The sequence below is a fragment of the Pristiophorus japonicus genome, chromosome 3, assembly GCF_044704955.1.
Source record: "Pristiophorus japonicus isolate sPriJap1 chromosome 3, sPriJap1.hap1, whole genome shotgun sequence".
In the NCBI taxonomy this organism is placed as follows: Eukaryota; Metazoa; Chordata; class Chondrichthyes; family Pristiophoridae; genus Pristiophorus; species Pristiophorus japonicus.
The window spans coordinates 319,370,214-319,514,392 of NC_091979.1; the positions used below are offsets into that span (position 1 = coordinate 319,370,214).

The 144,179-nt window shown below is 47.3% G+C and overlaps 3 protein-coding genes and 1 long non-coding RNA gene across 4 annotated transcripts; 3 read left to right on the top strand and 1 right to left on the bottom strand.

Annotated features, from left to right (window-relative positions):
* Positions 1 to 10,834: 10,834 nt before the first annotated feature.
* On the bottom strand, positions 10,835 to 69,991 carry LOC139259613 (uncharacterized). Its single transcript, XR_011592616.1, has 3 exons — positions 69,828 to 69,991; positions 14,120 to 14,276; positions 10,835 to 11,028 (listed from the first exon to the last, which is right to left on the bottom strand). It is a non-coding gene; the product is annotated as an uncharacterized lncRNA (long non-coding RNA).
* Positions 56,848 to 60,732, top strand: LOC139260436 (interferon-induced protein with tetratricopeptide repeats 5-like). The gene is made up of 2 exons (XM_070876999.1): positions 56,848 to 56,852; positions 59,217 to 60,732. The coding sequence occupies exons 1-2, from the start codon at positions 56,848 to 56,850 to the stop codon at positions 60,730 to 60,732; spliced, it is 1,521 nt and encodes a 506-aa protein (XP_070733100.1).
* An 11,394-nt stretch (positions 69,992 to 81,385) lies between the features above and the next one.
* On the top strand, positions 81,386 to 90,774 carry LOC139256296 (interferon-induced protein with tetratricopeptide repeats 5-like). Its single transcript, XM_070874179.1, has 3 exons — positions 81,386 to 81,390; positions 83,683 to 85,121; positions 89,957 to 90,774. The coding sequence occupies exons 1-3, from the start codon at positions 81,386 to 81,388 to the stop codon at positions 90,772 to 90,774; spliced, it is 2,262 nt and encodes a 753-aa protein (XP_070730280.1).
* Positions 90,775 to 103,014: 12,240 nt separating this feature from the next.
* On the top strand, positions 103,015 to 111,970 carry LOC139259614 (interferon-induced protein with tetratricopeptide repeats 5-like). The gene is made up of 2 exons (XM_070875099.1): positions 103,015 to 103,153; positions 109,313 to 111,970. The coding sequence occupies exons 1-2, from the start codon at positions 103,149 to 103,151 to the stop codon at positions 110,763 to 110,765; spliced, it is 1,458 nt and encodes a 485-aa protein (XP_070731200.1). The 5' UTR covers positions 103,015 to 103,148; the 3' UTR covers positions 110,766 to 111,970.
* The last annotated feature ends 32,209 nt before the right edge of the window (positions 111,971 to 144,179 follow it).

Below are 144,179 nucleotides of genomic sequence, written 5' to 3' on the forward strand. Positions count from 1 at the left end.
TTTTTCATAAAGCAGTCACCAGCGATACGTTGATGCAGAGAGAAAAGTGTACAACTTTTGTACAATGTCAAAAATCTGATGATCACTGGGCTGCGTTCGGCATTGTTTTTCCCCACAAGGTTGAGTGAGTGTGCTGTGCATGGTATAAACGTCGCATATGGGCATTGCTCTTTGATGATAATTTGGACACCAATGTATTTACCACTCGCATTTGAAGCATTATCATAAGATTGTCTGTGGCAATTTTGTACATCAATCCCATTCTCATCCAGAAAGGCCAGTGTTATTTCTATTATTTCTATTATTTCTTGTCCAGTATGACCGATTATCAGCAACAACATGAGGAATCTTTCCTCAGGATCAGTCGGTAGAACATAGCGGACGACAAATGTCAGCTGATCTGAGTGTGTGGCATCTGGTGTTGAATCAACAGATACTGAATAGAACTTCACTGATTTCAATTCCTGGATAATTGTCTCAAGTACTTTGCCACCCATCAGACTAATCAGTTCTTCACAAGTGGTGGAAGACAAGTATGAAGTATGCCCCTTGCCTTTGTTGGCAAACTGCTTGATGTGTTCAGCAAGAAATGCATCGTAGTTTGCGAGATCCTCCAACACACCCAGATAATTACCATTTCTTGGAGACCCAACGATTTTGTCTCCACCTCGCAATGAAAGACCTCGTTCACAGAAAAATGTTATGACACAGACAGCCCGCTCTAGCACCTTGCGACAGCACTGCAATTCATTTTCAAACTGGAAGACAATATGACCATCCACAAAACCAGTGCCTGCTTGTCTAGTGCACATTACTACCATGGCTTCTCTGTGCTGGTGGCTGTTTTCGTGAGATGAAATCGTCTCATCTCCATGCTTCCAGTCATTAAACCCATGAGTAAAGTAGCTTCTTATTTGTGCTGTGACCTTGCAAACAAAGCAGTATACACTACCGTTTGATGGTGACTAACAGAGCCACATTCACTCCACACGTTCCGCTGTCAGTTGGTGCACACGTGTGAAGAAGGACTTCGAGCAGTATCAGCGACATCCTTCCTTGGCATGAATCACACCGGAGTTTTGGAAGTCTTTATCACAGTTTCGGTAGTCCTCACTACCTTTTGCAATCCAATGGCTTTACATGTCTTCTGAGATATTGTCTCCCCACAGCCCAATGTCGCTCATAAATTGCATCTCTTTCAGCTCAGTATGTGCCAGTTGGTTGTCATCTTCTTCAACTTTTTAGACTTGGAGCTCCAACTCGCCCAACTCTGAGTCTGGTGCCACGAGTGGTTTCATTGTTGAACTTAACTGCACAACGTCATCTTGGTCTTCATCTTCATGATCTTGCGTTATTAGCTGGAAAAAATGTTCTAGTTTAAGCAGTTTAGCTACTTCTCGTCTCTTTTGCTCCTTGCGTAGCTCGTGTTCGTTCCTTTTTTTAACCCGGATTTGTGTGTAGAATGCATCTCTAGAAAAAGGGCATCTCGAGTCTGTTTACATCAAGTCGACAATAACATGCGCCTGAGCCCTCGTGGCTTCGCTCCACTCCTGCTACGTCACTTACCTCAATACTGTTTACTCTTACACTTAATCCCACCCTGTATGGGCCCCACTCTCGGCTTGGGCCCCACTCTAGGCTTGGGCCCTACTCTAGGCTTGGGCCCCACTCTAGGCTTGGGCCCCACTCTAGGCTTGGGCCCCACTCTCGGCTTGGGCCCCACTCTCGGCTTGGGCCCCACTCTTGGCTTGGGCCCCACTCTAGGCTTTGGCCCCACTCTAGGCTTGGGCCCCACTCTCGGCTTGGGCCCCACTCTAGGCTTGGGCCCCACTCTAGGCTTGGGCCCCACTCTAGGCTTGGGCCCCACTCTAGGCTTGAGCCCCACTCTAGGCTTGGGCCCCACTCTAGGCTTGGGCCCCACTCTAGGCTTGGGCACCACTCTAGGCTTGGGCCCCACTCTAGGCTTGGTCCCCACTCTAGGCTTGGGCCCCACTCTAGGCTTGGGCCCCACTCTAGGCTTGGGCCCCACTCTAGGCTTGGGCCCCACTCTAGGCTTGGGCCCCACTCTAGGCTTGGGCACCATTCTAGGCTTGAGCCCTGGGCGACTGCCCCATTTGCCTCCCCTTCATTTGTCTCTGACCACAGCAGCACATTCTCAGCATTGCTGGCTGTGTAGCTGCCTCACAAGGAGAAGCACAACAAGGAGAGGGAGTTGGAGGTCTGGAGCAGGTGTGCTGATGGCAGATCCACCTCAGTCAGGTGGTCAGGGTGATTGAATGCTTCAACACATGCTACATACCACCATCTGTACCACAAGCTTCACACACTGCCCAAAGGACCAGACTCCTAGCACTTACCAACCAACAATCTCCACCTACTAACACTCACACCCACAGCTCACGCCTTGCAGACAATGACAGCTATTTAACTATGGCAGGCACAAGGGTCATTAGTTATTTGAATGAATGTGATATGTGTGATATGTTTACGCACAAATTTATTAATGGAGTTTGCAATATGTTGTGGTCTCTCTTATTTCACCCTTGTGCCCAGGAGGACGCTGTCATAGGGCAGGACACGGTGATGGTATGATGGACATGTGATGAGCAAAAGGTTTCTGGGGTTTAAGTCATCCTGGTGAGAGCCCTGATGCCCCTCCTCATCCCTGTGCGCACATGTTCCCACATTTCTGGCTGCCTACGCTCTCTCCGCCGTAGACCCTGGAGGGCGAGGTGACATGTGTAGCAGTGTGGCAAATGTGGCAGTGTAAATCTGTGAACAATAAATGTAGCCACTTTGCGAAACAATGCTGATAAAAATGAACCTTGAAATGACTCATACAAACTGATCCCCTGGTTGAAACTGACCAGAGACCTCAGAAACTAACCTGCTGATAGGTGCGAGTGATTAATGCGGATGCCAGCATCCTGAAGCTGTGTGCCTCCTCTCCCTGTCGCTGTCTGGTCCAGGTGCAAAGTTAAACGTCCATAATGAATTTGGCAGATTGGGCGCTCACTGATGTCACGATCTGCCTGGCGTTGAAGTCCCCGGCGGTACCTTGTATCGGCAGCGCAACGGAGGCTCCGGATTTGCTGTGCACCGCGAGATTCGCCTCACCCCAGCGCTCCTGCGTCAGTGCCCCATTACCACCCTCTGCAGGCGCTAACAGGAGGCACTAACCAACTGAATGCTCCCCCCTCTGTTCCTTCCTGACACGCTGCTTGATTTTACCCAAATCACTACTCTGCTCTACAGCCTTGACTTTTGTCTTTAGAATTATAAATTTGCCCTTACCTGAACCTTCTCCCCATGCTGTCTTATTACTTTAAAGCTCTATCTAGCACCCTAGTTATTCAATTCTCCAGGACACTGGTCCCAGCCTGGATAATGTGGAGTCCATCCCAATGGAATAGCTCCCTTTTAGCCCAGTACTGGTGCCAGTGCCCCATGAAACGAAACCCCTGACTCCTGCACCACTCTTTCAGCCACGCATTTCACCTTCTAATCTTTTTGTCCCTGTGACAATTTGTACGTGACTCAGGTAGTAATCCAGAGATTATTTCCTTTGAGGTTATGCTTTTTAATCTCTCAGCAGAACCTCATTCCTAGTTCATCCTATCTCCCCACATCAATGGCCTCCTGTAACACAGTGCCATGGTCAATTTGCCCATTCTCACTGCAGTTTTTGTTCTCATCCACACAGGTAGCACGTACCTCATACCTGTTGGACAAGGACAAAGGCTGAAGTTCCTGCACCACTGCATATGAGGTCCCTTTACCTGCCTGACTCGCAGGCACATCCTCCTGTACCTGACCAATAGCTAAATCTCAATCACTACCTGACATAATGGGTGTGACTGCCTCCTTGGTCAAAGTGTCCAGGTATCTCTCCCTCTCCTTGATACATCGCAATGTCTGCACCTCAGACTCCAGCTCAACAACTCTGAGCCAAAATTCCTCAACATTTACCGCAGATGTGGTTGCCTGGGATCATGCTGCTCGCCTCAAACTCCCACATGCTGCAGATATTGCACACCTCCTCCACTGCCATCTCTATCCAACCCTTTCTTACTTTATTTAATGAATAAGAGGTTTTATATAATAAATTCTCTTGCTTTTTTTTGTTATTTAGAAACATAGAAACATAGAAAATAGGTGCAGGAGCAGGCCATTCAGCCCTTCTAGCCTGCACCGCCATTCAGCGAGTTCATGGCTGAACATGAAACTTCAGTACCACCTTCCTGCTTTCACGCCATACCCCTTGATCCCCCGAGTAGTAAGGACTTCATCTAACTCCCTTTTGAATATATTTAGTGAATTGGCCTCAACTACTTTCTGTGGTAGAGAATTCCACAGGTTCACCACTCTCTGGGTGAAGATGTTTCTCCTCATCTCGGTCCTAAATGGCTTACCCCTTCTCCTTAGACTGTGACCCCTGGTTCTGGACTTCCCCAACATTGGGAACATTCTTCCTGCATCCAACCTGTCCAAACCCGTCAGAATTTTAAACGTTTCTATGAGGTCCCCTCTCACTCTTCTGAACTCCAGTGAATACAAGCCCAGTTGATCCAGTCTTTCTTGATAGGTCAGTCCCACCATCCCGGGAATCAGTCTGGTGAATCTTCACTGCACTCCCTCAATAGCAAGAATGTCCTTCCTCAAGTTAGGAGACCAAAACTGTACACAATACTCCAGGTGTGGCCTCACCAAGGCCCTGTACAACTGTAGCAACACCTCCCTGTACTCAAATCCCCTCGCTATGAAGGCCAACATGCCATTTGCTTTCTTAACCGCCTGCTGTACCTGCATGCCAACCTTCAATGACTGATGTACCATGACACCCAGGTCTCGTTGCACCTTCCCTTTTCCTAATCTGTCACCATTCAGATAATAGTCTGTCTCTCTGTTTTTACCACCAAAGTGGATAACCTCACATTTATCCACATTATACTTCATCTGCCACGCATTTGCCCACTCACCTAACCTATCCAAGTCACTCTGCAGCCTCATAGCATCCTCCTCGAAGCTCACACTGCCACCCAACTTAGTGTAATCCGCAAATTTGGAGATACTACATTTAATCCCCTCGTCTAAATCATTAATGTACAATGTAAACAGCTGGGGCCCCAGCACAGAACCCTGCGGTACCCCACTAGTCACTGCCTGCCATTCCGAAAAGTACCCATTTACTCCTACTCTTTGCTTCCTGTCTGACAACCAGTTCTCAATCCACGTCAGCACACTTCCCCCAATCCCATGTGCTTTAACTTTGCACATTAATCTCCTGTGTGGGACCTTGTCGAAAGCCTTCTGAAAGTCCAAATATACCACATCAACTGGTACTCCTTTGTCCACTTTACTGGAAACATCCTCAAAAAATTCCAGAAGATTTGTCAAGCATGATCTCCCTTTCACAAATCCATGCTGACTTGGACCTATCATGTCACCATTTTCCAAATGCACTGCTATGACATCCTTAATAATTGATTCCATCATTTTACCCACTACTGAGGTCAGGCTGACCGGTCTATAATTCCCTGCTTTCTCTCTCCCTCCTTTTTTAAAAAATGGGGTTACATTGGCTACCCTCCACTCGATAGGAACTGATCCAGAGTCAATGGAATGTTGGAAAATGACTGTCAATGCATCCGCTATTTCCAAGGCCACCTCCTTAAGTACTCTGGGATGCAGTCCATCAGGCCCTGGGGATTTATCGGCCTTCAATCCCATCAATTTCCCCAACACAATTTCCCGACTAATAAAGATTTCCCTCAGTTCCTCCTCCTTACTAGACCCTCTGACCCCTTTTATATCCGGAAGGTTGTTTGTGTCCTCCTTAGTGAATACTGAACCAAAGTACTTGTTCAATTGGTCTGCCATTTCTTTGTTCCCCGTTATGACTTCCCCTGATTCTCACTGCAGGGTACCTACGTTTGTCTTTACTAACCTTTTTCTCTTTACATACCTATAGAAACTTTTGCAATCCGCCTTCATGTTCCCTACAAGCTTCTTCTCGTACTCCATTTTCCCTGCCCTAATCAAACCCTTTGTCCTCCTCTGCTGAGTTCTAAATTTCTCCCAGTCCCCGGGTTCGCTGCTATTTCTGGCCAATTTGTATGCCATTTCCTTGGCTTTAATACTATCCCTGATTTCCCTAGATAGCCACGGTTGAGCCACCTTCCCTTTTTTATTTTTACGCCAGACAGGAATGTACAATTGTTGTAATTTATCCATGCGGTCTCTAAATGTCTGCCATTGCCCATCCACAGTCAACCCCTTAAGTATCATTAGCCAATCTATCTTAGCCAATTCCTGCCTCATACCTTCAAAGTTACCCTTCTTTAAGTTCTGGACCATGGTCTCTGAATTAATTGTTTCATTCTCCATCCTAATGCAGAATTCCACCATATTATGGTCACTCTTCCCCAAGGGGCCTCGCACAATGAGATTGCTAATTAATCCTCTCTCATTACACAACACCCAGTCTAAGATGGCCTCCCCCCTAGTTGGTTCCTCGACATATTGGTCTAGAAAACCATCCCTTATGCACTCCAGGAAATCCTCCTCCACCGTATTGCTTCCAGTTTGGCTAACCCAATCTATGTGCATATTAAAGAAGAATTAATTGATCTGGGGGCCAATTTTAATGACTGCCACTCACTGCCATCCACTGCCATCCACTGCCGCCCACTGCCGCCCACTGCCATTCACTGCCGCCCATTGCCATTCACTGCCGCCCACTGCCGCTCACTGCCATCCACTGCCACCCACTGCTGCCCACTGCCACCCACTGCCACCCACTCCCATCCACTGCCATCCACTGCCGCCCACTGCCATCCACTGCCACCCATTGCCATCCACTGCCACCCACTGCTGCCCACTGCGGCCCACTGCCATCTGCTGCCGTCCACTGCCATCCGCTGTCATCCACTGCCGCCCACTGCCACCCACTGCCATCCACTCCCATCCACTGCCACCCACTGCCATCCACTGCCGCCCACTGCCACTCACTGCCATCCACTCCCATCCATTGCCACCCACTGCCATCCACTGCAATCCACTGCTGCCCACTGCAACCCACTGCCATCCACTGCTGCCCACTGCCAGCCACTGCCATCCACTGCTGCCCACTGCCATCCACTGCCTCCCACTGCCACCCACTGCCATCCACTGCCTCCCACTGCCGCCCACTGCCACCCACTGCCATCCACTGCCTCCCACTGCCACCCACTGCCATCCACTGCTGCCCACTGCCACCCACTGCCATCCATTGCTGCCCACTGCCACCCACTGCCTCCCACTGCCACCCACTGCCATCCACTGCCGCCCACTGCCATCCACTGCCATCCACTGCCTCCCACTGCCGCCCACTGCTGCCAACATTCCTCTGCTCGAACCGCCCAGTGCCACTTTCGATGTGGCCTGGAGCGGGTGGGAAGGGAGAGCCGCCGGGAAGTGCCCGTCAATGTCAGCGGATGGCTGATGCACGTAAGTCGACTCCCGCCCGCCGAGATGCCCGATTGGTGTGGGCGGGAGTCGGCGGCAGGACGGCGGGGGACCGCTGGGTGGAGGCTGCTCTGTCCTCAACGGTAAGTGTCAAGATCCTGTAACAAAGGTAAGTGGAATGTTGATAAATTATTTATTTGCAGGGACTTACCTGGAGGTCCTCAGATGTGTTTTTTTTGTTGGTGACGATTTTTATTTTGACCTCTTCGACCCTCCGTGGGCCCAACTCCATCCTCGGCGGCACTTGGGAGGCAAGTGCCTCTGCCGCTGAGAATGAGACTCCCGCCCGCTGCCGCCCAGATTGGTGGCGTACGTCGTTGGTTTGTCACCCTCCGACATCGAGGGACCTCGGCGATGAAAACCCCGCCGAAAGTACCGTCCGATCCTCGGCGGCCATCGGCGGCACTTTGGGCGGCACTTGGGCGAGCGGAGACCTTGACCAAATTCAGCCCCATAGTTTCAATTATTAATTTAATCCTGTATTAGCAAGTTATCGGGCCTGAACTTGATCAATGAGCTGCCCAATACCACCCACAGCCGCCAAGGTAGTGCTGCCTTAAATATTTTGTTGTGATTCCTCATGTACAGCCCATCTGCCGCCCAGATCCCGCGGGGCGGGAGTTTCTTCAGGGAAGTACCACCGGTGCAACTTCCTACTGCCCACCCAGGCTGGAGGCTCCAAAAATGGGATTGTGGTGGTCTAGGATCCTCTAACATGCTGCTCCCGCCAACCAGACTGACCGCTGGGAAAAAGGTGCTCTGAGCGGGTTGTGATTCGGGCGGCAGGGACAATCACACCGAATAGTCCAGAGTGTACATCCCGGGGAACAGACACACACTGCACCATTATCACACACTCAGACTGGTCCAGAGCTGCACATCCCGGGTAACATACACACACTGCACCATTATCACACCCTCAGAGTGGTCCAGAGTACACATCCCGGGGAACAGACACACACTGCACCATTATCACACCCTCAGAGTGGTCCAGAGCTGCACATCCCGGGTAACAGACACACACTGCACCATTATCACACCCTCAGAGTGGTCCAGAGTGTACATCCCGGGTAACAGACACACACTGCACCATTATCACACCCTCAGAGTGGTCCAGAGTACACATCCCGGGGAACAGACACACACTGCACCATTATCACACCCTCAGAGTGGTCTAGAGCTGTACATCCTGGGGAACAGACACACACTGCACCATTATCACACCCTCAGAGTGGTCCAGAGTACACATCCCGGGGAACAGACACACACTGCACCATTATCACACCCTCAGAGTGGTCTAGAGCTGTACATCCTGGGGAACAGACACACACTGCACCATTATCACACCCTCAGAGTGGTCCAGAGTACACATCCCGGGGAACAGACACACACTGCACCATTATCACACCCTCAGAGTGGTCTAGAGCTGTACATCCTGGGGAACAGACACACACTGCACCATTATCACACCCTCAGAGTGGTCCAGAGCTGCACATCCCGGGTAACAGACACATACTGCACCATTATCACACCCTCAGAGTGGTCCAGAGAGCACATCCCGAGTAACATACACACACTGCACCATTATCACACCCTCAGAGTGGTCTAGAGCTATACATCCTGGGGAACAGATACACACTGCACCATTATCACACCCTCAGAGTGGTCCAGAGTGTACATCCCGGGTAACAGACACACACTGAACCATTATCACACCCTCAGAGTGGTCCAGAGAGCACATCCCGAGTAACATACACACACTGCACCATTATCACACCCTCAGAGTGATCCAGAGTGTACATCCCGGGTAACAGATACACTGCACCATTATCACACCCTCAGAGTTGATCCAGAGCTACACATCCCAGGTAACAGACACACACTGCACCATTATTACACTCTCAGAGTGGTCCAGAGTGTACATCCCGGGTAACATACACACACTGCACCATTATCACACCCTCAGAGTGGTCCAGAGTACACATCCCGGGGAACAGACACACACTGCACCATTATCACACCCTCAGAGTGGTCTAGAGCTACACATCCCGGGGAACAGACACACACTGCACCATTATCACACCCTCAGAGTGGCCTAGAGCTGCACATCCCGGGTAATAGACACACACTGCACCATTATCACACCCTCAGAGTGATCCAGAGCTACACATCCCGGGGAACAGACACACACTGCACCATTATCACACCCTCAGAGTGGTCCAGAATGTACATCCCGGGTAACAGACACACACTGCACCATTATCACACCCTCAGAGTGATCCAGAGCTACACATCCCGGGTAACAGACACACACTGCACCATTATCACACCCGCAGAGTGGTCCAGAATGTACATCCCGGGTAACAGACACACACTGCACCATTATCACACCCTCAGAATGAGTTCACAGATGCAAATTAACTGCACAAAGACTTCACAGATGCAAATAAAAAGTACTCTGTTGAAGGGCAGGTGTGGTATAGGAAGTGGAAATGTGCTACGGGATACAGTGAAGACTCGATGGAGGTGTACTATAAGGGTGTTTAGAACATTGCAGGCGGACCAGATTTATTGAGTCCATGTGAATGTTCAGATGGTATGAGCTTATGTCAAATTATTTAGGCAAAAATGAGATCATGTAAGGTTCTGTTAGGTAGGAGGATGTGAACCTGCGAACAACAGGAACTCAAGTATAGAATACAGGACAATAGATATAACGAGTAACATGTCATATCAGGGGTGGGGCTCGGCAATGTGGACTGAAGTGTAAGTCTTAATGTGTGCCCTCCAAGTTGTGCAAATATCTCTCATTCAATGACAGCCTTCCTGCATTGGTCACCCTTGTCGTTGCGAGATCGCCTGATGACAGGACCCAATAAAGAGTCGCATTATATGTGGACGCCAAGATATTGCTCAGAGACCAGTACACCTGAAGGAGGTCTGTCTGTTTCTCAGCACGTACCCCAGATGATATAAAAATGAAACACTGGCCAAGAGTTGGTGAACAATGTGTCTGTATTGAATAGTGCAGCATGGCAAATGACAGGACATGCAAACAAGTGAATCCAAAAATTGTACATTATTTCCAAAACCAGTCAAGTGAGAATCCAAACGAACCATGTGAAGCAACAGCAATAGCTTAATGAAGAGTTACCAACATCACCAGCACCAACACCCAACCCTCCATCCACTACCACCACCTCTCTTTCCCCCCCTCGATGTGAGGCCTATTGCCTTCTTCATGGTTCCGCTTTCACCATGGCAACACGCACCCCTGCCCCTCACCGCCTCTGCTCCATGACATTGTGGAGCCCTGCTGCCGTGTTCGTCTTGGAGAGAATGTAGGGGGCGAGATGGAATCCGCTGGCAACTCCTCGGGATCTGTCGGCCTCGTTGGTGAGGTTTCGGGGGTTTGCATGACATGGCCCGAAACCATCGATTGGCACATGACCTCTACAGAGTCGGTGTTTCGCTCCACCGCACTGATGAGCCGCGACATCCTTGTACATTGTATATCCCTGTCTGGAGTAAAAATCAAACAGCGAAGGTGGCTCAACCGTGGCTAACAAGGGAAATTAGGGATAGTGTTAAATCCAAGGAAGAGGCATACAAATTGGCCAGAAAAGGCAGCATACCTGAGGACTGGGAGAAATTTAGAATACAGCAGAGGAGGACAAATGGTTTAATTAGGAGGGGGAAAATAGAGTACGAGAGGGAGCTTGCCGGAAACATAAAAAAATGACTGCAAAAGCTTCTTTCGATATGTGAAGAGAAAAAGATTAGTGAAGACAAACGTAGGTCCCTTGCAGTCGGACTCAGGTGAATTTATAATGGGGAACAACGAAATAGCAGACCAATTGAACAAATACTTTGGTTCTGTCTTCACAAAGGAAGACACAAATAACCTTCTGAAAGTACGAGGGGACTGAGGGTCTAGTGAAAGGAGGAACTGAAGGATATCCTTATTAGGTGGTAAATTGTGTTAGGGAAATTGATGGGATTGAAGGCCAATAAATCCCCAGGGCCTGAAGGTTAGCATCCCAGAGTACTTAAGGAAGTGGCCCTAGAAATAGTGGATGCATTGGTGATCATTTTCCAACAGTCTATCGATTCTGGATCAGTTCCTATGGACTGGAGGGTAGCTAATGTAACACTACTTTTTAAAAAGGGAGGAAGAGAGAAAACGGGTAATTATAGACTGGGTAGCCTGACATCAGTATTGGGAAAAATGTTGGAATCAATTATTAAGGATGAAATAGCAGCGCATTTGGAAAGCAGTGACAGGATCGGTCCAAGTCAGCATGGATTTATGAAAGGGAAATCATGCTTGACGAATCTTCTGGAATTTTTTGAGGATGTAACTAGCAGAGTGGGCAAGGGAGAACCAGTGGATGTGGTGTATTTCGACTTTCAAAAGGCCTTTGACAAGAGATTGGTGTGAAAAATTAAAGCACATGGTATTGGGGATAATGTACTGGCGTGGATAGAGAATTGGTTGGCAGACAGGAAGCAGAGAGTCGGGATAAACGGTTCCTTTTCGGAATGGGAGGCAGTGACTAGTGGAATGCTGCAGGGCTCAGTCCTGGGACCCTAGCTCTTTACAATATATATTAATGATTGGGATGAAGGAATTGAGTGTAACATCTCCAGGTTTGCAGATGGCACTAAACTGGGTGGCGGTGTGAGCTGTGAGGAGGACACTAAGAGGCTGCAGGGTGATTTGGACAAGTTAGGTGAGTGGGCAAATGCATGGCAGATGCAGTATAATGTGGATAAATGTGAGGTTATCCACTTTGGGGGCAAAAACACGAAGGCAGAATATTATCTGAATGGCAGCAGATTAGGAAAAGGGGAGGTGCAATGAGACCTAGGTGTCATGGTTTATCAGTTATTGAAAGTTGGCATGCAAGTACAGTAGGCGGTGAAGAAGGCAAATGGCATGTTGGCCTTCAGAGCTAGGTGATTTGAGTATAGGAGCAGGGAGGTCTTACTGCAGTTGTACAGGGCCTTGGTGAGTTCAATTTTGGTCTCCTAATCTGAGGAAGGACGTTCTTGCCATTGAGGGAGTGCAGCGAAGGTTCACCAGACTGAGTCCAGGGATGGCTGGACTGACATTTGAGGAGAGACTGGATCGACTGGGCCTTTATACACTGGAGTTTAGAAGGATGAGAGGGGATCTCATAGAAATATATGAGATTCTGACGAGACTGGACAGGTTAGATGCAGGAAGAATGTTCCCGATGTTGGGGAAGTCCAGAACCATGGGACACAGTCTTAGGATAAGAGGTAGGCCATTTAGGACTGAGATGAGGAGGAACTTCTTCACTCAGAGAGTTATTAACCTATGAAATTCCCTGCTGCAGAGAGTTGTTGATGGCAGTTCATTGGATATATTCAAGAGGGAGTTAGATATAGCCCTTACGGCTAAAGGGATCAAGAGGTATGGAGAGAAAGCAGGAAAGGGGTACCGAGGGAATGATCAGCCATGATCTTATTGAATGGTGGTGCAGGCTCGAAGGGCTGAATGGCCTACTCCTGCACCTATTTTCTATGTTTCTATGTTTCTATGACATACTGCCCCTCACCGCCTCTGCTCCATGACTTTGTGCAGGAGGGCAGTGGAGCCCTGCTGCCATGTTCGTCTTGGAGAGAATGTAGGGGGTGAGATGAAATCCACTGGTAACTCCAGCTCCTTGGGATCTGTCGGCCTCGTTGGTGAGGCATCGGGGGGTTGCATGACATGGCCCGAAAGCATCGATTGGCAAATGGCCTCTACAGAGTCGGTGTTTCGCTCCACCGCACTGATGAGCCGCGACATACTGGCAGAATGCTCCTCTGCAAAGGTGGCAATGCTGGCACCTATCCCAGCCCTGGCCTGCAGCAGATCTCGACCTATCTCGACACTCGTCCTCGACAACTGCACCATTTCCTGGAATGCCTCCCCCCCGTCCTGCATCCTCATCGGCTTGTTGCATCATCCTGGATGATTGTGGCTTGGTGGCTTTTCCGGCACGGCTTCTGTACCTCCCAACACTTGTTCCCACGTCGTCCAATTCGAATCCCAAAAAATCCGACCCCGAAAGCGATGTTGGCCGAACAGGTGACACACATGTCAGGAGGCTGGAGTCCTCCTCTTGCAGCTCCTCGACCTCAAGTAGTTCGAACACTGGCACTTCTCCCTCCTCTCCCTCCTGGTCTTCGTGTCTCTGTCTCTGGGTGGCGGAGGTTGATGTGGGGGATGTGTGTGATCTGGTGGGTGGGGGAAGGAGCTGGTGTGTTGAGCTGCTGATGGTGTCGAGGTGGAAGGCGGGTTGTTTGACACTGCCTTTGTGTATCAGAGGTGGATGGGGTGCATTGATCGGTGCTGTCCCAATCAACATCTGGACGTAGAGGACAACATTTAGGTGTGTAGCAGGTGTGGGGGGGGGGGGGGTGGGGTTGGTCATGTGACATGTTTCCGTCACATTTCTCATTCTTACTTCAAGGACTTCCATCGCTACATGAGCACAGCATTAATGGGCGACACACAGTGCGATAAAAAACAGTTGACATAACATTACATGACCTTGCGTGACATGAGTGTGACACAGACCGGAGATTCAGTAATGCTTACCCTGCTCTAGCACGGGATCTGCACCACCCTGTGTGGTGGCACGGGGGTGGTCACCCACCACAGCCAAAGCACGCTCCTCTAAGCTAGTCACCTCGATGAAATCTGGTGAGCCCCCTCCCATGCCACTCTGCTTTGATGTGTTGGATGCTCTTTTCTTCTGCAGAAATAAAAGTTGCAGCCTTTACCTGTTTTGCTCATGTAACACCCGCACACACAACCACACAGACACAACGGACAGAGAACCTTTTGGAATAGTATGGGAGTGCAACAATACATGTTTATTTATTCTTGATGATGCAACCATATGGTTCCATCGTTTCCTACACTGGTCTCCATCCCACACAACATTGCTCACTGAGGACACAGCCTCCCCCATCTCCCGCCAAATGTGTCTGTATTCGGGTGGTGCAGGCTTGCCACGACCATCCCGGGTAAGGTCTTTATAATGGCACTCCAATTCACATACAAGTTCTTCCAGCACCTCCTCACTAAACCAGGGAGCTCTGGGCCTCCCTCCATTCGTGTTATATCTTGAACAAAGCAATGTGACTGAGTACTGTAGACGTGAGTAAGTGTGACCTTAGTCTCTTTATTCTAACTCCAGAGTGCTGGTACAGCATGGGAGGCCTGCTTATAAACATTACTGCCAAGGGATGCTGGGATCCCTTGGAACTCCAACAGATACACTCTCTGGTGGCAGTAGAATGCTGGTTATATCGGGTTGCATACATAACATCACTCCCTCCCAAAGTCAATAGTATACTTATTTACAGGGTGAGACGATCTGGGGCTTTCCGCTCCCTAGACGATCTTCTCGGTACAAATGCAGGTGCAGGGGAGGTGGTTGGTTCTTCGCTGGGCTGCAGCGCAGCTGGCCTTGCTGGGCTTCGTGGTCAACCGTGATGTTGGTTGGCACTTGTATGTGCCAGAGGATCAAAGTTGGTGGTGTCTTCTTCAGGTTGCTCGTGGCTGTCTGTGAATCGCAGTTTGGTTTGGTCTAAATGCGTTCTGCAAGTTAGTCCATTTGCGAGTTTGACCTGAAACACCCTACTCCCTTCTTTGGCTATGAAAGTGCCAGCAAGCCATTTGGGACCATGTCCATAGTTGAGTACAAATACAGGGTCATTGACTTCAATATCGCATCACAAATTTGCGCGATCATGGTACATGCTTTGTTGATGCTGCCTATCCTCGACGTGATCATGGAGATCAGGGTGGACAAGACAGAGTCTTGTTTTGAGCACACTTTTCATGAGCAGCTCGGCTGGGGGAACCCCGGTGAGCGAGTGGGGTCTAGTGCGGTAGCTGAGCATGACTCGGGGCAGGCGGGTCTGCAGGGAGCCTTCCGACATGCGTTTCAAGCTTTGCTTGATGAATGAACTGCCCGTTCTGCCTGGCCATTGGATGCGGGCTTGAATTGGACAGATGTGACATGCTTGATCCCATTGCTGGTCATGAATTCCTTGAATTCAACACTGGTGAAGCTTTTCATTCTCTTTTCTATTTCAGTAAGTAACCTTTAGCATTGTTGCTGCCAAATTAAGTTCATCTAGGGGTTAAGTCATGACAGGAGAGCTCGGACACGTGTTATGCTCTTTCTGTACCATGTGGGAAATCAGGGACGCCTCCGGTGTCCCTGACAACTCCGTGTGCGGGAAGTGTATCCGCCTCCAGCTCCTGACGAACCGTGTTGCGGAACTGGAGCTGCGGGTGGATTCACTTTGGAGCATGCACAATGCTAAGAAAGATGTGAATAGCACATTTCATGAGTTGGTCTTACCGCAGGTTAAGGGTTCACAGCCAGATAGGGAATGGAAGACCAACAGGAAGAGCAGTGCAAGGAAGATAGTGCAGGGGTCCCCTGCGGTCATCCACCTGCAAAACAGATACACCGCTTTGGGTTAGGTTGAGGGGGATGACTAATCAGGGGAGAGCAGCAGCAGCCAGGTTCATGGCAGCGTGGCTGGCTCTGCTGCACAGGAGGGCAGGAAAAAGAGTGGGAGAGCAATAGTGATAGGGGATTCGATTGTAAGGTGAATAAATAGGCATTTCTGCGGCCGCAACCAAGACTCCAGGATGGTATGTTGCCTCCCTGGTGCAAGGATCAAGGATGTCTCGGAGCGGGTGCAGGACATTCTGAAAAGGGAGGGTGAACAGTCAGTTGTTGTGGTGCATATAGGTACCAATGATACAGGTAAAAAATGGGATGAGGTCCTACGAGACAAATTTAGGGAGCTAGGAGTTAAATTAAAAAGTAGGACCTCAAAAGTAGTAATCTCAGGATTGCTACCAGTGCCACGTGCCAGTCAGAGTAGGTATCGCAGGATAGCTCAAATGAATACATGGCTTGAGCAGTGGTGCAGAAAGGAGGGATTCAAATTCCTGGGACATTGGAACTGGTTCTGGGGGCGGTGAGACCAGTACAAACCGGACGGTCTGCACCTGGACAGGACCGGAACCAATGTCCTAGGGGGAGTGTTTGCTAGTGCTGTTTGGGAGGAGTTAAAACTAATATGGCAGGGGGATGGGAACCTATGCAGGGAGACAGAGGGAAATAAAATGGAGACAGAAGCAAAAGATAGAAAGGAGAATAGTAAAAGTGGAGGGCAGAGAAACCCAAGGCAAAAAACGAAAAGGGCCACTTTATAGCAGAATTCGGAAGGGTCAAAGTATGTTCAAAAGACAAGCCTGAAAGCTCTGTGCCTCAATGCGAGGAGTATTCGGAATAAGGTGGACAAATTAACTGCGCAGATAGCAGTTAACTGGTATGATGTGATTGGCATCACGGAGACATGGGTGACCAAGGCTGAGAACTCAACATGCAGGGGTATTCAGCATTTAGGATATATAGACAGAAAGGAAAAGGAGGCGGGGTGGCATTGCTGGTTAAAGAGGAAATTAATGCAATTGTAAGGAAGGACATTAGCTTGGATCATGTGGAATTGGTATGGGTGAAGCTATGGAATAGCAAAGGGCAGAAAACGCGAGTGGGAGTTGTGTACAGGCCACCAAATAGTAGTACTGAAGTTGGGGACAGCATCAAACAAGAAACAAGGGATGTGTGCAATAAAGGTACAGCAGTAATCATGGGCGACTTTAATCTATATATTGATTGGGCTAACCTAACTGGTAGCAATGCGGTGGAGGAGGATTTCCTGGAGTGTATTAGGGATGGTTTTCTAGACCAATATGTTGAGGAACCAACCAGAGAGCTGGCCATCCAAGACTGGGTGATGTGTAATGAGAAGGGACTAATCAGCAATCTTGTTGTGCGAGGCCCCTTGGGGAAGAGTGACCATAATATGGTAGAATTCTTTATTAAGATGGTGAGTGACAAAGTTAATTCAGAAACTAGGGTCCTGAACTTAAGGAAAGGTAACTTTGATGGTATGAGGCGCGAATTGCCTAGATTAGTCTGGCAAATGATGCTTAAAGGGTTGACGGTGGATAGGCAATTGCAAACCTTTAAAGATCACATGGATGAACTTCAACATTTGTAAATCCCTCTCTGGAGTAAAAATAAAACGGTGAAGGTGGCTCAACCGTGGCTAACAAGGGAAATTAAGGATAGTGTTAAATCCAAGGAAGAGGCATACAAATTAGCCAGAAAAAGTAGCAAGCCGGAGGACTGGGAGAAATTTAAAATACAGCAGAGGTGGACAAAGGGTTTAATTAAGAGGGGGAAAATAGAGTACGAGAGTAAGCTTGCCGGATACATAAAAAATGACTGCAAAAGCTTCTATAGATATGTGAAGAGAAAAAGATTAGTGAAGACAAACGTTGGTCCCTTGCAATCGGATTCGGGTGAATTTATAATGGGGAACAGAGAAATGGCAGACCAATTGAACAAGTACTTTGGTTCTGTCTTCACAAAGGAAGACACAAATAACCTTCCCGATGTACTAGGGAACCGAAGGTCTTGTGAGAAGGAGGAACTGAAGGATATCCTTATTAGGCGGGAAATTGTGTTCGAGAAATTGACGGGATTGAAGGCCGATAAATCCCCAGGACCTGATAGTCTACATCCCAGAGTACTTAAGGAAGTGGCCCTTGAAATAGTGGATGCTTTGGTGATAATTTTCCAACAGTCTATGGACTCTGGATCGGTTCCTATGGACTGGAGGGTTGCTAATGTAACACCACTTTTTAAAAAAGGAGGGAGAGAGAAAACGGGTAATTATAGACGGGTTAGCCTGACATCAGTCGTGGGGAAAGTTTTGGAATCAATCATTAAGGATGAAATAGCAGCACATTTGGAAAGCAGTGATAGGATTGGTCCAAGTCAGCATGGATTTATGAAGGGGAAATCATGCTTGACGAATCTTCTGGAATTTTTTGAGGATGTAACCAGTAGAGTGGACAAGGGAGAACCAGTGGATGTGGTGTATTTGGACTTTCAAAAGGCTTTTGACAAGGTCCCACACAAGAGATTGGTGTGCAAAATTAAAGCACATGATATTGGGAGTAATGTACTGACGTGGATAGAGAACTGGTTGGCAGACAGGAAGCAGAGAGTCGGGATTAACGGGTCCTTTTCAGAATGGCAGGCAGTGACTAGTGGAGTGCCGCAGGGCTCAGTGCTGGGACCCCAACTCTTTACAATATACATTAATGATTTGGATGATGGAATTGAGTGTAATATCTCCAAGTTTGCAGATGACACGAAACTGGGTGGCGGTGTGAGCTGTGAGGAGGATGCTAAGAGGCTGCAGGGTGACTTGGACAGGTTAGGTGAGTGGGCAAATACATGGAAGATGCGGTATAATGTGGATAAATGTGAGGTTATCCACTTTGGGGGCAAAATCACGAAGGCAGAATATTATCTGAATGGCGGCAGATTAGGAAAAGGGGAGGTGCAGCGAGACCTGGGTGTCATGTACATCAATCATTGAAGATTGGCATGCAGGTACAGCAGGCGGTGAAGGCAGAAAATGGTATGTTGGCCTTCATAGCAAGGGGATTTGAATATAGGAGCAGGGAAGTCTTATTGCAGTTGTACAGGGCCTTGGTGAGGCCCCAACTGGAATATTGTGTTCAGTTTTGGTCTGCTAATCTGAGGAAGGACATTCTTGCTATTGAGGGAATGCAGCGGAGGTTCACCAGACTGATTCCCGGGATGGCAGGACTGTCATATGAGAAGAGAGTGGATCGACTGGGCCTGTATTCACTGGAGTTTAGAAGGATGAGAGGGGATCTCATAGAAACATATAAAATTCTGACGGGACTGGACAGGTTAGATGCAGGAAGAATGTTCCCAATGTTGGGGAAGTCCAGAACCAGGGGTCACAGTCTAAGGATAAGGGGTAAGCCATTTAGGACCGAGATGAGGAGAAACTTCTTCACCCAGAGAGTGGTGAACCTGTGTAATTCTCTACCACAGAAAGTAGTTGAGGCCAATTCACTAAATATATTCAAAAGGGAGTTAGATGAAGTCCTTACTACTCGGGGAATCAAGGGGTATGGCGAGAAAGCAGGAAGGGGGTACTGAAGTTTCATGTTCAGCCATGAACTCATTGAATGGCGGTGCAGACTAGAAGGGCTGAATGGCCTACTCCTGCACCTATTTTCTATGTTTCTATGAACACCTTGATCAAATCTCCCCTTAATCTTCACTGCTCTAAGGAGAACAACCTCAATTTCTCCATCTCTCAACACAACTGAAATCTTCCCACCCTGGACCCGTTCTAGTAAATCTCCTCTGCACCCACTCTCAGGCCTTGCCATCCTTCCTAAAGTGTGGTGCCCAGAGTTAGCCACAGGACTCTTGATGGGGCCTAACCATGTTTTATAAAGGCTTAGTATATTTTGTCTCACATATTTGAAGATAACTAATTTTCAGGGTTATGGGGAAAAAGCTGGGGTGTGGGACTAAATTAAACAACTCTTCCAAAGGGCCGGCCCAGGCACGACGGGCCGAAGGACCTCCTTCTGTGCTGTAAGATTCGATGGGCCAGATTTTCCACTGTTTTTGCATGCATAACGCCCACTTAATGCCCATTTCACTGCTGAAATGACGTATAACGCCCATATATCGCCCACTTAGCCACAAAGTGGAAACTGACGGGCATTTTCGGACACTTGTCGCCGAGCATTACTTTCCCCATGTGCGTAACACCGGGAAAAAATAATACCGCCCGCCCAACTTTTTTTGGGCGGAATCATCAGAATGGGCGAAATCAACGGCCACAATATCGGCCAGCGGTAGTTTCCGCATGTAATTAACGCCGAGATTCAATAATACCGCCCGCCCATCTTTTTTTGTCGTAAAGATCACATTTGCCAAAAATAACGGGCAGGAGATCACCCAGCGTGACTTTCACCACCTCGCACACATCTCGGCCACAATATCGTTCACCCAAAACACCGCTCAGAAAAAGTGCAACTCTTCTGACCGAATGACAGCGGTGTGGACGCCATTTTTTAAATCGCAGATCGTTTCATTCAAAAGGCTGCTTCAACTTCGGGGGAGTTTGCATTGACTCTGGAGTTCTTCTCAGGTGAAGTGACCATCTCAACAGATATATTTTCAGACTCTGGACTATTGCGGGTTTAGTGTAGGTGTATTTTAGTGAGGAAATTATTGTTTCTGATCAATCACTATTATACTTTCATTGCAATGGGGCCAGCCATTTTTCAGCCTGCATCGATTAATATGCAGCTGCTGCAGAGTGCAGATGGCTCAATGTGTGATGCACATCATTATGTCCCCAATTTAACACATGCAAGAATGAGGAGGAGGTCCATACCATACACACCCCACACTTACAGGTAAAAGAGGTTTTACCTCGACATGTCCGAGCACACCTGCCTTCGGAGAATGCACTTCCACAAGGTGGTGATCAATGAAATATGTGAGCTCATCAGGCCACATATGTAGCCTGCCATCAGGACATCAGTGTCGGTCGAGGTCAAGGTCACCGCGACACTATCTTTCTACGTGTCCGGTTCCTTTCGGGACTTCGCGGTCGAGATTTCCCTTCTATCTCACCATGCCAACAATCGCTGCATTAGATAGGTCACAGAGGCCCTGTACGCATGAAGGATGGACTTTATCAGCTTCTTCATGACCATGGAGGCTCGGACTGACAGGGCTGGAGCATTCTACCTCATTGCTAACTTCCCCAGGGTGCAGGGAGCAATACAGTGCACTCACATTTCCATGCGGCCACCTTCTCAGGACCCAGAGATTTTTCAGAACAGAAAAGGATTTCACTCCCTGAAGGTCCAACTAGTTGTCGACCACAACCAGATCATAATGGCAGTGAATGCCAAATGTCCGGGCAGCTTCGATCAGGCTCACACCCTGCGTGAGAGTGCTGTCTCTGACATCTTTAAGAGTCAGCCACAAGGATAATGTTGGATGCTTGGTGATAACTGATATGGCCTCATCACCTGGCTGATGATCCCCCTGGTGACACCCACACCGAGGCCGAGAAGTGATACAACCAGACCCACAGAGACACATGCAATGTGGTCCAGAAAACAATAACTGTGCTTAAACAGCGCTTCAGATGCCTGGACCACTCAGGAGGGGAGCTACAATCCAACACTGAGCAAGTAGGTAAATTCGTGGTCGTGTGCTCCATGCTGCACAACCTGGCTATCAGGAGGGGACAAGAATTGCCAGAAGGGACTGATGCTCCACCTCAGGAGAGAGAGGAAGAGGAGGACGAGGGGCTGGACACTGACCTAGGGCCAGACAATCAGGCTGACTATGCAACCATGCCCACGACCCCTTCCAGACCGCAGGAAAGTGCCCATGGTGGCTACATAGCTGCAAGACTCTTATGTGAAGAGCTGATATCTGAACGATTTGCCTGAGAGAACGTTGCTGTAAGTGACAACGCTGACACACTGCTGTGTGTGCAGCTCAGACATCAATGGTGGCCATTACCTTGGTGCCAGTTAAAGTTTACTTTGATTGAATTAAGTTTTATTTAACCCTTTCATGTTAAGGAATCACCAGTGTGTAACAGTCCAGCTATCTGAGACAATGCGCAACAAGGTTATGTTCAATAAAAAAATGTTTTTCCAACATTGGCCTGAAATCTTAAGTATCTTGGGCAAAAACACCCCATCCCCGCCCACACCCCACTTTTTTCACCATTGACATCAATCAAATATTAAACATGTCCAGCAACACAGAATACAAAGGCAAAGCAGGAGGGTGGTCCCCTCCCCCATACATTACAACAAATTGCATACACCCAGATGGAGATATAACACAGTCATCACCTGCGGACATGCACCTCACTTTCCTTCCCCCCTCCCCTTCTTCTCCCCACCTCTACCCCTTCCCCTCCTCGCTCCACGCCGCCTGGCCGAAGAGCTCCTCAGGTGGAGCCTCATTGCGGGGGGTATGAAGACAGAGACGGTGGTTGCATGGGTACGGGAGCGGGGGGTGCCGAGGGGGGAAGATTCTCTGATCCAGAAGCAGGATCTTGGTCCTGCCTCTCATCTGTCGTTCACAGTGGTGGTGCGGAACCGAGGGATGGAGTGCCACTCTCGGGGACCACTGGGAGGCCTGTGCCAGCAGTGTTCCTGGCTATCTCCTCCAGGGCCTCTGCCATCCATGGAACGTACTCAGTCATGGTGGCCAGCTGTCGGGATATGCCCCCCAATGCATCGAGGAGCTGGTCATCAATGTTTACAGTCCTCCTGGACAAGTCTACCATCTCTCCGCTCTCATGTCGCACTCGTGGACCAGACCTGCCGTGTCCACGAAACCTCCGCGGGGTGGGCGCCGTCCTGAGGACAAATGGGGTGCCCTGTGGCCAGGTGCTTGGAGCCGGTACCTCCAGAGTGGAGGCGGGAATGACCGGAGTAGCACGAGATGGCCTTGGGGTGGAATGGCTTGTGGAGCGTGGTGATGCAGGTTCCTCGAAGTCTGCGCTCTCATCTGTAGAGAAGAGACCCAGCGGATTGCCGGGCGAGAATCGGACCTCCTCAGCAGATGTAGGATCGTCTGGTGAGTCTGGCCCCGCGCCCCCACCTTTTGGCCTCTGTGGTCTTGCCTGGGGTTGTGCTGCTGGCTGATCTGCAAAACACAAATGAGGTTATTAGAGGAGAAGGGGGTGCTAGGGTGACAAGGTGAGTCCAGCGTTACACACAGCATATGCACGATAAAAGCATCACCGCTCTCAAAATCATCACAGACATCATATTTCATGACCATCAACACATTGTGCATTGCAATGATTTCATTAGGCCAGCATTATTTCTAGGAAAAATTTATATGATTGTTCAGATATGAGTGGGTGTGGCATGTATTGACTTTACATCACGCAATGGTGTATACTTTACTCACGTTGCATCACTTCAGGGTCTGCAGTTCCTTGCGTGGCCATCCAGTGGCTGCTTCCCCATGAGTACAAGCACCCGCTCCTCTGTCTCAGTGATGTCGCTGGGGACTGGTGGCCCCTCACCCGTTCACCTCTGCACGGACCTCATCGTCGATAGCTTCTTCTGTAAAAGGTGACAAGACGACATGGTATGAGATCATTGTGTGATATCTTTGCTTGGTACTGTCACAGAGACTGATACAACACATAACCGACAGATGTAATCATGATTATTATGATAATTATCATTCTTTACCTAAAGACGTACACCGTGACCGCAGGTCTTGACTTCAACGTTCCCGGTAAAAGTGAAAGACCTCCCATCTGCTGATAGTCACTCATGGTACTTACAAATCAAATTATATAACTACATAAGTACATGTATATCAATGTAATACTTACTCTTGTGGATCCCACAAGGTCGTTCCATCGTTTGCGGCACTGGTTGCCCTCACGCACCACGTTGGTCGCCGACGAGACCACCTCTGTTATCTCGGTCCATATCTTCTGGTAGGCCTTTGGGGTGGGCTTCCCACGCCCTCCTTGGGTCACATCACCCCAGCGTGACTCGACCTCCTGCAGGAGGGAGGCATTTGCCTCATCCGAGAACCTCCTGGCTCTTTTGCAGCCTCCAATGTGTTCGTCTCCCAGCTCACTGCTCTCTCCAGTGTTAGTCTCCACAGTATGTTGTGATGCCTCCTCCTCTCCCTCCATTTTAGGCCAAATTTGGGCAAATACCTGTTTGGTAACAGCTAAGTTTTGTTTCCCTATTTGCTCCAAAGCTCTAAACTCTCCCTCCTTCCTCCCAAAGCAGCCACACCACACCCACACACACCTTCATTCCCTCTCAGCTCCCTCCCTCTCTGTCTCCTCTTCTGCGCATGTCATGGTGACTCTTGACCTCCTGAATCACGGGAATCGAGCGTTGCCATGCCGTTGCTAAGGACAGCCACACTTTACGGCAGAAGGTCAGAGAGATTTAACGCTACCGCCCATTTCATATCGCTCGTGGTAACGCCCAATTTCAAAAATGGAGACTAGGGGCTTTGAGAATGGGCGACAAGCCGGCGATCTGAAAACCCATTTTGACCACCCACACTGGAAATAACGCACATTTTTGGGCGATCTGTACAAAAGTGCAAAATCTAGTCCGACGATTCCTGTCTTTTGTACTCTATGCCTCTATATAAAAAGCCAAGGATCCTGTATGCCTTTTTAACAGTCTTCTCAACTTGTCTTCCACCTTCAAAGACTTGCGTACTTACATGCGCTCTTTTTCTGCACCCTTCAAAATTGGGCCATTTACCTTATATTGCCTCTCCTCATTTTTCGTACCAAAATGAATCACTTCACATGTCTCTGCATTAGATTTCATCTGCCAGGTGTCTGTCCATTGCACCAGTTTTTTTACGTTCTCCTGAAACCTGTTACTATCCTCCTCACTGTTTAATATATTTCTGAGTTTCATCTCATCTGCAAACATTGAAACTATGCCCCATACACCTACGAGCAGCTCATTAATATGTATATAACAAGACCAGTGGTCCAAACACATTTCCCTACAGTCTGAAAAACAAGCGTTCACTACTACTGCCTGCTTTCTGTCCCTTAGCTAATTTTATATGGACACAGCCACTGGCCCTTTTATCCCATGGGCTTCAATTTTGCTAACAAGTCTAATATGTGGCACTTCATCAAACTCCTTTTAAACTCCATATGCACAATATCAACTGCATTACTCTCTTCAAGCCTCTCCGTTACTTTATCAAAGAACTCAATCAAGTTCGACAAACTTGATTTGCCTTTAACAAATCTGTGCTTGCTTTCATTTAGTAGCGTATACTTTGACAAATGCCAATTAATTTTGTCCCGGATTCTTGTTTCTGAAGTTTTCCATACCATCGATGTTAGGTGACTGGCCTGTATTTGTCGGGTTTATCCCTCTCCCCATGTTTGAACAGGGGTATAACATTTGCAATCCTCCAGTCCTCTGGCACCACTCACAGGTCTGAGAAGGATTGGAAGATTGTGGTCAGAGCTTCCGCAATTTCCTCTCTTACTTCCTTCAGCAACATTGGATTCATCCCGTCTGGACAGGGTGACTTTTCTAATTGGATCCATTTCAGTTTGTGTTGATTCCTTGAAATCCGATTGTTCTATCGGAATTGCATAACCCACAACTCTCTTATTCTCCTGTCAATGTATATGGCCCATGGGATCATGTGACCCATATCATTAATATTGCTCTAGTGATCTGATTGGTCTGTGGGAACATGTAACCCGCGGGAGGGGACTAATTGGTCTGTTTTCTTTCAATAATGAAAGACACTCTGATTCCTTGTTTAAACAGGCCCTGCTCCCACCTCGGCCTCACCAGTCAGGGCCAGAAGTGTCCCCCTCGAGGGCTTCAGGCTGTTAGTCTCATGTTCCCCGCTCTTCTTACTGTGTGAAGATGCCTTTGTACATTTAAAATGTATGAATACAGCTGCACTGAGCGGGCTGCAAAGGATCAGGAACTCAGCTCTGTGGCCTTAGGCTGGGGGAATTTCCTGGAAGTGACCATCCCCTTTACACTCATGGCCCTGACCCTGGGATTGGGGATGGTGTCAGTGCGAGGGCAGACTGCTGGGCAGGACGTGCTGCTCCAGCACAGTTCCAGTGGCTCAGCAGCCTGACTAGACTCTCCAGTTCTCGGCGTTACCGACACTGAGATCAATTTACCATGGAGATGTCACTGAAGCATGTTGTATAATTGCATTCCAGAGGAGGTTTTCAGTAATATGGTGAGAAGGCGGAGAGAAAACAGTGGGAGTAAGTTTTGTTTACCAGATTCAGTTTATAGTTTCACATTCAGGAAACGAATAATCTGGAAATGACAACACACCGAGTACTGTGATCACTCAACTCACCATCGGAGGTAAAGTTGACGAAGGAATTCCTTACTCAACTTTACCTCCGATGGTGAGTTGAGTGAGCACAGTACTCGGTGTGTTATCATTTCCATACAAACAGAATTATGAGATTTAGGGAGTGAAATTCCCCTTTTTTATAACTCCATTAGCGCCTCTGCGGGGTGCTAATGGGGCGCATCAAGATTATCGCCCGGGGGAAGGGGTCGATAGCGCCAGCGGGGAAATTGCCCCTGGAGATTTGGGGGCTGCGTGTCGTTGAGCCCCGGCTGGCGCACGCCCAGCAATAACCTCATCAGCATGTGAGGGGACCCCTCACCGCCCCACACCAACCCCTGAGCACCCCGTAGGGTAACTTAGCCCGCGGGCACCGAGGATGGCGAGGCCGATGTCACCGCCCCACACCAACCCCTGAGCACCCCATAGGGTAACTTAGCCCGCGGGCACCGAGGATGGTGAGGCCGGTGCCACCGCCAGCTTTGCGGGACGCGAACCTGGCAGACATCCGCCACTGGAGCACCCTTTAAAAGGGAGGCCATTTACGCCATGGGCCGCCATATTCTTCTGTCGGTCCAACAATGGTGGCCCGCGCATTGACCGGGCTGCCATCCTGCAGCCCACAGCTCTGTTATGGGTGCCCGGCTGTTGACCCGGTCGAGGGCATCCCTGGTGGACCAGTGGGGGCTGCCAAAGGGACGGCAGAGCGCGCAGCGGCCTTCCCCTTTAATTGAAGGGGCGGGGTTTCTGCCGCGTCAGCGCTAAGGGGAGATCTGCGAAGCACTGATGTTGCCAGCGAGGCACTGAGCTCCGGAGCATGGCCGTGGACTCGGCATCACACTACTGCCTGGGAGCACCCCTCCACGGACACAGAGCACCTCCGATACTGCTCCGCCCCTCGAAGTGACGAATAAATGTCCCGGCCCCGGAAGGTTACCGCCACCAAACGGGGCGCCGGGCAATTTTGCTCACTTAGATCATTGGAATTCCTTCTGGATTTAAATTTACATTTACATAGAAACATAGAAACATAGAAAATAGGTGCAGGAGTAGGCCATTCGGCCCTTCTAGTCTGCACCGCCATTCAATGAGTTCATGGCTGAACTTGCAACTTCAGTACCCCCTTCCTGCTTTCTCGCCATACCCCTTGATCCCCCTAGTAGTAAGGACTTCATCTAACTCCTTTTTGAATATATTTAGTGAATTGGCCTCAACAACTTTCTGTGGTAAAGAATTCCACAGGTTCACCACTCTCTGGGTGAAGATGTTTCTCCTCATCTCGGTCCTAAATGGTTTACCCCTTATCTTTAGACTGTGACCCCTGGTTCTGGACTTCCCCAACATTGGGAACATTCTTCCTGCAACGAACCTGTCTAAACCCGTCAGAATTTTAAACGTTTCTATGAGATCCCCTCTCATTCTTCTGAACTCCAGTGAATGCAAGCCCAGTTGATCCAGTCTTTCTTGATATGTCAGTCCCGCCATCCCGGGAATCAGTCTGGTGAACCTTCGCTGCACTCCCTCAATAGCAAGAATGTCCTTCCTCAAGTTAGGAGACCAAAACTGTACACATTACTCCAGGTGTGGCCTCAGCAAGGCCCTGTACAACTGTAGCAGCACCTCCCTGCCCCTGCACTCAAATCCCCTCGCTATGAAGGCCAACATGCCATTTGCTTTCTTAACCGCCTGCTGTACCTGCATGCCAACCTTCAATGACTGATGTACCATGACACCCAGGTCTCGTTGCACCTCCCCTTTTCCTAATCTGTCACCATTCAGATAATAATCTGTCTCTCTGCTTTTACCACCAAAGTGGATAACCTCACATTTATCCACATTATACTTCATCTGCCAAGCATTTGCCCACTCACCTAACCTATCCAAGTCACTCTGCAGCCTAATAGCATCCTCCTTGCAGCTCACACTGCCACCCAACTTAGTGTCATCCGCAAATTTGGAGATGCTACATTTAATCCCCTCGTCTAAATCATTAATGTACAATGTAAACAGCTGGGGCCCCAGCACAGACCCTTGCGGTACCCCACGAGCCACTGCCTGCCATTCTGAAAAGTACCCATTTACTCCTACTCTTTGCTTCCTGTCTGACAACCAGTTCTCAATCCATGTCAGCACACTACCCCTAATCCCATGTGCTTTAACTTTGCACATTAATCGCTTGTGTGGGACCTTGTCGAAAGCCTTCTGAAAGTCCAAATATACCACATCAACTGGTTCTCCCATGTCCACTCTACTGGAAACATCCTCAAAAAATTCCAGAAGATTTGTCAAGCATGATTTCCCTTTCACAAATCTATGCTGACTTGGACCTATCATGTCACCTCTTTCCAAATGCGCTGCTATGAAATCCTTAATAATTGATTCCATCATTTTACCCACTACTGAGGTCAGGCTGACCGGTCTATAATTCCATGTTCTCTCTCTCTCCCTCCTTTTTTAAAAAGTGGGGTTACATTGGCTACCCTCCACTCGATAGGAACTGATCCAGAGTCAATGGAATGTTGGAAAATGACTGTCAATGCATCCGCTATTTCCAAGGCCACCTCCTTAAGTACTCTGGGATGCAGTCCATCAGGCCCTGGGGATTTATCGGCCTTCAATCCCATCAATTTCCCCAACACAATTTCCCGTCTAATAAGGATTTCCCTCAGTTCCTCCTCCTTACTAGACCCCCCGACCCCTTTTATAACCGGAAGGTTGTTTGTGTCCTCTTTAGTGAATACCGAACCAAAGTACTTGTTCAATTGGTCTGCCATTTCTTTGTTCCCCGTTATGACTTCCCCTGATTCTGACTGCAGGGGACCTACATTTGTCTTTACTAATCTTTTTCTCTTTACATATCTATAGAAACTTTTGCAATCCGTCTTAATGTTCCCTGCAAGCTTCTTCTCGTACTCCATTTTCCCTGCCCTAATCAAACCCTTTGTCCTCCTCTGCTGAGTTCTAAATTTCTCCCAGTCCCCGGGTTCGCTGCTATTTCTGGCCAATTTGTATGCCACTTCCTTGGCTTTAATAATATCCCTGATTTCCCTTGATAGCCACGGTTGAGCCACCTTCCCTTTTTTATTTTTATGCCAGACAGGAATGTACAATTGTTGTAGTTCATCCATGCGGTCTCTAAATGTCTGCCATTGCCCAGCCACAGTCAACCCCTTAAGTATCATTCGTCAATCTATCCTAGCCAATTCACGCCTCATACCTTCAAAGTTACCCTTCTTTAAATTCTGGACCATGGTCTCTGAATTAACTGTTTCATTCTCCACCCTAATGCAGAATTCCACCATATTATGGTCACTCTTCCCCAAGGGGCCTCGCACAACGAGATTGCTAATTAATCCTCTCTCATTACACAACACCCAGTCTAAGATGGCCTCCCCCTAGTTGGTTCTTCAACATATTGGTCTCGAAAACCATCCCTTATGCACTCCAGGCAATCCTCCTCCACCGTATTGCTTCCAGTTTGATTAGCCCAATCTATGTGCATATTAAAGTCACCCATTATAATTGCTGCACCTTTATTGCATGCACCCCTAATTTCCTGTTTGATGCCCTCCCCAACATCACTACTACTGTTTGGAGGTCTGTGCACAACTCCCACTAACGTTTTTTGCCCTTTGGTGTTCTGCAGCTCTACCCATATAGATTCCACATCATCCAAGCTAATGTCCTTCCTAACTGTTGCATTAATCTCCTCCTTAACCAGCAATGCTACCCCACCTCCTTTTCCTTTTATTCTATCATTCCTGAATGTTGAGTACCCCTGGATGTTGAGTTCCCAGCCCTGATCATCCTGGAGCCACGTCTCTGTAATCCCAATCACATCATATTTGTTAACATCTATTTGCACAGTTAATTCATCCACCTTATTACGGATACTCCTTGCATTAAGACACAAAGCCTTCAGGCTTGTTTTTTTAACACCCTTTGCCCTTTTAGAATTTTGCTGTACAGTGGCCCTTTTTGTTCTTTGCCTTAGGTTTCTCTGCCCTCCACTTTTCCTCATCTCCTTTCTGTCTTTTGCTTTTGTCTCCTTCTTGTTTTCCTCTGTCTCCCTGCATTGGTTCCCATCCCTCTGCCATATTAGTTTAACTCCTCCCCAACAGCACTCGCAAACACTCCCCCGAGGACATTGGTTCTGGTCCTGCTCAGGTGCAGACCGTTCGGTTTGTACTGGTCCCACCTCCCCCAGAACCGGTTCCATGCCCCAGGAATTTGAATCCCTCCCTGCTGCACCATTGCTCAAGCCACGTATTCATCTGCGCTCTCCTGCGATTCCTACTCTGACTAGCACGTGGCACTGGTAGCAATCCTGAGATTACTACTTTTGAGGTCCTACTTTTTAATTTAGCTCCTAGCTCCTTACATTCGTTTCATAGGACCTCATCCCTTTTTTTACCTATGTCGTTGGTACCAATGTGCACCACGACAACTGGCTGTTCTCCCTCCCTTTTTAGAATGTCCTGCACCCGCTCAGAGATATCCTTGTCCCTTGCACCAGGAAGGCAACATACCATCCTGGAGTCTCGGTTGTGGCCGCAGAAACGCCTATCTATTCCCCTTACAATTGAATCCCCTATCACTATCGCTCTCCCACTCTTTTTCCTGCCCTCCACTTTTATTTAGAATATTGTACATGGAGTTTGTTTCCAGAAATAGAATAACATACACAGCAATTCAGTTGCCAGCTCTGTTAAACATTTCTACTGACTTTGTGATCCCGATTTTAACTCCAAGGGCTAGACTTTCCACCTTTGTGCAGATCGCCCAAAAGTGGGCGTTATTTCCGGCGTGGGCGGTAAATATGCGTTTTCAGATCGCCGGATTATCAGCCATTTTCAAACACCCGCGTTTCCATTTTATAAAATGGCCGTTACCTTGAGCGATCTGAAATGGGTGTTAGCGTTAAATCTTTGACCTTCTGCCATAAAGTGTCGCCGTCCTTAGCAACAGCATGACAACGCTCGTTTCCTGCGCTTCAGGAGGTCAGGGGTCATCATTACATGCGAATAAGAGGAGACAGAGAGAGAGGGAGCAGAGAGGGAGTGAGGGCATGTGTGGGTGTGGTGTGGGTGCTTGTTTGGCTACTTTGGGAGGTAGGGAGAGTTTTGACATTAATACACAATTGTGAGAAAAATGTTAGCTGTTACCAGCCAGATATTTTCTCTAATTTGATGCCTACAATGGAAGGAGTGGAGGAGATGACACAGCACACTGTGGAGACTAACGCTGGCGGGAGCAGTGAGCTGGGAGAGGAACAATTGGGAGGATGAAAGAGAGACAGGAGGTTCTCGGATGAGGCAAATGCCTCCTTCCTGCAGGAGGTCGAGTCACGCTGGGGTGATTTGACCCAGGGAGGGCGTGGGAAGCCCACCCCAAAGGCCTACCAGAAGATATGTGCTGAGATAGCCGAGGTGGTCTCGTCGGTGACCAACGAGGTACATGAGGGCAACCAGTGCTGAAAGCGATGGAATGAACTTGTCGGATCCGCCAGAGTAAGTATGACATTCGTTTACATGTACTTATATATTTATATAATTTGATTTGTAAGTGTAATGAGTGATCAAAATCAAATATGAGGTCTTTCACTTTTACCGGGAATGTTGTACTCCAAACCTGCGTTCAAGGTGTACGTCTTTAGGTAAAGAATGATAATTATCATAATAATCATGATTACATCTGTCGGTTATGTGTTGTATCAGTCTCTGTGACAGTACCTAGCAATGATATCACGCAATGATCTCATGCCATGTCGTCCTGTTATTACCTTTTACAGAAGAAAGTTTCAAAGAATAGGCCCGAGCAGAGGCGAACGGGTGGGGGGCCACCAGTCATCATCGACTTCACCGATATAGAGGAGCGGGTGTTCACACTCGTGGGGAGCCACCCCCAGTCAGCCATGCGAGCAGCTGCAGAACCTAAAGTGATGCCACGTGAGTAAAGTATACACCATTGCATGATGTAAAGTCAATAGATGCCACACCCACTCATATCCGACCAATAATATATGATCGATGATTGCTAAAAGTGTCCTCTAAATAATGCTGGCCTCATGAGAATCATTGCAATGCACAATGTGTTGGTGGTCATCAAATGTGGTGTCTGTGATGATTTTGCTAGCGGTGGTGCTTTTTCGTACATATGCTGTGTGTAGCGCTGCAATCACCTTGTGAGCGTAGCACCCCCTTCTCCTCATTTGTGAGTTGCAGCTCAGCCAGCAGCGCGGCCCCAGGTGAGACCACCGAGCCCAGAAGGTGGGGGCGAGGGGCTGGACTCGGGGGACGATCCTACATCTGGTGCTGAGGAGCACCGATTCTCGCCCGTCAACCTGCTGGGTCCGTTCTCTACGGGTGATGGCGCGGACTTTGAGGAGCCTGCATCGCCAGGCTCCAGAATGCATTCAACCCCAACGCCATCTCGTGCTCCTGCGGCTATTCACACCACCACTCTGGTGGTACCGGGCCCAAGCTCCTCGCCACAGGGCACCTCAGTTGCCCCAGGACAGCGCCGACCCTGCAGAGCTTTCTTAGACGCGGCAGGTCTGCTCCACGAGCGGCAGGTCAGGGCGGCGACATGGTAGTCTTGTCCAGGAGGACTGTTGACATAGGTCAGCAGGTCCTCCAGACATTGTGGGGCATACCCCGACAGCTGGCCAGCATGTCCGGCACCATGGTGGAGTACGTTCTGTGGATGGCAGAGGCCCTGGAGGCGATAGCCAGGAACACTGGTGGCAGAGGCCTCCCAGTGGTCCCGGAGTGCAGCACTGCACCCCTAGGTGCAGGACCCCCAATGCCGACGACACATGCAAGCCAGGAGGAACATCTTGCTTCTGGCTCAGAGAAGGTTCCCACCTCGGGACCCTCCTCTCGTATCCGTGCAACCACCGGCTCTGCCTTCATCCCCCACAATGACGCAGCTCCTGAGGAGAGGCGGCGTGGAGTCAGGAGGGGAAGGGGTAGAGGTGGGGAGAAGAAGGGGGGGTGGGAAGGAAAGTGAGGTGCATTTCCGCAGGTGATGTCTTGTAATATCTCCATCTTGGTGTATCAAATTTGTTGTAAAGTCTGGGGTATGGGGGGAGGGGGCCACCTTGTTGGTTTGCATTTGTGTTCTGTGTTGCTGGAAATGTTGACCATTTGATTGATATCAGTGTTATAAAATGTGTTGTGGGGTGGGGTGGGGGTGGGGTGTTTGTGGCAGTTGTACTTATGATTTCAGACAAATGGTCAGATTAAATATTTTTTATTTAACATAACCTTGTTGCGCATTATCTCAGATAGCTGCACCATTACACACTGGTGATTCCTTAACATGAATGGGTATAACTAAATTTAACTTGAATCAACTTAAACTTTAACTGGCACCAAGGTGATGCGCACCATTGATGTCTGAGCTACACACACAGCAGTGTGTCAGCTTTGTCAATAACAGCAACGTTCTTACAGGCAAAGCGCTCAATTATGAGATGCTGACGTAAGAGTCTAGCAGCTATGTAGCCACCACGGGCCCTTTCCTGCAGTCTAGAGGGGAGCGTGGACATGGTTGCATAGCCAGCCTGATTGTCTGGCCCGAGGTCAGCATCCACCTCCTCGTCCTCCTCTTCCTCTCTCTCCTGAGGTGGACCGTCAATCCCTTCTGGCAATTCTTGCCCCCTCCTGAAAGCCAAGTTGTGCAGCATGCAACACACGACCACGAATTGAGCCTGAAAGGAACCGGATGCGTAGAACGAAAGTGCCGCAGTGACGTTGCCCTCGATGAACAGTGCGGTCCTGAAGGTGCTGGCAGGCTGCAGATCTGCTCTGATGAGCTGGCATATCTCACTAATAACGTCCTTGTGGAAGCGCAGTCTCCGAAGGCAGGTGTTCTCGGACAAGTCGAGCTAAGACCGCTTCTACCTGTAAGTGCGGCGGGTGTCTGGTCTGGTCCTCCTCATCAGTCTGGCACGTCTTAGATTGGGCACATAATGCTGTCGATTACACCCTGTGCCATTTCTACTCTGCAGCATCTGCGTTGTCATTAAGGCAGGCTGAGAAATGGCTGGCCCCATTCCAATAACTATAAGTATAATGCCGATTGTTCACAAGCAATAAATGTCCCCACTAAGACACCTAAAGTAAAATCCAATCATCCACAGTATGATAAGATGTCTGTTCAGATGTTCACATCACCTTAAAAGAACTCCAGAGTACATCCGAACTCCCCTGAAGTTGAAGCAGAGCAGCCTTTTAAATGAAGTGACGTGCGATTTACGAAATGACGTCCACACCGCTGAGAGTACTTCAGGTCAGTTCAACTTTTTCACGGCGTTTTTTTCGGCGAGCGAGATTGTGGGCGATATGCGTACGAGGTGCTGAAAGTCACGCTGGGTGATATTATGGCCATTGGTTTCGCCCATTCTGATCTTTCCGCTCAAAAAAAGTGGATGGGCAGTATTAATTTTTATCAGCGTTACGTACATGCCGAAAGTAACGCTCGCCGATAAGTGACCTAGAAATGGGCGTTACTTTCCATTTTGTGGCTAACTGGACGATATATGGGCGTTACACCACATTTTAGCGTTAAAATGGACGTTAAGTGGGCGGTATGCCTGCAAATATAATGGAGAATCTAGCCCCGAGTCACTTACAACTTCACTTTCAAAACCTTAACTGTCTAGCCTTTAACCCTTCATTCACCACAGCATTTCTGCAGTTACTGACCTGCTCAATCACACCCTCACCTCCAGCTTTGATGCCCTTGTCCCCATTTAATCCATTACTCTCTTTCACCCTGGTTGTTCTCCCTGGTACAGACCTCATCGCTGCTCCCTCAACTCCAAGAGACACAGACATGATCGTTTATAGCGGATAAATGGTTTTGCTATTCATCGCCAGATCTTACTGGACCACATGAAGCGTTATCGGGCCCCGCTCTCCTCTGTCAAAACTGATCACTGTTCCACGATCATCCTGAAACACAATGAAAACCCCTGGCTTCTATTCTCCACGACAAACAGCAATCTTCAATCCCTCTCCACCTGCCTCTTCCACCCTCATCTCCAATAACAAGTGCGAGGAGGTCACGGACATCTTGGTCATGAACACTGAGACCATCCATTCAGCTGTGTCTACCACTTCCGTCCTTTGACCAAGCCCACCAGGACAAACTCCACCGATAGTTTCCCTCTGCCCTAGCTCTGAACTTGTATCTTTCTCTAGTTTCTCTCCAATCTCCCCTCATGGCCACTCCAAGCTCACCTTGTCCATCGGACCCACCTCCTTGTCACTCAAACCCTATTTTCACCAAATTGATGACCACCCTACTTCCCTTCCTGGCCCCTATATTAGCACATATTGTTAAATCTCCTCAGGCACTGTCCCCCTCCCCTTCAAATCTGCTGTCACCACCCTTCTCAACAATTCATCTCCAACTCCTCTGTCCTTGTGCATCACAGACCCATCTCCAAATTCCTTTCCTCTCCAAAGTCTTTGAATGTGTTATCGCCTCCCATGCCGATTTTTCCCAAAACTCCATGTTTGAATCCCTGCAATCAGTTTTCCACCCCTGCCACTGAACTGAAACGGCCCTCATCAAAGTCAGAAGGCGGTCAGCAGGGACTACAAAGGGCAGCGACAGCTTGGAGCAGCAACAGTCGGGAGGAGACCAGCATCGCGAGAGCGGAGCGGGCATGGTGGGACTACAAAGGGCAGCGACAGCTTGGAGCAGCGACAGTCGGGAGGAGACCAGCATCGCGAGAGCGGAGCGGGCATGGTGGGACTACAAAGGGCAGCGACAGCTTGGAGCACCAACAGTCGGGAGGAGACCAGCTGGGGACACTGCGGTGCATCCACGAGACTGAGAGCTACGTGGATAATTCCCTGGATTCTGGGGCGGTCCCAGCAGATTGGAACACTGCAAATGTAACGCCCCTATTTAAAAAAGGAGGCAGAAAAAAAGCAGGTAACTATAGACCAGTTAGCCTAACATCTGTGGTTGGGAAAATGTTGGAGTCCATTATTAAAGAAGCAGTAGCAGGAAATTTGGAAAAGCATAATTCGATCAGGCAGAGTCAGCATGGATTTATGAAGGGGAAGTCATGTTTGACAAATTTGCTGGAATTCTTTGAGGATTTAACGAGCAGGGTGGATAAAGGGGAACCAATGGATGTGGTGTATTTGGATTTCCAGAAGGCATTTGACAAGGTGCCCAATAAAAGGTTACTGCACAAGATAAAAGCTCACGGGGTTAGGGGTAATATATTAGCATGGATAGAGGATTGGCTAACTAACAGAAAGCAGAGAGTCGGGATAAATGCTTCATTCTTGGGTTGACAATCAGTAACTAGTGGGGTGCCACAGGAATCAGTGCTGGGATCCCAACTATTTACAATCAATATTAATGACTTGGAAGAAGGGACCGAGTGTAACGTAGCCAAGTTTGCTGATGATACAAAGATGGGAGGAAAAGCAATGTGTGAGGAAGACAGAAAAAATCTGCAAAAGGACATAGACAGGCTAAGTGAGTGGGCAAATATTTGGCAGATGGAGTATAATGTTGGAAAGTGTATGGTTATAAACTTTGGCAGAAAGAATCAAAGAGACAGTTATTATTTAAATGGAGAAAAATTGCAAAGTGCTGCAGTACAGTGCAACCTGGGGGTACTGGTACATGAAACACAAAAGGTTAGTGTGCAGGTACAGCAAGTGATCAGGAAGGCCAATGGAATCTTGGCCTTTATTGCAAAGGGGATGAAGAATAAAAGCAAGGAAGTCTTGCTACAGTTATACGGGGTATTGGTGAGGCCACACATGGAATACTGCGTCCAGTTTTTATTATATATGTAAATCTGTAAATACTTTGTTTAACCACCAGAGGGCTCATGCCCTGGAGTCCCAAGGGATCCCACAATCCCTTGGGAGCCCTTGTACATCAGGAGGCCTCACAGGCTGGAGAAGCACTCGGGAGACCTGTTACTTTCAGCTTACAGTATCTGGTTAAATTCTTGATTCAAGACATAACAACTGGCGGCGAGATACAGACAACGAACCCCACCGCAACAATGCAGAGAACCGTGGACATCCTGGAGATATTTTCGGAGGGAGATGATTGGGAAACCTTCGTGGAGCGACTCAACCAATACTTCGTGGCCAACCAGCTGGAAGGAGAAGCGAATGCTGCCAAACGAAGGGCGATCCTCCTCACCGTTTGCGGGGCACCACCGTATGGCCTCATGAAAAATCTGCTCGCTCCAGCAAAACCCACAGAGAAGTCGTACGATGATTTGTGCACACTGGTCCGGGAGCATCTAAACCCAAAGGAAAGCGTTCTGATGGCGAGGTACCGGTTCTACACGTATAAGAGGTTTGAAGGCCAGGAAGTGGCGAGCTACGTCGCCGAGCTAAGACACCTTGCAGGACATTGCAAATTTGAAGGACACTTGGAACACATGCTCAGGGACTTCTTTGTACTTGGCAAGGCCAAGTAATACTTCGCAAAATTTTGACTGTAGAGACCCAACCTTGAGTAAAGCCATAGCGATAGCCCAGGCGTTCATCGCCACCAGTGATAATACCAAACAAATCTCTCAGCACGTGAATGCTGCTGCAAATACTGTGAACAAAGTAACGTTGTTTTCGAATCATAATGTACAGGTCAGGCCTCACATGCCTGCAGCTGCATGTCCGCAGATATCTCAGAGTCCACCATCAAGGGTGGTGAATGCAAGGCCATTAACACCTTGTTGGCGCTGCGGAGGTGATCATTATTTCCGTTCATGTTGCTTCAAAGGATACGTTTGCAAGGGCTGTGGAACAGTGGGACACCTCCAATGTATGTGCAGGCGAGCTACAAACCCTGCTAATCCTGCAAAGCACCATGATGCAGAGGAGGACAGATCCACGGTGGATCATGACGAACCAGAGCCTCTGACTGAGGAGGCAGAGGTATATGGGGTGCACACATTTACCACAAAGTGTCCCCCAATAATGCTGAAGGTTGAATTAAACGGACTCCCGCTGTCAATGGAGCTGGACACGGGCGCGAGCCAGCCCATAATGAGCAAAAAGACTTTCGATAAATTGTGGTGCAGCAAGGCCTCAAGGCCAGTCCTGACTCCCATTTGTACTAAACTGAGAATGTACACAAAGGAACTGATTCCCGTAATCGGCAGTGATACCGTAAAGGTCTCCAATGATGGGGCGATGCACAATTTACCACTCTGGGTGGTACTGGGCGATGGCCCCACGCTGTTCGGCAGGAGCTGGCTGGGAAAGATATGCTGGAACTGGGACAGCGTCCGAGCGCTCTCGTCCGCTGACGACACTTCATGTGCCCAGGTCCTAAACAAGTTCCCCTCACTGTTCGAACCGGGCATCAGGAAGTTCCAAGGAGCAAAAGTGCAGATCCACCTGATTCCGGGGGTGCGACCCACCCACCACAAGGCGAGAGGGGCACCGTACACGGTGAGAGAGAGGGTGGAGATTGAGCTGGACAGGCTGCACCGAGAGGGCATCATTTCGCCGATCAAATTCAATGAGTGGGCCAGTCCGATTGTTCCAGTTCTCAAGGGAGACGGCAACGTCAGAATCTGTGGTGATTACAAAGTAACTATCAATCGTTTCTCCCTGCAGGATCAATACCCGCTACCAAAGGCAGACGACCTATTTGTGATGCTGGCGGGAGGAAAAACATTTGCGAAGCTGGACTTGACCTCGGCCTACATGACGCAGGAGCTGGAGGAACCATCGAAGGGCCTCACCTGCATCAACACGCACAAAGGTCTCTTCATTTATAACAGATGCCCATTTGGGATTGATCAGCTGCGGTGATATTCTAAAGGAACATGGAATGCTTGCTGAAGTCGGTCCCGCGCACCGTGGCCTTCCAGGACCACATCTTGGTTACAGGTCGGGACACTGTCGAACACCTGCAGAACCTGGAGGAGGTTCTTAGTCGGCTTAATTGTGTGGGGCTCAGGTTAAAATTCTCGGTGCCTTTTCCTGGCGCCTGAAGTGGAGTTCCTGGGGAGAAGAATCGCGACGGACGGCATCAGGCCCACCGATTCGAAGACGGAGGCAATCAAGAATGCACTGAGACCATAGAACGTGACGGAGCTGCGGTCGTTTCTAGGACTCCTGAACTACTTTGGTAACTTCTTACCAGGTCTTAGCACACTTTTAGAACCACTGCACTCTTTACTATGTAAAGGAGATGAATGGGTATGGGGTAAATACCAAGAAAATGCTTTTGAGAAAGATAGGAAACTGTTATGCTCAAACAAATTGCTTGTGTTGTATGATCCAATTAAGCGTTTGTTACTAGCATGTGGTGCGTCGTCATACGGTGTCGGGTGTATATTGCAACAAGCTGATGAATCTGGGAAATTGCAACCGGTTGTTTATGCATCCAGAAGTCTGTCTAAGGCTGAGAGGGCCTACAGCATGATTGTAAAAGAAGCGTTAGCGTGTGTTTATGGGGTAAAGAAAATGCATCAATACCTGTTTGGACTCAAATTTGAATTGGAAACCGACCGTAAGCCACTGATATCCCTCTATTCTGAAAGTAAGGGGTTAAATACGAATGCATCGGCCCGCATCCAGAGATGGGCGCTCACATTGTCCACATACAACTACGCCATCCGCCACAGGCCAGGCACAGAAAACTGTGCCGATGCTCTCAGTAGGCTGCCATTTCCCACCACGGGGGCAGAGATGACACAGCCCGCAGATTTAGTTATGGTAATGGAAGCATTCGAGAGTGAGCAATGCCTATTACCGCCCGACAGATTAGAACCTGGATGACCCAGCACCCCTTAGCGTCCTTAGTAAAAAACTGTGTGCTCCACGGGAGCTGGTCTCGTGTCCCGTTAGAGATGCAGGAAGAAATAAAGCCGTACCAGCGGCGCAGAGATGAAATGTCCTTACAGGCAGACTGCCTCCTATGGTGTAATCGGGTCGCGGTGACAAAACGGGCAGGGACACTTTAATTAGTGACCTCCACAGTACCCACCCAGGTATTGTAATGATGAAAGCGATAGCCAGATGCCACATGTGGTGGCCCGGTAGAGATGCAGACTTAGTGTCCTGCGTGCACAAATGTAACACATGTTCACAGTTAAGCAATGCACTCAGGGAGGTGCCACTAAGTTTATGGTCCTAGCCCTCCAAACCGTGGTCCAGGGTCCATGTCAACTCTGCAGGCCCATTCTTGGGAAAAATGTTCCTTGTGGTTGTAGATGCATACTCAAATGGATTGAATGTGAGATAATGTCGGCAAGCACATCCGCTGCCATCATTGAAAGCCTGTGGGCCATGTTTGCCACGCACGGCCTGCCTGATGTCCTTGTGAGTGACAATGGGTCGTGCTTCACCAGTGCCGAGTTCAAAGTGTTCATGACCCGCAATGGGATCAAACATGTCATATCTTATCCGTTTAAACCAGCGTCCAATGGTGAGGCAGAGCGAGCAGTGCAAACAATCAAGCAGAGCTTGAAGAGGGTAAGTGAAGGCTCACTGCAGACTCGCCTATCCCGAGTCCTGCTTAGTTACCGCACAAGACACCACTCGCTCACTGGGGATCCCCCCACTGAACTGCTCATGAAGAGGGCACTTAAGACAAGGCTCTCGCTAGTCCACCCTGATCCACACAAACAGGTAGAGAGCAGGCGGCTTCAACAGTATACATATCATGATCATGCAAATGTGTCACGCGAAATCAAGATTAATGATCCTGTACTTGTGTTGAACTATGGACAAGGTCCCAAGTGGCTTCCCGGCACTGTCGTGGCCAAAGAGGGGAGTAGGGTGTTTCTGGTCAAACTTTCAAATGGACTCACCTGCAGAAAGTACTTGGACCAAACCAAACTCAGATTTATGGACTATCCAGAACAACCCACAATAGACTCTACCTTTTTCGACCCTCCAACACACACACAAGTGGCAACCGACCCAGCGGTTGACCACGAAGCAGAACCCATCACCTGCAGCAGCCCAGCAGGACTCAGCACACCCAGCAGCCCAGCAAGGCCAGCTGCACAGCAGCCAAGCGATGGTCCAAGAAACGACTCACCAAAACCAGCATTTGCACCGAAACGATCAACCAAGGAAAGGAAGGCCCCAGATCGACTCACATTGTAAATAGTTACACTATTGACTTTGGCGGGGGAGTATTGTTATACATGTAAACCTGTAACTACCTTGTTTAACCACCAGAGGGCTCATCCCCTGGAGTCCCAGGGGATCCCACAATCGCTTGGGAGCACCTGTAATTAAGGAGGTCTCACAGGCCGGAGAGGCACTCTGGAGACCTGTAATAAAGGCCTACGGTCACACCTTACTTTGAGCTTACAGTATCTGGTCAGACTCTTTATTCAAGACATACTTTGGAAGCAGATCAGAGAAGGTTTACTCGGTTGATTCCGGAGATGAGGGGGTTGACTTATGAGGAAAGGTTGAGTAGATTGGGCCTTTACTTGTTGGAATTCAGAAGAATGAGAGATAATCTTATCGAAACGTATAAGATTATTAGGGGGCTTGCTAAGGTGGATGCAGAGAGGATGTTTCCACTGATAGGGGAGACTAGAACTAGGGGGTATAATCTTAGAATAAGGAGCCGCCTATTTAAAACTCAGATGAGGAGGAATTTCTTCTCTCAGAGTGTTGTAAATCTGTGGAATTCGCTGCCTCAGAGAACTGTGGAAGCTGGGTCATTGAATAAATTTAAGACAGAGATAGACTATTTCTTAACCGATGAAGGAATAAGGGGTTATGGGGAGCGGGCAGGGAAGTGGGCCTGAGTCCATGATCGGATCAGCCATGATCGGATTAAATGGCGGAGCAGGCTCGAGGGACCATATGGCCTACACCCACTCCTATTTCTTATGTTCTTATGTTCAAAGGAATTTGCTCTCCTGAGTAGCCTCGAAGCTCGAACTTGAATTTCTCAAATGGGAAATCACTCAATTTGTCGAGAAATAGCGATTCCGGTACTACGCTCACGGATGCGCCAATGTCGATTTCCATGGGTATTCTGGTTCCTGCAACATCGACTGGGATGGTGATACTTTTCGAATCGCTGTTAGATACCCTTGTGCTCCTGATCAATTGTATGTCTTCGTCCTGTTGCTTTTCTTCCTTGTTATGTAGTCTCTGAGGATTTCTACTTATAGCCTTGAAAGTTGGTTTACTCTTCAGTCGGCATGCTTTCACAAGATGCCCAGTTTTCCTGCAGAAAAAACACTCTGCCTTCACATATGGACAACTTTGAGCAATGTGTTGTCACAGGCACCGATAGCATGACTACAATGCTCTGTTACCATGGCCAGTTGCTGAGGCCTTGGGGTTCAACTGCCTTTTTCTTTTAACCTGTGGGTGATTCACCTCGGTTGTCTGATGACTGGAAATGGCTCGAAATTCTCGGGAGTATTTGTGGGCCATATCCATTGACATAGCTGTCTGACAAGCTGAATGAAAAGTCAAGATAGGAGTTGTCAATAACTTTTTTCTAATTGCTTCATTTTTTATTCCACAAATAAAGCGGTCACGCAATACTCGGTCCTGAAAGTTTCTGAAATGACAGTGAATAGGTAGCTTCTTTAAGGCTACAATGTATGCACTGATACGCTAGTCGGGTAATTGATTCCGTATTCCAAACGCTACCTTTCAGCAATTTCCAGGGGCTCAGGACTGTAGTGCTGTTCTTATTCTCATTAATGGCATGTCCTTTGGCTTGACAGGAACAAGCACATTTTTCAGGATTTCATACACCTCGGGGCCTGCTTCTGTCAGGAAATTAGCCCATTTTCTTTCTAAAACCACCTGATTACTACTTTCATCATCGTGGACTTCGATGATACTATTTGCGGAGAAAAACATTTCTAGCCACTCCACATGTGCTCTGAAAGTCTCTCGGTCATGTTGAAACTCACCATGCGCCCTATTATTGCCATAGGCCCAGCCATCTGAACTCTTCAGTTCAACCAAGTGTGCTTGAAATTTTCTTTGGATTTTTAACTGTTAATCAAAACACAGAAGCCCTCAAAGTATCTCTGTCGGTTGGCTGAATCATCCACCAACAAAAATTTCAGCTAGGGAATCCAATTATCCCATCCTTCATCGCCAAATTTGATATATTCTCGATGACATCACAAATGAACCCTTACAAGATGGCTCTTAACACAGGAACTTGTCAAGTGACCTGTCACGTGATGCCTTTATTGTATTTATAGCAGTGGCTGCATTACCACAGTAGTCCTTTAGGTGGAGCAGTAGTTCACAAGGTGGAACTATATATTACTTCTGTAAACCTGAGGAACAGTTTATAGAAACTGCCTCATCGCCTCCCTATCATTGTTATTCCAAAGCACTTAAGATGCAAGGATATCGGCGAAAGGTCGTCAACCTGTAACAATAACTCTGTTTCTCTCCACAGAATCTGCCTGATCTGCTGAGTAGTTCCAGCATTTTCTGATTTTAATTTCAGATTTCCAGCAGCATGTTTTGTTTTTGTAAGAGACGTTGAATTATTTTATGAAATCCAGCCATTGTTGCTATGCAGCAAAATATAACATCAACAGAGCAACCAATATACGCACAGCAAGTTCCAAACAATGCAAGAAAAAACAAATAATCCAGAGGCATTCTTTTGTTTTGGTGACATTGATTAACATATTTTCTGCAGATGCTAATGTACCTGTTGGTTTCAATTTCCTGTCTCAAGTATAATTCTGCAAAATCATCTGACTCAAAAGGGTGTGGATGGTATATACGTATCTTGGAAAAGCTGAACGCACTTAGTTCTGATTTTGCAGCTGATCAGACAACAGAAATAAATGCAAACAAGAAACCGGCCTATTCATTCTGATCGTCATAGAATCATAGAATCATAGAAATTTACAGCACGGAAGGAGGCCATTTCAGCCCATCGTGTCCGCGCTGGCCTAATCCCACTTTCCAGTTCTAGGTCCGTAACCCTGCAGGTTACAGCACTTGAAGTGCACATCCAAGTACTGTTTAAATGTGGTGAGGGTTTCTGCCTCTACCACCCTTTCAGGCAGTGAGTTCCAGACCCCCACAATCCTCTGCATGAAGAAATTTCCCCTCAAATCCCCTCTAAACCTTCTACCATTTACTTTAAATTTATGCCCCCCTGGTTGTTGAACCCTCATAATTTTATACACCTCAATGAGGTCTCCTCTCAGCCTCTTCTGTTCCAAGGAAAACAAACCCAGCCTATCCAATCTGTCCTCATAGCTAAGATTCTCCACTCCCAGCAACATCCTCGTAAATCTCCTCTGTACCCTCTCCAGTGCAATCACGTCCTTCCTGTAATGCAGTGAACGGAACTGCACGCAGTACTCCAGCTGTGGCCTAACCAGTGTTTTATACAGTTCAAACTAACCTCTCTGCTCTTGCATTCTATGCCTCGGCTAATAAAGGCAAGCATTCCGTATGCCTTCGAAACCACGTGATCTATCTGGCCTGCTACCTTCATCTTCATCATAGGCAGTTCTTCGAAATCGAGGAAGACTTGCTTTCACTCTAAAAGTGAGTTCTTAGGTGACTAAACAGTTCAATACAGGAATTACAGTCTGTGTCACAGGTGGGACAGACAGATGTTGGAGGAAAGGGTGGGTGGGGAGTCTGTTTTGCCACATGCTCCTTCCTCTGCCTGCGCTTGATTTCTGCATGCTCTCAGAGACGGGACTCAAGGTGCTCTGCGCCCTCCTGGATGCTCTTCCTCCACTTAGGGCGGTCTTTGGCCAGGGACTCCCAGGGTGTCAGTGGGGATGTTGCATTTTATCAAGAAGGCTTTGATTCTTTAGGGATCTGTGGACATGCACTCCCAGGTCCCTTTGTTCCTCTACACTTCTCATTTAATGTGTATTCCCTTTCCTTGTTAGCCCTTCCCAAATGCATTACCTCACACTTCTCCTGATTAAATTCCATTTGCCACTGTTCTGTCATGAGGTAAGAGAGATTTTCATCTGCAATTAACATATATAGTAAAGATGTTGTAAGAACATAAGAACATAAGAAATAGGAGCAGGAGAAGGCCATACGGCCCCTCGAGCCTGCTCCACCATTTAATACGATCATGACTGATCTGATCATGGACTCAGCTCCACTTCCCTGCCCGCTCTCCATAACCGCTTATTTCCTTATCGTTGAAGAAACTGTCTATTTCTGTCTTAAATTTATTCAATGTCCCAGCTTCCACAGGTCTCTGAGGCAGCAAATTCTACTGATCCACAACCCTCTGAGAGAAGAAATTTCTCCTCATCTCAGTTTTAATTGGGCAGCCCCTTATTCTAAGATCATGCCTTCTAGTTCTAATCTCCCCTATCAATGGAAACATCCTCTCTGTATCCACTTTGTCAAGCCCCCTCATAATCTTATACGTTTCGATAAGATCACCTCTCATTCTTCTGAATTCCAATGAGTAGAGGCCCAAACGACTCAACCTTCCTCATAAGTCAAACCCCTCATCACTGGAATCAACCTTGTGAACCTTCTATGAACTGCCTCCAAAGCAAGTATATCCTTTCGTAAATATGGAAACCAAAACTGCACGCAGTATTCCAGGTGTGGCCTCACCAATAGCCTGCACAACTGTAGCACGACTTCCCTGCTTTTATACTCCATCCCCTTTGCAATAAAGGCCAAGATTCCATTGGCCTTCCTGATCACTTGCTGTACGTGCATACTAACCTTTTATGTTTCATGCACAAATACACCCAGGTCCCGCTGTACTTCAAACCTTCTCCATTTAAATAATAACTTGCTCTTTGATTTTTTTCTGCCAAAGTGCATGACCTCACATTTTCCAACATTATACTCCATCTGCCAAATCTTTTCCCACTCACTTAGCCTGTCTATGTCCTTTTGCATATTTTTTCTGTCTTCCTCACACATTGCTTTTCCTCCCATCTTTTTGTCGTTGGCAAACTTGGATACATTACACTCAGTCCCTTCCTCCAAGTCGTTAATATAGATTGTAAATAGTTGGGGTCCCAGCACTGATCCCTGCAGCACCCCACTGGTTACTGATTGCCAAACCAAGAATGAACCATTTATACCTACTCTTTGTTTTCTGTTCGTTAGCAAATCCTCTATCCATGCTAATATATTACCCCCAAGCTCATGAACTTTTATCTTGTGCAGTAACGTTTATGTGGCACCTTGTCAAATGCCTTCTGGAAATCCAAATACACCGCATCCAATGGTTCCCCCTTATCCACCCTGTTCGTTACATCCTCAAAGAATTTCAGCAAATTTGTCAAACATGACTTCCCCTTCATAAATCCATGCTGTCTCTGCCTGACCGAATTTTGCTTTTCCAAATGTCCAGCTACTGCTTCTTTAATAATGGAATCCAACATCTTCCCAACCATAGATTTTAGGCTAACTGGTTTATAGTTTCCTGCTTTTTGTCTGCCTCCTTTTTTAAATAGGGGTGTTACATTTGCAGTTTTCCAATCTGCTGGGACCGCCCCAGAATCCAGGGAATTTTGGTAAATTACAACCATTGCATCCACTATCCCTGCCGCTTCTTCTCTTCAGACCCTCGGATGCAAGCCATCACATCCAGGGGATTTATCCGCCTTTAGTCCCATTATCTTACTGAGCACCACCGCCTTAGTGATTGTGATTGTGTTAAGTTCCTCCCCCCCGAGAGCCCCTTGACTATCCACTGTTGGAATTTTATTAATGTCCTCTACCGTAAAGACATATAAAATATTTGTTCAGAGTTTCTGCCATCTCCATGTTCCCCATTACTAATTACCCTGTCTCATCCTCCAAAGGAACAACATTTACTTTAGCCACCTTTTCCTTTTTATATACCTATAGAAACTCTTGCTGGCTGTTTTTATATTTCGTGCTAGTTTACTTTCATAGTTTACCTTCCCTTTCTTAATTGTTTTTTTAGTCATTCTTTGCTGGCTTTTAAAAGGTTCCCAAAATGCTTGAAACTATCATTAAGGAAGAAATAGCGGGACATCTGGATAGGACTAGTGCAATCAAGCAGACGCAGCATGGATTCATGAAAGGGAAATCATGTTTAACTAATTTACTGGAATTCTTTGAGGATATAACGAGCATGGTGGATAGAGGTGTACCGATGGATGTGGTGTATTTAGATTTCCAAAAGGCATTCGATAAGGTGCCACACAAAAGGTTACTGCAGAAGATAAAGGTACGCGGAGTCAGAGGAAATGTATTAGCATGGATAGAGAATTGGCTGGCGAACAGAAAGCAGAGAGTCGGATAAACGGGTCCTTTTCCGGTTGGCAATCAGTGGTTAGTGGTGTGCCACAGGGATCAGTACTGGGACCACAACTGTTTACAATATACATAGATGACCTAGAAGAGGGGACAGAGTATAATGCAACAAAATTTGCAGATGACACTAAGATTAGTGGGAAAGCGGGTTGTGTAGAGGACTCAGAGAGACTGCAAGGAGATTTGGATAGGTTAAGCGAATGGGCTAAGGTTTGGCAGATGGAATGAAGTGTGAGGTCATCCACCTTGGGAAAAAAAACAGTAAAAGGGAATATTATTTGAATGGGGAGAAATTACAACATGCTGTGGTGCAGAGGGACCTGGGGGTCCTTGTGCATGAATCCCAAAAGGTTAGTTTGCAGGTGCAGCAGGTAATCAGGAAGGCAAATGGAATGTTGGCGTTCATTGCGAAAGGGATGGAGTACAAAAGCAGGGAGGTGTTGCTGCAACTGTATAAGGTATTGGTAAGGCCGCACCTGGAGTACTGCGTGCAGTTTTGGTCACCTTACATAAGGAAGGATATACTAGCTTTGGAAGGGGTACAGAGACGATTCACTAGGCTGATTCGAGAAATGAGGGGGTTACATTATGATGATAGATTGAGTAGTATGGGTCTTTACTCCTTGGAGTTCAGAAGGATGAGGGGTGATCTTATAGAAACATTTAAAATCATGAAAGGGATAGACAAGATAGAGGCAGAGAGGTTGTTTCCATTGGTGGGGGAGACTAGAACTAGGGGGCACAGCCTCAAGATATGGAGGAGCCAATTTAAAACCGAGTTGAGAAGGAATTTCTTCTCCCAGAGGGTTGTGAATCTGTGGAATTCTCTGCCCAAGGAAGCAGTTGAGACTGGCTCATTGAATGTTTTCAAATCACAGATAGATAGATTTTTAACCAATAAAGGAATTAAGGGTTACGGGGAGAGGGCGGGTAAGTGGAGCCGAGTCCACGACCACATCAGCCATGATCTTATTGAATGGCGGAGCAGGCTCGAGGGGCTAGATGGCCTACTCCTGTTCCTAATTCTTATGTTTTTATGTTCTGTCCTCCCACTTGTTTTGGCCACATTGTATAGCCTTGTTTTTAATTGGATGGCGTCCTTTATTTCTTTAGTTAACCACGGATGGTTATCTTTTCTCTTACGGCCTTTCCTCCTCACTGGAATATATTTTTCTTGAGTGTTGTGAAATATCTCCCTTAATGTACACCACTGTTCATCAACCTTCCGACACTTCAATCTGTTTTCCCAGTCCACTTTAGCCAGCTCTGCCCTTATACCTTCATAGTCTCCTTTATTTAAGCTTATTACATAGAAACATAGAAAATAGGTGCAGGAGTCGGCCATTCGGCCCTTCGAGCCTGCACCGCCATTCAATGAGTTCATGGCTGAACATGCAACTTCAGTACCCCATTCCTGCTTTCTCGCCATACCCCTTGATCCCCCTAGTAGTAAGGACTACATCTAACTCCTTTTTGAATATATTTAGTGAATTGGCCGCAACAACTTTCTGTGGGAGAGAATTCCACAGGTTCACCACTCTCTGGGTGAAGAAGTTTCTCCTCATCTCGGTCCTAAATGGCTTACCCCTTATCCTTAGACTGTGACCCCTGGTTCTGGACTTCCCCAACATTGGGAACATTCTTCTTGCATCTAACCTGTCTGAACCCGTCAGAATTTTAAATGTTTCTATGAGGTCCCCTCTCATTCTTCTCAACTCCAGTGAATACAAGCCCAGTCTTTCTTGATATGTCAGTCCCGCCATCCCGGGAATCAGTCTGGTGAACCTTCGCTGCATTCCCTCAATAGCAAGAATGTCCTTCCTCAAGTTAGGAGACCAAAACTGTACACAATACTCCAGGTGTGGCCTCACCAAGGCCCTGTACAACTGTAGTAACATCTCCCTGCCCCTGTACTCAAATCCCCTCGCAATGAAGGCCAACATGCCATTTGTTTTCTTAACCGCCTGCTGTACCTGCATGCCAACCTTCAATGACTGATGTACCATGACACCCAGGTCTCGTTGCACCTCCCCTTTTCCTAATCTGTCACCATTCAGATAATAGTCTGTCTCTCTGTTTTTACCACCAAAGTGGATAACCTCACATTTATCCACATTATACTTCATCTGCCATGCATTTGCCCACTCACCTAACCTGTCCAAGTCGCTCTGCAGCCTCATAGCATCCTCCTCGCAGCTCACACTGCCACCCAACTTAGTGTCATTCGCAAATTTGGAGATACTACATTTAATCCCCTCATCTAAATCATTAACGTACAATGTAAACTGCTGGGGCCCCAGCACAGAACCTTGCGGAACCCCACTAGTCACTGCCTGCCATTCTGAAAAGTACCCACTTACTCCTACTCTTTGCTTCCTGTCTGCCAACCAGTTCTCAATCCATGTCAGCACAATACCCCCAATCCCATGTGCTTTAACTTTGCACATTAAGCTCTTGTGTGGCACCTTGTCAAAAGCCCTCTGAAAGTCCAAATACACCACATCAACTGGTTCTCTGGTTAGAGATCCAACTTTCTCACCCTCCATCGGAATTTGAAATTCAACCATGCTATGATCACTCATTCCAAGGGGATCCTTTACCAGGAGATTGTTTACTAATCCTGTCTCATTACACAGGACCAGATCTAAGATAGCCTGCCCCCTGGTTGGTTCTGTTACATACGGCTCAAGGAACCCGTCCCTTATGCACTCTATGAACTCTTCCTCATGGCTACCCTGACCAATTTGATTTGTCCAATCAATATGGAGGTTAAAATCACCCATGATTATTGCTGTTCCCTTTTTACAAGCCCCCACTATTTCCTGGTTTATACTCCGACCAACAGAGTTGCTACTGTTAGGGGGCCTATAGACTACACCCAGCAGTAACTTTTTCTCCTTATTATTCCTTATCTCCACCCAAACTGTTTCAAAACCCTTATCATTTGAGCCAATCGCGTTTCTCACTATTGCAGTGATTCCATTCTTTATCAATAGAGCTACCCCACCCCCTTTTCCTTTTTGTCTGTCCTTCCAGATTGTCAAATACACCTGAAAGTTTAATTCCCAGTCCTGGTCACCTTGCAACTGTTACGTATGTAAACATTGTAACTGTGTAAGACTTGCCACCATAGGGCGCAACTGTTGGAGGCCCAAGGGTCACCTGCACACCTCGTGCAAGGGAGTATAAAAGGTTGTCTGCCATACTGCTTAGGCACTCTGGGGTTGTATTAAAGAGACTAAGGTCACATCAGTTTTAGCTCAAAGTACTCTATCTTGTGGAGTTCTTCCATACTTAATAGCAACCACGTCTCTGTAATGGCGATCAGATCATACCCATTTTTCTCAATTTTTGCCGTCAACCCATCTATTTTGTTACAAATGCTATGTGCATTTGGACATAGTGCATTTACGTTTGCTTTATTACCCTTTTTTCCTGCTTATTTCCTCTCTCCTTCAAACTCACTTTCTTTATTTTTGCTTTCTAATTCCAGCTTTTCTCCCCTCCCTACTGAATCTATTTTCAGATTCCCATCCCCCTGCCAAGCTAGTTTAAACCCTCCCCAACAGCACTAGCAACCCCTCCCACGAGGATATTGGTCCCGGCTCTGTTCATGTGCAACCCGTCCGGCTTGTACAGGTCCCACCTCCCCCAGAAGCTGTCACAATGCCTCAGGAAACTAAAGCCCTCCTGCCTGCACCATCTCTCCAGCCACGTATTCATCTGCTCTATCCTCCTATTTCTGTACTCACTAGCTCGTGGCACTGGGAGTAATCCGGAGATTACTGCCTTTGAGGTCCTGCTTTTTAATCTCTCTCCTGGCTCCTTAAACTCTGCCTGCTGGACCTCATCCCTCTTCCTACCTGTGTCAGCTGTGGTTCAGTGATAGCACTCTCACCTCTGAGTCAGTCCCATTCTAGAGATATGAGCACATAATACAGGCTGACACTTCAGTGCAGTGCTGAGGGAGTGCTACACTGTTAGAGGCGCTGACTTTCAAATGGGATGTGAAACAGAGACCACATCTGCCTCCTGAGTTGGACGTAAAAGATCCCATGGCACTATATTTAAGAAATGCAGGTAAGTTCTCCCTGGTGTATTGACCAATATTTATCTCTTAACCAACACCACTAAAACAGACGATCTGGTCATTAACACATTGCAGTTTGTCGGACCTTACTGTGTGCAAATTGGCTGCCACATTTCCTATATTACAATAGTGACTACACTTTAAAAGTATATTATTAGCAGAAAGGGCTTTGGGACGTACTGAGGGTCGTGAAAGGTGCTATAGAAATGCAACTCTTTCTTTCTATAAAAGATCCTATCCTTTATATTACACTAATTAAAGAATAGAAGTCAGTCTTGTGCATGCTGAAATACCAATCAACTCACACATCCACCACTGAGTGAGAAACAAGGATCTGGATTTACTTCTGCGAGACCACCTAAGAATGGAAGGAGGATGAAAATGGGGTGCGGAATCATACTGTCAGATTCTCACTCCTCAGAGAACCTCCAGAAAGTCCAGCCCCACATCTCCGACCCAGCAATTTGTCCGCCCTCCATCATGTAATGTGTTGGTGGGATGAGTGGGACAGGGAGTGGGAAACAGGCCGAGTTCCCAGCCTCCCATCTGATACATCACCAACCAACAGGGGAGGGATGGCAGTACAAGCTGGGGAAGTAGCAGAACGCCCTTTTGTACAGCGATGGCCCAGTACTGGGCACTCTCCCTCTCTTCTGTCCCCAGTCACTAAGTTTATACAAACGCCGGCTCATTCAGCAGCGGTAAGTAAAATTGTGCTGCTAATCTTTGGGGTGTTTATGCCCCGGTTAATGGCGGATCTTTCTCTCTCTGGTGTTGCTGTGCGATGCCACCATTCCCTGGCTGGCAGTGGTTTCTATTTTTATATCAGATTTCCAGCATCAGCAGTATTTTGCTTTTATATCCTTCCATCGGTGAGGAGACCAATACTGTGCACAGTACTCCAGGTGTGGTCTCACCAAAGCCCTACATAATTGCAGGAAGACTTACTTATGCTCCAATCACCTGCCATAAAGATGAACAGATCATTTGCTTTCCTAATTGCCTGCATAATAACATTCTCTGATTTGTGTACAAGGACTCCCAAGTCCCTCTGCACACCAACATTTACTGGTTTCTCAACTTTTAAAAACTATTCTACTTTTAGAAACATAGAAACATAGAAAATAGGTGCAGGAGTAGGCCATTCGGCCCTTCGAGCCTGCACCACCATTCAATAAGATCATGGCTGATCATTCATCTCAGTACCCCTTTCCTGCTTTCTCTCCATACCCCTTGATCCCTTTAGCCGTAAGGGCCATATCTAACTCCCTCTTGAATATACCCAATGAACTGGCATCAACAACGCTCTGCGGTAGGGAATTCCACAGGTTCACAACTCTCTGAGTGAAGAAGTTTCTCCTCATCTCAGTCCTAAATGGCTTACACCTTAACCTTAGACTGTGACCCCTGGTTCTGGACTTCCCCAACATCGGGAACATTCTTCTTCCATCTAACCTGTCCAGTCCCTGCAGAATTTTATATGTTTCTCTGAGATCCCCTCTCATTCTTCTAAACTCCAGGGAATACAGGCCCAGTCGATGCAGTGTCTCCTCATATGTCAGTCCTGCCATTCCGGGCACCAGTCTGGTGAACCTTGGACAGATCCTGTCACTGCTTTCCAAATGCACTGCTATTTCATCTTTGATTCCAACATTTTCCCCACTACTGATGTCAGGCTAACTGGTCTATAATTCTCCATTTTCTCTCTCCCTCCTTTTTTAAAAAGTGGTGTTACATTAGCTACCCTCCAGTCCATAGGAACTAATCCAGAGTCGATAGACTATTTGAAAATGATCACCAATGTATCCACTATTTCTAGGGCCACTTCCTTAAGTACTCTGGGTTGAAAACTATCAGGCCCTGGGGATTTATCGGCCTTCAATCTCATCAATTTCCCAAACACAATTTCCTGAATAATAAGGATTTCCTTCAGTTCCTCCTTCTCGCTAGACCCTCGGTCCCCTAGTATTTCCAGAATGTTTTTTGTGTCTTCCTTAGTGAAGACAGAACCAAAGTATTTGTTCAATTGGTCTGCCATTTCTTTGTTCCCCATTATAAATTCACCTGATTCTGACCGCAAGCGACCTACGTTTGTCTTCACTAATCTTTTTCCTCCTCACATATCTATAGAAGCTTTTGCAGTCATGTTTTATGTTTCCAGCAAGCCTCCTCTCATACTCTATTTTCCCCACCCTGATTAAACACTTTGTCCTCCTCTGCTGAATTCTAAATTTCTCCCAGTCCTCAGGTTTGCTGCTTTTTCTGGCCAATTGATATGCCAATTCCTTGGATTTAACACTATCCCTAATTTCCCTTGTTGAGCCACCTTCCCTGTTTTATTTTTACTCCTGTGATGTACAATTGTTGAAGTTCATCCATGTGATATTTAAATGTTTGCCATTGCCTATCCACCGTCAACCCTTTAAGTATCTTTCGCCAGTCTATTCTAGACAATTCACGTCTTATACCATCGAAGTTACCTTTCCTTAAGTTCAGGACCCTCGTCTCTGAATTAACTGTGTCACTCTGCATCTTAATAAAGAATTCTATCATATTATGGTCACTCTTCCCCAAGAGGCCTCGCACAACAAGATTGCTAATTAGTCCTTTCTTGGTACACATCAGCCAATCTTGGATGGCCAGCCCTCTAGTTGGTTCCTCGACATATTGGTCTAGAAATCCATCCCTAATACACTCCAGGAAATCCTCCTCCATCGTACTGCAACCAGTTTGGTTAAACCAATTTATATGTAGATTAAAGTCGCCCATGATAACTGCTGTACCTTTATTGCATGAATCCCTAATTTCTTGTTTGATGCTGTGTCCAACCTCACTACTACTGTTTGGTAGTCTGTACACAACTCCCACTCGTGTTTTCTGCCCTTTGGTATTCTGCAGCTCCACCCATACAGATTCCATATCCTCCAAACTAATGTCCTTCCTTACTATTTCTATTCTTCCTACCAGAGTGGACAATTTCACATTTCCCCACATTATACTCCATCTGCCACCTTCTTGCCCATTCACTAAACCTGTCTATAAACCTTCACAGTTTCTTTGAATTGATCTTACAGCTTACTTTCCCACCTAGCTTTGTATTGTCAGCAAACTTGGATATACCACACCTAGTCCCCTCATCTAAGTAATTGATATAGAATGTAAATAGCTGAAGTCCTTGCAGCAACCCTCTATTTACAAGTTGCCAAGCCGAAAATGACGCGTTTATTCCTACTTTCTGTTTTCTCTCCGTTAGTAGAATCCAAGCTAATATATTGTCCTATTCCCATGAGCCCTTATCTCATGTAACATCTTGTGTGGCACTTTATTGAATGCCTTTATAAAATACAAATATACTACATCCACTGGTTTCCCCTTATCTACTCTGCTAATTGCACCCTCAAAAAATTCTAATAGATTTGTCCAACACAATTTCTCTTTCATAAAACTGTGTTGATTCTGCCATATCACATTATGGGGTAAAATTCAGCACCTTAGCACCTCCCATTAGTTCAGTAATTGGCGTTAATGGGATGTGACAACATGAATGTGGGGCGAAGGGAACCCCGCTCCACACATCAAATCCCCCCCACCGCAGTGTCGGTGCTAACAGTTATTGCTGGGAGCCTCAACACCAGATGGATCGTGATGTCAGTGAGTGTGCAATGCTCACTGACCGCCCGATCTGCAAAACTGATTGTCGCCACTTACCTTAGTGCCAGAAGAAACAGCCAATGGTAGAGCTGGCATGGAGCACCAGGAAGTCTACTCCAGTGATGTTTATTTAAGGGATCATCAGCAGTGAGTTGCAGCCGTAGGTTCGTGGAGCTTCAGTGCTTTCTTCTCAGTTTCATATAATGCAACAGTCTCAATCCGTGATTTCAAGGTTATTGAGTATCAGGAGTGTTGTAGCAACTAAAAAGTGCTGCATTTATTCTTTAAAAAATCATACCACTACAATTGACAACATTAATTGGGGCTGTGCTGGTAGTCGACCTCCCCCTCCAGGATCTACGGCAGAGGGAGCGGAGGCAGGGAGAAAGATTGGAACATGTGGCCAGAGGAAGGAGGAGGGCCATAAGTGCTCTCAACAAGAGGGGGTTGGGCGCCTCTTGCAAAATTGTGCTGGAGTTAGCCGAGGCGCTGCCACGATAGCCCCGTGCCCCACCAATAGCACCCCGGGCCGGGGCACAACCGCCGATGACCCCTTAGTGCCACACAATGACCCCGCGGCCATTTACATTGGCCAGTGCCCCGTAAGTATGCCATGAGCGGTGTCAGTGCCAGCCTCGTGGATCGCGAACCAGGCCGAACTCCGCTCACAAGGTGAAAGTTACAGGGGAGGTCGGGAGCGCCCTGTGCAGCCATATTACCTGTTTCACCGACTCACCGATCGGCTCGTTCTTTACTTCCCTGGCATGGCCCGAGCTGCCATTGTGCAGCTTGGCATTCTGTCTTGTGTGCCAGGCTGCAGCCTTGGCACCAGGCCGCCCTGGTGACCCAGTGGAGGCCATCAGAGGCCCAGCAAAGTGCGCCAGTGCTGCCAATCGTGTCCTAAGATGGGCAACAAATACTGGCCTTGTCAGCAATGCCCACATCCCAGGAACAAATAGAAAAAAGGTATCGCCCTGGTACCTGCCCCATCAGGAAGTGGAACTCGGCGAGATTGCGCTCCACTTCCTGTGAGGGGCGGTAACCGCAATTCCGCGGCCGGGGCGGGACTTCTGTGCCGGGCGCAGGAAGTCCCGCCCCCAGCCGGTTAACACCCCCAATCAGGGCACTGCGAAATTTCTTCCCCGAGGACTCCAATCATTTCTTTGAGCAGTGAGCACGTATTTTGCATGCAGTGTAAAACATTGGTGCATATTGCTCAATCTCCAACCTTTCTAATGACACCGCCCATTCCTGGGCGATAATGAAATTCTCGCCCTTTGGTTCTTAGTTTCATTTTATAGGTTTAGCTTCGATTCACATTCAGGAAATGATTCATTGCGTACAATAACTGGACAGTATAAATAAGCTGGAAAACAACACACTAAACACTCTTCTCGATCAATTCACCATTGGAACGATTGTTGAAGCTGAAAAAGAAATTTTAACAACGCATTGTCCATCGATCAGCACGATGAGGTAACGGTCATTGGAATTCCTCCTTTATTTAAATTTACGTGTAGACTATCGAACAAGCAACTAGTTTTCAGAAATAAAGTAGCTTACATTACAAAGCAGTTGAAATGCAGAGAGCTGGGATTAGTGGCTCACAGTGAGACACACAGATAAGGGAACACTGCTGCACCAAGACTGGTGATAGTCAGTAAACATGAGGCAAAAGGCAGACCTGTTCATAGGATTATAACTCAAACAACAATTTAAATTATTTTGGACTTGGCTCTGTTGAAAGTACAAAGTTAAACTTGAATATTATACTGTCGTGGAAAGACGTATTCTGTAAGTGCCCTCAGGTCATATCCAGAGTTTGAAGAAAGAAAGTTTCACTTTGTGTTCCATGGGAATCTAGAAGGGATCTACTAATGTAAAATAGTGATTTCCAGCACTTTCATATATCCAAACTAAAGCAACCTGAACTATAAAGCAAAGGGAGAGTACAGCATGGACTGGGATGGGGGGATGGACACAGCATGAAATGCAGGAGGAGAGTGCCAGCTTAAAGTGTGTAGGAGAAGGAAAAGTGCTGACTTACATTGAGAATGGGGGCGGGGGAGAAGAGTGCTGACATGAACTGGGGGAAAGGACAGGTGCAGCAGTTTGAACGGAGCAGCAAAGGGAGGAAAGCCACCATGAACTGGGGCAGGGGTAAGAATGACAGCTTGGATTGTGGGGGGAGGGAGACGAGAGCCAACAGGAACAAGAGGCAGGCGGAGTAGAGTGCAAGGAGAAGCTGGGATGGCTGGGGGATGAAGTGTATCAACGTGAGTTTAACAGCAAGGAAGAAAGAATTTGTATTGATGTAACACCTTATCACACCTCTCAGAAATGTCCCAAAGTGCTTCACATTCAGTGAATTATGTTGCAGTGCAGTCACTGTTGTTTTGTCAGGAAATGTGACAACTCAGTTTGCACAACAACAACAACTGGCATTTATATAGCACCTTTAACCTAGGAAAACATCCCAAGGTGCTTCACAGCAACGTAATCAGACAACAATGGACACTGAGGCAAAGAAGGGGATGGTTAGAGGGATGACAAAAGCTTAGTCAAAGAGATAGGAGATTGTAAAGGAGGAGAGTGAGGTGGAGAGGTTCAGCGAGGGAATTCCAGAGTATCGGGCCTGTCTGGGCTGATGGCTCGGCCACCATCAGTGGGTGAAGTGGGAGAAGGACACGAGCCCGAGTTAGAGGAACACAGAATTCACGGATAATGCCATAGAATCTATGAGGTCCACTTGATCCACTGGAATAGGCAGAGGCTGCCTTGGTTTAACATCACACCTGGAGGATGGCATGGTGGAAGATTTTCAGCAGGGTAAGAGTCAGTTCATGAAACATGGTCTTTCAGAATGCTGATATCTTTGTGTTGGGCCTTCTTTTCTGCTTTAAGGATGGGATTAGAGAGGGTTACATAGGATACACAGCACAGAAACCGGCCATTCAGCCCAGCCAGTCCATGCTGGTTTATGCTCCACTCGAGCCTCCTCCTGTCTTTCCTCAGCTAATTCTATCTGCATAACCCTCTAATCCCTTCTCCCTCATATGCTTATCTAGTCTCCCCTGAAATGCATCTATACTATTTGCTTCAACCACTCCATATGGTAGTGAGTTCCACATTCTCACCGCTCTCTGGGTAAAGAAGCTTCTTTTGAATTCCCTATTTGATTTCTTGGTGTCTGTCTTACACTGATGGCCTCTAGTTTTGCTCCTCCTCAGAGTGGAAACACTCTCTCTGTATCGACTCTATCATAACCTTTCATAATTTTAAAGACTTCTAGGTTCTCCTTCCGCATGTTGGGGTGGAGAATGACCTGCTCACAGACAGCAGGGTCCCTGTGGAGGACCAGGTTGATGATCTGTTTAGTGGAGAGTTACCTGGACTGCCAATGTGAGAGGGAGAGTGTTTTAGAATTAGCTCTGACCTTTTTAGTGAGGAACTCCCATTTCAGAATGGAATGCATGAATGAGAAGGAGATGTAATGGGTGAACCAACAGGCAGACTGAGTACTTCAACCAATGTTCCTGTTCATATCATTGGGAGTGGAGGTGTTTGAGGTGATGCTGTACATTGCGTGAGAAGATTAAATGTCCATGAGCTGGTACATCAGCCAGCATGAAGGAGACCAGTGTAAGTACAGCTGAGATTTGCAGTCATCCCTTTTCCTTTTGCAGTGGTTTTTGCAGAGGTCACCTTTGTGTGACCAGAGATTTCATGGTCAGTGGGTCCAGGAGTCGGGAGAAGGCTTTAGTTAAAGAAACCGGAGAGAGGGGAGGGGGTGACACAGCCAGTCTGAGATGGGTTTTGATGAATTTTGTTCTCTTGCAGCAACACACAGAAGGATTTGTTGAAAGTGAAGCTCGATTGGCTTCAATGTCACTTCACATGGGGCCCACAGAAGGAAAACATTGACTTGGACAACATGAAGTCTAGATTGCAAGATTCAATACAGGCTGGTGTGAAATATCAGGCCAGGTCTTACAACCACCTCGCTTTTGTAAACTGTCTGCAAGGCAACTGTGAAGAGGCAATTAAAAACTTAAAGGAAGCTGAAAAGATTCTGAGGGAGAACCATGAACATGAATTTGAAAGAAGAAGCATCATCACCTATGGAAACTATGCCTGGGTATATTATCACATGGGCCAACTGACAGAGGCCCAGTCCTACCTCGACAAGCTGGAGATGATCTGTAAACAATTTACTGATGGCTCTCGGTATACAGCACTGATACCTGAAGTATACGGGGAGAAGGGTTGGTCACTGTTGACTTCTGCTGATCAATACTATGAAGAGGCAAAGGAATGTTTTGAGAAGGCTCTGGAGGAAGATCCTGATGACACTGAATGGAACGTTGGCTATGCGACTGCTCTGTTCCGTCTGGAAGGGTTTTCTCGTACCCCAGAGAGTGGTGACCGCAGCCAATCAGTGAAGCAGTTGCGACGTGTGCTGGAACTTGATCCAGATGACTCTGTAGCCATGGTGCTGTTGGCTCTAAAACTACAAGAGTTCAATCAAAAGGAGGAAGCACTGAAATTAGTTGAACAAGCATTGCAGAAGTCCCCTGATCTTCCATATGTAACTCGTTATGCAGCAAAATTTTACAGAGCAAAAGGAGATGTGGAAAAAGCTGTGGAGCTGTTGAAGAAAGCATTCGAAATTACCCCAAACTCTACCTTTTTACACCACCAAATAGGTCAGTGTTACAAAAAAAAACTATATCGACTGATCAAATATCCAGGCAGCAAAGACCCTTGCAATCCTGCTTTTCAACAGAAAGCTGACTTAATCAATAAATGCAAGTACCATTTTGAAAAGGCATTTGAGCCCCGCCCATTAACATCTATTAAGCCACAACTGGATTTTGCAAAAATCTGTTCATTAAATGAAGAATTTTTTGAAGCAGAGGCGATCTACAGCAATCTACTGAAATTAGAAAATATTCGCCAAGAAAATAAGCAGCAAATATGTTTAGCGGTCGGATTATTTGAACTGCACCAGAAAAGATCTGAATCAAATGCCGTCACCCATTTTCTGGAAGGAGTGAAAGTCAAATATGACTCAATAGAACGGAGAAGGTGTCACGAAAACTTGGAGAAGATAGCAGACAGGCGACTTTGCATAAATTCAAGAGACAGCAAAGCCCTTGGTGTTCTTGGGTTACTGCACCAGCTGGATGGGAAGAATTGTAAAGCTATTGAATGCTTTGAAAAGGCCCTGGAGTTTGATTGTCACAATGAAGAATATCTAAGTGCTCTCGCTGAATTACGCCTTTCTATCCAGACAACTCTCTCGTTCCCAGCTAAAACTAAACATATTTTTGAAAGATGCATTAATACTCCCTGATTTATGAGCAGGTTTGGTAGGGTACTTGCTTCACTTATTATATTCTGCTGGTACTTTCTTTTGAATTATTATTTTACTCGTGTGTCTAATTTTCAAACAATGATCTTTCTGCAGTTATTCAAAATTCCTGTGCTTCATTCAAGAATATTGACACCACTGGTGAACTAACCAATAGGATTTGTTCCTGTATCCTTCGACCTTTTGCTATGTGTGAAACGATAAAAAATAACGTGGGTTTTGGGGGAATTAGAGTTAAATGAGCCAATGGGTCAGAGCCACAATAGTTGTATTTTATGAATTATAGGAACAGTTTTTTAGACAATAATACACATTACATGGGCCCGATTTTAACTCCAGATGGGTTTTGGGTGGGTGAGCGGCGAGGGGAATGGGAAACTCACCTGTTGCTGCAGATATCGGGCCCGGGGTATTTTAAATCCCGAACTTCATTATCGTGCGGCCAGACCACTTCCCGGCCACAGGGCGTGCAGGCAGGTGCGGTGAAGGTGGTTCTGGGAGGGTCTCGGGGATGGAATGGGGGATGTGGGGAGTCCGGGGCAGGGGAGCCCCAAACTTTCATTTTGGGGCCTGGCGGGGCATTCCTGCACAAAGGAAAGTCAAACACTTACACCTTGACATCCTGATTCTCCTCAGAGCTGCTTCGGCCTGTTGGAAAAGCTGCACCGGCTTCCCCCGCCCAGACCAGAGTTAACGGCGTAGTCAGGGCCCGATGATGTCACCACACCCCGTGTGTGATGTCACCACACCCCGGTCCGTGTATGATGTCACCACATCCCGGTCCGTGTGTGATGTCACCAGACCCCGGTCCGTGTGTGATGTCACCAGACCCGGTCCGTGTGTGATGTCACCACACCCCGGTCCGTGTGTGATGTCACCACACCCCGGTCCGTGTGTGATGTCACCACACCCCGGTGCGTGTGTGATGTCACCACACCCCGGTCCGTGTGTGATGTCACCAGACCCCGGTCCGTGTGTGATGTCACCACACCCCGGTCCATGTGTGATGGCACCACACCCCGGTCCGTGTGTGATGTCACCAGACCCCGGTCCGTGTGTGATGTCACCACACCCCGGTCCATGTGTGATGTCACCACACCCCGGTCTGTGTGTGATGTCACCAGACCCAGGTCCATGTGCGATGTCACCACACCCCAGTCCATTATTGTCAATGATGATCCCACCACTTTTGACGAGTGGCTTAGTCCAATTTCTGCCAAGTGGGCAGGTTTAAAATCGCCCCCAATGAAGTTCTAAATAATCTAGAAAACTGGGTAGATAGAGGGACACTGATGTCCAAATAAACACGAAAAATTTGATTTATTATGATCATCATCTGTTTAGGTGTTTTAACAGCAATGCAGGTAAAGCATTATAGCTGGAGGTGCATAAGCTTCAGTGCACTCTGAGCATGTGACTTATACTCTTTTTATGGTAATGATGGTGTAAATAAATATCCAATCCAGCCCAGAGAGGGTGCAATAAAACCACTCTGTCGACATATCTTTCACTTGCTGCCTCTTCACAATAAAGTCCCCCATCTGGTGAAAGGCTTTCCATGTGTACCAGTTGAGAAAGGACCAACGACCACTGCAGGCCCTTCAAATAAATCATCAGCTTGATTCTGTTGCTCTGAAGCTTTGCTGACAGACGATTGGACTCCCATCCAGAGCGTTCATTCAGATCTCAGCCTCTGTCACTGGGAGTCTCCCTGCCCTGTAACTGGTCAGCTGCACCTGCTCTTCATCAAACCTTCTGTGTCCCTCGTTGGCCAACACAGAGCAGCTTGGACAATACCCGGGAAAGTCCCTTTTCCAGAGACTGTCACCATCTCTGTGAAGAAACTCAGTCGAGGGAGGAAAGCTAAAGGATCTAGAAATAGGTTAAAATGGGATAAAATATCAAAACACAATGGCTGCAGACACTGATTTTCCCGAGATTTCAATTGTAATTGTAATATCAGAGATTGAACATTAAAATAACCAATAAAATTAAGCTGTGGCAAAGACTTAGTTTGTATTGTTGTTATGTATGCAATAAAGGTTCAAACTGAGTACTGTTTAACTGAGCAAGGTACAACCTTGGCTATGTTTTATTTAGGCCCAAAATGCCTGACTCTCAAAATGGCTGGCCTTTTATACCTGAGCAGCACCATGTGCATGCTGCTCAGTGGCCTCCAACAATGTCGCCATCTGGTGGCTACAAACAGAATGTGAAATTAATACATGACAATTGTTGGTCTGTGTGAATGCGGACAGTTAGTGTGGTACAGGACATGATGGGAAAAACTTGCACGATATTTTCTGGCAGTCGGTAATGTTTATGGCCACTTGTCAGCATTTGATAAAAATATTCAATTCCCAAACGGGAAATAGGGCATAATTTGCAATAAAATTGAGCAAATTTTCCTTCCTGTGTCAGGCTTTTTTGAAACTTGTGGTCAGCTCTCCACAGCAATAATGGGCCCCTGGGTGAGGTGCTGGAGGGTGTCCAGTGCCCATGGGACTGTGTCCCACGAAGGAGTCAACACCTTAAGGAGCGGAGGGAAGGGCAACAAATAGCAGAGAAAACGGGTAAGAAACAAAAACCTTTCTGGTTACTGGGTGTTCCCAGGCCCCAGGATGTATTTTCTGGCACTGCACAGGCGTCCTCTCCACCTCTAACCCAGAGGTGACTGCTGGGATGTTCTGGGAAAACTTACACATTCACACAGAAGTGCAGAGCAACAGTTGCAGTGACAGCCACAGCGAGATCGTGAGGAGCGGCGAACTACTAAAGTGTCAGCCCAACCAGCACCAACTGACCTGGGAGGGCAAGAAGTCAAAAGGATCAAAGGTGTGACATCACAGGAAAGCAGGGAAGTGATTGGTTGGTCAGTTTTTCTCTCTTTTCTTGGGCATTGGTTTATATTAAGAGCCAGAATTAAAAACTAAAACGTTCAAAACTTGAAAACGTAATTAATTAAATACATTAGAGATGGCAGGGCAGGCAACATGTTACTGCTGCAACATGTGGGAGCAGGTGGAGACCATTGAGGCCCATGGTGACCACATTGACAGTAAGTGTTGGCAGCTCGAGGAACTTCGGCTCCGTGTTGATCAGTCCAAGCTTCAAACACTGCAACACATCAGGGACACATCACGCTTACCTGGACACTGTGTTTCAGGAGGCAGTCACACCCCTTAGATTAATTAATTCAAACTTGGTCCGTGGTCAGGGACAGGAGGGTGTGACTATCAGTGAGGCAGGTATGGGGACCTAGGATGTAGTGATGGAGGAGCCTCAGCCCTTGCTCTTGTCCAACAGGTTCGACGCTCTTACTCCCTGTGTGGACCAAAACAGGGACTGCAGGGAGGATGAGCAAACTGACCACAGCAATGTGATACAGGGGGCCATTTAAGTGGGGGGAGTAAAAAGAAATGCTGTAGTGGGAGGGGACAGTATCAGTCGGGGGATAGATACTGTTCTCTGCAGCCGAGAGCGTGAGTCCCGAAGGTGGTGCTGCCTGCCCGGTGCCAAGGTTAAGGACATCTCCCCTGGGCTGCAGAGGAACTTGGAGTGGGAGGGGGCAGATCCAATTGTTGTGGTCCACGTACCCCTGGATTGCGGTTACTGGGATCACACACAGATGAGTTCCTCACGGGCAGCCTGGGCAGAAAGGGACTGTCTAGGTTGTCTCCTCCCTTTCTCTTCCTCCTTTTCCTCTTCCTCCTCCTCCTCCTCCTGCTCATGCTCCTGACCCTCAGCTGCTTGCTGTATAGCAGGTGGCAAGCGCTGTGCCCTCATGATGGCGAGGTTGTGCAACATGCAGCAGACCACCACGAATCTTGACACCCGCTCTGGTGAGTACTACAGGGCCCCTCCAGAATGGTCCAGGCAGCGGAACTATTATTTCAGCATCCCAGTGGCCTGCTCCAGCACATTTTGTGTGGTAGCACGGCTTTCATTGGCTTGTGCACCAGAGTCATCAGCCATATGGTCAGCAGATGGACCTTGTCGCCCAGTAGCCACCCTTTGGCTTTCCATTTTGGCTCAAGTGCAGCTGGCACAGCAGACTGCTGTAGAATGAAGGTGTCATGACTGTTGCCAGGATACCGGGCATTGACCTGCATGTTGTGCTGCCTACAGTCATACACCAGCTGGACCTTGAGGGAGTGGAATCCCTTTTGGTTCTGGCATGGGGCCCACAAAGTAATGTACGTGCAGCCAATGGCACCCCACACCATGGGGAGGCCTGCAATCCTAGCGAAGCCTCGTGCTCGCTTCCCCTGCTTGTCTCTGGCGAGAGAGAATGAAATGTAGTCAGAGATCTTTGAATAGAGAGACTCCGTGACCTCCTTTAACCAACAATGGATGGACAACTGCGAGATGTTGCAAATATCTCCAGCTCCAGCCTGGAAGGAGCCAGACCCATAAATGTTCATCGCCATGGTCACCTTCCCAGCCACTGGTAATGTGGTCCGTGCCCTGCTCTGAGGTTACAGTTGTGGTTGCAGGAGGTGGCAGATTTCAGTGAGGTCGTCCTTACTGAAGCGAAGGCGTCTCACACATTGTTTCTCATTGAGGTTCATATGGAAGAATTGCTCCCTAAACACCCTGGATATGGCCTGCTGCTGAAAGCCCTTCTCCCCATCCTCCTCCCCCCTCTTCCAGTAGATTGTCCTGCTCTGTGTGCCCTCTGTTCATTCTCCAAGTCTTGCTGCATTCCAAGGGGAATGCCTACTAGTGCACGCATGTCTGGGAGCAACTGGTTTGTGTAGAAGCTTCGAAGGCAGTCCTTCAGCATCTGCCACACCGCTCTCTGTAGTCTTTTGCAACTTGAAACAACTGTAGAAAGTACCAAACACTTGTAGACTCGTAGCAACATCCAGAAGAAATCAAGTTTCTGACTCAGAGACGAGAGAGCTACCACTGAGCCAAAGCTGACACAGGCACTTGTTCAATTGACTGAGTTTGGTTTTCCCGATGGCTCATCTGGTTAAAGCTGTGAATAGCTCAGCCATATAAGCAGAAAGATCGCAGGATCCGAGTCTGGATTCCTGCTAGCTGCAAGTTCTCCAGTATCAGCGGCTTGAGCCTTTGACGATCTTTGCTGTGCCCTTCTTGTGCCTGCTCCTCTCCTGCGATATTGGACTCCTGCTGGCTGCTGACTTTGCTCGAGGGACAATTGCACCGGCCTCAGATGTTCCCCGGCCTCCAAACTGCACAGCAACCATCAGCTGCACAGAGGAAAACACTGAAACAAGGAATCCCCTCTGGGAACAGTCTCTCCGCACGGCACAAACAAACAGGTAACTCTATTCCACCTTGTTTACACATCATAGACAAAACCTTTAGGTTCCGTCAATCACCTATCTAACCTATCCTGTCCTCTGTGAAAAAAGTTTCTCCTGCTCCCTGTCCTAAATCTCTTACATTAAACATTGAGGTGGAGAAATTCGGGAGTGGTGTTAATGTTTTTCAACTTTTTAACAATGTGTGTTTTGTGTTCCAGGAAGGAAGTTGAGCACCAAATCCGAGAGAGCAACAGGAGGCAGGCTGGGCGGTACTTGTGCAGTGCTGTACAATGGGCCATGCAGCAGTGCTGCGTTGGAAGGCTCCTTCCCTCCCAGGCTCTGCAAGGGGAATACTTACCTGGTCCCCGACGGCAGACACGACACGGCCCGATCAGCCCAATGCACTGCAGCTGAGTGCCAGGACGATTGATCATGACGGAAGGGGATTGAAAATAATCAATTTGCAGCATTTCACAAATGTTTTAAATTATCTCGGCCACCTCGCCATTAAGCATCGCCTCCCGATGAACATGTCCTGCAACTGTCGGTGTCTTCGGCCGGCGAAGCTGCAGGGGACGGAATAGAAGTTCGGGTTCGGGGTGATGCACACGGCAATGATGTCATGGTCTCTGGGCGAATCGCGGTACAATGTGGGTGTCGATCATCTCGCCACGCCCGGTCAGTAAGTGGTTAATGCATCCTGATCAGCCCCTGGAGGCAATAACAGGAGGCGCTAAGGAGCCAATTTCTAGGCCGAGGTCTATGTTCCCTTGTTCTAGATACCACAACTGCTAGACACAGTCAGTTTCAATCTACACTGTCCCATCCTTTCATAATGTTAAATACCTCTATCAAATCAGCCCATAATTCTCCAATTAATGAAAACAGACCTGAATTTTTTGGCTCCATCTGTAGTGATGACTATAGTTGAATAGTCTGCTCATTACCCGATCCCCCATCCTCGACTCCCCCTCCCACCACTCCCTCCGCGACACCCTGGTCATTCCGCAATTACCCCCAGCAACCCCTCCCTTCCCACGGTACCTTCACATGCCAGCACAGGAGATGCAACACCTGTCCTTTTGCCTCCTCCCTTCCCACTATCCAGGGCCCCAAACACTCCTTCCCCGTGAAACAGCAATTTACTTGTAACTCTTTCAATTTAGTATTCACCGTATTCGCTGCTCACGATGTGGTCCCCTCGACAACGGGCAGAGCAAATGCAGATGGGGTGACCACTTTGCAGAATCTCTTTGTTCAGTCCGTAAGCGTGACCCTGAGCTTCCGGTTGCCTCACTTTATTTCTCCACTTCATTCCGACTCTGACCTCCCCGACCTCGGCCTCCGACACTGTTTGAATGAAGCTCGACGCAAACTCAAGGAGCAGAAGCTCATCTTTCGTTTCGGCACTTTACAGCCTTCTCAACTCAACATCCAGTTCCACAATTTCAGACCAGAACCTCTGCCCGTCTTTTGTTCACTTTCCTCCCTTTTTATTACAATGCCCACCCCCTTTTTATTTATTTTTCTCTCTTTCCCACGGCAATCGGTGATGATTCCACCATTCATACCCCATCTGACTCAACTTTTGTTTCCTAACTTGTACCATTACCATCTCATTTTTGTCTCTTAAATCCCTCCTGTCTTCCAGCCGATCACAGAACGTCCCTTTTGTTCTTCCTCCACTCCCCTGTTCAGTGTCCCTGCACTTCCTTAATAATCTGTTACAGTTCAAACTTTCCCAGTAAAAATACAAACAAAAAAATGCCTAAAAAGTTGCTGCCCCTTTAAGGCTCTGTCATGGAACCCTTAAAGGAACAGTGACTTTTAAAGGAAAGTTCCTTTCCTTAGGACCACTCCAAATAGGCTCACAAAGCAAATAACAGGATCATGGGGAGATCCAACTGAAAAGGCTGGGAAATTTCACCTTTGCCCTGTTTAAATATTTTAAAGTAACTTGTGGCTCACACACTTTGTTTAAGAGCAGCCTTAAGCAGGAAATTCTGAGAGCTGGTAAATCGCCTCATTGGCCTTGCTGTCTGGGACACTTCCCCTTAAACCCCTGTACCTTGCTCCTTCTCGCCCCACCAACAAAACCTGCTAAAAATCTACCTGTCTAACCTTTCACCTTTCCTTTACTATTGCTGGGTATCCATTCCCCCTCTATGGATCATCTTGGGACATTTACTGTAACATTAAAGGCACTAAATAAATGTAAGCTCTGATCCGTTATTGTGTGAAACTACCTCAATATGGTATCTGTGTGACTCGTTCAGTGAAAATATTGCTATAAATGTGCACAAATTAAGGGTTTTAATTTGCAGTTTAAGTAAAAAGTTGGGGAGCAGGATAGAATTGCAGATGCACCATCAGAAAATTGAAACAAAATTCCAATGGATTTACTCTCCCAGAGAAACCCTTCGTGGAGCAACAAATGGGCTGGATTTTCAAACAAATCTGGAAATAAATATAAAAGTTCATTTTAAAATGTAAAATCTCGAAGGGCTATAAGAATAAATGTGAAACACAGTATTCTGGCTGACTGGATATACCATGTGCTCTCATCGGTAAGTGGAAGATTAATATTATCAGATCACAGCTCAGTCTATAAAGCACAGGACACATTCAAACAAATCTGTGACCAGTACTGAACATAAATAATAGATTTATAGTAAATGTAGACTTTATTCTTCCTCTGGGAATCAATACAAGATGGAAGCTTCTCCTGCGACCTTGACATTAAATTAGCCCTTGACACACACTTGCTCTATTTCTCACATACCACAGGGTTCTCTCAATAGCCCTGTATTTCTACTGGTTTCAGACTGGGCAGACGGCCAAACACAAGCCTTCGCTCACAAACCCTGCAGATTGCGACACGGGGCTTATACTTGGCCACCTGCACTCAGTTCAACAGTCAGCCTGAAGTCAGCAGAGATACAGAGCTGTCCATCAATGGTCTACAAAGATCCATGGCCGTGACCCTCTCACACACCTGGCTCAAGTCTTCCACACAAACCTGGCTGTCAATCGAGCCTATTACTTCAGAAATATCCTCCAGAATATCGATTACTCAGGATGTCTGAATTGAATGGAACGACTCACCTCATCGATCTGAGCCAAACAAGGGGAATAATGAATCCCTTTGTATTTTTAGCTCAAATAACATGCTTGATCTGTGTAATCTACTGGTTCAGATAGAATCAACAGCACGGTGCAAGCTTTTCTACTTCATTCCAACTTTTATCTATCATTGTATTAAAATCGTCGACTTTTGGGCCCTTTTCTGTGCTCATTGCAAGAGATCTGATTGGTCCATCAGAATCACATGAGCCACAACTCTGTTACCCTTACACGCATGGTGACATTCCCCCTTGAAGTAGTAATTGCTGAGTGTTAGGTGATTGAAGTGCTTTGAGAAAACATATAAAGGTGAGACTACCTACGATGAGTGGAATATAGCTCCACCTAGTGGACTACTGCTCCACCTAGTGGACCACTGTGGTAATTTTGTGGTGGATTTCAAAATTGAATGCATTTTCTCATGATTGTGATTCAGAATTACGTTCTCTTGGAAACTTCCTTAAATGGCCTCATTTTAAGATCACTCGGTTGGTTTTATATTCGTCAGCTAACATTTATTTGTGGGGCCACTAAGATCTGGGTTCCTAGGTTCCTCAGCCGAGAATGGCTGTTTCTCCATGTTCCCAGCATATCACTCACTCCAGTATTGGCCCTGAAATTCGGCCGGAGGTTTCTTCCGGACAAACGCCTTTGACCGGAGAATTTTAACGTAATTACCTGGTGGTTCCGGAGGAGCGTGGGATTCCGGTGGGGAGGCCTTCTCTTCCCGTGCTGCGAAGTGTGCTCCACTCCTCCGGGTTCCCACGGAGACGGTGCAATCACGTGTGACTGCTCAGCCAATCAGGTCCAGTATTAGCAATGGGAGCTCCGTATCGACCAGTTCTATCGCTATTAATGAGGGAAACAAAACACACTAAACACCACAATAAAAAATAAAAAACACACCGAACATAATTAAAATTAATTGAAATTAAAGTTAATAAATGCCTTAGAAAAAATATATATTGTTCCCATTTTTTTTAAAGTTTTGTAATGAAGGTTAAAAATAAACTTACCTTTGTGGGCAGGGTTTTTAACAATAAAATGTGCTTTTTTAATTTAATGTTATTATATTTTTGAGTATTTTAAAACTCTTACACCTGTAAAAGTCGGCTATGTGCCTGCTTTTATCAGGCGCAAGAGTTTTGAGGACATTTGCTGGGCAAGATTTGGGTAAATCCTGCAATCTTGCCCGTACAAATGTCCTCGCTCCTGAGATGTGTGCGATCTGTCGAGCTCCAGCTGGACAGATCGGAAAAGCTGCTTTTCAGCGCGTGCGCATTGTGCGCTGAAAACCGGCTTTTGCGATGCCTTCCCCGGTCCGTACACACTCCGTACAGACCCGGGGAGGTCGGGATTTCCAGGCCAACATCATCAAACCGGGGACCAACCCTGGTTCAATGAGAAGTGTGGAAGAGCTTGACACGAGCAGGTCTAACAACACTCAATAAGCACGATGCCACCTTGACAGCCCGCTTGATTGGTATCCCATCCACCACCTTGAACATTGACTCTCTCCACCACCAGCGCATCGTGGCTGCCGTGTGTATCATCGATAAGATGGACTGCAGCAACTCGCCAAGGCTTCTTCGACAGCACCTCCCAAACCCGCGACCTCTACCACCTAGAAGGACATGGGCAGCAGGCGGATGGGAACGCCACCACCAACAAGTTCCCCTGCAAGTCACACACTAGCCTGACTTGGAAGCATATCGTCTTTCCTTCATCATTGCTGGGTCAAGCTCCTGTAAAATAAAAATTATAAAAAGGAGAGAGGGACAGGAGGGTGAAGAGGGTGAGGTAGCATCCTTCCTCCTGTGGGCACAGGACATCCATCTGTCTCTAGATCATCTCCACCAGGACCTCCATTGCTGCATCCAAGAACATGTGCATCCTCTCACTCAGTCCCTGAGTCATCCTGCAACGTGCCACTGCGTGCCAGCCAGAGCACTGCTCCAGTGGAAGTGAGCGCGAGGAGCCCACACATACTGCTGCAAGAAAAGCTAGCCTGCTCTACTTAAAGGTTGTCTGCACCTCTTAAAGGGAAGGTGCATTCTGCCTGCAGCAGATCATTCAACTGGCTGAGGAAGACAGTCCAAAAAAATCATATAATAATGGCACAACAGGTGAGAGAGCATGCACAAAGGTTCTCTGATGCAGCACTGGAGGCCTTTGTGCAGGAGGTCAACTCGAGGAGAGAGGTGCTGCTCCCACAGGGGGCCCAGGAGGTCCTCCAGGCAGCAGACCAAAGTGCAGTGGGAACAGCTAGACAATGTGATGAATACCAGCAGTGTAGCACCTAGGACATGGACACAGTGCAGGAAGAAGTTTAATGACCTCATATGAGTATTCAAGGTCAGTAAAATTATCTTCAAATTCTATATCCCACCAACTGGTCCAGTAGCCTTCAACATTATTAATTCACCAAAACCCCATCAATCACCTACAAAGCATTTCTATCAATCACAACTCAGATCTCACATTCATAACTTTACATTACCCTCACACATTACCACTGCTGCATGTCTCAAACCCAAATCTCACAACTTACACACACTGACAGCTATTCAACTATGACAGACATATCACCCAAACACATTGCACCTGACACCTTTCCTGTCATGTATCTCACACTACTGTACATAACTGTATCTTACCATGCTATACATGACTGTAACTAGATATGACCTGTAACCACAAGCATACCTTACCACCAGGGGTGCACTTGCAGGAGACACTGCATACCTGTTCCACACAGGTATATAAAGGCAGGTCTCAGGCAAGTGTGGCACTCGAGAGCTGTGAAATAAAGGTGCAGGTCCAGAGTGACCTTGACTTCAGCATTGCCTTGTGTAAGTCTGTACTGCAGGGTCAGGACTTTACAGTGGCGACGAGTTACGGGATCACAGAATCCACAGAATGGCTACCAACGGCTCAGATGAGAAATACAATGCCGGAGACAATTGGGAGGACTTTATAGAAAGACTCCAGCAAAGCTTTGTAACCAAAGACGATGAGGCAGACAAGAGAAGAGCCCATCTCTTGACCAGCTGTGGCTCGAAAACATACGCCTTAATGAAGGACCTGCTGGCACCCGAGAAACCAGCAAGCAAGTCGTTTGAGGAGTTGAGCACACTGGTGAGAGACCACCTGAAGCCAGTGAGCAGCCTACACATGGCCAGACACAGGTTCTACAACTACAGACGCTGTGTACAGAGCATACCCGACTTTGTGGCGGAACTTCGGAGGCTGGCTAGTTTATGTGAGTTCTCCGATGAACTAAGGAGAGAAGTACCGAGAGACTTTTTTATTGAAGGAATAGGCCATGCAGGCATATTCCGAAAGCTTATAGAGACCAAGAACTTGACTTTAGAGGCAGCAGCACTGGTCGCACAGACATTCTTGGCAGGAGAAGAAGAAACGAGGTTGATCTATACTGCGGGTACGACAACTAACGAAACATCAGAACAAGGGGTTCAAAGTGTGAATCAAGCCACTACCCCCACACACAGACAAAGACAGGAGAGCAGGTCTTCAACAGCAGGCAGTGGCGCCAGAAGCCATCAAGGTCCACATGAACGGCCGTTCACACCTCATCAACCCACAATGCGAGCAATCAACTACAGACTGAGAGAAGCTCAAGAGAGACCAGCCAGACGCAGCTTATCCTTCGGAAACAATGGAAGCGGTCTGTGCTGGAGATGTGGGGGAAGGCACTCAACAGGGGGTGTCGATTTCAGCATGCTGTTTGCAGAAACTGCAACTATACAGGGCATCTGGCTCGCATGTGCAGAAAAACAACAGCTCGGCTGATATACGAATCGGATGGGTCGGAAAGCGGACCAGAAGACGGTGGGGACAGTGCCCGGGATGCTGGGGTACAGCGGGTCAACACGATCAATGTCCACTGTTCTTACAACAAGGCGCCTCCAATAATGATGAGGGTCCTTCTCAACGGGATACCCATCAACATGGAACTGGACACGGGAGCTAGTCAATCTCTCATGAGCGTCCAACAATTTGAACAGCTGTGGCCGCAAAAGCAACAGACCAAAACTCACAAGGATCGACACCAAACTAAGGACCTATACCAAAGAAATCGTCCCAATCCTTGGCAGCACCATGCTCTCAGTCACACACAAAGGGACGGTGAACCAACTTCCCCTGTGGATTGTGCCCGGAGATCTCCCAGCACTGTTGGGGAGAAGCTGGCTGGCAAAACTAAATTGAAAATGGGATGATGTTTACGCCATGTCGTCAGAGGAACGGACCTCCTGCTCAACAGTTTTAAGTCGTTTTGAACATCTCTTTCAGCCAGTTGTGGGCACCTTCAAAGGGGCTAAAGTTAAAATCTACAACACACAGGATGCCAGACCGGTCCATCACAAGGCTAGAGCTGTGCCTTCTGTGATGAGGGAAAAGATTGAACACGAACTGGACCGGCTTCTGCGGGAAGGCATTATCTAACCCGTGGAATTTAGCGACTGGGCAAGTCACATCATTCCCGTCATGAAGCCTGATGGATCCATACGAATCTGTGGGGATTACAAGTCTACCATAAACAGAGTCTCCCTACAGGACCAATACCCGCTGCCCAGAGTGGAGGACCTATTTGCCACATTGGCTGGAGGAAAACTTCTCTCGAAACTAGATCTCACATCTGCGTATATGACACAAGAACTGACCGAAGAGTCTAAGCTACTCACCACCATCAACACACATCGAGGCCTTTTTGTGTACAATCAATGCCCATTCGGCATCAGGTTGGCAGCTGCTATATTCCAGCGCAACATGGAGAGTCTGCCCAAGTCCATCCCGGGGACGGTTGTGTTTCAAGATGACATACTCATCACGGGCAGGGACACCGACTCCCATCTCTGCAATTTGGAGCAAGTACCAAGTCGATTGGACCGGGTAGGCCTAAGAGTTAAGAAATCCAAGTGTCTGTTTCTCGCGCCCGAGGTTGAATTTTTGGGCAGAAGGACTCCGCCCAACAGAATCCAAAACCGAAGCAATTCGTCTGGCACCCAGGCCCCGGAACTGCACGCCTTTCTCGGGCGACTCAATTACTTTGGGAGCTTTATGCAGAACTTGAGCTGGCTGCTGGAGCCTCTCCACGTGCTACTCAGAAAGGGGTGCGATTGGTTTTGGGGAAATGCCCAAGAATGTGCCTTCAATAAGGCATGCGTCAGCATATGGGGTCAGGTGCGTTTTACAGCATGTCAATGATGCAGGTAAATTACAACCCATTGCTTATGCCTCCAGGTCACTTTCGCGGGCGGAGCGCGGGTATAGTATGGTTGAGAAGGAGGCGCTCGCGTGCGTGTATGGTGTCAAAAAGATGCACCAATATCTTTTCGGGGCCAAGTTCGCATTAGAAACTGACCACAAACCCCTCACATCCCTGCTATCCGAGTGCAAAGCAATAAATGCCAATGCCTCGGCGTGTATTCAGCGGTGGGCACTCATGCTGGCGTCCTACGACTATACCATAAGGCACAGACCAGGCACAGACACGCGCTTAGCAGGCTACTCCTGGTGACCACGGAAGGGTCTGACGAACAGGACTGTGAGATGGTCATGGCAATCAATGCCTTTGAATCCACAGGTTCGCCCATGACGGCTCGTCAAATCAGAGCCTGGATGACCAGCAACCCCACGTTATCCTTAGTCAAAAGATGTGTTTTAACTGGTGACTGGGCAGAGGCTCGTGATGCCTGCCCCGAGGAGATCAAACCTTTCCATAGGCGCATGCATGAACTATCACTCCAGGCAGACTGCCTGATGTGGGGCAGCCGAGTAGTTATGCCCTTGCGAGGCAGAGAGGTGTTTGTCCGGGAGCTCCACCGCGAGCACCCGGGGATCGTCCTTATGAAGGCCATAGCCAGATCCCACGTCTGGTGGCCTGGCATTGACGCGGACTTGGAGCTCTGCGTCCGGCGGTGCACCATTTGTGCCCAACTCAGTAATGCACCCAGGGAGGCCCCCCTAAGCCCCTGGCCCTGGCCCACCAAACCGTGGTCGCGGGTGCATGTAGACTATGCGGGCCCATTCATGGGCAAAATGTTCCTCGTAGTCATCGATGCATTTTCAAAGTGGATCGAGTGCACCGTTTTAAACTCGAGCACCATCTCTACCACTGTGGAGAGCCTTAGAACCATGTTTGCAATGCCCGTAATTCCTGACATATTGGTCAGTGATAATGGTCCGTGCTTCACCAGCGCAGAATTTCAAGATTTTATAGGTGACCACGGCATAAATCATGTTAAGATGGCATTGTTCAAGCTGGCCTCCAATGGCCAGGTGGAACAAGCAGTACAAATCGTTAAACAAGGCATGCTAAAAATCCAAGGTCCCATGCTGCAGAGCTGCCTGTCACGACTGCTACTGGCATACAGATCTCGTCCGCATTCGTTGACTGGGGTTCCCCCCGCGCAACTGTTGATGAACTGGACCTTAAAGACTAGGCTCTCGTTAATCCTCCCAGACATACATGAAATTGTTGAGGCAAAGTGCCGGAAGCTAACTGAGTACCATGAACGAAATTTGAGGGGGAGGTGGAATGAGATAGGGGACAAAGTGTTTGTGCTAATCTATGGCAGGGGTCCCAAATTGCTTGCAGGGACAGAAACAGGCAAGGAAGGAAACAGGCTACTAGTTGTACAAATGGACAATGGCCAAACCTGCTGGGGGCATGTCGACCAAGTAAAAAGTAGATTCACCAACAACACTGCAGAACCAGAGGCAGACTACAATGTGGAACTCACACCACACCTGGTGGACAGACAGAGGGAACAACCTGAGAAAAGGGCAGTCTCAACAGACAGCCCAGGCGAGATACCAGCAGTCACACCGAAAGAAAAACAGGCACCAAGGCAAACAACTGACCCACAACTAAGACGCTCCATGCGAGAGCGCAGACCACCTGAGAGACTAAATCTATAAAGCCAATAAGACCTTGGGGGAGGGTGTGGCAAGTGTGGCACTCGAGAGCTGTGAAATAAAGGTGCAGGTCCAGAGTGACCTTGACTTCAGCATGTGCCTTGTTTAAGTCTGTACTGCAGGGTCAGGACGTTACACTTCCTTGTAGGAAAAGGTGGCGCATAACCAGCGCCAACAGAACCTAACCAGTGGGATACAGGCTTGCCTGCAGCACCTCACCCACTTGGAGGAGATGGTACAGGCTATTTTTTGGAGGGGCATGGCTGAGCCCGTGGATAGCGGAGGGGTGGAAAGAGCACATCACACTTGCCCCCTCATCCCACATCCCGAACTAACACTCCGCGGAGTTTAGAGGGTAGATTAGAGGCGGGATCTTCACATGGTGAGTCACCGGGCGTGAGTGGTCTGCAGCGAGGCAGAGGACAAGGTAGTGCAGGTGCCAGCTCCTTGGAGGGTGAGGGCACATATGAGTTCTGCTGCAGTGGACTCAGATGAGGCCTTCGATGGGCAGCCGACAGAGAAACATTGATGGGTGTCTGCATAACAAAAGGCTTGGTACATTGGCAGGCCTGCCAGAAAGTCTGAGTGCAATGTCGAGGAGCATGGAGGAGCACCAAACTTGCACAGGGCTTTGGGCAGAGCTTGGAGCCCATCCTTTCCAGCATGGAAGGTGTGACAGATCCATTATTCATTTGGGAGGCCCTGGGTTCCGAGAGTTCGGGAGGCCTGAGAGTTCGGGAGGTCTGAGAGTTCAGGAGGCCTGAGAATTCGGGAGGTCTGAGTGTTCAGGAGGTCTGAGAGTTCGGGAGGTCTGAGAGTTCAGGAGGCCTGAGTGTTCAGGAGGTCTGAGTGTTCGGGAGGTCTGAGTGTTCGGGAGGCCTGAGTGTTCAGGAGGTCTGAGAGTTCAGGAGGCCTGAGTGTTCAGGAGGTCTGAGAGTTCGGGAGGTCTGAGTGTTCAGGAGGTCTGAGAGTTCAGGAGGTCTGAGTGTTCGGGAGGCCTGAGTGTTCAGGAGGTCTGAGAGTTCAGGAGGTCTGAGTGTTCGGGAGGTCTGAGTGTTCAGGAGGTCTGAGTGTTCAGGAGGTCTGAGAGTTCAGGAGGCCTGAGTGTTCAGGAGGTCTGAGAGTTCGGGAGGTCTGAGTGTTCGGGAGGCCTGAGAATTCGGGAGGTCTGAGAGTTATGGAGGCCTGAGTGTTCAGGAGGTCTGAGAGTTCGGGAGGTCTGAGAGTTCGGGAGGTCTGAGAGTTCGGGAGGTCTGAGAGTTCGGGAGGTCTGAGAGTTCAGGAGGCCTGAGTGTTCGGGAGGTCTGAGAGATCCAGAGGTCCGAGAGTTCGGGAGGTCTGAGAGTTCTGGGGATCCAAGAGTTTGGGAGGTCCCGAGGTCCGAGAGTTTGGGAGGTCAGGAGTCCGAGGAGCAGAAAGCCCGGAGGTCGGCGAGGAGTTAACTTCTGGCGATGACCTCACAGTCCTCGTCCGGGCAGGTAAATGATTGGCTGTTTGATTGATAAGTATCTTTCTTTTTCTCTTTCTCTTTCTCTTTTATAATCAGATAAGTCTAATTAGAGGGATGACAGGGCAGCTCAGTCCCATGGACTTTACATCCTGCAGCATGTGGGAAGTCCTGGATGCTTTGTACGGCCTAGACGACCACGTGCGCAGGAGGTGTCTCCAGCTTCAACTACTCCAGCTCCGCGTTTCGAGCTTGAGTGGCGGCTGGAGTCAATACGGTGCATCCGCGAGGCTGAGAGCTACGTGGATAGCACGTTTCAGGAGGTGGTCACCCTGCAGCTTAAAAGTCTGCAGGTAACGGTGAAGTGGGTGAACACCAGACGGAGGAAGAATGCTAAACAGGTTGTACAGGATTCCCCCCGAGTCCACCTCGCTTTCCAACCGATATTCTCTTCTGAGCATCGGTGAGAGCGATGGTGCCTCTGGGGAGTGCAGCCAGAGCCAAGTCCAAGGCACCATGGGTGGTTCAGCTGCACAGCGGGGAGGGACAAAGAATAAAAGAGCTGTCGTGATAGGGGATTCAATAGTTAGGGGAATAGAGGCCTTTCTGTGGCCGTAGGCTTGACTCCAGGATAGTATGGTGCCTCCCTGGTGCCATGATCAAGGATGTCACAGAGCAGACGCAGGGCATTCTGGGGGGAGAGAGTCAATAGCTAGAGGTTGTGGTCCATATCGGGACCAATGACATAGGTAGAACGAGGGATGAGGTCCTGCAGGCAGAATTTAGGGCGCTAGGAGAAAAATTAAAGGGTAGGACCTCAAAGGGAGTCATCAACATCAGCGGCAGTCCCTCGGAATCGAGGAGGACTTGCTTCCACTCTTAAAATGAGTTTGTGGGTGGTTGAACAGTCCAATATGAGAACCGCAGACTCTGTCATAGGTGGGGCAGATCGTCGTTGAGAGAAGGGGTGGGAAGGACTGGTTTGCCGCACACTCTTTCTGCTGCCTGCGCTTGTTTTCTGCATGCTCTCGGCGATGAGACTTGAGGCACTCAGTGCCCTCCCAGATGCACTTCCTCCACTTAGGGCAGTCTTTGGTCAGGGACTCCCAGGTGTCAGTGGGAATATTGCACTTTATCAGCGAGGCTTTGAGGGTGTCCTTCTAACGTTTCCTCTGCCCAGCTTTGGCTTGTTTGCTGAGTAGAGTGCTTGCTTTGGGAGTCTTGTGTCAGGCATGCGAACAATGTGGCCTGCCCAGCAGAGCTGATCAAGTGTGGTCAGTGCTTCAATGCTGGGGAGGTTGGCCTGGTCAAGGATGCTAATGTTGGTGCGTCTGTCCTCCCAGAGGATTTGTAGGATCTTGCAGAGACTTCGTTGGTGGTATCTCTCCAGCGACTTGAGGTGTCTGCTGCACATGGTCCATGTCTCTGAGCCATACAGGAGGACAAGTATTACTACAGCCCTGCAGACCATGAGCTTGGTGGCAGTTTTGAGGGTCTGGTCTTCAAACACTCCTTTCCTCAGACGGCCGAAGGCTGCACTGGTGCACTGGAGGCGGTGTTGCACTTGTTCTCTGCATGCTCTCGACGATGAGACATGAGGTGCTCAGCGCCCTCCCGGATATACTGGGGTAGCACTTTGTAGGAGCACATGGAAGACAGGCACTAAGGTAATGCACAAGGGTGATTAGTTGACTTTGTTTGGTTATATCGGATGGATTGATGGATAAAGTTGGATTGGAATGTCTCCTTTGTGATGGCTTTTAGTTCCACATTGTGGCCAAGCGAATGCTGCAATGGTCAGTAACAGAGGAAAGGTAAGGTGTGGGATTATTGTTGAATCGGGAATCGGGGTTGTGTTCTCTCGTACCCTAGTCGGATTATTCGCTCACGGAAAGCCCGGGAAGGAAGGGCTGTCTGGATTGCCTCCTCCCTTCCACTTCCTCCTTTTCCACTTCCCCATCTTCCACTTCCTTCTCCTCTTCCTCCTCCTCCTCCTCTGATTCCTCCCCCTCCCTCTCCTCAGCTGGTCACTGTATTGCTGGTGGCAACGGCTGTGCTCTCATGGTGGCAAGGTTCGGGAACCTGTAGCAGAGCACGACGGATCTTGAGACGTGATCTAGTGAGTACTGCAGGGCAGCAGAAGCCTTGTTTAAGGACACAAATGGTCTGCTTTATCAGATTCTGTATGGCAGCACGTCTCTAATTGTACACATGCTACCCATGTGTTGTTGGGTTGCGGAGCAGAGTCATGAGCCAGATGTTCAGCGGATAGCCCTTGTCACCCAGCAGCCACCTCTGCTTTGTGTTGGTGGCTCAAAGACTGAGTGAACAGCGGACTGGCACAGACGAAAGCATCATAACTGCTGCAAGGAAACCGGGCATTCAGCATCATGATGTGCTGAGCATGGTCGCACACCAACTGCACATTCAGCGAGTGGTAACCTTTGCGGTTGTGGTACATCTCAGCACTTGGTGTGGCACCCACAAAGCTACATGCGTGCAGTCAATGGCACCCTGCACCATGGGGAATCCCGTTACCCTGGTAAAGCAGGTGCGCACTCTGCCTGGATCTCTCTGGTCAGAGAGAAAACAATGAAGTCACCTCTCCTGGCATAAAGAGCATCTGTCACATCTCTTATATAGTAATGGGCAGCGAATTGGGAGATATTACAGATGTTGCCTGCTCCAGCTGGAAAGGATCCAGATGCAAAAAAATTGGGACCACGGTGACCTTATCAGCCATTGCCCTAGAGTGAGGCTGCAGGTCATGTTGTGGGAGGTAGCAGAGTTTGTGAGCATCACCAAGTAAAGTGCACGCACCTCACTCACTGCTCCTGGCTCAGGCTGAGGTAAGAGAATTGCTCTCGGAAGACCCTAAGTGGTTAATGCCTCCTGCTGAGAGACCTTATTCCCCTCCTCCTCCTCCCTCTGTGAGCAGCTTGTTCTCTTCTTCGCTGCCTCTGCTCCATCTCCCTGTCATGCTGCAGGCCAAGGGGAAATACAACTAGAACACCCATGTCTGGGAGCAAGTGGGCTGACCAGAAAACTTGAAATCAGAAACAAGGCCCTCTCCATTTGCCGCACCACTCCGTCACCCACCAAATTTAAACAACTCGAAAAAGCTCCAAACGGTTCCACAAACTTACACGGAGCCAGTGGAAATTAATCAGCAACTGACCTGAGAGTGGTTGATGATCCCTTTAAATATCACTGGTCGGGCGTCCTTTCAGCTGCTGAACCCTGTTCAGCTGTGCGAGGGTAACACAGGGAGTTTCCTGCACCATTGAGGATGAAAATAGCAGTTCTGGTGTCAAACTATCATTGCACGCTGACTGAGGTCACGATGTTCCCAATCTATATAATCTGGCACACGCTCCAAGCGCCGACACTAACGTCCTCAGAAAGATGGTGTCCAGCACGGCCTGCACCAGAATTGTGCGAGCACGGCGCGGATGCTGTTTTGACCCAAAAAGGCGCCTGTAGCGCCCAAACAACAGGTATTACGCAATCAAATTTTTAGTCCCAGGTGTCTGTTTAGTACCTCCAGGCGTTCAAATTGTGGTAATCACCAATTAGGACTAAAATTGTATGCTAAATCCAGACTTTCAAACAGGCGGGTCTTATTAGCACTGCTCCATTTCGCACCTGTTTTCAACCATTTGGTTCTTTGTTACATTTTATAGGTTTAGTTTCTATTCACATTCAGACAATGATTTAAGCAATAACTGACTGAACAGGATAAACGAGCTGGAAAACAATACATCAACACACTTCTCGATCAACTCTCCATTGGAAGTACAGTTGGAGCTGAAAAGGGAATTCAACGCATTGTCCATCGATCAGCACTATGAGGTAACGGTCATTGGAATTCCTCCTTTATTTAAATTTACGTGGAGACTATCGAAGGAGCTAGTTTTCAGAAATAAAGTAGCTTACATTACAAAGCAGTTGAAATGCAGAGAGCTGGGATTAGTGGCTCACAGTGAGACACACAGATAAGGGAACACTGCTGCACCAAGACTGGTGATAGTCAGTAAACATGAGGCAAAAGGCAGACCTGTTCTTAGGATTATAACTCAAACAACAATTTACATTATTTTTGACTCGGCTTTGTTGAAAGTACAAAGTTAAACTTGAATATTATACTGTGGTGGAAAGGCGTATTCTGTAAGTGCCCTCAGGTCATATCCAGAGTTTGAAGAAAGAAAGTTTCACTTTGTGTTCCATGGGAATCTAGAAGGGATCTACTAATGTAAAATAGTGATTTCCAGCACTTTCATATATCCATACTAAAGCAACCTGAACTATAAAGCAAAGGGAGAGTACAGCATGGACTGTGATGGGGGGATGGACACAGCACGAAATGCAGGAGGAGAGTGCCAGCTTAAAGTGTGTAGGAGAAGGAAAAGTGCTGACTTACATTGAGAATGTGGGCGGGGGAGAAGAGTGCTGACATGAACTGGGGGAAAGGACAGGTGCAGCAGTTTGAACGGAGCAGCAAAGGGAGGAAAGCCACCATGAACTGGGGCAGGGGTAAGAATGACAGCTTGGATTGTGGGGGGAGGGAGACGAGTGCCAACAGGAACAAGAGGCCGACGGAGTAGAGTGCAAGGAGAAGCTGGGATGACTGGGGGATGAAGTGCATCGACGTGAATTTAACAGCAAGGAAGAAAGAATTTGTATTGATGTAACACATTATCACACCTCTTAGAAATGCCCCAAAGTGCTTCACATTCAGTGAATTATTTTGCAGTGCAGTCACTGTTGTTTTGTCGGGAAATGCGACAATTCAGTTTGCAGAACAACAATAACTGGCAATTATATAGCACTTTTCACCGAGTAAAACATCCCACAGTGCTTCACAGCAACGTAATCAGACAACAATGGACACCGAGGCAAAGAAGGGGACGGTTAGAGGGATGACAAAAGCTTAGTCAAAGAGATAGGAGATTGTAAAGGAGGAGAGTGAGGTGGAGAGGTTCAGCGAGGGAATTCCAGAGTATCGGGCCTGTCTGGTCTGATGGCTCGGCCACCATCAGTGGGTGAAGTGGGAGAAGGACACGAGCCCGAGTTAGAGTAACACAGAATTCACGGATAATGCCATAGAATCTATGAGGTCCACTTGATCCACTGGAATAGGCAGAGGCTGCCTTGGTTTAACATCACACCTGGAGGATGGCATGGTGGAAGATTTTCAGCAGGGTAAGAGTCAGTTCATGAAACATGGTCTTTCAGAATGCTGATATCTTTGTGTTGGGCCTTTTCTGCTTTAAGGATGAGATTGGAGAGTGTTACATAGGATAGACAGCACAGAAACCGGCCATTCAGCCCAACCAGTCCATGTTGGTTTATGCTCCACTCGAGCCTCCTCCTGTCTTTCCTCAGCTAATTCTATCTGCATAACCCTCTAATCCCTTCTCCCTCATTTGCTTATCTAGTCTCCCCTTAAATGCATCGATACTATTTACTTCAACCACTCCCTATGGTCGCGAGTTCCACATTCTCACCGCTCTCTGGGTAAAGAAGTTTCTTTTGTATTCCCTATTTGATTTCTTGGTGTCTATCTTACACCTGATGGCCTCTAGTTTTGCTCCTCCTCACAGTGGAAACACTCTCTCTGTGTCGACTCTATCATAAACTTTCATAATGTGAAAGACCTCTCGGTTCTCCTTCCGCATGTTGGGGTGGGGAATGACCTGCTCACAGACAGCAGGGTCCCTGTGGAGGACCAGGTTGATGATCTGTTTAGTGGAGAGTTACCTGGACTGCCAATGTGAGAGGGAGAGTGTTTTAGAATTAGCTCTGACCTTTTTAGTGAGGAACTCCCATTTCAGAATGGAATGCATGAATGAAAAGGAGTGGAGGTGTTTGAGGCGATGCTGCACATTGAGCGAGAAGACTAAATGTCCAGGAGCTGGTACATCAGCGAGCATGAAGGAGACCAGTGTGAGTACAGCTGAGATTTGCAGTCATACCTTTTCCTTTTGCAGTCGTTTTTGCAGAGGTCACCTTTGTGTGACCAGAGATTTCATGGTTAGTGGATCCAGGAGTCGGGAGAAGGCTTTAGTTAAAGAAACCGGAGAGAGGGGAGGGGGTGACACAGCCAGTCTGAGACGGGTTTTGATGAATTTTGTTCTCTTGCAGCAACACACAGAAGGATTTGTTGAAAGTGAAGCTCGATCAGCTTCAATGTCACTTCACGTGGGGCCCACAGAAAGAAAACATTGACTTGGACAACATGAAGTATAGATTGCAAGATTCAATACAGGCTGGTGTGAAATATCAGGCCAGGTCTTACAACCACCTCACTTTTGTAAACTGTCTGCAAGGCAACTGTGAAGAGGCAATTAAAAACTTAAAGGAAGCTGAAAAGATTCTGAGGGAGAACCATGAACATGAATTTGAAAGAAGAAGCATCATCACCTATGGAAACTATGCCTGGGTATATTATCACATGGGCCAACTGACAGAGGCCCAGTCCTACCTCGACAAGCTGGAGATGATCTGTAAACAATTTACTGATGGCTCTCGGTATACAGCACTGATACCTGAAGTATACGGGGAGAAGGGTTGGTCACTGTTGAATTCTCCTAGTCAATACTATGAAGAGGCAAAGGAATGTTTTGAGAAGGCTCTGGAGGAAGATCCTGATGACACTGAATGGAACGTTGGCTATGCGACTGCTCTGTTCCGTCTGGAAGGGATTTCTGGTACCCCAGAGAGTGGTGACCGCAGCCAATCAGTGAAGCAGTTGCGACGTGTGCTGGAACTTGATCCAGATGACTCTGTAACCATGGTGCTGTTGGCTCTAAAACTACAAGAGTTCAATCAAAAGGAGGAAGCACTGAAATTAGTTGAACAAGCATTGCAGAAGTCCCCTGATCTTCCATATGTAACTCGTTATGCAGCAAAGTTTTACAGAAGAGAAGGAGATGTGGAAAAAGCTGTGGAGCTATTGAAGAAAGCATTAGAAATTAGCACAAACTCTACCTTCATACACCACCAAATAGGTCTGTGTTACAGAAAAAAACTATTTCAACTGATCAAATATCCAGGCAGCAAAGACCTTCGCAATGCTGCTTTTCAACAGAAAACTGAGTTGATCAAACTATGCAAGTACCATTTTGAAAAGGCATTTGAGCCCCGCCCATTAACATTTATTTTTGCACAACTGGATTTTGCAGGAATCTGTTCATTAAATGGAGAATATCTCAAAGCAGAGGAGATTTACAGTAATCTACTGAAATTAGAGGATTTTCATCCTGATAATAAGCAGGCAGTATATGCGCAGTTTGGGTTATATGAACTGCATCACAAAAGATCTGAATCAAATGCCATCAGCTATTTTCTGGAAGGACTTAAAATCCAACGTGACACAGTGGAATGGCAATTGTGTCGCGAAAACTTGAGAAAGATTGCAACAAAACAAATTGACAGGAATCCCAGAGACAGCAAGGCCTTTGGTGTTCTTGGGTTACTGCACCAGCTGGATGGGGAGAAGTGTGAAGCTATTGAGTGCTTTGAAAAGGCTTTGGAGTTTGATTGTGACAATGAAGAATATCTAAGTGCTCTTTGTGAATTACGCCTTTCTATCTAAATCAACGACGACTCTCCCAGCTAAAACTAAACACAGCGGGTAGAGTTTCTGCTTTGGGTGCAAATTGCACTTGAAGTTACGCTGGTTAGATTACAGTTTAAGTTTCCACTAAATGCATTTGCTTAATTACAAACGTAAAATCTTCCAAGAACCAGTGCAGTCAGTCAGTGTAACAGAATGTAATCAGTTATTTTTTGCATTAAAAATATTCATTGATATATTTAAGAGTGGCAATTGGTGCAGCTTTATTGATACAGCTGAAAATGGATGTAACCTGCAAAATTAAATATTTTTAGTCAGTCTTTCAGCTGTGCTTTACCTGATTTAAGATGATGAAAATGGCTTTAAAATCTATACTGAACCAGTTATAAGTTTTATTGTTGTACACTAGTCAGACTTTTAATAATTTAAATATTTTTAAGATGTAAAACCTATTAAATTGTGCCTACTAGTGCCTGGGCACCTCAGAAAACCAGCTCAATTTGAAAACGCTCCTCGAAAGGTTGCAAATGGACGCAATGGGCGGAAACTCACCATCCTTGTTATTTCTATCTGGGGGTGTGGCCAGTTTTGTGGGCGGCGCCAGCTTCGGGCAGAAAGCTTTTTAAACCAGGGCTAAAGATCCCGGAAATCTCGGTTGATGCTTGACAGAACTTATGCTCGAGTTTCTGCGATCTTTTGCACTGGTTCGGCCGATTTCACCCGGATTATGCAATTTCCCTGCTACACGGGATGGCCGGTATCATGCCTGAAGAAAGATTAATTTCTCTCTCTCTCTGTGTAACGAGCCGCCCGCAGCTCCCTGATTTGCAGCCTCTTCAATGGATGGGGAACAACAGCCTGTCGGGTGAAGCAACAACCGCGGGCCCTTTGCTCAATAAAACCTGGCGGGATAGCATCAGAGTCCTGAATAAGAGATGAATTATTGTTTGGTGGGGGACAGGATGAGTGCCAGTGCTCCTTCAGAATAATGTGGGCTTAATTTTATTCATCCCACTGCTGACAAGGAGCCTCAGTCACTGACATTGTTAAAACGGGATGGTCGGTATCACGCCTGAAGAAAGATTATGTTCTCTCTCTCCCTGTAACGAGCCGCCCGCAGCTCCCTGATTTCCTGCCTCTTCAATGGAAGCGGTTAATTTCCACCACGGCTAAGGGATATAAAAATAAGTTAAAATGATGAAAAATAATAAAGCTTTATAGTTGCAGATACAGATTTCCCAATGAGAAATGTTAATTTGCTGTAATATCAGAGATTGAGTGTTAAAATAACCAATAAAAAGATACTACAACTACAATTTTATTTGTGTCATTGATCTGCGCTAATGCTGACAGTAAGTGTCACTCATAATCCACACTTTGTGATGGTGAACTGTACCAGCTCTGTAAGGAACATTCAGACCAGCCTTTAACACAGGCAGTAAACTAAACAGCTGTTGATTGTGGAGTGAAACATGGCCCTTACACTGCTAGCTGTAGCCATAATGCTATTAGAGAAAGGTGAGGGAGGAATGGTTGGGAAGATCCAGAGGAATGGGACAATGGAAGAATCTAACATTGGGAGAGGCTGCAGACGCCTCACATCATATTTAGACCTATTGGAAAAGCAGCCCCTGGAAGGGTTCAGCTTTTCTGTGGAGGTATTGTCCCAGGTCTGTGCAATGCTGGAAACTAGTTTTAAGGTATTGGAGGGGCTGCACAGACACCTGTGTGTGGGAGGGCGGAGGGGGGGGGCTAAATTGGACAGCCCCGAAGACATAAGAACATTCAAAATCAGAGCAGGAGGAGGCCATTTGGCCCTTCGAGCCTGCTCCGCCATTCAATGAGATCATGACTGATGTACCTCAATTCCACCTTCCCGCACTATCCCCATATCCTTTAATTCCCTTTGTTCCCAAAATTTTATCGGCCTCTGTCTTGAATATACTCAACGACTGAGCATCCACAGCTCTCTGGGGTAGAGAATTGCCAAGGTTCACACCCCTTTGAGTGAAGACATTTCTCCTCATCTCAGTCCTAAATTGCCTATCCCTTATTCTGTGACTGTGACTCTGTGTTCTAAATTCCCCAGACAGGGAAAACATTTACCCAGCATTAACCCCCCAGCATTAACCCTGTCAAGCGCCGTAAGAATTTTATATCTTTCAATTTTTCAATTGTGTTAAAACAAATTATCTTTTTTTCACGGGGCACTCTTTTTGGAGCAAGGGAAGAACATTTCCGGTTAAAAGGACTGCTTCTCCCGCTACAATCCCCGGCCGAAAGGACTGTTCCCCACTGGCTGGACCCAGTACAATCTCCCGAAAGGACTGTTCCTCACCGGCTGGACCCACTACAATCCCCCCGAAAGGACTGTTCCCCACCGGCTGGACCCACTACAGTCCCCTGAAAGGACTGTTCCCCACCGGCTGGACCCAGTACAATCTCCCGAAAGGACTGTTCCTCACCGGCTGGACCCACTACAATCCCCGGAAAGGACTGTTCCTCACCGGCTGGACCCACTACAATCCCCGAAAAGACTGCTCCTCACCGGCTGGACCCACTACAATCCACCCGAAAGGACTGTTCCCCACCGGCTGGACCCAATACAATCCACCCCGAAAGGACTGTTCCTCACTGGCTGGACCCACTACAATCCCCCCGAAAGGACTGTTCCACACCGGCTGGACCCAGTACAATCCCCCCGAAAGGACTGTTCCCCATCGGCTGGACCCACTACAATCTCCCGAAAGGACTGTTCCTCACCGGCTGGACACACTACAATCCCCCGAAAGAACTGTTCCCCACCGGCTGGACCCAGTACAATCCCCCCGAAAGGACTGTTCCCCACCGGCTGGACCCACTACAATCCCCGGAAAGGATTGTTCCCCACCGGCTGGACCCAGTACAATCTCCCGAAAGGACAGTTCCTCACCGGCTGGACCCAGTACAATCCCCCCGAAAGGACTGTTCCCCACCGGCTGGACCCACTACAATCCCCGGAAAGGACTGTTCCCCACCGGCTGGACCCAGTACAATCCCCCCGAAAGGACTGTTCCCCACCGGCTGGACCCACTACAATCTCCCGAAAGGACAGTCCCTCACCGGCTGGACCCACTACAATCCCCTGAAAGGACTGTTCCCCACTGGCTGGACCCACTACAATCCCCCCGAAAGGACTGTTCCCCACCGGCTGGACCCACTACAATCCCCGGAAAGGACTGTTCCCCACTGGCTGGACCCACTACAATCTCCCGAAAGGACAGTCCCTCACCGGCTGGACCCACTACAATCCCCTGAAAGGACTGTTCCCCACTGGCTGGACCCACTACAATCTCCCGAAAGGACAGTCCCTCACCGGCTGGACCCACTACAATCCCCTGAAAGGACTGTTCCCCACTGGCTGGACCCACTACAATCCCCCCGAAAGGACTGTTCCCCACTGGCTGGACCCACTACAATCCCCCCGAAAGGACTGTTCCTCACCGGCTGGACCCACTACAATCCCCCCGAAAGGACTGTTCCCCACCGGCTGTGCCCACTACAATCCCCCCGAAAGGACTGTTCCCCACCGGCTGGACCCACTACAATCCCGGACTGAATGGCCCCCCCCGGTCACCCTGCGAGTTGAAGTTCAGGAGCGGGAGGGCCATTCGGCTGGGGATTGAAGCTGGTGGGGAGCAGTCCTTTCAGGGGAGCGGGTTTTAGCTTGCATCAGCGTCTCTGGTTGTCCTGGCAACTTCAGCTTTTCGCGCATGCCCAGAGAGTTTTTAACGTAGACTTGTAGCTCCGCCCCAAACTAACTTCGGAGGGCGTTGTGCCAAATTCAAATATTTCTTTGACGAAAGTCCCAATTTTATTTCTCTGCCGCAAACGTACAGAAAAAAATCATACATTAACATGTATTGGCGCCAAAAATCCAGCAAGTAGAAAATAGGGGCATTTATCTCTCTGCAGCCTCTTTGTGTGCTCCTCTCAGCTTACTTTCCCACCTAACTTTGTATCATCAGCAAAGTTGGATACGTTTTACACCGTCCCTTCATCGAAGTCATTAATATAGATTGTAAATAGCTGAGGCCCAAGCACTGAACCTTGAGGTACCCCTCGAGTCACAGCCTGCCAAACTTAAACATTCTTGTTTATTCCTACTCTCTGTTTTCTGTCCATTAACCAGTTTCAATCCATGCTAATATATTACCCCCAATACCATGAGACGTAATTTTGTGTAATAACCTCTTGTGTGACACCTTATTGAATGTTTTTTGAAAATCCAAATACACTACACCCACTGGTTTTCCCCTTATCCATCCTGCAAGTTACATCTTCAAAAAACTCAAAACAGATTTGTCAAACACGATTTCCCATTCATAAAAGATGGGTGCAGGGATCATGAAGTGCGATTAACCTGTGGCTGTTAATTGCAATGCAGGCAGCAAGTCAACTTTGTGCTGCCTGCTCATTTGAATGATCTGTGTATCCAACTAGTGCTAACCACACAACAGGGGAGCTAGCGGGCACCAAGTTTGTCGGATGGAGAACTGGAGGTCTTGCTGGAGGAGGTGGAAAGGAGGCGAGATGTTCTGTATCCACAGTGGGGCCGGAGGCCCTCCAGACACACGGTCAAAAGGAAGTGGAAGCAGATAGTCGTGGTGGTCAGTGCCCGGAGTCAAGCCCCGAGGACCTGGATACAGTGCCGCAAGAAGTTCAATGACCTCACATGAGTGGCCAAGGTCAGTGAATGCATCTTCAAATGCCATGTCTTCCCAACTGCAACACGAGCCACACCCACTGACCGCAGCCAATCAGTGAAGCGGTTACAACGTGTGCTGGAACTTGATCCAGATGACTCTGTAGCCATGGTGATGTTGACTCTAAAACTACAAGAGTTCAATCAAAAGGAGGAAGCACTGAAATTAGTTGAACAAGCATTGCAGAAGTCCCCTGATCTTCCATATGTAACTCGTTACGCAGCAAAATTTTACAGAAGAGAAGGAGATGTGGAAAAAGCTGTGGAGCTATTGAAGAAAGCATTAGAAATTAGCCCAAACTCAACCTTCATACACCACCAAATAGGTCTGTGTTACAGAAAAAAACTATTTCAACTGATCAAATATCCAGGCAGCAAAGACCCTCGCAATGCTGCTTTTCAACAGAAAGCTGAGTTGATCAAACTATGCAAGTACCATTTTGAAAAGGCATTTGAGCCCCGCCCATTAACATTTATTTGTGCACAACTGGATTTTGCAGAAATCTGTTCATTAAATGGAGAATATCTCAAAGCAGAGGAGATTTACAGTAATCTACTGAAATTAGATGATTTTCATCCTGATAATAAGCAGGCAGTATATGCGCAGTTTGGGTTATATGAACTGCATCACAAAAGATCTGAATCAAATGCCATCAGCTATTTTCTGGAAGGACTTAAAATCCAACGTGACACAGTGGAATGGCAATTGTGTCGCGAAAACTTGAGAAAGATTGCAACAAAACAAATTGACAGGAATCCCAGAGACAGCAAGGCCTTTGGTGTTCTTGGGTTACTGCACCAGCTGGATGGGGAGAAGTGTGAAGCTATTGAGTGCTTTGAAAAGGCCTTGGAGTTTGATTGTGACAATGAAGAATATCTAAGTGCTCTTTGTGAATTACGCCTTTTTATCTAAATCAACGACTCTCCCAGCTAAAACTAAACACAGCGGGTAGAGTTTCTGCTTTGGGTGCAAATTGCACTTGAAGTTACGCTGGTTAGCTTACAGTTTAAGTTTCCACTAAATGCATTTGCTTAATTACAAACGTAAAATCTTCCAAGAACCAGTGCAGTCAGTCAGTGTAACAGAATATAATCAGTTATTTTTTGCATTAAAAATATTCATTGATATATTTAAGAGTGGCAATTGGTGCAGCTTTATTGATACAGCTGAAAATGGATGTAACCTGCAAAATTAAATATTTTTAGTCAGTCTTTCAGCTGTGCTTTACCTGATTTCAGGTGATGTAAATGGCTTTAAAATCTATACTGAACCAGTTATAAGTTTTATTGTTGTACACTAGTCAGACTTTTAATAATTTAAATATTTTTAAGATGTAAAACCTATTAAATTGTGCCTACTAGTGCCTGGGCACCTCAGAAAACCAGCTCAATTTGAAAACACCCACTGCTCAATTCACCACATCCCCATCACTCACCTACCAACAATCTCTCCAACAACCAACAGGCCTCATACCTCACATCCGTAGCTTCACTTCGCCCTCACACACTGAACTCCGACATCTCACAGCTTGCACACTCAGCCAGCTATTGAATCATGACAGCCACATCAGCCAAACAGTTTGCACGAAAGTCACTGACACGCTTCCCTCTCTCTCACTGGACAAGGTGGCATACAATCAAATGCAGCAGGTGCTAACTGGAGGGGACAGGCGCGTTTGCATGTCCTAACACCCGTGGAGGAGGTGGTGCCGGCCTTTATTGAGATGCCCAAAGTTGAGCAAGTGGCCAGCGGCAGGGCTAAAACCATCCCATTTTCCTCTCATCCCACAATCTGATTTACAAGCTGCAGATGGTGTAAGCATGTACCTCTTACTTTCCCCTCACTTCCTCGCACCACAACTTATTCTTGTGCCTTTTTCCTTTCAGATACACAAGTGTTGCAATCTGCCCAGGCAGTGGAGGAACAGCAAGAAGAGAGTGACCGTCACTTGATTTCACACTCACAGCCACCGGCTCAGATACTGACACTGCTATGTTAGAGGATAGATTAGAGGCGGGATCTGCACGTGGTGAGACACCGGGCACGTGTGGGTTGCAGCCAGGGCAGGTGGCAAGGATAGCACAGGTGCCAGCTCACCGGAGGGCGAGGGCACAGACAGGTTTCGTTGCCGAGGACTCAGATACGGAGTTCGATGGGGCAGCCGACAGAGGAACGCTGATGGGTTTGCACAATGAAGGCTTGGTGCATTGGCAGGCCTGCCAGAAAGCCTGTGGTCAATGTCACGGAGCATGGAGGAGTCTTCACCAGCTTGGCACAGGGCTTTGAGCAGAGTTTGGAGCCCATCCTTTCCGGCATGGAAGTGGTGGCAAACTCTGTTCGCACACTTGTGGATCCAACCATGATGCAGCATCTGATGGCCAGTGTCACCACTTCCATTGCAGCAGAAGCAGCCATCCATCCTCTGAACTCTGCAGCCAACTAACCCGCCTCTGATCGGGCCCACAAAGACCCCAGAACATCCTGACTATACTCCCCCCGCATCCCGTCTCAGGTGATAGCCTCCGAAACGAATGTTAATTGGGATCCTATTATGTAGACTTTATTGTCTGACTTCCTCTTTCATAATTGTCAAGAATTAATTCAGTCACTCAATAGCTCATGCAGATCCTCATTGGAGGTTGATAGTGTAAATGCTAATACATTCTGAACTGGTTAATGTTAGTTTTGTGAGTTAAATTCTAATCAGCAGCAGCATTGGAGGAGGTGGCAAGATTTAAACAGCAGAGGAGAGACCAGTGTAGACCTAATCAGCAGCAGCATTGGAGGAGAGGCAAGATTTAAACAGCAGAGGAGAGACCAGTGTAGACCTAATCAGCAGTAGCATTGGAGGAGGGGCAAGATTTAAACAGCAGAGGAGAGACCAGTGTAGACCTAATCAGCAGCAGCATTGGAGGAGGGGCAAGATTTAAACAGCAGAGGAGAGACCAGTGTAGACCTAATCAGCAGCAGCATTGGAGGAGAGGCAAGATTTAAACAGCAGAGGAGAGACCAGTGTAGACCTAATCAGCAGTAGCATTGGAGGAGGGGCAAGATTTAAACAGCAGAGGAGAGACCAGTGTAGACCTAATCAACAGCAGCATTGGAGGAGGGACAAGATTTAAACAGCAGAGGAGAGACCAGCGTAGACCTAATCAGCAGTAGCATTGGAGGAGGGGCAAGATTTAAACAGCAGAGGAGATACCAGTGTAGACCTAATCAGCAGCAGCATCGGAGGAGCAGAGAGGAGAAAGATCCAGCAGTGACATCACAGGACAGCTGGTAAATGATTGGAGCTGAGGCGGACCAGAGCGAGAGCGAGAGCGAGAGCGAGTGCTGAGCAACTCAACACAGGCTGAATTTGAAATAGTGACGTCAGAGTAAAAAAGCCAAAATGACGTCGGCACAAAGGAAGCAGCTGATTGGTGAGTAGCTGGTGAGTGTTTTTTTTAATTTAAAGTTTATTTCTCCCAGGTTAGTTCATCGTCTATTAAATATGTCTGTACAAGATGGTTTTTTAGACCAGTATGTTGAGCAGTCTATGAGGGAACAGGCTATCCTAGATTGAATATTCTGCAATGAGATGACATTAATTAATAGTCTTGTTGTGCGTGGTCCTTCAGGGAAGAGTGACCATAACATGATAGAATCCTTTATTAAGATAGAAAGTGAAGTAGTCCAATCCAAAACTAGTATCCTAAATCTAAACACAGGAAACCAAGAAGGTATGAGGAATGAATTGGCTATGATAGATTGGGAAGATTCATTAAAAGGCATGATGGTGGATAGGCAATAGCTAACATTTAAGGAACGAATGCATGAAATGCAACAGTTATACATTCCTTTCTGGTGCAAAAACACAAAAGGAAAAGTGGCCCGACCATGGCTAGCAAAAGAAATTAAGGATAGTAATAAGTGAGGTTATCCACTTTGGTTGCAAAAACAGGAAGGCAGATTATTATCTGAATGGTGACAGATTAAGAAAAGGGTAGGTGCAACGAGACCTGGGTATCATGGTACATCAGTCATTGAAGGTCGGCATGCAGGTACAGCAGGCAGTAAAGAAGGCAAATGGCATGCTGGCCTTCATAGCAAGGGGATTTGAGTATAGGAGCAGGGAAGTCTTACTGCAGTTGTACAGGGCCTTGGTGAGACGACACCTTGAGTATTGTGTGCAGTTTTGGTCTCCTAATCTGAGGAAGGACATTCTTGCTATTGAGGGAGTGCAGCAAAGGTTCACCAGATTGATTCCCAGGATGGCAGAACTGACATATGAAGAAAGACTGTATCGACTAGGCTTATATTCACTGGAATTTACAAGTATGAGGGGGGATCTCATAGAAACATATAAAATTCTGACGGGATTGGACAGGTTAGATGCAGGAAGAATGTTCCCGATGTTGAGGAAGTCCAGAACCAGGGGTCACAGTCTAAGGATAAGGATTAAGCCATTTAGGACCGAGATGAGGAGAAACCTCTTCACCCAGAGAGTGGTGAACCTGTGGAATTTTCTACCACAGAAAGCTGTTGAGGCCAGTTTGTTAGATATATTCAAAAGAGAGTAAGATGTGGCCCTTATGGCTAAAGGGATCAAGGGGTATGGAGAGAAAGCAGGAATGGGGTACTGAAGTTGCATGATCAACCATGATCATATTGAATGGTGGTGCAGGCTCGAAGGGCCGAATGGCCTACTCCTGCATCTACTTTCTATGTTTCTATGTTTCTATTCACAGAGGGGTCATACAAAGTTGCCAGAAAAAGTAGCAAGCCTGAGGATTATTGGGAGCAGTTCAGAATTCAGCAAAAAAGGACCAAGGGATTGATTAAGAAAGGAAAAATAGAGTATGAGAGTAAACTTGCAAGGAACATAAAAACCGACTGCAAAAGTTTCTACAAGTATGTAAAAAGAAAAAGATTAGTGAAGACAAATTTAGATCCTTTACAGTCAGAAACGGGAGAATTTATAATGGGGAACAAGAAAATGGCAGAACAATTAAATAAATACTTTGGTTCTGTCTTCACGCAAGAGGACACAAATAACATCCCAGAAATGCGAGGGAACCAAGGGTCTAGTGAGCAAGAGGAATTAAAGGAAATGATTATTGGTAAGAAAATAATGCTGGAGAAACTAATGGGACTGAGGGCCGATAAATCCCCAGGGCCTGATAATCTGCATCCCAGAGAACTAAAAGAGGTAGCCATGGAAATAGTGGCTGCATTGGTTGTCATTTTCCAAAATTCTATAGATTATGGAACAGTTCCTGCAGATTGGAGGGTGGCAAATGTAACCCCACTATTTAAAAAAGGAGGGAGAAAGAAACCAGGGAACTACAGACCGGTTAGCCTAACATCAATAGTAGGAAAAATGCTAGAGTCTATTATGTAGGATGTGATAACGGCACACTTAGATACTATCAAAAGGATTAGACAAAATCAACATGGATTTGTGAAAGGAAAATTGTGTTTGACAAACCTACTGGAGTTTTTTGAGGATGTAACTGATAGAATAGATAAGGGAGAACCAGTGGATGTAGTGTATTTGGATTTTCAGAAGGCCTTTGATAAAATCCCACATAAGACATTAGTGTGCAAAATTAAAGCACATAGGATTGGGGGCAATATACTGGCATGGGATTGAAAATTGGTTAACTGACAGGAAACAGAGAGTAGGAATAAACGGGTCTTTTTCGGGGTGGAGGGCAGTGACTAGTGGGGTACCATAAGGATCCGTGCTTAGGCCTCAGCTATTCAAAATATATACATAAATGATTTGGATGAGGGAACCTAATGTAATATTTCCAAGTTTGCTGACAACACAAAACTAGGTGGGATTGTGAGCTGTGAGGAGGATGCAAAGACTCTGCAAGGTGATTTAGATAGGTTGAGTGAGTGGGCAAACACATGGCAGATGCAGAATAACGTGGATAAATGTGAAGTTATCCACTTTGGTAGAAAAAACATAAAGACAAAGTATTATTTAAATGGTGATAGCTTGGGAAATGTCGATGTACAAAGGGACCTGGGTGTCCTTGTACATCAGTCATTGAAAGCAAACATGCCGGTGCAGTCAGCAGTTAGTAAGGGAAATGGTATGTTGGCCTTCATTGCAAGAGGATTTGAGTACAGGAGCAAGGATGTCTTACTACAGTTATACAGAGCCTTGGTGAGACCATACCTGGAATATTGTGTGCAGTTTTGGTCTCCTTACCGAAGAAAGGATATACTTGCCATAGAGGGAGTGCAGCGAAGGTTCACCAGACTGATTCCTGGGATGGCAGGACTGTCGTATGAGGAGAGATTGGGTCAACTCGGCCTGTCTTCATTGAAACGTATAAAATTCTGATGGGGTTGGGCAGACTGGATGCGGGGAGGATCTTTCCCCTGGCTGGGAAGTCTGGAACAAGAGGTCACAGTCTCAGGATACAGGGTAGGAAATTTCGGACTGAGATGTGGAGAAATTTCTTCACTTGACACAAAAGGCATCAAGGGGCATGGGGAGAAAGCGAGAATATGGTGTTGAGATAGAGGATCAGCCATGATCATATTGAATGGTGGTGCAGGCTCGAAGGGCCGAATGGCCTACTATTGCTCCTATTTTCTCAATAGAGGCATGACAGGGCAGCTCAGTCCCGTGGTATGCACACTCTGCCATGTGGGAACTCCAGGACACTTCCCGTGTCCTGGACAAACACATGTGTAGGAAGTGTCGTCAGCTGGAGGAGCTCGAGCTCCGGGTTTTGGAGCTTGAGTAGCAACGGGCATCACTGCGGTGCATCCGTTAGGCTGAGAACTTCGGGAATAGCATGTTTCAGGAGATGGTCACTCAGCACCCTAGGAGTGAGCAGCCAGGGAGGAAATGGGTGACTGCCAGACAGAAGAGGAGGACCAGGCATGTAGTACAGGACTCTCCTGTGTGCATCTCGCTTTCCAATCTGGGTTCTGTTCTGAGTACTGGTGAGGGCGATGGCTCCTCTGGGTTCCAGAGCAAAGTACACAGCATCACGGGTGGCTCAGCTGTATAGCGGGGAGAAAGGAGAGAGGGAGAGCAATACTAGTAGAGGATTCGATCATTACAGGAGCAGAGAGGCATTTCTGCGGCTGCAGGCGGGACTCCAGGATAAAGTGTTGCCTCCCTGTAGTCAGGGTTAAGGATGTCTCTGAGCGACTGCAGAACATTCTGAGGGGGGAGGGTGTAAGTATTTCTAAATCTAGTTCCCCATTATACACAGTTCTTTGACTTCAGGATTTATAAAGAACAAAATACACACGGCTCAGGGTTTTGGATCAACGAAGATTTGTTCATGTATTGAACATACACACAATTACTGCCCAGTATAAATCCCTACGATTTTTATTGGACGGATTAACCCCAAAATACAAACCCCTATGAAAGGGTCATTTGCATCAGCACAATATGACATGGTTAAACCCGTCCGCGGTTTGACTGTTACCTGTAAACTTACCCAGATTAAATCACAAAACCCTTCTATGATTTGACTGGAAACGTACAATCACCAATTCCCCGGCTGTCTGCTGAGGTTGACTGTAGGCCCAGATCTTAGTTGCAGCTTGCGTCCCGAAGACACACTGCTGTCTGTTGCTGTTTCGATACTGTTCCTGTACTGGCTTTCCCCTCGGAAATGGCTCATATTGGTAAATGATAAACCCAGCAATTACAGGCCAGTGAGTTTAACCCCGGTAGTGTGAAGCTTTGAGAAACAGTGATCAGGGACAAAATGAACAGTCACTTGGATAAGTGTGGATTAATTAAAGATAGCCGGCATGGATTTGTTAAAGGCAAATAGTGTTTAATCAACTTGATTAAGTTTTTTGATGAGGTGACAGAGAGCGTTGATGAGGGTAATGCGATTTCCAAAAGGCGTTCGACAAACTGGCACAAAATAGACTTGCCAGGAACGTTGAAGCCCATGGAATAAAAGGGGCAGTGGCAGCATGGTTACAAAATTCGCGAAGGGACAGGGAACAGATTCCACAAAATTGCCACTCGTCCTGATTGGGGGCGGTAACCTTCTGGGGCTGGGACTCCTTGTGCCCGGCTCGGGAGTCCCACCCGGGGTGTGGAATTTGGCCCTTCCGCCCCTCAACAGAGGTGGAGCGCCATTGGAGATTGTTCGTGTCCGTGGAGGGGCGCTCCCGGGGCAGTAGGATGGCCCTGACTTCGGAGCCCAGCGCCCTGCTGGCAGCATCAGCGTCTCGTGTCTGCTCCGTTAGCACTGATGTGGCAGAATGTCCCTCAGGTTCAATTAAAGGGGAGGGCTGCTGTGTGCTCTGCAGTCCCGTTGGTGGCTGCCACTGGGCCAACAGGGACACCCTCGACTGGGCCAACAGTGCGGCTCTCATAACAGAGCGCCGGGCTGCAGGATTGCGGTTCTGTCGAGGCGAGGACCACCATTGTCGGGCTGACAGGGAGTCGGGTAACAGAAAAATAAAGCGGCCCACGGCGCAAACGGCCTCCCCATTCGGGTGTAGTGTCGGCGGTGGATGTCCGCGGGTTCGCGACTCGTGAAGCTGGCGGTGATATCGGCCGACGCCATCCTCGCCGCCCGCTGAGTATTTTCCTCCGCCGGGCGCAAAGGGGTCAGCGCGGGGTGGTGACGGGTCCGTGTGCACGCCGATGGTATCATCGTCGTGAATGCGCCAGCCCGGGGCACAAATCGTGGGCCGCGCCGTTAACGGTACAACACCCCCAAAACCTCCGGGGCAATTTCCACGGGGGCACTATCGTCCTCTTCCCCCGGGCGATAACCTCGTTGCGTCCCATTAGTGTCCATTAGCGCGAATGGAGCTATAAAAATGGTCAATTTGGCCCTCAGAGATTAGTGGTTAACGGTTGTTTTTAGGACTGGTGGAAGGTACACAGTGCTGTTCCCCGGGGATCACTTCTGCGACCACTGCTTTTCTTGATATATAATAATTACTTGGACATGAATGCACAGGGCACAATTTCAAAATTTGCAGATGAGACAAAATTTGGAAGTATAGTGAACAGTGAGCAGGAGAGTGATCGATTTCAGCAAGTCATAGACGGGCTGGTGAAATGGGCGGACACGATGCAGATGAAATTTAATGCAGAAAAGTGTGAAGTGATACATTTTGGTCGCAAGAATGAGGAAAGGACATATAAACTAAATGGTACAATCCGAAACAGGGTGAATGAATAGTGGGTATGTGTGCACAAATTGTTGAAGGTGGCAGGGCAGGATGAGAAAGCAGTTACAAAGGCTTACGGGATCCTGGGCTTCATAAATAAAGGTAGAGAGTACAAAAGTGTGTAAATTATGATGAACGTGTATAAAACACTGGTGTGGCCCCAACTGGGGCATTGTGTCCAATTTTGGGCACCACACATTACGAAGGATGTGAAGGCCTTAGAGAAGCTGCAGAAAAAATGAACAAGAATGATTCCAGGAATGAGGAACTTCAGTTATGTTGGTCAACTGGAGAAGCTGGGGCTTTCTCCTTGGAGCAGAGAAGATGGAGATGGAGCTTTGATAGAGGTGTTCAAAATAATGAGGGGTCTGGACAAAGTAGCTAGAGAGAGAAACTGTTCCCATAGGCAGAAGAGTCAAGAACCAGAGGAATCAGATTCAACGTGATTGGCAAAAGAACCAAAGGTGATGTAAGAAAAAATGTTTGTACACAGCGAGTGGTTGGGTTCTGAATGCACTGCCTGAAAGGGTGGTGGAGGCAGACTCAATCTTATCTTTCAAAAGGGAATTGGATAAGTATCTGAAGGAAAAACAAATTGACGGTTATACCGGGAAAGGGCAGGGGAGTGGGACTACCTGAGAGTCGCCACAGGCTCAACGGGCTGAATGGCCTTCTTCCATGCTGTAACCATTCTATGGTTCAATGAATTCAGGTATAGACTGGGTGGTAAATGACAGGAGTTAATGTGAAGAGTCGAGGATTTGTCTGGTGCCTTTGGTTCGTATCCCTGTCAGGGTATATATATATTTTTTTTATTCGTTCATGGGATGTGGGCGTTGATGGCAAGGCCAGCATTTATTGCCCATCACTACTTGCTCTTGAGCAGGTTATTGTGAGCCGCCATTGTGAACCACCGCAGACCCTATGATGAAGGTGCTCCCACAGTGGTTAGGGCGTGAGTTCCAGGATTTTGACCCAGCAATGATGAAGGAACGGCGATATATTTCCAAGTCAGGATGGCGTGTAACTTGGAGGTGATGGTGTTCCCATGTACCTGCTGCCCTTGTCCTTCTAGATGGATGGGGGCGCGTGTTTGGGAGGTGCTGCCAAAGAAGCCTTGGCGAGTTGCTGCAGTGCATCTTGTAGATGGTACACACTGCAGCCACGGTGAGCTAGTGGTGGAGGGAGTGAATGTTTAAGGTGATGGAAGGGCTGCCAATGAAGCAGGCTGCTTTGTCCTGGATGGTGTCAAGCTTCTTAAGTGTTTTTGCACAGAGTCCGCTCCGTCGAGCAGGATGAGACGTGTTCGCGTTTCTTCTTCCAAAAGGTACACAGCGGGAGCTCTGTGATCACCAGCGACGTCTTCACAGCCTGACATGCTGAGGATCAGCAAATCCTTCTCTGCCGGGCTGTACAACGTCAAGCCCACAGACCGCGTGGCCTCGCAGTCTTTCAAGTCGTCTATCTCAGAGGTCTTAGACCACAGCGAGCGGGAGAGACTAGATCACCCGCTAACTCTGGACGAGTTGACAAAGGCTGTCCCGTCCCTCATGATGAGTAAAACTCCCGGAAGCGACGGTTTACCGGTCTAGTTGTATTCGGCTCTGTGGGACTGGATAGGCCCAGGCCTGCTGGAAGTGTACGGGGGTATGCTTCTGGCTGGCAGCATGTCAGAATCAATGAGGAAAGGCATCATCACCTTCATCTACAAGCAGAAGGGGGAAAGGAAGGAAATCAAAAACTGGCGGCCATTTCGCTGCTCAATGTGGTCGACAAGATCCTGTCAAAGGTCATCGCAAACAGGGTCAAGTCTGCTCGGGAGCTGGTGATCCGGCAGGAAGATCTCTGATAGCCTCGCGCTACTCAGGGATACGATCGCCGACGTGCGGGACAGGAGGGTGGACACCTGTTTAATCAGCTTGCCTTTGACAGGATATCGCACACGTACCTGATGGACGTGCTCTCCAAATGGGGTTTGGGGAGGGTATCCGCAATTGGATCCAACTGTTCTACACAGACATCAGTAGCACAGTTCTAATCAATGGGCGGGAAACTGGAAGCTTTCCGATCAGGTCTGGAGTCAGGCAAGGCTGTCCCCTCTCCTCTGTCTTGTTTGTGTGTTGTATCGAGCCCATTGCCGAGTCCATCAGGAAGAATGCGGGCATTAGGGGGTGACAATCCCAGGCAGCGGAGGCGTTCAGATCAAGACCTCCCTGTACATGGACGACGTCACCATCTTTTGCTCGGATCCACAGTCAGTCCGCGGATTGCTCACAATCTGTGACCAGTTTGAACTGGCCTCGGGGGCGAAGGTCAATCGCAGCAAAAGCGAGGCCATGTTCTTTGGAAGCTGGTCTGACCGATCCTTTATTCCCTTCACCGTGAAGTCAGATTACCTGAAGATGTTGGGAATATGGTTCGGAGCGGACGGGGCGTGCGTGAAAAACTGGAAGGAGCGTATCGCTAAAGCCAAATATAAACTGGGATGGTGAAAGTTGTGCTCACTTTCCATTGCAGGAAAGAACCTGGTCACGAGGAGTGAGGAGCTCTCGGTGTTGTACGTGGTGCAGGTCTGGCCCATACCCCACTCCTGTGCCGTGGCAGTCACCCGAGTCATCTTCCATTTCATCTGGAGATCGAAAATGGACCGTGTCCGCAGAGACATGATGTACAAATCTCTGGACAAGGGGGGAAAGGACGTTCCAAACATGGCCCTCATCCTGATGGCCACCTTTGTGTGCGGCTGCATTAAGCTGTGCATTGACCCTTCGTACGCAAACACCAAGTGTCAGTACGTGCTGAGATTCTATCTGTCCCCGGTGTTGCGAAGGATGGGTCTGGCCAGGCTGCCACGGAACGCTCCGACCAGTTGGACCATGCCTCAGCACCTGTCCTTCGTGGAAAGGTTTTCAAGAAAAACACCTTTGACCACAAGGCCATAAAGCAGTGGTCAGCACGCAAGGTCCTGGACGCCCTACAAAAGAAGGAGATGATGGATCCTGTCGGACGGTTCCCCGAGCAGACTGTCGAACTCGTTTGGCAGAATGTCTCATCGCCAGAGCTTTCATACAAGCACCAAGACGTAGCTTGGTTGACGGTGAGATGGGCCCTACCCGTCAGGTCCTTCATACACAGCCGGGGTTTCAGAGACACGGCACTCTAGCCCTGAGTCGGCTGTGGTGCGGACGAGACTGACATCCATCTCTTTCGGGATTGCCCCTTTGCAAGGCAGGTCTGGAAGGAGATGCAGTGGTAGCTGTCGAGGTTCATCGCAAGCAGCTCCGTAACACAGGACTCTGTGCTCTACGGACTGTTCCCCGGGACACACACCGAGACAGACATCATCTGCTGCTGGAGAGCCATTAACTCGGTGAAAGACGCACTTTGGTCTTCCCAAAACTTGCTGGTCTTCCAGAGCAAGGAGATGTCCACGGCCAAGTGTTACAGACTGGCCCAATCCAAGATCCAGGAGTACGTACTGAGCGTCACACTAAAGATTGGTGCAGTTGCCGCAAAGACATGATGGAGAAGAGGCACAGTTTAAGGCCCTTCCGCCACGGTAAACCCAGGGTATGAAATCAGCCCCCCCTCGGGCTGTACTTGTTAATCTGCTTGTATACATAGAGCACCATGTACTGAAAAACACCTGTGTTGTGCCATGTATAATGAAAGTCTCTGCACTCTTTAGTAACTTGTAAAAAAATGTAAATGTATCCCCATCTGTTCCATGTACTGTTTTTTCTGCATAGTGCTACATGTAACGTGATTGGTGATCGGTATTGAAATGTATCCTGGAATCAAACAGGTTCGACCTTTTGGGCCAAGTGGTCTTTTTCAGTTGCTGAACCGGCCTATGTTTATAATCGGCTCCATGGCGTTCTGTGTCAGCACACAATGTTACTGTGTGACACCAGAATTTCCTGAACAGGAATGTTGCTTCTGAGTTTCCATTTCTCGGTTTAGTTTCTATTCACTTTCAGGAAATGATTCATAGCGATTAATGACTGAACGGTATAAATGAGCTGAAAAACAACACTCCAAACATTCGGTCAACTCACCATTGGAAGGACAGTTGGAGCTGACGAAAAAATTCAACACATTGTCCATCGATCAGCATTATGAGGTAAAGATCATTATAATAACTTCTGTATTTAATTTTACATGTAGACTATCGATCAAGGAACTAGTTTTCAGAAATAAAGTAGCTTACATTACAAAGCAGTTGAAATGCAGAGAGCTGGGATTAGTGGCTCACAGTGAGACACACAGATAAGGGAACACTGCTGCACCAAGACTGGTGATAGTCAGTAAACATGAGGCAAAAGGCAGACCTGTTCATAGGATTATAACTCAAACAAAAATTTACATTATTTTGGACTGGGCTCTGTTGAAAGTACAAAGTTAAACTTGAATATTATACTGTCGTGGAAAGGCGCATTCTGTAAGTGCCCTCAGGTCATATGCAGAGTTTGAAGAAAGAAAGTTTCACTTTGTGTTCCATGGGAATCTAGAAGGGATCTACTAATGTAAAATAGTGATTTCCAGCACTTTCATATATCCAAACTAAAGCAACCTGAACTATAAAGCAAAGGGAGAGTACAGCATGGACTGGGATGGGGGGATGGACACAGCATGAAATGCAGGAGGAGAGTGCCAGCTTAAAGTGTGTAGGAGAAGGAAAAGTGCTGACTTACATTGAGAATGGGAGCAGGGGGAGAAGAGTGCTGACATGAACTGGGGGAAAGGACAGGTGCAGCAGTTTGAACGGAGCAGCAAAGGGAGGAAAGCCACCATGAACTGGGGCAGGGGTAAGAATGACAGCTTGGATTGTGGGGGGAGGGAGACGAGAGCCAACAGGAACAAGAGGCAGGCGGAGTAGAGTGCAAGGAGAAGCTGGAATGGCTGGGGGATGAAATGTATCGACGTGAGTTTAACAGCAAGGAAGAAAGAATTTGTGTTGATGTAACACCTTATCACACCTCTCAGAAATGTCCCAAAGTAGTTCACATTCAGTGAATTATTTTGCAGTGTAGTCAGTTGTTTTGTCGGGAAATGTGACAGCTCAGTTTGCACAATAACAACAACTGGCATTTATATAGCGCCTTTAACCTCGGAAAACATTCCAAGGCGCTTCACAGCAACGTAATCAGACAACAATGGACACCGAGGTAAAGAAGGAGATACTTAGAGGGTGGGGTAGATTTTAAGGAGATCTTAAAGGAGGAGAATGAGGTGGAGAGGTTCAGCGAGGGAATTCCAGAGTACCGGGCCTGTCTGGGCTGATGGCTCAGCCACCATCGGTGGGTGCAGTGGGGGATGGACACGAGCCCGAGTTAGAGGAACACAGAATTCACAGAGGATTATAGAACTGAAGGAGGTTACGGGGATACGGAGGGGTGAGGCTGTGAAGGGATTTGAACACCAGGATGAGAATTTTAAATGTGAGACATTGGTGGATCAGGACCCAATGTAGGTCAGCGAACACATGGATGGGTGAGCGGGACTGGTGCAGCTAGCAGAGTTTTAGATGGGCTGACATTTATGAAGGGTGGAAGTTGGGAATCCGGCCAGGAAAACATTGGAGTATCCGAGTCAGGTGGTGAAATTAAATGGATGAGCCAGGGGTGGATCAGGTGATTGGGTGGATGTAGACGGTCTTTGCGATGGAGAGGTTTTGGGCTCGGAAGCTCAGCACACAGCATGTTCCCAAAAATAGCAACAAGATGAAAGACCACCCAATCTGTTTCTGGTGGTGTTGCTCCAGGGAAGAATATTGGAAAATACAACTCCCTGCCTTTCTTCAAATAGTGCCATAGAATCCTTAATGTCCCCCTGAACCACTGGGACAGGCAGATGCTGCCTTGGTTTAACATCTTGCCTGGACGATGGTGTAGTGGAAGATTTGCAGCAGGGTAAGAGTCAATGCTGAAAATACCATTGTAATGGGCCTGCTTTTCAGTTTCTGCATGTTGGAGTGAGGAATGATCTAGGTCAGAGACAGCAGGGTCCCTGTGGAGGACCAGGTTAGAGATCCTATTTAGTAGTGAATTATTGGACTGCCAATGTGAGAGGGAGAGCGTTTTAGAATTAGCACTGACCTTTTTAGTGAGGTGAGTCCAATTGTGGAATGGAATACTAGAATGAGAAGGAGATGTAATTGGTGAACCAAGAGGCAGACCGAGTAGTTCAACCAATCCTACTGTTTGTTGCAGTAATTAATTCAAATTCGATCCGTGGTCAGGTACAGGAGGATGTGACTACGAGTGAGGAAGGTATGAGGACTCAGGATGGAGTGATGGAGGAGCATCAGCCCATGCTCTTTTCCAACAGGTTCGAGGCTCTTACTCCCTGTATGGACATGAGCAGGGACTGCAGGAAGAATGAGCAAACTGACTACAGCACCGTGGTACAGGGGGAGTAAAAGAAATGTTGTAGTGGTGGGGACAGTATCATTAGGGGGACAGATAAGGTTCACTGCAGCCAAGAGCGTGAGTCCCGAAGGCTGTGTTGCCGGCCCGGTGTCAGGGTTAATGACATCTCCTCAGGGCTGGAGAGGAATTTGGAGTGGGAGGGGGAAGATCCAGTTGTCATGGTCCACTTGGGTACCAACGACATAGATAGGACCAAGACAGAGGTTCTGCTGAGAGAGTATGAGCAGCTAGGGGCCAAATTAAAAAGCAGAACCACAAAGGTAATAATCTCTGGATTAGGAAAAGGGGAGGTGCAACGAGACCTGGGTGTCATGGTACGTCAGTCATTGAAAGTTGGCATGCAGGTACAGCAGGCGGTGGTATGTTGGCCTTCATAGCGAGGGGATTTGAGTACAGGGGCAGGGAGGTCTTACTGCAGTTGTACAGGGCCTTGGTGAGGCCTCACCTGGAATATTGTGTTCAGTTTTGGTCTCCTAATCTGAGGAAGGACGTTCTTGCTATTGAGGGAGTGCAACAAAGGTTCACCAGACTGATTCCAGGGATGGCAGGACTGACATATGAGGAGAGACTGGATCAACTGGGCCTGTATTCACTGGCATTTAGAAGATTGAGAGGGGATCTCATAGAAACATATAAAATTCTGACGGGATTGGACAGGTTAGATGCAGGAAGAATGTCCCCGATGTTGGGGAAGTCCAGAACCAGGGGTCACAGTCTAAGGATAAGGGGTAAGCCATTTAGGACTGAGATGAGGAGAAACTTCTTTACTCAGAGAGTTGTTAACCTGTAGAATTCCCTACCGCAGAGAGTTGTTGAGGCCAGTTCATTGGATATATTCAAGAGGGAGTTAGATATAGCCCTTACAATTAAAGGGATCAAGGGGTATGGAGAGAAAGCAGGAAAGGGGTACTGAGGTGAATGATCAGCCATGATCTTATTGAATGGTGGTGCAGGTTCGAAGGGCTGAATGGCCTACTCCTGCACTTATTTTCTATGTTTCTATGTTTCTATTCCTACCCGAGCCATGAGCAAATTTATATAGGGTAAATAAGATCAGCGAGTTAAACACGTGGCTCAAAGACTGGTATGGGAGAAATGGGTTTTGGTTCATGGGACACTGGCACCAGTACAGTGGTCAGAGGGAGCTGTTCCATTGGGACGGGCTCCACACTTAGACTGTGCTGGGACTAGGGTCCTGGCAAATCAAATAACTAGGGCTGTAGAGAGGGCTTGAAGCTGATTCGGGTGAGCGAAAATTTAAAAAGTCAAAGAATAAGGAAAAGGCAATAGATCAAAGTTGCACTGGGGGAAATGAAAACCAGAGAGTGCCAGGAAGGGACAGAATGCATAAACATAAAGGTGTATCAGAAAGTGGGGTCAAAGTTGGAAAAAATGGTAATTTAACAAAAGAGATGGGGTGATGGCATAAATAGATACAAATGCATATGATATGATAGCCATTTCAAAACCGTGGTTGCAAGGTGACCAAGACTGGGAACTAGATATTCAGGGGTATTTGACAATTCGGAAGGATAGACAGAAAGGAAAAAGCCGTAGAGTGGCTCTATTAATAAAGGCTGAGATCAGTGCATTAGTGAGAAACGATATTGGCACAGAAGATCAAGGTATTGAATCAGTTTGGGTGGAGAGAAGGAATAATAAGGAGAAAAAGTCGCTGGTGGGTGTAGTCTATAGGCCCCCTAACAGTAGCTACACTGTTGGATGCAGCATAAATCAAGAAATAATGGAGGCTTGTAATAAAGGAACGGCAATAATCATGGGTGATTTTAAAGTTCATATTGATTGGACAAAGCAAAATAGCCAGGGTAGCCTAGAGATAGAGTTCATAGAGTGTATCCAGGATGGTTTCCTTGAACAGTACATTGCGGAACCAACCAGGGAGCAGGCTATCTTAGTTCTGGTACTGTGTAATGAGACATGATTAATAAATGATCTCATAGTAAAGGATCCTCTAGGAATGAGTGACCATCAATCAATTGAATTTCAAATTCAGTTGGAGGGTGAGAAAGTTGGTTCTCAAACCAGAGTCCTTAGCATAAATAAAGGAGACTACAAAGGTATGAAGGCAGAGTTGGCTAAAGTGGACTGGGAAAATAGATTAAAGTATGGGACAGTTGATGAGCAGTGGCAGACATTTAAGGAGATATTTCATAACATGCAACAAAAATATATCCCAATGAGAAGGAAAGACTGTAAGAGAAGGGGTAACATCCGTGGCTAACTAAGGAAATAAGGAATGGTATCAAATTGAAAAGAAGGGCATACAATGTGGCCAAGATTAGTGGGAGGCCAGAGGACTGGGAAACTTTTAAAATCCAGCAAAGAAGGTCTAAAAAAATGATAAAGAGAGGGAAGATAGATTATGAAAGTAAAATAGCACGAAACATAAAAACAGATGGTAAGAGTTTCTACAGGACCATAAAAAGGAAAAGAATGGCTAAAGTAAATGTTGGTCCCCTAGAAGATGAGACGGGGGAATTAATAATGGAGAACAGGGAAATGGCAGAGACGTTGAACAAATATTTTGTATTGGTATTCAAGGTAGAAGACACTAAAAACATCCCAATATTGGATAATCAAGGGGCTATAGGGAGGGAGGAACTTAATACAATCACTATCACTAATGAAGTAGTACTTGGTAAAATAATGGGACTAAAGGCAGACAAGTCCCCTGGACCTGATAGCTTACAGCCTAGGGTCTTAAAAGAAGTGGGCAAAAATTTTGCAGATCGAGTATAATGTGGAAAAATGTGAGGTTATCCACTTTGGCAGAAAAAATGGAAAAGCAAATTATAATTTAAATGGAGAACAATTGCAAAGTGCTGCAGAACAGGGGGATCTGGGGGTCCTTGTGCATGAAACACAAAAAGTTAGTATGCAGATACAGCAAGTAATCAGGAAGGCAAATGGAATGTTGGCCTTTATTGCAGGGGGGATAGAGTATAAAAGCAGAGAAGTCCTGCTATGGATGTACAGGTATTGGTAAGGCCATACTTGGAGTACTGGAGTGCAATTTTGGTCTCCGTATTTAAGGAAGGATATACTTGCATTGGAGGTTGTTCAGAGAAGGTTCACTCGGTTGATTCTGGAGATGAGGGGGCTGACTTATGAAGAAAGGTTGAATAGGTCGGGCCTATACACATTGGAGTTCAGAAGAATGAGAGGTGATCATATCGAAACATGTAAGATCATGAGGGGGCTCGACAAGATGGATGCAGAGAGGATATTTTCACTCTTCGGGGAAACTAAAACTAGGGGACATAGTCTCAGAATAAGGGGCCGCCCATTTAAAACAGAGATGAGGAGGAATTTCTTCTCAGAGGGTTGGAAATCTATGGAATTCTCTACACCAGAGAGCTGTAGAGGCTGGGTCATTGAATATATTTAAGATGGAGATAGACAGATTTTTGAGCGATAAGAGAATAAAGGTTTATGGGCAGTTGGCAGGGAAGTGGAACTGAGTCCATGATCAGATCAGCCATGATCTTATTAAATGTTGGAGCAGGCTCAAGGGGACAGGTGGCCTACTACTGCTCCTATTTGTTATGTTCTTGTATCATTGGGAGTGGAGGTGTTTGAGGTGATGCTGCACATTGGGTGAGAAGTCTAAATGGCCACGAGCTGGTACATCAGCCAGCATGAAGGAGACCAGTGTAAGTACAGCTGAGATTTGCAGTCATCCCTTTACCGTTAGCAGTGGTTTTTGCAGAGATTTCATGGTCAGTGGGTCCAGGAGTCGGGAGAAGGCTTTAGTTAAAGAAACCGGAGAGAGGGGAGGGGGTGACACAGCCAGTCTGAGACGGGTTTTGATGAATTTTGTTCTCTTGCAGCAACACACAGAAGGATTTGTTGAAAGTGAGTCTCGATTGGCTTCAATGTCACTTCACATGGGGCCCACAGAAAGAAAACATTGACTTGGACGACATGAAGTATAGATTGCAAGATTCAATACAGGCTGGTGTGAAATATCAGGCCAGGTCTTACAACCACCTCGCTTTTGTAAACTGTCTGCAAGGCAACTGTGAAGAGGCAATTCAAAACTTAAAGGAAGCTGAAAAGATTCTGAGGGAGAACCATGAACATGAATTTGAAAGAAGAAGCATCATCACCTATGGAAACTATGCCTGGGTATATTATCACATGGGCCAACTGACAGAGGCCCAGTCCTACCTCGACAAGCTGGAGATGATCTGTAAACAATTTACTGATGGCTCTCGGTATACAGCACTGATACCTGAAGTATACGGGGAGAAGGGTTGGTCACTGTTGAAATCTTCCAGGAAATATTATGAAGAGGCAAAGGAATGTTTTGAGAAGGCTCTGGAGGAAGATCCTGATGACACTGAATGGAACGTTGGCTATGCGACTGTTCTGTTCCGTCTGGAAGGGTTTTCTAGTACCCCAGAGAGTGGTGACCGCAGCCAATCAGTGAAGCGGTTACAACGTGTGCTGGAACTTGATCCAGATGACTCTGTAGCCATGGTAATGTTGGCTCTAAAACTACAAGAGTTCAATCAAAAGGAGGAAGCACTGAAATTAGTTGAACAAGCATTGCAGAAGTCCCCTGATCTTCCATATGTAACTCGTTACGCAGCAAAATTTTACAGAAGAGAAGGAAATGTGGAAAAAGCTGTGGAGCTATTGAAGAAAGCATTAGAAATTAGCCCAAACTCAACCTTCATACACCACCAAATAGGTCTGTGTTACAGAAAAAAACTATTTCAACTGATCAAATATCCAGGCAGCAAAGACCCTCGCAATGCTGCTTTTCAACAGAAAGCTGAGTTGATCAAACTATGCAAGTACCATTTTGAAAAGGCATTTGAGCCCCGCCCATTAACATTTATTTGTGCACAACTGGATTTTGCAGAAATCTGTTCATTAAATGGAGAATATCTCAAAGCAGAGGAGATTTACAGTAATCTACTGAAATTAGATGATTTTCATCCTGATAATAAGCAGGCAGTATATGCGCAGTTTGGGTTATATGAAATGCATCACAAAAGATCTGAATCAAATGCCATCAGCTATTTTCTGGAAGGACTTAAAATCCAACGTGATACAGTGGAATGGCAATTGTGTCGCGAAAACTTGAGAAAGATTGCAACAAAACAAATTGACAGGAATCCCAGAGACAGCAAGGCCTTTGGTGTTCTTGGGTTACTGCACCAGCTGGATGGGGAGAAGTGTGAAGCTATTGAGTGCTTTGAAAAGGCCTTGGAGTTTGATTGTGACAATGAAGAATATCTAAGTGCTCTTTGTGAATTACGCCTTTCTATCTAAATCAACGACTCTCCCAGCTAAAACTAAACACAGCGGGTAGAGTTTCTGCTTTGGGTGCAAATTGCACTTGAAGTTACGCTGGTTAGCTTACAGTTTAAGTTTCCACTAAATGCATTTGCTTAATTACAAACGTAAAATCTTCCAAGAACCAGTGCAGTCAGTCAGTGTAACAGAATATAATCAGTTATTTTTTGCATTAAAAATATTCATTGATATATTTAAGAGTGGCAATTGGTGCAGCTTTATTGATACAGCTGAAAATGGATGTAACCTGCAAAATTAAATATTTTTAGTCAGTCTTTCAGCTGTGCTTTACCTGATTTAAGGTGATGTAAATGGCTTTAAAATCTATACTGAACCAGTTATAAGTTTTATTGTTGTACACTAGTCAGACTTTTAATAATTTAAATATTTTTAAGATGTAAAACCTATTAAATTGTGCCTACTAGTGCCTGGGCACCTCAGAAAACCAGCTCAATTTGAAAACGCTCCTCGAAAGGTTGCAAATGGACGCAATGGGCGGAAACTCACCATCCTCGTTATTTCTATCTGGGGGTGTGACCAGTTTTGTGGGCGGCGCCAGCTTCGGACAGAAAGCTTTTTAAACCAGGGTTAAAGATCCCGGAAATCTCGGTTGATGCTTGACAGAACTTATGCTCGAGTTTCTGCGATCTTTTACACTGGTTCGGCCGATTTCACCCGGATTGTGCAATTTCCCTGCTACACGGGATGGCCGGTATCATGCCTGAAGAAAGATTAATTTCTCTCTCTCTCTGTGTAACGAGCCGCCCGCAGCTCCCTGATTTGCAGCCTCTTCAATGGATGGGGAACAACAGCCTGTCGGGTGAAGCAACAACCGCGGGCCCTTTGCTCAATAAAACCTGGCGGGACAGCATCAGAGTCCTGAATAAGAGATGAATTATTGTTTGGTGGGGGACAGGATGAGTGCCAGTGCTCCTTCAGAATAATGTGGGCTTAATTTTATTCATCCCACTGCTGACAAGGAGCCTCAGTCATTGACATTGTTAAAACGGGATGGTCGGTATCACGCCTGAAGAAAGATTATGTTCTCTCTCTCCCTGTAACGAGCCGCCCGCAGCTCCCTGATTTCCTGCCTCTTCAATGGAAGCGGTTAATTTCCACCACGGCTAAGGGATATAAAAATAAGTTAAAATGATGAAAAATAATAAAGCTTTATAGTTGCAGATACAGATTTCTCAATGAGAAATGTTAATTTGCTGTAATATCAGAGATTGAGTGTTAAAATAACCAATAAAAAGATACTACAACTACAATTTTATTTGTGTCATTGATCTGTGCTAATGCTGACAGTAAGTGTCACTCATAATCCACACTTTGTGATGGTGAACTGTACCAGCTCTGTAAGGAACATTCAGACCAGCCTTTAACACAGGCAGTAAACTGAACAGCTGTTGATTGTGGAGTGACACATGGCCCTTACACTGCTAGCTGTAGCCACAGTGCTATTAGAGAAAGGTGAGGGAGGAATAGTTGGGAAGATCCAGAGGAATGGGACAATGGAAGAATCTAACATTGGGAGAGGCTGCAGACGCCTCACATCATATTTAGACCTATTGGAAAAGCAGCCCCTGGAAGGGTTCAGCTTTTCTGTGGAGGTATTGTCCCAGGTCTGTGCAATGCTGGAAACTAGTTTTAAGGTATTGGAGGGGCTGCACAGACACCTGTGTGTGGGAGGGCGGAGGTGGGGGGGGGTAAATTGGACAGCCCCGAAGACATAAGAACATTCAAAATCAGAGCAGGAGGAGGCCATTTGGCCCTTCGAGCCTGCTCCGCCATTCAATGAGATCATGACTGATGTACCTCAATTCCACCTTCCCGCACTATCCCCATATCCTTTAATTCCCTTTATTCCCAAAATTTTATCGGCCTCTGTCTTGAATATACTCAACGACTGAGCATCCACAGCTCTCTGGGGTAGAGAATTGCCAAGGTTCACACCCCTTTGAGTGAAGACATTTCTCCTCATCTCAGTCCTAAATTGCCTATCCCTTATTCTGTGACTGTGACCCTGTGTTCGAAATTCCCCAGACAGGGAAAACATTTACCCAGCATTAACCCCCCAGCATTAACCCTGTCAAGCCCCGTAAGAATTTTATATCTTTCAATTTTTCAATTGTGTGAAAACAAATTATCTTTTTTTCACGGGGAACTCTTTTTGGAGCAAGGGAAGAACATTTCCGGTCAAAAGGACTGCTTCTCCCGCTACAATCCCCGGCCGAAAGGACTGTTCCCCACTGGCTGGACCCACTACAATCTCCCGAAAGGACTGTTCCCCACCGGCTGGACCCACTACAATCCCCCCGAAAGGACACTTCCCCCACCGGCTGGACCCAGTACAATCCCCTGAAAGGACTGTTCCCCACCGGCTGGACCCAGTACAATCCCCTGAAAGGACTGTTCCCCACCGGCTGGACCCAGTACAATCCCCTGAAAGGACTGTTCCCCACTGGCTGGACCCACTACAATCCCCCCGAAAGGACTGTTCCCCACCGGCTGGACCCACTACAATCCCCTGAAAGGACTGTTCCTCACCGGCTGGACCCACTACAATCCCCTGAAAGGACTGTTCCTCACCGGCTGGACCCACTACAATCCCCCCGAAAGAACTGTTCCCCACCGGCTGGACCCACTACAATCCCCCCGAAAGGACTGTTCCTCACCGGCTGGACCCACTACAATCCCGGACTGAATGGCCCCCCCGGTCACCCTGCGAGTTGAAGTTCAGGAGCCGGAGGGCCATTCGGCCGGAGATTGCACCGGGTCCCGCCGGTGGGGAGCAGTCCTTTCAGGGGAGTGGGTTTCAGCTTGCATCAGCGTCTCTGGTTGTCCTGGCAACTTCAGCTTTTTGCGCATGCCCAGAGAGTTTTTACCGTAGACTTGTAGCTCCGCCCCAAACTAACTTCGGAGAGCGTTGCACCAAATTCAAATATTTCTTTGACGAAAGTCCCAATTTTTTTTCTCTGCCGCAAACGCACAGAAAAAAATCATACATTAACATGTGTGGGCATCAAAAATCCAGCAAATAGAAAATAGGGGCCTTTATCTCTCTGCAGCCTCTTTGTGTGCTCCTCTCAGCTTGCTTTCCCACCTAACTTTGTATCATCAGCAAAGTTGGATACGTTTTACACTGTCCCTTCATCGAAATCATTAATATAGATTGTAAATAGCTGAGGCCCAAGCACTGAACCTTGTGGTACCCCTCTAGTCACAGCCTGCCAAACTTAAACATTCTTGGTTATTCCTACTCTCTGTTTTCTGTCCATTAACCAGTTTCAATCCATGCTAATATATTACCCCCAATACCATGAGACGTAATTTTGTGTAATAACCTCTGGTGTGACACCTTATCGAATGTTTTTTGAAAATCCAAATACACTACACCCACTGGTTTCCCCCTTATCCATCCTGCAAGTTACATCTTCAAAAAACTCAAAACAGATTTGTCAAACACGATTTCCCATTCATAAAAGATGGATGCAGGGATCATGAAGTGCGATTAACCTGTGGCTGTTGATTGCAATGCAGGCAGCAAGTCAACTTTGTGCTGCCTGCTCATTTGAATGATCTGTGTATCCAACTAGTGCTAACCACACAACAGGGGAGCTAGCGGGCACCAAGTTTGTCGGATGGAGAACTGGAGGTCTTGTTGGAGGAGGTGGAAAGGAGGCGAGATGTTCTGTATCCACAGTGGGGCCGGAGGCCCTCCAGACACACGGTCAAAAGGAAGTGGAAGCAGATAGTCGTGGCAGTCAGTGCCCGGAGTCAAGCCCCGAGGACCTGGATACAGTGCTGCAAGAAGTTCAATGACCTCACATGAGTGGTCAAGGTCAGTGAATGCATCTTCAAATGCCATGTCTTCCCAACTGCAACACGAGCCACACCCACTGCTCAATTCACCACATCCCCATCACTCACCTACCAACAATCTCTCCAACAACCAACAGGCCTCATACCTCACATCCGTAGCTTCACTTCGCCCTCACACACTGAACTCCGACATCTCACAGCTTGCACACTCAGCCAGCTATTCAACCATGACAGCCACATCAGCCAAACAGTTTGCACGAAAGTCACTGACACGCTTCCCTCTCTCTCACTGGACAAGGTGGCATACAACCAAATGCAGCAGGTGCTAACTGGAGGGGACAGGCGCGTCTACATGTCCTCACACCCGTGGAGGAGATGGTGCTGGCCTTTATTGAGATGCCCAAAGTTGAACAAGTGGCCAGCGACAGGGCTAAAACCATCCCATTTTCCTCTCATCCCACAAGCTGATTTACAAGCTGCAGATGGTGTAAGCACGTACCTCTTACTTTCCCCTCACTTCCTTGCACCACAACTTATTCTTGTGCCTTTTTCCTTTCAGATACACAAGAGTTGCAATCTGCCCAGGCAGTGGAGGAACAGCAAGAAGAGAGTGACCGTCACTTGATTTCACACTCACAGCCACCGGCTCAGACACTGACACTGCTATGTTAGAGGATAGATTAGAGGCGGGATCTGCACGTGGTGAGACACCGGGCACGTGTGGGTTGCAGCCAGGGCAGGTGGCAAGGATAGCACAGGTGCCAGCTCACCGGAGGGCGAGGGCACAGACAGGTTTCGTTGCCGAGGACTCAGATACGGAGTTCGATGGGGCAGCCTACAGAGGAACGCTGATGGGTTTGCACAATGAAGGCTTGGTGCATTGGCAGGCCTGCCAGAAAGCCTGCAGTCAATGTCACGGAGCATGGAGGGGTCTTCACCAGCTTGGCACAGGGCATGGAAGTGGTGGCAAACTCTGTTCGCACACTTGTGGACCCAACCATGATGCAGCATCTGATGGCCAGTGTCACCACTTCCATTGCAGCAGAAGCAGCTATCCATCCTCTGAACTGTGCAGCCAACTAACCCGCCTCTGCTCGGGCCCACAAAGACCCCAGAACATCCTGACTATACTCCTCCCGCACCCTGTCTCAGGTGATAGCCTCCTAAATGAATGTTAATTGGGATCCTATTATGTAGACTTTATTGTCTGGAATGGGGTACTGAAGTTGCATGTTCAGCCATGAACTCATTGAATGGCGGTGCAGGCTAGAAGGGCCGAATGGCCTACTCCTGCACCTATTTTCTATGTTTCTATGTCTATGTCTGACTTCCTCTTTCATAATTGTCAAGAATTAATTCATTCACTCAATAGCTCATGCAGATCCTCATTGGAGGTTGATAGTGTAAATGCTAATACATTCTGAACTGGTTAATGTTAGTTTTGTGAGTTAAATTCTAATCAGCAGCAGCATTGGAGGAGGGACAAGATTTAAACAGCAGAGGAGAGACCAGTGTGGACCTAATCAGCAGCAGCATCTGAGGAGGGGCAAGATTTGATCAGCAGAGGAGAGACCAGCGTAAACCTAATCAGCAGCAGCATTGGAGGAGCAGAGAGGAGAAAAATCCAGCAGTGACATCACAGGACAGCTGGTAAATGATTGGGGCTGAGGCGGACCAGAGCGAGAGCGAGAGCGAGTGCTGAGCAACTCAACACAGGCTGAATTTGAAATAGTGACGTCAGAGTAAAAAAGCCAAAATGACATCGGCACAAAGGTGAGTAGCTGGTGAGTGTTTTTTTTAAATTTAAAGTTTATTTCTCCCAGGTTAGTTCATAGTCTATTAAATATGTCTGTACAAGATGGTTTTTTAGACCAGTATGTTGAGCAGTCTATGAGGGAACAGGCTATCCTAGATTGAATATTCTGCAATGAGATGACATTAATTAATAGTCTTGTTGCGCGCGGTCCTTCAGGGAAGAGTGACCATAACATGATAGAATTCTTTATTAAGATAGAAAGTGAAGTAGTCCAATCCAAAACAAGTATCCTAAATCTAAACACAGGAAACTACGAAGGTATGAGGAATGAATTGGCTATGATAGATTGAGAAGATTCATTAAAAGACATGATGGTGGATAGGCAATAGCTAACATTTAAGGAACGAATGCATGAAATGCAACAGTTATACATTCCTTTCTGGTGCAAAAACACAAAAGGAAAAGTGGCCCGACCATGGCTAGCAAAAAAAATTAAGGATAGTAATAAGTGAGGTTATCCACTTTGGTTGCAAAAACAGGAAGGCAGAATATTATCTGAATGGTGACAGATTAAGAAAAGGGTAGGTGCAACGAGACCTGGGTATCATGGTACATCAGTCACTGAAGGTCGGCATGCAGGTACAGCAGGCAGTAAAGAAGGCAAATGGCATGCTGGCCTTCATAGCAAGGGGATTTGAGTATAGGAGCAGGGAGGTCTTACTACAGTTGTACAGGGCCTTGGTGAAACCACACCTTGAGTATTGTGTGCAGTTTTGGTCTCCTAATCTGAGGAAGAACATTCTTGCTATTGAGGGAGTGCAGTGAAGGTTCACCAGCTTGATTCCCGGGATGGCAGAACTGACATATGAAGAAAGACTGTATCGACTAGGCTTATATTCACTGGAATTTAGAAGTATGAGGGGGGATCTCATAGAAACATATAAAATTCTGACGGGATTGAACAGGTTAGATGCAGGAAGAATGTTCCCGATGTTGAGGAAGTCCAGAACCAGGGGTCACAGTCTAAGGATAAGGATTAAGCCATTTAGGACCGAGATGAGGAGAAACCTCTTCACCCAGAGAGTGGTGAACCTGTGGAATTCTCTACCACAGAAAGTTGTTGAGGCCAGTTTGTTAGATATATTCAAAAGAGAGTTAGATGTGGCCCTTATGGCTAAAGGGATCAAGGGGTATGGAGAGAAAGCAGGAATGGGGTACTGAAGTTGCATGATCAACCATGATCATATTGAATGGTGGTGCAGGCTCGAAGGGCCGAATGGCCTACTCCTGCACCTACTTTCTATGTTTCTATGTTTCTATTCACAGAGGGGTCATACAAAGTTGCCAGAAAAAGTAGGAAGCCTGAGGATTATTGGGAGCAGTTCAGAATTCAGCAAAAAAGGACCAAGAGATTGATTAAGAAAGGAAAAATAGAGTATGAGAGTAAATTTGCAAGAAACATAAAAACCGACTGCAAAAGTTTCTACAAGTATGTAAAAAGTAAAAGATTAGTGAAGACAAATGTAGATCCTTTACAGTCAGAAACGGGAGAATTTATAATGGGGAACAAGGAAATGGCAGAACAATTAAATAAATACTTTGGTTCTGTCTTCACGCAAGAGGACACAAATAACATCCCAGAAATGCGAGGGAACCAAGGGTCGAGTGAGCAAGAGGAATTAAAGGAAATGATTATTGGTAAGAAAATAGTGCTGGAGAAACTAATAGGACTGAGGGCCGATAAATCCCCAGGGCCTGATAATCTGCATCCCAGAGAACAAAAAGAGGTAGCCATGGAAATAGTGGCTGCATTGGTTGTCATTTTCCAAAATTCTATAGATTATGGAACAGTTCCTGCAGATTGGAGGGTGGCAAATGTAACCCCATTATTTAAAAAAGGAGGGAGCGAGAAAACAGGGAACTACACACCGGTTAGCCTAACATCAGTAGCAGGAAAAATGCTAGAGTCTATTATGTAGGATGTGATAACGGCACACTTAGAAACTATCAAAAGGATTAGACAAAATCAACATGGATTTGTGAAAGGAAAATTGTGTTTGACAAACCTACTGGAGATTTTTGAGGATGTAACTGATAGAATAGATAAGGGAGAAACAGTGGATGTAGTGTATTTGGATTTTCAGAAGGCCTTTGGTAAAATCCCACATAAGACATTAGTGTGCAAAATTAAAGCACATAGGATTGGGGGCAATATACTGGCATGGGATTGAAAATTGGTTAACTGACAGGAAACAGAGAGTAGGAATAAACGGGTCTTTTTCGGGGTGGCGGGCAGTGACTAGTGGGGTACCATAAGGATCCGTGCTTAGGCCTCAGCTATTCAAAATATATATATAAATGATTTGGATGAGGGAACCTAATGTAATATTTCCAAGTTTGCTGACGACACAAAACTTGGTGGGATTGTGAGTTGTGAGGAGGATGCAAAGACTCTGCAAGGTGATTTAGATAGGTTGAGTGAGTGGGCAAACACATGGCAGATGCAGAATAACGTGGATAAATGTGAAGTTATCCACTTTGGTAGAAAAAACATAAAGACAAAGTATTATTTAAATGGTGATGGCTTGGGAAATGTCGATGTACAGAGAGACCTGGGTGTCCTTGTACATCAGTCATTGAAAGCAAACATGGTGCAGTAAGCAGTTAGTAAGGGAAATGGTATGTTGGCCTTCATTGCAAGAGGATTGGAGTACAGGAGCAAGGATGTCTTACTACAGTTATACAGAGCCTTGGTGAGACCATACCTGGAATATTGTGTGCAGTTTTGGGCTCCTTACCTAAGAAAGGATATACTTGCCATAGAGTGAGTGCAACGAAGGTTCACCAGACTGATTCCTGGGATGGCAGGACTGTCGTATGAGGAGAGATTGGGTCAACTCGGCCTGTCTTCATTGAAACGTATAAAATTCTGATGGGGTTGGGCAGACTGGATGCGGGGAGGATCTTTCCGGTGGCTGGGAAGTCTGGAACAAGAGGTCACAGTGTCAGGATACAGGGTAGGAAATTTCGGACTGAGATGTGGAGAAATTTCTTCACTTGACACAAAAGGCATCAAGGGGCATGGGGAGAAAGCGAGAATATGGTGTTGAGATAGAGGATCAGCCATGATCATATTGAATGGTGGTGCAGGCTCGAAGGGCCGAATGGCCTACTATTGCTCCTATTTTCTAAATAGAGGCATGACAGGGCAGCTCAGTCCCGTGGTATGCACACTCTGCCATGTGGGAACTCCAGGACACTTCCCGTGTCCTGGACAAACACATGTGTAGGAAGTGTCGTCAGCTGGAGGAGCTCGAGCTCCGGGTTTTGGAGCTTGAGTAGCAACGGGCATCACTGCGGTGCATCCGTTAGGCTGAGAACTTCGGGAATAGCATGTTTCAGGAGATGGTCACTCAGCACCCTAGGAGTGAGCAGCCAGGGAGGAAATGGGTGACTGCCAGACAGAAGAGGAGGACCAGGCATGTAGTGCAGGACTCTCCTGTGTGCATCTCGCTTTCCAATCTGGGTTCTGTTCTGAGTACTGGTGAGGGCGATGGCTCCTCTGGGTTCCAGAGCAAAGTACACAGCACCACGGGTGGCTCAGCTGTACAGGGGGGAGAAAGGAGAGAGGGAGAGTAATACTAGTAGAGGATTCGATCATTACAGGAGCAGAGAGGCATTTCTGCGGCTGCAGGCGGGACTCCAGGATAAAGTGTTGCCTCCCTGTAGCCAGGGTTAAGGATGTCTCTGAGCGACTGCAGAACATTCTGAGAGGGGAGGGTGTAAGTATTTCTAAATCTAGTTCCCCATTATACACAGTTCTTTGACTTCAGGATTTATAAAGAACAAAATACACACGGCTCAGGGTTTTGGATCAACGAAGATTTGTTCGTTTATTGAACATACACACAATTACTGCCCAGTCAAAAGCCCAGCGGGAGATCGAGCCAGCGGCAGTTGGTGAGAGGGGAGCGACCTGTCAAAAGCCCAGCGGGAGATCGAGAGCCAGCGGCAGTTGGTGAGAGGGGAGCGACCTGTCAAAAGCCCAGCGGGAGATCGAGAGCCAGCGTACCGGTTCAGCTACAGCGGGAGAGAAAGCAAAATAGAAGTAGAAAGTAATCAAAAAGTGACGTCACAGCCAATGGGGTAAGTGATTGGCTGGTGTTGGGTGAGTAGCTTTTCTTTTATTTTTTATATCAGTAAGTGAACTATAACATTGTTATTACCAATTTAAGGGTATCTAAGGTTAAGACATGGCAGGAGAGCTCAGTCATGTGATATGCTCCTCCTGTACCATGTGGGAACTCGGGGACACTTCCGGTGTCCCTGACGACTACGTGTGTGGGAAGTGTATCCGCCTCGAGCTCTTGACGGTCCGCGTTGCAGAATTGGAGCTGAAGGTGGATTCACTCTGGAGCATCCACGATGCTGAGAATGACGTGAGTATCACGTGTAGTGAGTTGGTCTTACCGCAGGAGAAGGGTCCACAGCCAGATATGGAATGGAAGACCAACAGGAAGAGCAGTGCAAGAAAGATAGTGCAGGAGTCCCCTGTGGTCATCCCCCTGCAAAACAGATACACTGCTTTGAGTACTGTTGGGGAGGATGACTCATCAGGGGAGGGCAGCAGCAGCCAAGTTCATGGCACCGTAGGTGGCTCTGCTGCAAAGGAGGGCAGGAAAAAGAGTGGGAGCGCGATAGTGATAGGGGATTCGATGGTGAGGGGAATAGATAGGCGTTTCTGCGGACGCAACCGAGACTCCAGGATGGTATGTTGCCTCCCTGGTGCAAGGGTCAAGGATGTCTCGGAGCGGGTGCAGGACATTCTGAAATGGGAGGGAGAACAGCCAGTTGTCGTGGTGCACATTGGTACCAACGACATAGGTAAAAAAAGGGATGAGGTCCTACGAAAAGAATTTAAGGAGCTAGGAGCTAAATTAAAAAGTAAGACCTCAAAAGTAGTAATCTCGGGATTGCTACCAGTGCCACGTGCTAGTCAGAGTAGGAATCGCAGGATAGCGCAGATGAATACATGGCTTGAGCAGTGGTGCAGCAGGGAGGGATTCAAATTCTTGGGGCCTTGGAACCGGTTCTGGGGGAGGTGGGACCAGTACAAACCGGACGGTCTGCACCTGGGCAGGTCCGGAACCAATGTCCTAGGGGGAGTGTTTGCTAGTGCTGTTGGGGAGGAGTTAAACTAATATTGCAGGGGGATGGGAACCTATACAGGGAGACAGAGGGAGACAAAAAGGAAGCAAAAGCAAAAGACAAAAAGGAGATGAGGAAAAGTGGAGGGCAGAGAAACCCAAGGCAAAGAACAAAAAGGGCCACTGTACAGCAAAATTCTAAAAGGACAAAGGGTGTTAAAAAAACAAGCCTGAAGGCTTTGTGTCTTAATGCAAGGAGTATCCGCAATAAGGTGGATGAATTAATTGTGCAAATAGATGTTAACAAATATGATGTGATTGGGATTACGGAGACGTGGCTCCAGGATGATCAGGGCTGGGAACTCAACATCCAGGGGTATTCAACATTCAGGAAGGATAGAATAAAAGGAAAAGGAGGTGGGGTAGCATTACTGGTTAAAGAGGAGATTAATGCAATAGTTAGGAAAGACATTAGCTTGGATGATGTGGAATCTATATGGGTGGAGCTGCAGAACACTAAAGGGCAAAAATCGTTAGTGGGAGTTGTGTACAGACCTCCAAACAGTAGTAGTGATGTTGGGGAGGGCATCAAACAGGAAATTAGGAGTGCATGCAATAAAGGTGCAGCAGTTATAATGGGTGACTTTAATATGCACATAGATTGGGCTAGCCAAACTGGAAGCAATACGGTGGAGGAGGATTTCCTGGAATGCATAAGGGATGGTTTTCTAGACCAATATGTCGAGGAACCAACTAGGGGGGAGGCCATCTTAGACTGGGTGTTGTGTAATGAGAGAGGATTAATTAGCAATCTCATTGTGCGAGGCCCCTTGGGGAAGAGTGACCATAATATGGTGGAATACTGCATTAGGATGGAGAATGAAACAGTTAATTCAGAGACCATGGTCCAGAACTTAAAGAAGGGTAACTTTGAAGGTATGAGGCATGAATTGGCTAAGATAGATTGGCTAATGATACTTAAGGGGTTGACTGTGGATGGGCAATTGCAGACATTTAGAGAACGCATGGATGAATTACAACAATTGTACATTCCTGTCTGGCGTAAAAATAAAAAAGGGAAGGTGGCTCAACCGTGGCTATCTAGGGAAATCAGGGATAGTATTAAAGCCAAGGAAGTGGCATACAAATTGGCCAGAAATAGCAGCGAACCTGAGGACTGGGAGAAATTTAGAACTCAGCAGAGGAGGACAAAGGGTTTGATTAGGGCAGGGAAAATGGAGTACGAGAAGAAGCTTGCAGGGAACATTAAGGCGGATTGCAAAAGTTTCTATAGGTATGTAAAGAGAAAGAGGTTAGTAAAAACAAACGTAGGTCCCCTGCAGTCAGAATCAGGGGAAGTCATAACGGGGAACAAAGAAATGGCAGACCAATTGAACAAGTACTTTGGTTCAGTATTCACTAAGGAGGACACAAACAACCTTCCGGATATAAAAGTGGTCAGAGGGTCTATTAAAGAGGAGGAACTGAGGGAAATCTTTATTAGTCGGGAAATTGTGTTGGGGAAATTGATGGGATTGAAGGCCGATAAATCCCCAGGGCCTGATGGACTGCATCCCAGAGTACTTAAGGAGGTGGCCTTGGAAATAGCGGATGCATTGACAGTCATTTTCCAACATTCCATTGACTCTGGATCAGTTCCTATCGAGTGGAGGGTAGCCAATGTAACCCCACTTTTTAAAAAAGGAGGGAGAGAGAAAGCAGGGAATTATAGACCGGTCAGCCTGACCTCAGTAGTGGGTAAAATGATGGAATCAATTATTAAGGATGTCATAGCAGCGCATTTGGAAAATGGTGACATGATAGGTCCAAGTCAGCATGGATTTGTAAAAGGGAGATCATGCTTGACAAATCTTCTGGAATTTTTTGAGGATGTTTCCAATAAAGTGGACAAAGGAGTACCAGTTGATGTGGTATATTTGGACTTTCAGAAGGCTTTCGACAAGGTCCCACACAGGAGATTAATGTGCAAAGTTAAAGCACATGGGATTGGGGGTAGTGTGCTGACGTGGATTGAGAACTGGTTGTCAGACAGGAAGCAAAGAGTAGGAGTAAATGGGTACTTTTCGGAATGGCAGGCAGTGACTAGTGGGGTACCGCAGGGTTCTGTGCTGGGGCCCCAGCTGTTTACATTATACATTAATGATTTAGACGAAGGGATTAAATGTAGTATCTCCAAATTTGCGGATGACACTAAGTTGGGTGGCAGTGTGAGCTGCGAGGAGGATGCTATGAGGCTACAGAGTGACTTGGATAGGTTAGGTGAGTGGGCAAATGCGTGGCAGATGAAGTATAATGTGGATAAATGTGAGGTTATCCACTTTGGTGGTAAAAACAGAGAGACAGATTATTATCTGAATGGTGACAGATTAGGAAAAGGGAAGGTGCAACGAGACCTGGGTGTCATGGTACATCAGTCATTGAAGGTTGGCATGCAGGTACAGCAGGCGGTTAAGAAAGCAAATGGCATGTTGGCCTTCATAGCGAGGGGATTTGAGTACAGGGGCAGGGAGGTGTTGCTACAGTTGTACAGGGCCTTGGTGAGGCCACACCTGGAGTATTGTGTACAGTTTTGGTCTCCTAACTTGAGGAAGGACATACTTGCTGTTGAGGGAGTGCAGCGAAGATTCACCAGACTGATTCCCGGGATGGTGGGACTGACCTATCAAGAAAGACTGAATCAACTGGGCTTGTATTCACTGGAGTTCAGAAGAGTGAGAGGGGACCTCATAGAAACGTTTAAAATTCTAACGGGTTTGGACAGGTTGGATGCAGGAAGAATGTTCCCAATGTTGGGGAATTCCAGAACCAGGGGTCACAGTCTAAGGATAAGGGGTAAGCCATTTAGGACCGAGATAAGGAGAAACTTCTTCACCCAGAGAGTGGTGAACCTGTGGAATTCTCTACCACAGGAAGTAGTTGAGGCCAATTCACTAAATATATTCAAAAGGGAGTTAGATGAAGTCCTTAGTACTCGGGGGATCAAGGGGTATGGCGTGAAAGCAGGAAGTGGGTACTGAAGTTTCATGTTCAGCCATGAACTCGTTGAATGGCGGTGCAGGCTAGAAGGGCTGAATGGCCTGCTCCTGCACCTATTTTCTATGTTTCTATGTTTCTATTAACCCCAAAATACAAACCCCTATGAAAGGGTCATTTGCATCAGCACAATATGACATGGTTAAACCCGTCCGCGGTTTGACTGTTACCTGTAAACTTACCCAGATTAAATCACAAAACCCTTCTATGATTTGACTGGAAACGTACAATCACCAATTCCCCGGCTGTCTGCTGAGGTTGACTGTAGGCCCAGATCTTAGTTGCACCTTGCGTCCCGAAGACATACTGCTGTCTGTTGCTGTTTCGATACTGTTCCTGTACTGGCTTTCCCCTCGGAAATGGCTCTTCTTCAGACCAAAGACCAATTTGCAACCTCAAAACAGATTTCCTTTCCCTCCTGTGAAGACAATGGCAGCATCAAATGTGTGAATGTCTCTAGCAGGGAATTCTTGGTGGCTAATTGTCCCTCATTTAGGGTCATTGTCCATGATTACTCTGGCCACCGCCTGTCTGTCGTGTGAAGTCCTTTCTGACAATATAACCTTCCCAAGGTGACTTCATTGTTGGTTTCCAGTCGCATTCTTATTCAAATGGTTCAGGGTCCAGTCTCGGCCTGCACTGATACCAGCCTTTCTGGGACCATGGTCTAAGGTACGCCTCTTTCACAATGTAACCCCTTAAGGTAAATGAATATGTGAATGTTCCTGTATCTTTTCAGACAGAAACCATTGAAGGTGTGAATGTCTCTCTTCTGGTGCTATTGTCTGTGTTGATTAGATCAAATGGCAGTTAGCCTGCATCATTGTCTCTGATGGTGTCTCATGGTTTTGCTGCAATGTTAGAATTAACCCTTTGCTGCCCAACTCTTTTTGTGGGCTGTAATGCAGTTCTGAGTTTTTATATTTAATAGTCCAATTTTTAGCGTTGGGGGGTGAGGGGGGAGGAACGGAGCCTACAAGGGTGAACAGCCAGAGGTCATGGTCCATATTGGTAAATGATAAACCCAGCAATTACAGGCCAGTGAGTTTAACCCCGGTAGTGTGAAGCTTTGAGAAACAGTGATCAGGGACAAAATGAACAGTCACTTGGATAAGTGTGGATTAATTAAAGATAGCCAGCATGGATTTGTTAAAGGCAAATAGTGTTTCATTAACTTGATTAAGTTTTTTGATGAGGTGACAGAGAGCGTTGATGAGGGTAATGCGATTTCCAAAAGGCGTTCGACAAACTGGCACAAAATAGACTTGCCAGGAGCGTTGAAGCCCATGGAATAAAAGGGGCAGTGGCAGCATGGTTACAAAATTCGCGAAGGGACAGGGAACAGATTCCATAAAATTGCCACTCGTCCTGATTGGGGGCGGTAAACTTCTGGGGCTGGGACTCCTTGTGCCCGGCTCGGGAGTCCCACCCGGGATGTGGAATTTGGCCCTTCCGCCCCTCAACAGAGGTGGAGCGCCATTGGAGATTGTTCGTGTCCGTGGAGGGGCGCTCCCGGGGCAGTAGGATGGCCCTGACTTCGGAGCCCAGCGCCCTGCTGGCAGCATCAGCGTCTCGTGTCTGCTCCGTTAGCACTGATGTGGCAGAATGTCCCTCAGGTTCAATTAAAGGGGAGGGCTGCTGTGTGCTCTGCAGTCCCGTTGGTGGCTGCCACTGGGCCAACAGGGACACCCTCGACTGGGCCAACAGTGCGGCTCTCATAACAGAGCGGCGGGCTGCAGGATTGCGGTTCTGTCGAGGCGAGGACCACCATTGTCGGGCTGACAGGGAGTCGGGTAACAGAAAAATAAAGCGGCCCACGGCGCAAACGGCCTCCCCATTCGGGTGTAGTGTCGGCGGTGGATGTCCGCGGGTTCGCGACTCGTGAAGCTGGCGGTGATATCGGCCGACGCCATCCTCGCCGCCCGCTGAGTATTTTCCTCCGCCGGGCGCAAAGGGGTCAGCGCGGGGTGGTGACGGGTCCGTGTGCACGCCGATGGTATCATCGTCGTGAATGCGCCAGCCCGGGGCACAAATCGTGGGGTGCGGCGTTAACGGTACAACATCCTCAAAACCTCCGGGGCAATTTCCACGGGGGCACTATCGTCCTCTTCCCCCGGGCGATAACCTCGTTGCGTCCCATTAGCGTCCATTAGCGCGAATGGAGCTATAAAAATGGTCAATTTGGCCCTCAGAGATTAGTGGTTAACGGTTGTTTTTAGGACTGGAGGTAGGTACACAGTGCTGTTCCCCGGGGATCACTTCTGCGACCAATGCTTTTCTTGATATATAATAATTACTTGGACATGAATGCACAGGGCACAATTTCAAAATTTGCAGATGAGACAAAATTTGGAAGTATAGTGAACAGTGAGCAGGAGAGTGATCGATTTCAGCAAGTCATAGACGGGCTGGTGAAATGGGCGGACTCGATGCAGATGAAATTTAATGCAGAAAAGTGTGAAGTGATACATTTTGGTCGCAAGAATGAGGAAAGGACATATAAACTAAATGGTACAATCCGAAACAGGGTGAATGAATAGTGGGTATGTGTGCACAAATTGTTGAAGGTGGCAGGGCAGGATGAGAAAGCAGTTACAAAGGCTTACGGGATCCTGGGCTTCATAAATAAAGGTAGAGAGTACAAAAGTGTGTAAATTATGATGAACGTGTATAAAACACTGGTGTGGCCCCAACTGGGGCATTGTGTCCAATTTTGGGCACCACACTTTACGAAGGATGTGAAGGCCTTAGAGAAGCTGCAGAAAAAATGAACAAGAATGATTCCAGGAATGAGGAACTTCAGTTATGTTGGTCAACTGGAGAAGCTGGGGCTTTCTCCTTGGAGCAGAGAAGATGGAGATGGAACTTTGATAGAGGTGTTCAAAATAATGAGGGGTCTGGACAAAGTAGCTAGAGAGAGAAACTGTTCCCATAGGCAGAAGAGTCAAGAACCAGAGGAATCAGATTCAACGTGATTGGCAAAAGAACCAAAGGTGATGTAAGAAAAAATGTTTGTACGCAGCGAGTGGTTGGGTTCTGAATGCACTGCCTGAAAGGGTGGTGGAGGCAGACTCAATCTTATCTTTCAAAAGGGAATTGGATAAGTATCTGAAGGAAAAACAAATTGACGGTTATACCGGGAAAGGGCAGGGGAGTGGGACTACCTGAGAGTCGCCACAGGCTCGACGGGCTGAATGGCCTTCTTCCATGCTGTAACCATTCTATGGTTCAATGAATTCAGGCATAGACTGGGTGGTAAATGACAGGAGTTAATGTGAAGAGTCGAGGATTTGTCTGGTGCCTTTGGTTCGTATCCTTGTCAGGGTATATATATATTTTTTTTATTCGTTCATGGGATGTGGGCATTGCTGGCAAGGCCAGCATTTATTGCCCATCACTACTTGCTCTTGAGCAGGTTATTGTGAGCCGCCATTGTGAACCACCGCAGACCCTATGATGAAGGTGCTCCCACAGTGGTTAGGGCGTGAGTTCCAGGATTTTGACCCAGCAATGATGAAGGAACGGCGATATATTTCCAAGTCAGGATGGCGTGTAACTTGGAGGTGATGGTGTTCCCATGTACCTGCTGCCCTTGTCCTTCTAGATGGATGGGGGCGCGTGTTTGGGAGGTGCTGCCAAAGAAGCCTTGGCGAGTTGCTGCAGTGCATCTTGTAGATGGTACACACTGCAGCCACGGTGAGCTAGTGGTGGAGGGAGTGAATGTTTAAGGTGATGGAAGGGCTGCCAATGAAGCAGGCTGCTTTGTCCTGGATGGTGTCAAGCTTCTTAAGTGTTTTTGCACAGAGTCCGCTCCGTCGAGCAGGATGAGACGTGTTCGCGTTTCTTCTTCCAAAAGGTACACAGCGGGAGCTCTGTGATCACCAGCGACGTCTTCACAGCCTGACATGCTGAGGATCAGCAAATCCTTCTATGCCGGGCTGTACAACGTCAAGCCCACAGACCGCGCGGCCTCGCAGTCTTTCCTGTCGTCTATCTCAGAGGTCTTAGACCACAGCGAGCGGGAGAGTCTAGATCACCCACTAACTCTGGACGAGCTGACAAAGGCCGTCCCGTCCCTCATGATGAGTAAAACTCCCGGAAGCGACGGTTTACCGGTCTAGTTGTATTCGGCTCTGTGGGACTGGATAGGCCCAGGCCTGCTGGAAGTGTACGGGGGTATGCTTCTGGCCGGCAGCATGTCAGAATCAATGAGGAAAGGCATCATCACCCTCATCTACAAGCAGAAGTGGGAGAGGGAGGAAATCAAAAACTGGCGGCCATTTCGCTGCTCAATGTGGTCGACAAGATCCTGTCAAAGGTCATCGCAAACAGGGTCAAGTCTGCTCGGGAGCTGGTGATCCGGCAGGAAGATCTCTGATAGCCTCGCGCTACTCAGGGATACGATCGCCTACGTGCGGGACAGGAGGGTGGACACCTGTTTAATCAGCTTGCCTTTGACAGGATATCGCACACGTACCTGATGGACGTGCTCTCCAAATGGGGTTTGGGGAGGGTATCTGCAATTGGATCCAACTGTTCTACACAGACATCAGTAGCACAGTTCTAATCAATGGGCGGGAAACTGGAAGCTTTCTGATCAGGTCTGGCGTCAGGCAAGGCTGTCCCCTCTCCTCTGTCTTGTTTGTGTGTTGTATCGAGCCCATTGCCGAGTCCATCAGGAAGGATGCGGGCATTAGGCGGGTGACAATCCCAGGCAGCGGAGGCGTTCAGGTCAAGACCTCCCTGTAAATGGACGACGTCACCATCTTTTGCTCGGATCCGCAGTCAGTCCGCGGATTGCTCACAATCTGTGACCAGTTTGAACTGGCCTCGGCGGCGAAGGTCAGTCGCAGCAAAAGCGAGGCCATGTTCTTTGGAAGCTGGTCTGACCGATCCTTTATTCCCTTCACCGTGAAGTCAGATTACCTGAAGGTGTTGGGAATATGGTTCGGAGCGGACGGGGCGTGCGTGAAAAACTGGAAGGAGCGTATCGCTAAAGCCAAACATAAACTGGGATGGTGAAAGTTGTTGAACCGGCCTATGTTTATAATAGGCTCCATGGGGTTCTGTGTCAGCACACAATGTTACTGTGTGACACCACAATTTCCTGAACAGGAAATGTTGCTTCTGAGTTCCACATTCAGGAAATGATTCATAGCGATCAATGACTGAACGGTATAAATGAGCTGAAAAACAACACTCCAAACATTCGGTCAACTCACCATTGGAAGGACAGTTGGAGCTGACGAAAAAATTCAACACATTGTCCATCGATCAGCATTATGAGGTAAAGATCATTATAATAACTTCTGTATTTAATTTTACGTGTAGACTATCGATCAAGGAACTAGTTTTCAGAAATAAAGTAGCTTACATTACAAAGCAGTTGAAATGCAGAGAGCTGGGATTAGTGGCTCACAGTGAGACACACAGATAAGGGAACACTGCTGCACCAAGACTGGTGATAGTCAGTAAACATGAGGCAAAAGGCAGACCTGTTCATAGGATTATAACTCAAACAACAATTTAAATTACTTTTGGACTGGGCTTTGTTGAAAGTACAAAGTTAAACTTGAATATTATACTGTCGTGGAAAGGCGCATTCTGTAAGTGCCCTCAGGTCATATGCAGAGTTTGAAGAAAGAAAGTTTCACTTTGTGTTCCATGGGAATCTAGAAGGGATCTACTAATGTAAAATAGTGATTTCCAGCACTTTCATATATCCAAACTAAAGCAACCTGAACTATAAAGCAAAGGGAGAGTACAGCATGGACTGGGATGGGGGGATGGACACAGCATGAAATGCAGGAGGAGAGTGCCAGCTTAAAGTGTGTAGGAGAAGGAAAAGTGCTGACTTACATTGAGAATGGGGGCGGGGAAGAAGAGTGCTGACATGAACTGGGGGAAAGGACAGGTGCAGCAGTTTGAACGGAGCAGCAAAGGGAGGAAAGCCACCATGAACTGGGGCAGGGGTAAGAATGACAGCTTGGATTGTGGGGGGAGGGAGATGAGAGCCAACAGGAACAAGAGGCAGGCGGAGTAGAGTGCAAGGAGAAGCTGGGATGGCTGGGGGATGAAGTGTATCGACGTGAGTTTAACAGCAAGGAAGAAAGAATTTGTGTTGATGTAACACCTTATCACACCTCTCAGAAATGTCCCAAAGTGCTTCACATTCAGTGAATTATTTTGCAGTGTAGTCAGTTGTTTTGTCGGGAAATGTGACAGCTCAGTTTGCACAATAACAACAACTGGCATTTATATAGCGCCTTTAACCTCGGAAAACATTCCAAGGCGCTTCACAGCAACGTAATCAGACAACAATGGACACCGAGGCAAAGAAGGAGATACTTAGAGGGTGGGGTAGATTTTAAGGAGATCTTAAAGGAGGAGAATGAGGTGGAGAGGTTCAGCGAGGGAATTCCAGAGTATCGGGCCTGTCTGGGCTGATGGCTCAGCCACCATCGGTGGGTGCAGTGGGGGATGGACACGAGCCCGAGTTAGAGGAACACAGAATTCACAGAGGATTATAGAACTGAAGGAGGTTACGGGGATACGGAGGGGTGAGGCTGTGAAGGGATTTGAACACCAGGATGAGAATTTTAAATGTGAGACATTGGTGGATCAGGACCCAATGTAGGTCAGCGAACACATGGATGGGTGAGCGGGACTGGTGCAGCTAGCAGAGTTTTAGATGGGCTGACATTTATGAAGGGTGGAAGTTGGGAATCCGGCCAGGAAAACATTGGAGTATCCGAGTCAGGTGGTGAAATTAAATGGATGAGCCAGGGGTGGATCAGGTGATTGGGTGGATGTAGACGGTCTTTGCGATGGAGAGGTTTTGGGCTCGGAAGCTCAGCACACAGCATGTTCCCAAAAATAGCAACAAGATGAAAGACGACCCAATCTGTTTCTGGTGGTGTTGCTCCAGGGAAGAATATTGGAAAATACAACTCCCTGCCTTTCTTCAAATAGTGCCATAGAATCCTTAATGTCCCCCTGAACCACTGGGACAGGCAGATGCTGCCTTGGTTTAACATCTTGCCTGGACGATGGTGTAGTGGAAGATTTGCAGCAGGGTAAGAGTCAATGCTGAAAATACCATTGTAATGGGCCTGCTTTTCAGTTTCTGCATGTTGGAGTGAGGAATGATCTAGGTCAGAGACAGCAGGGTCCCTGTGGAGGACCAGGTTAGAGATCCTATTTAGTAGTGAATTATTGGACTGCCAATGTGAGAGGGAGAGCGTTTTAGAATTAGCACTGACCTTTTTAGTGAGGTGAGTCCAATTGTGGAATGGAATACTAGAATGAGAAGGAGATGTAATTGGTGAACCAAGAGGCAGACCGAGTAGTTCAACCAATCCTACTGTTTGTTGCAGTAATTAATTCAAATTCGATCCGTGGTCAGGTACAGGAGGATGTGACTACGAGTGAGGAAGATATGAGGACTCAGGATGGAGTGATGGAGGAGCATCAGCCCATGCTCTTTTCCAACAGGTTCGAGGCTCTTACTCCCTGTATGGACATGAGCAGGGACTGCAGGAAGAATGAGCAAACTGACTACAGCACCGTGGTACAGGGGGAGTAAAAGAAATGTTGTAGTGGTGGGGACAGTATCATTAGGGGGACAGATAAGGTTCACTGCAGCCGAGAGCGTGAGTCCCGAAGGCTGTGTTGCCGGCCCGGTGTCAGGGTTAATGACATCTCCTCAGGGCTGGAGAGGAATTTGGAGTGGGAGGGGGAAGATCCAGTTGTCATGGTCCACTTGGGTACCAACGACATAGATAGGACCAAGACAGAGGTTCTGCTGAGAGAGTATGAGCAGCTAGGGGCCAAATTAAAAAGCAGAACCACAAAGGTAATAATCTCTGGATTAGGAAAAGGGGAGGTGCAACGAGACCTGGGTGTCATGGTACGTCAGTCATTGAAAGTTGGCATGCAGGTACAGCAGGCGGTGAAGAAGGCAAATGGTATGTTGGCCTTCATAGCGAGGGGATTTGAGTACAGGGGCAGGGAGGTCTTACTGCAGTTGTACAGGGCCTTGGTGAGGCCTCACCTGGAATATTGTGTTCAGTTTTGGTCTCCTAATCTGAGGAAGGACGTTCTTGCTATTGAGGGAGTGCAACAAAGGTTCACCAGACTGATTCCAGGGATGGCAGGACTGACATATGAGGAGAGACTGGATCAACTGGGCCTGTATTCACTGGCATTTAGAAGATTGAGAGGGGATCTCATAGAAACATATAAAATTCTGACGGGATTGGACAGGTTAGATGCAGGAAGAATGTCCCCGATGTTGGGGAAGTCCAGAACCAGGGGTCACAGTCTAAGGATAAGGGGTAAGCCATTTAGGACTGAGATGAGGAGAAACTTCTTTACTCAGAGAGTTGTTAACCTGTAGAATTCCCTACCGCAGAGAGTTGTTGAGGCCAGTTCATTGGATATATTCAAGAGGGAGTTAGATATAGCCCTTACAATTAAAGGGATCAAGGGGTATGGAGAGAAAGCAGGAAAGGGGTACTGAGGTGAATGATCAGCCATGATCTTATTGAATGGTGGTGCAGGTTCGAAGGGCTGAATGGCCTACTCCTGCACTTATTTTCTATGTTTCTATGTTTCTATTCCTACCCGAGCCATGAGCAAATTTATATAGGGTAAATAAGATCAGCGAGTTAAACACGTGGCTCAAAGACTGGTATGGGAGAAATGGGTTTTGGTTCATGGGACACTGGCACCAGTACAGTGGTCAGAGGGAGCTGTTCCATTGGGACGGGCTCCACACTTAGATTGTGCTGGGACTAGGGTCCTGGCAAATCAAATAACTAGGGCTGTAGAGAGGGCTTGAAGCTGATTCGGGTGAGCGAAAATTAAAAAAGTCAAAGAATAAGGAAACGGCAATAGATCAAAGTTGCACTGGGGGAAATGAAAACCAGAGAGTGCCAGGAAGGGACAGAATGCATAAACATAAAGGTGTATCAGAAAGTGGGGTCAAAGTTGGAAAAAATGGTAATTTAACAAAAGAGATGGGGTGATGGCATAAATAGATACAAATGCATATGATATGATAGCCATTTCAAAACCGTGGTTGCAAGGTGACCAAGACTGGGAACTAGATATTCAGGGGTATTTGACAATTCGGAAGGATAGACAGAAAGGAAAAAGCCGTAGAGTGGCTCTATTAATAAAGGCTGAGATCAGTGCATTAGTGAGAAACGATATTGGCACAGAAGATCAAGGTATTGAATCAGTTTGGGTGGAGAGAAGGAATAATAAGGAGAAAAAGTCGCTGGTGGGTGTAGTCTATAGGCCCCCTAACAGTAGCTACACTGTTGGATGCAGCATAAATCAAGAAATAATGGAGGCTTGTAATAAAGGAACGGCAATAATCATGGGTGATTTTAAAGTTCATATTGATTGGACAAAGCAAATTGGCCAGGGTAGCCTAGAGATAGAGTTCATAGAGTGTATGCAGGATGGTTTCCTTGAACAGTACATTGCGGAACCAACCAGGGAGCAGGCTATCTTAGTTCTGGTACTGTGTAATGAGACATGATTAATAAATGATCTCATAGTAAAGGATCCTCTAGGAATGAGTGACCATCAATCAATTGAATTTCAAATTCAGTTGGAGGGTGAGAAAGTTGGTTCTCAAACCAGAGTCCTTAGCATAAATAAAGGAGACTACAAAGGTATGAAGGCAGAGTTGGCTAAAGTGGACTGGGAAAATAGATTAAAGTATGGGACAGTTGATGAGCAGTGGCAGACATTTAAGGAGATATTTCATAACATGCAACAATGAGAAGGAAAGACTGTAAGAGAAGGGGTAACCATCCGTGGCTAACTAAGGAAATAAGGAATGGTATCAAATTGAAAAGAAGGGCATACAATGTGGCCAAGATTAGTGGGAGGCCAGAGGACTGGGAAACTTTTAAAATCCAGCAAAGAAGGTCTAAAAAAATGATAAAGAGAGGGAAGATAGATTATGAAAGTAAAATAGCACGAAACATAAAAACAGATAGTAAGAGTTTCTACAGGACCATAAAAAGGAAAAGAATGGCTAAAGTAAATGTTAGTCCCCTAGAAGATGAGACGGGGGAATTAATAATGGAGAACAGGGAAATGGCAGAGACGTTGAACAAATATTTTGTATTGGTATTCAAGGTAGAAGACACTAAAAACATCCCAATATTGGATAATCAAGGGGCTATAGGGAGGGAGGAACTTAATACAATCACTATCACTAATGAAGTAGTACTTGGTAAAATAATGGGACTAAAGGCAGACAAGTCCCCTGGACCTGATAGCTTACAGCCTAGGGTCTTAAAAGAAGTGGGCAAAAATTTTGTAGATCGAGTATAATGTGGAAAAATGTGAGGTTATCCACTTTGGCAGAAAAAATGGAAAAGCAAATTATAATTTAAATGGAGAACAATTGCAAAGTGCTGCAGAACAGGGGGATCTGGGGGTCCTTGTGCATGAAACACAAAAAGTTAGTATGCAGATACAGCAAGTAATCAGGAAGGCAAATGGAATGTTGGCCTTTATTGCAGGGGGGATAGAGTATAAAAGCAGAGAAGTCCTGCTATGGATGTACAGGTATTGGTAAGGCCATACTTGGAGTACTGGAGTGCAATTTTGGTCTCCGTATTTAAGGAAGGATATACTTGCATTGGAGGTTGTTCAGAGAAGGTTCACTCGGTTGATTCCGGAGATGAGGGGGCTGACTTATGAAGAAAGGTTGAATAGGTCGGGCCTATACACATTGGAGTTCAGAAGAATGAGAGGTGATCATATCGAAACATGTAAGATCATGAGGGGGCTCGACAAGATGGATGCAGAAAGGATATTTTCACTCTTCGGGGAAACTAAAACTAGGGGACATAGTCTCAGAATAAGGGGCCGCCCATTTAAAACAGAGATGAGGAGGAATTTCTTCTCAGAGGGTTGGAAATCTATGGAATTCTCGACACCAGAGAGCTGTAGAGGCTGGGTCATTGAATATATTTAAGATGGAGATAGACAGATTTTTGAGCGATAAGAGAATAAAGGTTTATGGGCAGTTGGCAGGGAAGTGGAGCTGAGTCCATGATCAGATCAGCCATGATCTTATTAAATGTTGGAGCAGGCTCAAGGGGACAGGTGGCCTACTACTGCTCCTATTTGTTATGTTCTTGTATCATTGGGAGTGGAGGTGTTTGAGGTGATGCTGCACATTGGGTGAGAAGACTAAATGGCCACGAGCTGGTACATCAGCCAGCATGAAGGAGACCAGTGTAAGTACAGCTGAGATTTGCAGTCATCCCTTTACCGTTAGCAGTGGTTTTTGCAGAGATTTCATGGTCAGTGGGTCCAGGAGTCGGGAGAAGGCTTTAGTTAAAGAAACCGGAGAGAGGGGAGGGGGTGACACAGCCAGTCTGAGACGGGTTTTGATGAATTTTGTTCTCTTGCAGCAACACACAGAAGGATTTGTTGAAAGTGAGTCTCGATTGGCTTCAATGTCACTTCACATGGGGCCCACAGAAAGAAAACATTGACTTGGACGACATGAAGTATAGATTGCAAGATTCAATACAGGCTGGTGTGAAATATCAGGCCAGGTCTTACAACCACCTCGCTTTTGTAAACTGTCTGCAAGGCAACTGTGAAGAGGCAATTCAAAACTTAAAGGAAGCTGAAAAGATTCTGAGGGAGAACCATGAACATGAATTTGAAAAAAGCATCATCATCACCTATGGAAACTATGCCTGGGTATATTATCACATGGGCCAACTGACAGAGGCCCAGTCCTACCTCGACAAGCTGGAGATGATCTGTAAACAATTTACTGATGGCTCTCAGTATACAGCACTGATACCTGAAGTATGCGGGGAGAAGGGTTGGTCACTGTTGAAATGTGGCAGGAAATATTATGAAGAGGCAAAAGAATGTTTTGAGAAGACTCTGGAGGAAGATCCTGATGACACTGAATGGAACGTTGGCTATGCGACTGTTCTGTTCCGTCTGGAAGGGTTTTCTGGTACCCCAGAGAGTGGTGACCGCAGCCAATCAGTGAAGCAGTTGCGACGTGTGCTGGAACTTGATCCAGATGACTCTGTAGCCATGGTGCTGTTGGCTCTAAAACTACAAGAGTTCAATCAAAAGGTGGAAGCACTGAAATTAGTTGAACAAGCATTGCAGAAGTCCCCTGATCTTCCATATGTAACTCGTTACGCAGCAAAATTTTACAGAAGAGATGTGGAAAAAGCTGTGGAGCTGTTGAAGAAAGCATTAGAAATTACCCCAAACTCTACCTTCATACACCACCAATTAGGTCTGTGTTACAGAAAAAAACTATTTGAACTGAACAAAAATCCAGGCAGCAAATACCCTCGCAATGCTGCTGTACAGCAGAAAGCTAAGTTGATCAAACTATGCAAGTACTATTTTCATAAGGCATTTGAGCACCGCCCATTAACATCTATTAAGGCACAACTGGATTTTGCAGCAATTTGTTCATTTAACAGTGAATATCTCAAAGCAGAGGAGGTCAACAGAAATCTACTGAAATTAGAAGATATTCGTCCAGAAAATAAGCAGGCAATATGTTTAGCGGCTGGATTATTTGAACTGCACCAGAAAAGTTCTGAATCAAATGCCATCAGCTATTTTCTGGAAGGAGTGAAAGTCAAATATGACTCAATAGATTGGACTAGGTGTCACGAAAACCTGGAGACGATAGCAGAGAGACGACTTTGCAGGAATTCAAGAGACAGCAAAGCCCTTGGTATTCTTGGGTTACTGCATCAGCGGGATGGAAGAATTGTGAAGCTATTGAATGCTTTGAAAAGGCCCTGGAGTTGGATTGTCACAATGAAGAATATCTAAGTGCTCTGTGTGAATTACGTCTTTCTATATCGGCAATGCTGACTTTCCCAGAAAAACCAACACATTTTTGAATGATGCATTATTACTTTCTGATGCATGAGTAGGTTTGGTTGGGTACTTGTTTCACTTATTATATTTTGCTGACAATTTCTTTCGAATAAGCATTTTACACCTGTGTATAATTTTCAAATGATAATCTTATTGTAATTATGCTAAATCCCTGTGCACTAACCAAATACAATTTGTTTCCGTATCCTTAGACCTTTTACTATGTGTGGAATGAATCAAAATAACATGGGTTTTGGGGAATTAGAGTTAAATGAGCCAATGAAATAGAGCCAAAATAGTTAGTCATGAATTATAGGAACTGTTTTTAAAACAATAATACACATTACATGGTCCCGATCGTAACTCCAGACGGATTTTGTGTGGGTCAGTGGCGAGGGGAGTGGGAAACTCACCCGTTGCTGCCGATATTTGCCCGGGGTATTTTAAATCCGGAACTTCATTATTGTGCGACCAATTCACTTCCCGCCCATACGGAAAGCAGGTAGGCGCATTGAGGGAGGGTCTCTGGGGATGGAAGGGGGGATGTGGGGAGTCCGGGGCAGTGGAGCCCTAAACTTTCATTTTGGGGCCTGGTGGGGCATTCCTGTACAAAGGAAAGTCAAACACTTAGACCTTGACATCCTGATTCTCCTCAGAGCTGCTTCGGCCTGTTGGAAAAGCTGCACCGGCTTCCCCTGCCCAGGCCAGAGTTAACGGCGTAGTCAGGGCCCGATGATGTCACCACACCCCGTGTGTGATGTCACCACACCCCGGTCCGTGTGTGATGTCACCACACCCTGGTCCGTGTGTGGTGTCACCAGACCCCGGTCCGTGTGTGATGTCACCACACCCCGGTCCGTGTGTGATGTCACAACACCCCGGTCCATGTGTGATGTCACCAGATCCCGGTCCGTGTGTGATGTCACCACACCCTAGTCCGTGTGTGAAGTCTCCAGACCCCGGTCCGTGTGTGATGTCACAACACCCCGGTCCGCAAGTGATGTCACCACACCCCGGTCCTTGTGTGATGTCACCACACCCTGGTCCATGTGTGAAGTCTCCAGACCCCGGTTCGTGTATGATGTCACCAGACCCCGGTCCACGTGTGATGTCACCACACCCCGGTCCGCGTGTGATGTCACCACACCCCGGTCCGCGTGTGATGTCAGCACACCCCGGTCCGCGTGTGATGTCACCAGACCCCGGTCCGTGTGTGATGTCACCACATCCTTGTCTGTTATTGTCAATGAGGACCCCGCCCACTTTGGGCGAGTGGCTTAGCCCAATTTCTGTGAAGTGGGCAGGTTTAAAATCTCCCCCATGAAGTTCTCATGTAATCTAGAAAACTGGGTAGATAGAGGGACACTGATCTCCAAATATATATGAAAAATGTGTTTTATTGTGATCAGCATCTCTTGAGTGTCTTTTAACAGCAATGCAGGTAAAGCATTATAGCTGGAGGTGCCATAACCTTCAGTGCAGTCTGAGCACGTGAGATGTGACTTATATTCTTTATATGGTTATTGCAGCCCATAGAGGAAGTAATAAAACCACTCTGCCGACTATCTTCACTTATCTTCACAATAAAGTCCACCTTCGGGTGAAAGGCTTTCCATGTGTACCAGCTGAGAGAGGACCAACGACCACTGCAGGCCCTTCAAATAAATCATCAGCTTGATTCTGTTGCTCTGAAGCTTTGCTGACAGATGATTGGATTCCCATCCAGAGCGTTCATTCAGATCTCAGCCTCTGTCACTGGGAGTCTCCCTGCCCTGTAACTGGTCAGCTGCACCTGCTCTTCATCAAACCTTCTGTGTCCCTCATTGGCCAACACAGAGCAGCTTGGACAATACCCGGGAAAGTCCCTTTTCCAGAGACTGTCACCATCACGATGAAGGGAAACGCAGTAGAGGGAGGAAAGTTAAAGGATATAGAAATAGGTTAAAATACGTTAAAAAGCAATAAAACGCAATGGCTGCAGACACTGATTGTCCAAACAGAGAATGTAATATCAGAGAGTGAATATTAAATAACCAATAAAATAAAACTGTGGCAAAGATTTAATTTCTGTTGTTGATCTGATGGGAAAAACCTGCACGATATTTTCTGGCAGTCGGTAATGTTTATGGCCATTTGCCAGCATTTGGTGAACGGCAATTCATACATTTCATCTTGGTCACCACAGAGCCGATTGGGCCAAAGATGAGGAGAAGTCCATTTTATGGAGACTGTCGTCATCTCAGCTAAAGGAAGACACAGTAGACGGAGGAAAGCTAAGAGGATATAAGAAGAGTTTCAAAATAATGAAAACGTTATCATTACAGACACAGATTCTGCCAACAGAAGTCACACACGCCAATGATACTTGCCGGTTACAACCCAGACAGCAATGATCCTCTGCCAGTGAGGATGGTTTACAATCCCCCATTTGCCGATTTGGCAATTTTGTAAAGAAAAAGTAAAGTTCATTGAAACATTTTGTTCCTCCTAGTAGTAGATTCTCTGTTGCTGACGAGAAAATTAAGTTTTAAAATTGATTCCCAAAGGAAATAGAGAATAAGTTGCAATAAAATTGAACCAATGAATCTTCCTTTTTTGTCAAAATATTAAAAGATAATCCAATGCCCGTGCTCATTATAGAATCCAATGTATTTGAAAATGCACAAAATAAGTTGTTAAAAAGCATTTTGGAGTTCACATCTTTTTTGAGGGTTGAGTCAGGTTCTTTGAAAGATTTGATGAGCTTTTGCTACTTGTCGAAGTGTGGAAATTATGGGAAGTGCATGTGATTGGCTGTTGATGGAAGACAGGATGGACATTGGTGTGGTGTCCCACATAGTCAAACACCCTGCTACACTCGATGGTCTCCACATCAATAATGGGCCCCTGGGTGAGGTACTGGAGGGCAACCAGTGCCAATGGGACTGTGTCCCACGAGGGAGTCAACACCTTAAGGAGCGGAGGGAAGGGCAACAAATAGCAGAGAAAACGGGTAAGAAACAAAAACCTTTCTGGTTACTGGGTGTTCCCAGGCCCCAGGATGTATTTTCTGGCACTGCACAGGTGCCCTCTCCACCTCTAACCCAGAGGTGACTGCTGGGATGTTCTGGGAAAACTTACACTTTCATACATTCACACAAAAGTGCAGAGCAACAGTGTGAGTGAGAGCCACAATGTGATCCGATTGTGAGCTTCCTCAGTGCATTCCCACTGGAGCCTTCCTTCCTCCTTCCTTCCCTTGGTGTGGAAGAAGTGCTTCCTGATTTCTCCCATCATAAGTGTAGCTAATTATAAGATTCTGCTCCCTTGTTCTGGATTCCCCACCAGAGGAAATAGTTTCTCTGTATTGACCCGATCGAATCCCATTATCATTTTAAACACCTCAATTAGCGGTGAGGCCATTGAGGGATTTGAAAACAAGGATGAGAATTTTAAAAGCGAGGCATTGCCGGATGGAGCCAATGCAAGTCAGCGAACACAGGGGTGATGGGTGAATGGGACTTGGTGCGAGTTAGGATACGGGCACAGAGTTTTGGATAAGCTCAAGTTTACAGAGGGTGCAAGGTGGGAGGCCGGCCAGGAGAGCATTGGAATAGTGGAGTCTCGAGATAATTAAAGCGAGGATGAATGTTTCAGCAGCAGATGAGCTGAGGCAGAGTCGGAGACGGTAAACGATACGATATTACAAACACTGAGCAATGCTGGTTCCTGTCCAGAGGGGGCGCCAGTTTTACATTTCTCTCGAGTTCAAATGAATTAAAATCAGGAGAGATATTTAACGGGCCAACGACTCACTACTACCCGGTTTACACAGTCGCTCAAAGTCAAGCTCACTCTGGAGTCTGGGTCTGGGAGTTAAAATGGCCCAGGTCTCACACTGAGGAGTCCGTGGGGATTTCCCTCTCCCCTCGCAACCCAGGCCCCAAGTTAAAATCAGGACAATTAAAGCCTGTTATAAAGTGGAAACGAGTATTCTGTAAGTGACTTGATCTTATTTTCAGACTTTGAAGAAGAGTCTATTCTGTGACCCATGGTAATGTAGCAGGGACTTCCTAATGACAGCCGAAAGCATTCTCAACTGCAATTTCCATGGCAACAGAAAATAAACACGACTTTACATTCCTGCCTAAGGTCCCATGGAATCTGACTGCACTTACTGTCGATTCACAAAAACAACCAACTTCCAAATGGAAAGAGACCAGATGTCGTTAGTTTGACATTCCAGATCCAGTTTCTTTGTTGTCAACTCTGGTTGGAGGCATTGCTGGAGGTTTGATCATGTGACATTCTGATCACATGCCACCTGACCATGTGATGCCTGACCATATGGCATCTGACCACATGATGTCTGATCATGTGACGCATGATCATGACATCTGATCATGTGACTTGTACAAAGGCTGTTGGCTGGGAAATTGTGGTCAGAGGCATCCTTCGGACGAATGTCTCGGACCCGGAAAAATTTTAGGAAAATAGCTGGTCACGGAGGAGCCTACGATTGTGGTCGGAGGCCTTCATTCGCTGCGCAGCGTACGGGGAGCTGACTTCTGGATGCTGGAGTCACATGGGCCTGGGTAGTATTCTCATTGATAAAAATGGGAACTCTGTTTTTACAAGTTCCCATTACTGTCGATGAGAAAACCCTCCTAAAACAAGAAACACAGCATAATAAATTAAAAACAACTCACATATTTAAAATTAATTGAAATTAAATGTAACTAAGTGTTTTAGAAAAAATATATATTTTTTGAATTTTTTTAATGTATTTTAACAGAGTTAAAAATAAACTTACCTTAATGGATTTTACATTAAAATGAATGATTAAATAAAAATGTTATAGGTTTTGAAAGTGTTACGCTAGTAAAAGTAAGATATGCACCTGCTTTTGCCAGGAGTAAAAGTTTGAAGGACATTCGCTAGGCAAGAGTTGGACAAATAGCCCAAACTCTGCCACACAAAACTTCCTTATCCCGGGATGTGCTCGTTGACGGATCGGAAAAGCCGGTTTTCAGCGCATGTGCATCTTGCCACGAAAACCGACTTTTGTGATCCCTCGCCAGGTCTGTGCACACATCGTACGGACTCGGCAAGGCTGCAATTTTCAGCCCAATTGTGTTTACCTTATAACCGTTACGTTCCCTGGAGTTGAGTATTTTTGCTTGTGGTTACATGCCAGCAGCTGGTGGGCGATAACTTCCAAGAACCAGGAGACCACCCGTGAGCAGACGGATAAGGGAATCCGAGGGCGGAAAAAGGGGGAATCTGAGGACCGGGAATAGGGGAAACCGAGGGTGGGGTACCGGGGAAACCGAGGGTGGGGTACAGGGGAAACCGAGGGCGGGGTACCGGGGAAACTGAAGGCGGGGTACAGGGGAAACCGAGGGCAGGGTACCGGGGAAACCGAGGGCAGGGTACAGGGGAAACCGAGGGTGGGGTACCGGGGAAACCGAGGGCAGGGTACAGGGGAAACCGAGGGTGGGGTACAGGGGAAACCGAGGGCGGGGTACCGGGGAAACTGAAGGCGGGGCACAGGGGAATCCGAGGGCAGGGTACAGGGGAAACCGAGGGTGGGGTACCGGGGAAACCGAGGGCAGGGTACAGGGGAAACCGAGGGCGGGGCACAGGGGAAACCGAGGGCAGGGTACAGGGGAAACTGAGGGTGGGGTACAGGGGAAACCGAGGGCGGGGTACAGGGGAAACCGAGGGCGGGGTACAGGGGAAACCGAGGGCGGGGAATGGGAGAACCGAGGGCAGGGTACAGGGGAAACCGAGGGGGGGGCACAGGGGAAACCGAGGGTGGGGTACAGGGGAAACCGAGGGTGGGGTACAGGGGAAACCGAGGGTGAGGTACAGGGGAAACCGAGGGTGGGGTACAGGGGAAACCGAGGGGGGGGTACAGGAGAAACCGAGGGTGGGGTACAAGGAGAATCTGAGGGCGGGGTACAGGAGAAACCGAGGGTGGGGTACCGGGGAAACCGAGGGCAGGGTACAGGGGAAACCGAGGGCGGGGCACAGGGGAAACCGAGGGCAGGGTACAGGGGAAACTGAGGGTGGGGTACAGGGGAAACCGAGGGCGGGGTACAGGGGAAACCGAGGGCGGGGTACAGGGGAAACCGAGGGCGGGGAATGGGAGAACCGAGGGCAGGGTACAGGGGAAACCGAGGGGGGGGCACAGGGGAAACCGAGGGTGGGGTACAGGGGAAACCGAGGGTGGGGTACAGGGGAAACCGAGGGTGAGGTACAGGGGAAACCGAGGGTGGGGTACAGGGGAAACCGAGGGGGGGGTACAGGAGAAACCGAGGGTGGGGTACAAGGAGAATCTGAGGGCGGGGTACAGGAGAAACCGAGGGTGGGGTACAGGGGAAACCGAGGGCAGGGTACAGGGGAAACCGAGGGTGGGGAATGGGAGAACCGAGGGTGGGGTACAGGGGAAACCGAGGGTGGGGAATGGGAGAACCGAGGGTGGGGTACAGGGGAAACCGAGGGTGGGGTACAAGGAGAAACCGAGGGTGGGGTACAAGGAGAAACCGAGGGCGGGGTACAGGAGAAACCGAGGGTGGGGTACAAGGAGAAACCGAGGGTGGGGTACAAGGAGAAACCGAGGGTGGGGTACAAGGAGAAACTGCGGGTGGGGTACAAGGAGAAACCGAGGGTGGGGTACAAGGAGAAACCGAGGGCGGGGCACAGGGGAAACCGAGG

What these genes read in the sequence shown, in the direction of transcription:
- LOC139256296 (XM_070874179.1), top strand. An exon ending in AAGTGCTCTTTGTGAATTAC is followed by an intron (nt 85,122 to 89,956) that starts GCCTTTCTATCT and finishes AACTTGATCCAG; the next exon opens with ATGACTCTGTAGCCATGGTG.